Source organism: Leptodactylus fuscus, chromosome 9 (assembly GCF_031893055.1).
Source record: "Leptodactylus fuscus isolate aLepFus1 chromosome 9, aLepFus1.hap2, whole genome shotgun sequence".
In the NCBI taxonomy this organism is placed as follows: Eukaryota; Metazoa; Chordata; class Amphibia; order Anura; family Leptodactylidae; genus Leptodactylus; species Leptodactylus fuscus.
Window position 1 is genome coordinate 51,881,699 of NC_134273.1, and position 131,429 is coordinate 52,013,127.

At 43.0% G+C, this 131,429-nt stretch overlaps 1 protein-coding gene across 1 annotated transcript; it reads left to right on the top strand.

The window, feature by feature from the left end:
- The first annotated feature begins 18,242 nt into the window (after nucleotides 1-18,242).
- On the top strand, nucleotides 18,243-102,795 carry OLFML2B (olfactomedin like 2B). The gene is made up of 8 exons (XM_075286697.1): nucleotides 18,243-18,817; nucleotides 53,056-53,319; nucleotides 54,408-54,515; nucleotides 62,015-62,185; nucleotides 64,900-65,110; nucleotides 71,721-72,236; nucleotides 85,734-85,910; nucleotides 101,367-102,795. The coding sequence occupies exons 1-8, from the start codon at nucleotides 18,632-18,634 to the stop codon at nucleotides 101,966-101,968; spliced, it is 2,235 nt and encodes a 744-aa protein (XP_075142798.1). The 5' UTR covers nucleotides 18,243-18,631; the 3' UTR covers nucleotides 101,969-102,795.
- Nucleotides 102,796-131,429: the final 28,634 nt, after the last annotated feature.

Below are 131,429 nucleotides of genomic sequence, written 5' to 3' on the forward strand. Positions count from 1 at the left end.
GGAGGGGGGGAACATGAAACTGGGGGCAGATGGAGGGGGGGAACATGAAACTGGGGGCAGATGGAGGGGGGGAACATGAAACTGGGGGCAGATGGAGGGGGGGAACATGAAACTGGGGGCAGATGGAGGGGGGGGAACATGAAACTGGGGGCAGATGGAGGGGGGGAACATGAAACTGGGGGCAGATGGAGGGGGGGAACATGAAACTGGGGGCAGATGGAGGGGGGGGAACATGAAACTGGGGGCAGATGGAGGGGGGGAACATGAAACTGGGGGCAGATGGAGGGGGGGAACATGAAACTGGGGGCAGATGGAGGGGGGGAACATGAAACTGGGGGCAGATGGAGGGGGGGAACATGAAACTGGGGGCAGATGGAGGGGGGGGAACATGAAACTGGGGGCAGATGGAGGGGGGGAACATGAAACTGGGGGCAGATGGAGGGGGGGAACATGAAACTGGGGGCAGATGGAGGGGGGGAACATGAAACTGGGGGCAGATGGAGGGGGGGAACATGAAACTGGGGGCAGATGGAGGGGGGGGAACATGAAACTGGGGGCAGATGGAGGGGGGGAACATGAAACTGGGGGCAGATGGAGGGGGGGAACATGAAACTGGGGGCAGATGGAGGGGGGGAACATGAAACTGGGGGCAGATGGAGGGGGGGAACATGAAACTGGGGGCAGATGGAGGGGGGGAACATGAAACTGGGGGCAGATGGAGGGGGGGAACATGAAACTGGGGGCAGATGGAGGGGGGGGAACATGAAACTGGGGGCAGATGGAGGGGGGGAACATGAAACTGGGGGCAGATGGAGGGGGGGAACATGAAACTGGGGGCAGATGGAGGGGGGGAACATGAAACTGGGGGCAGATGGAGGGGGGGAACATGAAACTGGGGGCAGATGGAGGGGGGGAACATGAAACTGGGGGCAGATGGAGGGGGGGAACATGAAACTGGGGGCAGATGGAGGGGGGGAACATGAAACTGGGGGCAGATGGAGGGGGGGGAACATGAAACTGGGGGCAGATGGAGGGGGGGAACATGAAACTGGGGGCAGATGGAGGGGGGGAACATGAAACTGGGGGCAGATGGAGGGGGGGGAACATGAAACTGGGGGCAGATGGAGGGGGGGGAACATGAAACTGGGGGCAGATGGAGGGGGGGGAACATGAAACTGGGGGCAGATGGAGGGGGGGGAACATGAAACTGGGGGCAGATGGAGGGGGGGAACATGAAACTGGGGGCAGATGGAGGGGGGGAACATGAAACTGGGGGCAGATGGAGGGGGGGAACATGAAACTGGGGGCAGATGGAGGGGGGGAACATGAAACTGGGGGCAGATGGAGGGGGGGAACATGAAACTGGGGGCAGATGGAGGGGGGGAACATGAAACTGGGGGCAGATGGAGGGGGGGAACATGAAACTGGGGGCAGATGGAGGGGGGGAACATGAAACTGGGGGCAGATGGAGGGGGGGAACATGAAACTGGGGGCAGATGGAGGGGGGGAACATGAAACTGGGGGCAGATGGAGGGGGGGAACATGAAACTGGGGGCAGATGGAGGGGGGGGAACATGAAACTGGGGGCAGATGGAGGGGGGGGAACATGAAACTGGGGGCAGATGGAGGGGGGGAACATGAAACTGGGGGCAGATGGAGGGGGGGAACATGAAACTGGGGGCAGATGGAGGGGGGGAACATGAAACTGGGGGCAGATGGAGGGGGGGAACATGAAACTGGGGGCAGATGGAGGGGGGGGAACATGAAACTGGGGGCAGATGGAGGGGGGGAACATGAAACTGGGGGCAGATGGAGGGGGGGAACATGAAACTGGGGGCAGATGGAGGGGGGGAACATGAAACTGGGGGCAGATGGAGGGGGGGAACATGAAACTGGGGGCAGATGGAGGGGGGGAACATGAAACTGGGGGCAGATGGAGGGGGGGGAACATGAAACTGGGGGCAGATGGAGGGGGGGAACATGAAACTGGGGGCAGATGGAGGGGGGGGAACATGAAACTGGGGGCAGATGGAGGGGGGGAACATGAAACTGGGGGCAGATGGAGGGGGGGAACATGAAACTGGGGGCAGATGGAGGGGGGGAACATGAAACTGGGGGCAGATGGAGGGGGGGGAACATGAAACTGGGGGCAGATGGAGGGGGGGAACATGAAACTGGGGGCAGATGGAGGGGGGGGAACATGAAACTGGGGGCAGATGGAGGGGGGGAACATGAAACTGGGGGCAGATGGAGGGGGGGGAACATGAAACTGGGGGCAGATGGAGGGGGGGAACATGAAACTGGGGGCAGATGGAGGGGGGGAACATGAAACTGGGGGCAGATGGAGGGGGGGAACATGAAACTGGGGGCAGATGGAGGGGGGGGAACATGAAACTGGGGGCAGATGGAGGGGGGGAACATGAAACTGGGGGCAGATGGAGGGGGGGGAACATGAAACTGGGGGCAGATGGAGGGGGGGGAACATGAAACTGGGGGCAGATGGAGGGGGGGGAACATGAAACTGGGGGCAGATGGAGGGGGGGAACATGAAACTGGGGGCAGATGGAGGGGGGGGAACATGAAACTGGGGGCAGATGGAGGGGGGGAACATGAAACTGGGGGCAGATGGAGGGGGGGAACATGAAACTGGGGGCAGATGGAGGGGGGGGAACATGAAACTGGGGGCAGATGGAGGGGGGGAACATGAAACTGGGGGCAGATGGAGGGGGGGGAACATGAAACTGGGGGCAGATGGAGGGGGGGGAACATGAAACTGGGGGCAGATGGAGGGGGGGAACATGAAACTGGGGGCAGATGGAGGGGGGGAACATGAAACTGGGGGCAGATGGAGGGGGGGAACATGAAACTGGGGGCAGATGGAGGGGGGGAACATGAAACTGGGGGCAGATGGAGGGGGGGAACATGAAACTGGGGGCAGATGGAGGGGGGGAACATGAAACTGGGGGCAGATGGAGGGGGGGGAACATGAAACTGGGGGCAGATGGAGGGGGGGAACATGAAACTGGGGGCAGATGGAGGGGGGGGAACATGAAACTGGGGGCAGATGGAGGGGGGGAACATGAAACTGGGGGCAGATGGAGGGGGGGAACATGAAACTGGGGGCAGATGGAGGGGGGGAACATGAAACTGGGGGCAGATGGAGGGGGGGAACATGAAACTGGGGGCAGATGGAGGGGGGGAACATGAAACTGGGGGCAGATGGAGGGGGGGAACATGAAACTGGGGGCAGATGGAGGGGGGGAACATGAAACTGGGGGCAGATGGAGGGGGGGAACATGAAACTGGGGGCAGATGGAGGGGGGGAACATGAAACTGGGGGCAGATGGAGGGGGGGAACATGAAACTGGGGGCAGATGGAGGGGGGGAACATGAAACTGGGGGCAGATGGAGGGGGGGAACATGAAACTGGGGGCAGATGGAGGGGGGGGAACATGAAACTGGGGGCAGATGGAGGGGGGGGAACATGAAACTGGGGGCAGATGGAGGGGGGGAACATGAAACTGGGGGCAGATGGAGGGGGGGAACATGAAACTGGGGGCAGATGGAGGGGGGGAACATGAAACTGGGGGCAGATGGAGGGGGGGGAACATGAAACTGGGGGCAGATGGAGGGGGGGAACATGAAACTGGGGGCAGATGGAGGGGGGGAACATGAAACTGGGGGCAGATGGAGGGGGGGAACATGAAACTGGGGGCAGATGGAGGGGGGGAACATGAAACTGGGGGCAGATGGAGGGGGGGAACATGAAACTGGGGGCAGATGGAGGGGGGGAACATGAAACTGGGGGCAGATGGAGGGGGGGAACATGAAACTGGGGGCAGATGGAGGGGGGGAACATGAAACTGGGGGCAGATGGAGGGGGGGAACATGAAACTGGGGGCAGATGGAGGGGGGGAACATGAAACTGGGGGCAGATGGAGGGGGGGGAACATGAAACTGGGGGCAGATGGAGGGGGGGAACATGAAACTGGGGGCAGATGGAGGGGGGGAACATGAAACTGGGGGCAGATGGAGGGGGGGAACATGAAACTGGGGGCAGATGGAGGGGGGGGAACATGAAACTGGGGGCAGATGGAGGGGGGGAACATGAAACTGGGGGCAGATGGAGGGGGGGAACATGAAACTGGGGGCAGATGGAGGGGGGGAACATGAAACTGGGGGCAGATGGAGGGGGGGAACATGAAACTGGGGGCAGATGGAGGGGGGGAACATGAAACTGGGGGCAGATGGAGGGGGGGGAACATGAAACTGGGGGCAGATGGAGGGGGGGGAACATGAAACTGGGGGCAGATGGAGGGGGGGGGGACATGAAACTGGGGGCAGATGGAGGGGGGGGGACATGAAACTGGGGGCAGATGGAGAGGGGGGGACATGAAACTGGGGGCAGATGGAGAGGGGGGGGACATGAAACTGGGGGCAGATGGAGAGGGGGGGGACATGAAACTGGGGGCAGATGGAGAGGGGGGGACATGAAACTGGGGGCAGATGGTGAGGGGGGGGACATGAAACTGGGGGCAGATGGTGAGGGGGGGACATGAAACTGGGGGCAGATGGAGGGGGGGGGGACATGAAACTGGGGGCAGATGGAGGGGGGGGGACATGAAACTGGGGGCAGATGGAGGGGGGGGACATGAAACGGGGCAGATGGAGGGGGGGACATGAAACTGGGGGCAGATGGAGGGGGGGACATGAAACTGGGGGCAGATGGAGGGGGGGACATGAAACTGGGGGCAGATGGAGGGGGGGACATGAAACTGGGGGCAGATGAAGGAGGATATGAAACTGTGGGAGAAATGGAGGGGGGCATAGATGAATGGGGGCACTTAAACTGGGGGGAGATTAAACTGTGGACAACTGGAGGGGGGCATTAAACCGTGGAGGTAGTTGGAGGGGGACCTGTCTGCCTCTAGTTGCCCCGAGTTTAATGTTACCCTCCAGCTACCCCTATGGTTTTATGTCCCCCTCTAGTTGCCCCCAGTTTAATGTCCTGCTCTAGCTGCCATTAATTTATTGTTCCCCTCCAACTACCCCCACTGCTAACGTCCCCATCTAGTTGCCCCCAGTTTCATGTCCCGTCTAGTTTCCACCAGTTTAAACTGGGGCACCAGGAGAGTGACTTAATACTGTGGGGCAGTTAGAGGAAAACATTATAATGTGGGGACATATAATGTACGGGTGACTGTAGGTGGATTATACTGTGTGGGTACATGAAAAATGAATGAGAATGGGCGGGGTCAACATAAAAGTGGGTGGAGCTATATTTGCTGCGCCACACATTTTATCCCTCTTTCTGTTCTTCAAAAGTTGGGAGGTATGTATACCATATATACTCACAGATATACATTCATATGTACTCACAAATAGTCAAATATATACTTAATTACATGAATGTATGAATACTATATATACTCACATATATACATACACTCACACATATACATTACTAGCAGGAGGTTTTCACAGTACAAAGTGGTTATCACTCATGTCCTACTTTTTGAAAATTTTCACTGAAAAGGTTGATAAGACCTCAGAATAGGACTAAAAAGATAAAATATAACTTTTATTTTGCTATGCTGTTAAAATTTTTTACAGCACAAACAACACACACCCAATTGTGAGAATTATAAACTTAGTGCTCGGGAGACTGTTAGAAACAATGTGTCTTATCCATATCAAGCTAACTCCCTAACACTTTCTACTGGTATTACATCTAAAAGATGGGTCTAAAAGAACGCATGTTTACGGTAGCTTGCTGGAGTGTGTCTGAACCTGGACCGAGCCAGCAATTTACTTTCCTCCCCTGGTTGGCGTGGCACTTAGCCGGCACTCCAGAAGGCTGGGGAATGCTATGCTGAGCTTAATGGTGGAGTCCTATTCAGTACTTTCACTAAGAGTAATACCGGTAGAAAGTGTTAGGGAGTTAGCTTGATATGGATAAGACACATTGTTTCTGACAGTCTCCCGAGCACTAAGTTTATAATTCTCACAATTGGGTGTGTGTTGTTTGTGCTTTAAAAATTTTTAACAGCATAGCAAAATAAAAGTTATATTTTATCTTTTTAGTCCTATTCTGAGGTCTTATCAACCTTTTCAGTGAAAATTACTAGCAGGAGGACCCCACTTCGCACGGGTATATTTAATTTTTTGTTTGTGTTGTGGCCCCATAAGAATTGTCCAATTTTGCACTGGTGTATTTTGTATACTGTTTGTGTGTGTCCATAAGCGTCATGTGATCATGTGTATCTCATTTTGAATATCAGTGAAAAATCTGCGATCGGTTGTTATGGAGACCTGGAGTAAAGCTTTGTGTATGTGACCTTGTGTAACAGTATCATTCACAGCTCTCTGCCCCTTTAAGGCTGACATAAAGTAGTGAAGAAAAATGGCTGTGTTGCTATGGAAACTTGGAGTAAAACTCTAATATGTGGTACTCTGTTAAGAGCCATGTATCTAATCCTCTGGCGTGCGGTACTGTGTGCTGACGCACGTGTCTGTTCCACTGGCATGTGGTACTGTGTGGAGTGGTGTATAGCTAATCCTCTAGCGTGTGGTACTGTGTGCAGTGGCACGTATCTAATCCTCCATTGTGTGGTATTGTGTGCACTGGTGCATATCTAATCCTCTGGCGAGTGGTATTGTGTGCAGTGGCGCATATCTAATCTTCAGGTGTGTGGATTTGTGTGAAGACGTGTGTATCTAATCGTCTGGCACTTGGTACTGTGTGCATACACACGTATCTAATCCTCCGGCTTGTGGTACTGTGTGCAGACATGTGTATTTAATTCTCCAGCGTGTGGTACTGTGTGCTGACTTGTGTATCTAATCCTCCCGCATATGGTATTGTGAGCAGACGCGCGTGTCTAATCCTCCGGTATTGTGTAAAGATGTGCGTATCTAATCCTCTGGCATGTGGAACTATGCACAGACATGCGTATCTAATGCTGCAGCATGTGTAACTGTGTATAGACACACGTATCTAATCCTCCGTCGTGTGGAACTGTGTGCAGATGTGCGTATCTAATCCTCTGGCATGTGGTACTATGTGCTGACTTGTGTATCTAATCCTCCGGCATGTGGTACTTTGTGCTGACATGCGTATCTAATCTTCTGGCGTGTGGTACTGTGTGCAGACGCGTGTATCTAACCCTCCCCGTGTGATATTGTTGCAGTGGTGTGTATTTAACCCTCTGCCGTGTGGTATTCTGTGCAGTGGCACGTATCTAATACTCCATTGTGTGGTATTGTGTACAGATGTGCGTATCTAATCTTCTAGCGTGTGGAACTGTGTGCAGCCGCGTGTATCTAATCCTGCGGCATGTGGAACTGTGTATAGACACAGGTATCTAATCCTCTGGCATGTGGAACTGTGTGAAGACGCATGTATCTAATCCTCTGCTGTGTGGTATTGTGTGAAGACTCGCGTATGTAATCCTCTGGCATGTGGAATTGTGTGTAGATGCGCATATCTAATCCTGTGGCTTGTGTAATTGTGTGCATTGGCGCGTATCCAATCCTCCAGCGTGTGGTATTGTGTGCAGTGGCGCATAGCATATCTAATCCTGTGGCGTGTGTAACTGTGGGCAGACTTGCGTATCTAATCCTCTGGCATGTGGTATTGTGTTAAGACGTGCGTATCTAATCCTCCGGCGTGTGGTACTGTGTGAAGACGTGTGTATCTAATTCTCCTGCGTGTGATACTGTGTGATGACCTGTGTATCCAATCCTTCGGCATGTGGTATTGTGTGCAGTGGCACATATCTAATCCTGCGGTGTGTGGAACTGTGTGTAGCCGCGCATATCTAATCCTTTGGCATGTGGAACTGTGTGCAGACGTGTGTATCTAATCCTATGGCGTGTGATACTGTGTGCTGACCTGTGTATCTAATCCTCCAGAGTGTGGTACTTTGTGCAAACGCGCATATCTAATCCCGTTGCATGTGGAACTGTGTGTAGATGTGAGTATCCAATTCTGCGGCATGTGTAACTGTGTGCATTGGCATGTATCCAATCCTCCGGTGTGTGGTATTGTGTGCAGTGGCGCGTATCTAATCCTGTGGCATGTGTAACTGTGCAGATGTGCGTATCTAATCCTCTGACGTGTGGTACTGTGTGAAGATGTGCGTATCTAATCCTCTGGTGTGTGATACAGTGTGCTGACCTGTGTATCTAATTCTCCAGCGTATGGTACTTTGTGCTGACATGCGTATCTAATCCTCTGGCATGAGGAACTGTGCAGAGGCACGTATCTAATCCTTTGGCATGTGCAACTGTGTGCAAACGCGTGTATCTAATCCTCTGGCGTGTGTTACTGTGTGCTGACCTGTGTATCTAATCCTCCAGCATGTGGTACTTTGTGCAGACGTGCATATCTAATCCCTTGGCATGTGGAACAGTGTGTTGATGTGCGTATCTAATCCTGCGGCGTGTGTAACTGTGTGCAGACGTGCATATCTGTCCTTTGGGTTGTGGAACTATGTGCAGACATGCATAGCTAATCCTTTGGTATGCGATACTGTGCGCTGACCTGTGTATCTAATCCTTCAGCGTGCGGTACTTTGAGCAGACGTGCGTATCTAATCCTCTGGTGTGTGGAACTGTGTGCAGATGCGCGTATCTAATCCTCTGGCATATGGAACTGTGCGCAGACCCGTGTATCTAATCCTTCCGCTTGTGGAACTGTGTGCAGATGCTCATATTTAATCCTCTGGTGTGTGGAACTGTGTGCAGACGCGCATAGCTAATCTTCTGACATCTGATACTGTGTGTTGATCTATGTACCTAATCCTCTGATGTGTGTATCTCAGTTTGTATATCAGTGTTGGATCGTACATGTGGAGTGACTGTGTGTATTGCAGTTGGAATATGAGTGAAAGACTTGCAGGTTTGTTTTGGCTAATGGAGGGTCAGGGTGTTGGGAAAGCTGTATCTCCGGAACGGTACGCCCGAGTAAGTTGGATTCTCATCTTAAACCTTCCTGGACACCTGAAGTACCTGTGTGCCAAATTTGGGGAAGATCAGTCCAGTCGTTTGGTCGTGCATAGAGAACAGACAGACAAGAATTCATTTTTATAATATAGAGAGATTATAGCATACTGTATATACTCACACATACCTGCAAACAAACATACAGTACTCACACAATATACAACACACAAACTGTCTGGGCTGCACAGAAAGTTCTTCATAAGATGGCAGCGATAGCTGATGTTGCTATGTGCCTGGAAGGGTTACAAGCAGCCATTAGCTGATGCTGCAGCTCCAATGGTGTCCTCCCGATATATAATTTCCCTATATTATAGGGAAGTATGCCACTGGCAGGAGACCCCTGTGCGTGTTGGGACCCTGGGCAATTGGTGGCAGCCGGCTATCGTTAATCATTGCAGCCTGGTCACCTGCAACCTGGCCTGCCTGCAGCCTGGTCACCTGAGGTTACCAATCAGGCTCCTTACCACTATTAGCCCTCATTTTGTAAATGCAAATGCATTGGTCATGGGACTGGCCCCTGACTATCCTGATTGGGCCCCTGACCACTGCATCTGCATTGGCAAAATGAGGACTAATAGTCGATGCTTGGAGCCCACCAGGGAATGCACCCAGTGAATGGGCCAGTCCAACCTTGTGTCAGTCTAGGGAGTGTTCTAGATTCATTGGTCATTTTGGAGTTAACTAGGACGTCTAGGACGAATTCCCTTATATATCCTTTCCAGGCTACTCTCTAATGCTTGCTATTGCCTTTCTGTGTGTGCTGGCTCTATCATGTTTGCTGTTTATATTTATATTTCTGACCCTTGGCTTTTTCTTGTGACTGCTCTCTTGGATTCTGATTCTGTACTTCGCTGCTCAACTGGTTCCGACAACTTAGCTTGCCTGACAACCCATTGTTGTTTGCCTTGTCTGCTTCTGTGTTCTCTTTCGCATCATAGGAAGGGACCGTCACCTAGTTGTCCTCTACCTCTCACACTTCAATACTGTATATATCAGTTGAGCATCAACAAAAGAATAAAACACTCAAGAAGTAAATTAATATTTTTTCAGATGAAAACTCTGCCGTCTCTCTAAGTATTGGTAAGCAGAGCAAAAAGTTATATTAAATAACAAGAGTTTTTTAGTTTTTTTTTTTCCAGATTAGTGTAGGTTAACAGTGTAAGACTGTATATTTTTTTCATTTAACACTCCACCGTCACTCTGTGTATTGGGAAACAGAACAGACAAAAATTCATTAAATAGCTAGGAATTTTTTTTAGATTTCATTTGCATATGAGTGATCAGCACTTTGCTATTAGAATAGCCATTATATGCATTTAATGAGACAAAAAAAATTACTTTTGCCTCCCAAAAATCCTTTACTTAAGAGTTTTCACTAGCAGGAGCTGCAAGACTGACTGTCAGTAAAATTATGTTTAAACATTCTGTATATAGCAACACAGATCTTCTCCCTCATTCCTTTCTATGATCAGTTAGCCCATCTCTAATCCTGAATGATGTCCTTGGGATATTTTTAGCTGAAAATCTATTATATAAAACCTGTGCTTATTGGACTTATTGGTCTCTCATACAGTTCCTCCTAATACTGGTCATATGGTATGATACGAAGATAGCAACTATTAAAAAGAAGATGATTATTGGGATCCATCTGCTTCAAAAAAAATCTTTATTTTATCAGCTTGTAAGTAAATCTCTAAGGGCTCGTGCACACGTGGGCAAAGGGGCAGATTTTGACAGCGGATTTCGCTTCAAAATCCACCCCTTTACAATGGTGGTCTATGCAGACCGCCGGGCTTCTTTTTTCCGCTAGAGGCGGGGGGCCTAGCGGCAGCACCCTCCTATGTCGGCTCATTCATTTGAGCCGACATAGGAGGGGAAAGCTGCGACCGTGATGGTCGCGGCAGGCGGGTTTTGACCAGAGATAGACGCGTCTCGACGTGTCTCTCTCTTTGTCAAAACCCGCGCGGACCCCGCAACGTGTGAACTAACCCTTAATCTAGAAATTCAAATGAACTATTATAATAAATTAATGTAAAATGTAAACCCCACTCATTGGTGCTCTACAAAAGCAGATGTTTCCTCTCTAGACCCTGTAAAAATAAATAAATCAATGTATCTCCCAAAGATGTGATCTAAAAAGGGACTCCCATAAACAAGTTATCATAACTTGGGGCGAATCAAGTCCCCATAGTACAGCCTAGGGCCAGCTCCAGGTTTGTTTGGGCCTTTGGCCGACAGAGCCCCAGTGGGCCCCTTTTGGAGTAAGTCATGCACACTGCAGCAAAAAAAAAAAACAACAATCACGATTGGGTGTTTTTGCTGAGGGAGATGTATGAAATGGACTATATTACAGTCCACTCCAGTAGAACTAGATACAACCTGTTCAGACATCGGAAAGTAAAGAGGAATTTGAGGCGGACATCTGCCTCGGATTCTTCTTTATTTTCTTCCCCCATGCTCATGGTGAAGAACATCAACATTTCTTTGTACTTTTCCACCACAGATAAGACCCAAATGAATGAGTCAGTGGAGAGTCTAAAGCTGCGGCCTCCGAATCAGCTGCACAATCTGCGGCAATATCCAGCAGGACACTTTTTTTTTTCTTTTCGAGCTTCCTGCTCCAATTATTTTCAATAGGAGGCAGAATGAGGGAGGAATCTGCTTCTGATTTTGGTGTGAAATCTGCTGCAAAATCAGTGCCAGATTCCACCGTGTGAATGGGGCCTGATACTGCTAATACTGTCACTCCACATTGGCCCCCACACAGTATTACATGCTCCAAAGTGGCCTCCACACAGCATTATATGATCCACAGTGGCCCCCACACAGAATTATATGCTCACACTGCCCCCAACAGTGTTATAAGCTCCACAGTGGCCCCCACACAGTATTATAAGCTCCGCAGTGGCCCCCCACAGTATTATATTCTGCACAGTGGCCCCTAGACAGTATTATATGCTGCACAGTGGCCCACACACACTATTATATGCTGCACAGTGGCCCCCACACAGTATTATATGCTGCACAGTGGCCCCACACAATATTATATGCTGCACAGTGGCCCCCATACAGTATTACATGCCACACAGTGGCCCCCGTATTATATGCTCAGTATTATATGCTCAGAGTGGTTCCTACACCGTATCATATGATCACAAGAGCCCTCCATACTCCATGCAAACATGGGGAAAACATACAAATTCCCAGTGGCGGATCCAGGGTTTGCGGGGCCCTGGGCAATTGACTTTGGCGGGGCCCTACTTACTGGGGGTCTCGCACTTCTAACCTGTACTTCCCAACTGTTGAAGACTAGAAAGAGGGAACAAAATGTGTGACGCGCGCAGCGCGCCGCAGCAAATTAGGCCCTGCCCACTTTTATGTTGACTCCACCCATTCTCATCCAATTTTCATGTGATTCCACACAGTATAATCCTCCTACAGTCACCCGTAAATTATATCTCCCCCCCCATTTTCATATACACCCTTCATCTACGCCTAGTTTCAAGTCCCCCCCCCTCTATCTCTGTCCCCAGTTTCATGCCATTCTCCCCCTTTATCTGCCCACAGTTTCATTTCCTCCCCCCCCCCGTCTCTGCCCCAGTGTCATGCCATGGAGATGGAAACCTGCAGGCATTTTTCAAACCCATTCAAATGAAGTGTGCGTCCGTGAGCGCCTGTGCGCGTTTTGTGCTCCCTGCGGCAAAACGTTTTTGTTTTTTTTAACCGGACACAGAGTCGGACATGCAGGACTTTGTGTCCGGTTTAAAACAGTTTTGCCACAGAGAACATAAAACGCTCACTGGCGCTCACGGCCAGACTTGGTCCGACAGGTTTCTATCTTCTGCATGCAGAAGACGGAAACCTCAGAACGGAGACCAGATGCTGGTGTGAATCCAGTGTTAGCTGTGTTTTGCTCAGTAGGGCCTAATCCTTGAAGGGTTTGCCCAGGAATTACAGGTTTTTACAAGGAGGCCGGTGAAGGAAAAAAAATAAAACCCACACTCACCTGTCCCTGATTCTCCTACCCCTGTCCGCTCCAGCGGTGCCCCAGAGTTTTTTCAGTCCTCGCCACACGTAACTGATGAAGTCAATCATCTGCCTCAGCAGCCTAAGGAAAGAAACCGCGATATCACTCACATATGTCACCTGTGATGTCACGTGTCCTTTCCTTAGGCCGCTGATTGGCCTCAGCAGTCACGTGTGGCGATGACATCTGCCAGAACAACGCTACGGGAGCCACTGGACCAGACGGACGTGGGAGACACCGGGGACAGGCGAGTATGGGTTTTGCTTTTTTTTCTTATTTGTGACCTTTCCCTTGCAGAGAACTGTAATTCCTGGATAACCCCTTTAACATCTCAATATACTGAACATCACACTATAAAATACAATGCTATGCATAATGGTAGACATGTACAGAAGAAAACACAGAAAGACACTCATATGCTGGATATACTTAGGCCTGGTTCACATCTGCATTCGGTATTCCTTTTTGGGAAGGCCGCTTGGGGTTCCCCCAAACAGAAACCTATACGCATTAAAAAGCGGTGAGCAATGAAACCACACGGACCCCATAGACTATAATGGGGTCCATGTGTTTTCTGTGCAGTGTCCGCATGAATCGTGTGGTGAGAAAAGTGCTGCAAGTACTCCTTTTCTCTCCACGTGATTCATGTAGACACCACACAGAAAACACAAAGACCCCATTATAGTCTATGGGTCCGTGTGGTTTCATTGCTCACCGCTTTTTAATGCGTATAGGTTTCTGTTCGGGGGAACCCCAAGTGGACTTCCCAAAAAGGAATACTGAACGCAGGTGTGAACCAGGCCTAATACATATAACATATATTTACACACATACATTCATATACAATATACATACACATATACACACACACACACACCTATCTACAAACATACAGGACTCACACAGTATATCAGACACTTTACACAAATATACACACATTAAATATACATACATATATATATATATATATATATATATATATATATATACACACACACACCTATCTACAAGCATACAGGGCTCACACAGTATATCAGACACTTTACACAAATATACACACATTAAATATACATACACACATATATATATATATATATATATATATATATATATATATACACACACACACACACACACACCTATCTACAAGCATACAGGGCTCACACAGTATATCAGACACTTTACACAAATATACAAACATTAAATATACATATTTTTACCCAAAAAATGTACTTACATATGGCCTGGTGCACTGGATATGGAGGAGGCTCCTGTGCAGCTTTGTCCTGTCTGGCCTGTGGTGAAAGGTCTGCTTCATTGCAGTAGCCGGCAGACTTCCCCCTGCACTCTCCGATCTGTGTGGGGGAGGGGCAGCACACGTCCTGCTACATGCCGGCAGTGCACAGTGCAGGGAGGAGAAGCCCCGCGCCTGCTAATTCTCACACACTCGCAGGGAATGGTACAGGGGCCCATTTTGGGATGGTCAGGAGCCCGATCGGGCCCCTGAATATCCCGATCAGGCCCCTGAAGTCCCTGAAAGTACATCCTACCGCCGATGAGCTGAATACATAGGCGTTTAAAGCAGGAGCTGTCAGCTCCTGCTTTAACGCTGAGCTCAGCTGGAATCGGGACATGCCGACCGGGACCATTTTGTTAGGTCGCGGCCGCGCCGCGGGGCCCCGGGCAGTTGCCCGTCTCGCCCGACCCTGGATCCGCCCCTGCAAATTCCTTGCAGATGTTGTCCTTGGTCAGATTCAGATCTAGGTCTCCAGCGTTGCACTGCAGCTGTCTGGAGTGTCTCTTCTGTCACTGCTGCCTCTTTACCCATCAGCAGCTGAAGAAGCCTTTATAAACCACTCCTTTATTCATACAAGTGCCAACTACCCTGTTCTATTCCTAACTTGGCTCTCTGTCTTTGAATACCTGTTTGATTACTGACCTCTGGCTTGCTCCCTGGATTCCTCTTTCTCTTACTGATTCTGTTGTGAGTTCCCAGCTGGATTTTTGACCTTTTGGCTAGTTTCCCAGATATCACTTTGGTCCCCTTCCCCTGCTTATTTATATCTCTCCTGGTTTTGACCCTGATATACGACTTCTCTTCTGTCCATGCCACTTTGTAGGTTTTAGCAGTCTTAGCTTGGTTTCTACAGCAGTGCATTTACTGTTTGTTTGGTAACAGATAAGATCCCCAGATCCAGCAAATCCCATCTCACCGTACAGAGAGCTCTGGTGAAGGTGATTGGGGGTCTGTCTTGGCTTGCAGAGGTTTGCTAGTTGTAGATAGCTGTCTCTATTGCTCTCAGTTATCAGCCAATTACTTACTACTGGTTTTATTGTGGTCGTGCGTCTAACCATAACAGCAACATTGCTAACCGCTGGGTCACCATGCTGCTCAAAAAAACACAAAATGACAAAAAAATCCCAAAGAAAACTAGCTAAAAACATAGAGCACATGGATAAATACAAGGAAAAAAGTGTTACATGTTTTAGAGAACGGTATTATAGGGTTGTCATTGGCCCATCTTGCTGTGTGACCCATTATCTTATTCAGTGTGTTTGTAGATTGTAGTACAGTGGATGTATTGTGTCACCAATGCATATCCATATACATAAACATCAGTATAATATTAATAATAGAATTCTCCAATATAGCTTCTAGACACATGTCCCATTAGGGAACTCCAGTTGAGTTTAACTTTGGGTTATAGAACAGAATCCAATTGGTACCAGAAATAGATTCAATTGAGGCATATTGGATTTTTAATACTTTTAAATACTTCCTCCTGCCAGTCTGAAGAAATTGCTGGACCACCCAGTATTAATATTTATATATGGATATTTTATATGTATTAATTTTGTGGTACCCACGATACGTCACACTCGTCTTCAATATCCTATCTGGTCAATGTGAGCAGTGCCACACATAGCCTAATTTTTCCCGCAGTCTACACAATCTAGTGTTGTCCATGACTTTCCATGAGGCGGGAGCATCTATCAGCCCAATTTTATAGACGTAGCAAACAGAGTTGAGCCCATCTTACACAATGTGTAGAAAGAATTAGCAGGGCACTCACCGGGGTGCTTCATTTAAAATCGTAATCCTTTATTTCATCCTTCTTAAAAAACAAATTGCACAAGAAGAGAGGAGAAGCAACAATTCCAAGCTACGTCCATTTCGTGCACTCAGCACTTTGTCAGGCTTGGACTGAAGTTCCATTATTAAGTCATGAAGCCACATTTTCATGCCACACTGCCCCATTGTAATGTGATGAAGCCTCTTCATGATGCTGTAAAGCTCATTGTGATCTCCCAATGCCCCATTTTGATGACATAAAGATCTATTATTGTATCATAAAGCCTCATTGTAATGTCCCAATATCCCTTTGTGATGTCACAAAGCTCACTGATATGTCATAATGTCAGTTCCCATTATGGTATAATAAACAATCATTTCTGATGACCCATTGTGATATCAATATGATCTATTGTAATGTTAACAAAGCCTCATTTTAATTGTCACAAATTACCATTGTGAAGTCACAATTCTCTATTGTGATGTTATAAAGCCCCATTGTTATGTCATAATACCTTATAAAACCCAACTGCAATGTCATGATGCCCCAATGTGTTGACACAATGACTCATTGTGATGTCATAGTGCACTAGTTTGTCATAAAGACCCTTTGTGATGTCATAAAACCCCAATATTATGACACAATGGCCCATTGAGATATATTAATAATATATTGTTATAGAGTCCTCCATTGTGATATCATCTTTTGCGATGCATTTTTTTTTTCCTGTCAACTGAATTTGGTACTTTTTGGGTGTTTATATATGACTTTTTGATAACGTTTATGATAGCATTGGCTCTAGTGATTTTTAACTAAAGATATATTTGCATAGCCTTAAGAAAGGACATACCTTTTGTTTAGTAATCCTCTCAGCCGTTTATGAATTAGCCCGCTTTTATTGATATGCTAATTAACCAGCACAGAGCATCGGAAGTCTCAGGGCTCGTTCACACGGGGTCAATGGGGTGGAATTTGGACGCGAAATCCGCCTCCAAATCCGCCTCCATACAATACTGGTCTATGTAGACCACTAGCATTAGTTCGCAAAAAAACGCTAGCGGAAAAAAGAAGCGACATGACCTTTCTTGAGGTGGATTCCGCCTCAGGAAATCAATACAAGTGAATGGGAGGTGGAAACCGCGTTGCAGTTTTTTTCCAAAAATGCGACGTGGTTTTTGGAAAAAAAACGCCACAAAAAACTGCCAGGCGTTTTATCAAGGTCCATTCACTGTGCTAGAGGAAAAAACTGCCTGGCGTTTTATCAAGGTCCATTCACTGTGCTAGAGGGAAAAACAGCCTGGCGTTTTTTGAGGCGGTTTTTACCAAAAACTGCTTCAAAAAACGCCTCAGTGTCCAAAAACCGCTTCCTAATTCCTGAAGCGTTTTTTTTTTTCAGTACCAAATTCCGCCACCCCCTATTCACATGTGAACTAAGCCTCAGTGAGCGCTGTGTGTAAACAGGGGGGAGGTGAGAGCAGGGAAGGCTGCTGTTGCTGTTTACACACAGCACACAGTGCTCACTGAGACTTCCGGCGCTCTGTGCTGGTTAATTAGCATATCAATAAAAGTGGGCTAATTCAAAAATGGCTGAGAGGATTACGTAACAAAAGGTATGTCTGGATTAGCCTTTCTAAAGGCTATGCAAATATATGCTTAGTTAAAAATCACTAGAAAACCCTTTAAGGCAATACAATATTGCTAAATATTTAATTATTTACCTAATCATATATTTTGATCATTCCCCTATCCTAGTATAATGACACGTGTAGCATTGCTTCAGTCTTTTTATACTTTAACGTCTTATGTAAATAGCGAGCTCCTAGGGCAAGGAAATGCTGTGTCTGCAGTTTGTCATCAGTGGCTGTAATGTTTCTGTTGGCACGCTTTGCTCGCCCTTACTACAGAAAGAAACACACCTGATTTTCAAATAGTTCCTGGCAATGAAAATATTGCTCTGTTATAAATTGCTGTATCAGTTTCTCAACTGGAAAAGTAGTTAGTTCTGATTCCTTAAAACTCAAGTGGACACTGGAAACTCCTCCCCCACCTTTCTTCCCTTGTAGGGAGACAGGACTAGTGAGCTGCAGCAGCCAATTCTCCCAGCTGCTCACTGCTCAAAGCACCCAGATCTTATCCTCAGTTCTTCAGCACCTTTAGCCTTTTTCTTGTGTTGTAACTTGAGAAGACTCTGTGTGGAGCTAAAGAAAGAAGCCCCTGCCTCTCTTGTCTGGCTGCCCCTTTCATCCCTTCTGCAGTTCAGAGCAGGCAGACAAATCAACAGGATGACAGTCCTTCTCTATTCAACATGATGAAGACAACCTGCATGTGAATGTGAAGAGCTGGAGAAAAACTAACATTTCTAAGCAAATCCATGCTTTGCTATGTCTTGCTGAGTGGGCATAGTTCTCACCGATGTGGAAAAGAATAAGAAGGGTCTTCTACTACTTTGTGATGCACAGCTAGTGACAGTCTAGACGCAGACTACGTTTGAGTTGTATGGTGACTTCCATCTCTTGCTATTCTTATGGATCTACACAGCATTATGCTACTTTTTCTATGTTTCATTCATTTTTGCCTGGGCTCTATTGCCCTTACAGAAGGTGCCAAGAATCCTAGTCCTTCGCCAGTTCAACCAACAGAATCTTTTCCAAGTTCAGAAGATCAAACACTGGATGATGAGTCTGAGAACCAAGAGAATATTTTGTCTCAGGTACCACGTCTTGCATGTCTACTCGGTTTAGTGGATTCTGAAACAATGCATGTGGAATACTATTTAAAGTAGTTAACCACGCATCTGAAAGGGAATATACATTGCCCTAAGCCAGTAACTTTGTAGTTTAATTGTATCAATATTGGATATAAAATTGCCATTGTTACCATTCCTATAGACAAAGTGCTAAGCTTATTCAAATTCAAGTAGGGATGATGTAAGAAAACCAGAGCTCCAAACCCAATACAGCTGAGAAATTGCTGTGTATATTGACTCATAGGAGTTTCCAAGACTTTTAATATTGATGACCTATAATTAATATCAGATTGGTGAGGGTGCAGCTCTGGGCACTCACACTGATCAGCTGATTGAAGGGACCATGGCATTCCAAAACAGGCACAGCTGTGTATATAGTGTAGTGGTCATGAATGGTATGGCAGATCTCTCCCGTTCAAGTCAGATCTCCACCAATCTGATATAGATTACCTCTCCTAAGGATAGACTTAGACATTTATTATTATTATTATTATTATTATTATTATTTCTCCTTAAAAGAATAGGAAAATCTGTTGGCATTTTTTTATTTTTTTTATGCAGCCCTATGATTACTTTTTATGCCCATGATGGTACTACCTTATGTGTATATAGTAGAATTCCAGGAGATCAGGTAAAAGCCGATACCTACACTATTGATAAAATATTGGTTCATTGCAGACAGAATTTTTCTTGATGTTTTTCTTGAAGTTTTAGTAGCTATAAACATAATGTAAATCATTCTAGCTAAATCCACATGTTCAATTTACTTGTTGATCTACTGGAAAACAAGCTCTGCAACTTGATCCTCTTCTGATCACTGTGAAATGCATTTTCTTGCTTTTGATTCCTATCAAGCCTTTGTTGTGTGAAAACCTGCAAATAATCTGAGGTGGTGGTAACAAATCGAATCCAGCGAGTATTACCACTGTACTAAGGAATGCAGTGGTTAAGGAGCTGACAGTGCCAAAGCACAACATAAAATCTATGGATAATAATACAGTACTGCAATTCTCACAGACACAAAGTTCCTACATGTCTATGTAAGGCGAGAGGTGAAGTCTACCATCAGGTGGAGACAAAGGGTCTTCAATAATTCCATACACTTGTAAATGGCACATCTTTGTCAGGCCGCAGCCTTGGGGCACAATCTGTCTTTAATGCTTGTGGAGATTACTGAAAGATGAAGTCAATCTTCTTCTGCTACTTATTTTACAGTATGTTTAGAATTTCTGCTAAATTGAAAGATTTTGCAAGGTTTTAAGTGAAACCATGAACTGAGATAGAAGATATTATACTATAACTATAATAAAATACATCATGGAGATACATTCACAGAATATATCCTACAAGGTAAAATATTCTACAAAGACTTAAAATAACAAAGGATTATTTATCTGATCATATATTTGTGTTTATGGAACAATCTTTGAACTCCTATCTCATGAATTTTTTTTGTGGAAGATATTTTTATGCTTACAATGAAAACATTAAAAAGGATGATTTATTAATTCATAATATATCAATTCTGTGAACAGAAGGAGCATATTATAATGCGGTGTTTCTGTTTCTTAAGTCTTTCATGGTGACATGGAAAATATGTTTCCGTTCAGATTTTGGCTTCAAAAAGTACTTTTAGGAATGACTGCCAGAAGGAGACCAAGGATTCAGTCATAAATACTATTTTCTCAAGCTATTTTAAAGGAGTTATCTGGTTTCTAAGATTGGATAGGCCACCAATATTAGATGTATGGGGGTCCAACACCCATTACTGAGGCAGATCTAATATTGATGGTCTATCCTGGAGATCAGAGAGCCCCTTTAATGTGTTTAAACTTTAAATTTTTCATAGCACTTTATTTGTAACATTTTATCCATGTCTCTTTTTCTGATGTATTTGAAATTCTATACAGAAGCCTATGGTTAAAAAGTCCAGAAAAACATTCTGACCATGCTGCATCTTTGGAAAAAATACAGCTGGCCCCAAAAAGAGAACCTACCTGTAGACTGATTTTGCCTTAAAGATGACCTGTCCCTAAGTATAAAATGCTAAATAACATACCTCATTTGATTTCTGCTATGTCCCTGATCACTTTGGTGGGTTTTTTTTTTTTTTTGTCTTCACCCACTCAAGATAGGACACCCATGTTACATGTAAATTAGATTTTGTTCTCCATGCGTGTGGTAATTTTTATTTCCTCTGAGAATGTAGTGACAAAGCAGCCACTTAGCATTCTGTGTTTGGTTAACATGACTTTCTCATTACATAGACCTATGTTATACTTTGAAATTCTGCAGTGTTCTAAAAAACATAGTTAAAAACGAGCCAGGCATAAGGAGGTGTCTGTGTAAATAGGGAGAGGCCTGTCAATCAAGTAGAGTATGGTTGGGGAAGTTTGTGGGAACCAGCCAGTGAACAACTCTAGGAGACTGTGTAGGTTTGAGCTATAACTTATGCAAGTTAAACTCTAAATTCATACCCCAACTGCTAAGCCACATCTGGATATGCCCACTTTTAAGGATAGTGGATACAAACCAGCAAAAAAGATGCAACTTTTGGTGCAAAAATCGCCCATGCAGTAAAACTTGTGACTTTTTAACACTACTTTCTTTCATAAATATTTTAGTAAATTTATCCCATAGTTGTGGTTACGGAAAACATTAAAGGGATTCTACCATTAAACTACTTTTTTTTCTAATGAACACGTCGGAATAGCCTTAAAAAAGGCTATTCGTCTCCTACCTTTAGACGTGGTCGCCGCCGCGCCGTTCCATAGAAATACCAGTTTTAACCGGTATGCAAATGAACTCTCCGAGAGCTCTTTCCTGCGCCGCCTCCTTCTTCTGCAGCAACTCCGCCTCTTCTGGCTTCTCTTGCTCTTGTAGTTCTATAGAGGAGCATAGAGAGGCCACCCCAAAATAGCCGCCGGCCAGCTCCTGTATTGAACTGCAAGAGCGGCTACCCCAAAATGGCCGCCGGCCGGCTCCTGTATTGAACTGCAAGAGCGGCTACCCCAAAATGGCCGCAGGCCAGCTCCTGTATTTAACTGCAAGAGCGGCTAACCAAAAATGGCCGCCGGAGACCACGTCTAAAGGTAGGAGACGAATAGCCTTTCTTAAGGCTATTCCGACATGTTCATCAGAAAAAAAGGTAGTTTAATGGCAGAATCCCTTTAAAGGAGCCACAAGAAATTCTGCTCTCCTGTCGTTCCGCGCTCCTGACATTCTCTGTTCTTGACTTCTCACACAAAACCTGAGAAAAGAGAGGCTGCAGCTCTGGGAAAGGTTTTCCTGTCATTAGCTAAACTACCCTGTGTTTACGAGAACTGGGCTCTAATTGACTTATTTTCTTAACTTCAGTACTAATTCTGCTCTTTATTTGCAATCTAATAATAATTCCACTGTGAGTGTACTACCAGATGCAGTTCTAGTAATGCTGCTAGTGGCTTCCCAGATGAACTGTAAAGTACGGCTGATTTACCAGGTGCTAGCAGCATGTAAGTCCATTGCACAGCAGTTAAATAAGAACATTCTGCCAGAAGTATAACACACCCATTTTGGAAAGTTCTGCTGAGGATGCTGTGGCTTCACTTCAGAAATCATAACCCTAAATAATAAATGATCATGTTGTGATATGGTTTTATACTAAATTATCATTAAACAGTAAAGTACATCTGATGTACAAACATGTAATCTGTGTAAAGTTATATGGTCAAGTATATAGGGACATATGGAATCCAGGGGCCATTTGCTAATGTAGGCCACAAGCCACTTCGGGATGTTGGTGCTCAGTCCACAAGGCAGGCTCACACAATTATGTGACATTGTCATTCCAAGCCTAAGCTGTTGCGTTCATCAGTATTATAACTTTATTATAACAGTGATTATAACTTTTACTGGATGGCTTACGCTGGATTCACACCAGCGTTTGATTTCCGTTTTCAGGTTTCCATCTTCTGCAGACAGAAGACGGAAACCTGTCAGACCATGTCTAGCATTGAACGTCGGAGAGCGTTTTGTTCTTTCCACGGCAAAACAGTTTTTTAACCAGACACAAAGTCCTGCATGTCCGACTTTGAGCCCCGTTAAAAAAAAAATGGTTTCACCACGGAGAGCACAAAACGCTCAACGGCGCTCACGGCAGGACACTTTTCAAACCCATTCAAATGGGTTTGAAAAAATGACTTCATGTTTCCGTCTCCTGCCCAGTCTCCTGCATAACGGAGACCCGGGGCACAGATGTGAACAAGCCCTTACTCACAGAACATTATTGCTATGAAGGGGCAGTGACACTAAAAGGCACTTGTCTAATATTTAGGGGTATTAATGGAGGCAATATTACAGTGTGTCCTTTTAAAGTCTGGCTGGGTTAGTGGATCACTTTTAGTAAGTAAGGGCTGAATTTAGCGACAAGGAGTCACTAAGGATAGACTTTCTCCAAATGGGGGCACTATTGTATGTGGAGGGCACTACTACTAAGTAGGGTACATTAACCATGATGGGGCATACTTTTAGGCACTTTTACTGTTTGGAGAGCAGAAAGATGCAACTTTACTAAGTTAAGAACACTAAAGAAGCACTATTACTAAGTGGGCGCATGGCGAGTGTGTAAGGGCAGTAAGGGGGCATTATTAATGTTTGAGAAGTCTGAGAGCCTTTATCTGTGTATGTACTGTAAAGAAGCATTATTACTGCACTAAGTAGGCACTATTACTGTTTTGTAGACCCTAAGTGGTATTATTACTATATGGAGCACAAAGATGGGCACATTTCTTTGTGGAGACCTTTTACCATTTGGGTCACTATCTTTATTAGCTTATTTTGATGAACATTATTTCTGAAGGACAATATTTGAGGGAACTCTACTAAACAGCAGGTTAGATAATGTTGTCCACTGTTTCAGGAGCAGATATAATATGAAGTTTTTATAGTGTGCGGAATATGGGAAGGGTTCGGGAAAAGTGAGGAATAGAGATGAGCGAGTAGTATTCGATCAAATACGACTATTCGATTGAATACTCGTATCGGTTGAATACCACGCGGGAAAAATCCATTGAATTCAATGCAAAAACCTCCTCGTGCTCCTCATCCTGCTACTTCCGGAACTTGGAGGATCCAAGGTGTCGAACTTTGGTTTCCATGGAAACCGGAACAACATTCCCGTTTTTTCCCATAGACTATAATAGGATTCGATATTCGAACAAATACTACTCGCTCATCTCTTGTGAAGAACCAAAAAAGTTTGAGCCGCTATCCCTATAGAGACTAGCCATTGATGGGAGAAGTCAACATGGAAGTCTAGGTCCAAAAGATAAGTATAGAAAAGTAAAACAAGTAAAAGAAGTTGTGACACATTGGATTTTGCTGCATTGCTTACTTATGTTCTCCAGTGCATCTGTGCAGCCACTGACTGAGTACACAGGTTGATTACATGTTTTATTGGTGCACTGACAGAAGTAAAATACATTCTATGGACCCATTGTGCAGGAACATTTGCAAATTTCTAAAACTGCACCAACACATATACTTTCAGCAGTAGTTTATTGCTTGGCATGGAGGCCACAACATATGTAGAGCATAGCATGTACTTTGCTGTGTGCTAGTCATACCAGTGGCAGGGTTGAACTTGCCTTAGAGGTCCTTGGGGGGAATTTACCTGTCCAAGCCTGGGTGCAACTTACTTCATGCTGCTCTGAACAGCCTGTGCATATGCTGAGCAAGGGATTCATGATAAGCACTGTTGGGAGAGTAGAGTTGACTGGGACTAAGAGTAGAGGAGTAGGGTGTTTACAGCACCACAAAATATCGTAGGAGAGTCAGGTGATAGAAGGAGGCTGTCAGAGGAGGCTAAAGTGTGTTTCATGTCAAACTGTCCAATCAATAAGGAAGCCTTCAGAAGGCCACCATATAAGGAGTCATTGTTAGCAGTGGAGAGGATATGGCGAGTGGTCTGTTATCTTGGAGGATTCCATATATGTGAGCTGAGAGGGAAGCTTTGCTGTGTATTATATAATAATGAGGGGGTAGCCATGCTGAGGGCTGAAGGTATCCATATACATTAAATAACACACAAGCAAAATATATTTTTTTGTGCAATGCCCTAGGGCTAGCAGTGTGAAAATGGTGCAGAAAGGAGACGCTCAAGATGCTTTGGTACCAAATCCTCTTACTTACAGGCATTGAGGCAACACAGTGATGAGGGGTCACACTCAGACTATGATGACGTATTCCCCAGGGCACTGCTGTAGACTATTATGGGGTCTGCCAGGTTTCTGTAAAAGGTGGAAAAATGCTTGCAGGACTTCTCTCCATTTTTTAAGAGGATTCAGGGACGAGACCAGGAGCTGGTGTGAACCTAGCCTAAGAAGAACTAGATGTAGGCAGTGGACACAAACTGTTAGTTTAACCCTAAACTTTTGTTTTTGTACCTTTTATAAAATTAAAAATGCTCCATAAAATTGCCCATTTATAGAGAAAATGCCTTGCCATGTTTTTTCATACTCACTTGGTGGTTGTATTGAAAGAAGTAATGGTATTTAGGTGTTGGTTTTTTTTTTTTTTGGTTTTTTTTATTATTCCAACACTACGGTATGAACGGTATGGAATAGCCCATAATATACCAGTCTGCAGGAGATGTCTGGCAGAATGTGGTGTTGGTAGCTGAGGCAACATTTTTGTTAGTACAGTATGCTATAAATATATACAGTCTGTTATAAATCTATCTGCATACATAACTGACTCTAAACTGCAAGACATTACTGTGAACTTTATGCAAAGTTTCGGCTAAATGTGGTCTACACAACTGGCACGTAACTACTAGAATTTGCTTTGTGGATGATATGCATAATTGTGTGATAAATACGGCCTACATAGCTGACACTTAGTGTCGAGAAATTACTATATTGAACAGAATGCTAAATTTTCTGTTAAATAAGGTCAACACATCTAGCACTTACCTGCAAGTAATTACTGTGTGAACGGTATGCAAATTTTGTGGTAAATATGGCCTACACAACTGGCACTTAACTTCCAGAAACTACTGTGTGGACAGTATTAAAAGCTTTGTGGTGCCTACACAACTGACACCCAGATCTATCTGTCTGTCTCTATCTATCTATCTATCTATCTATCTATCTATCTATCTCTGTCTCCTATCTATCTATCTTCTTCCATTTGCACATCACATCATCCTAATTTGTAACTTTTATTTCTATAAACCATAAAATATAAAATATCAACTGGAATGAGAAGAATTAAAAACCCAGTAATGGTTCTCTACAGTCAATTGACAGTTGTCACTTACATACATAAGGTGAATCAACTTTATTGCATGTAATAGTCTGTGTGGCTGTGCTAGTAATTTCTATAGAAGCATAACTATGTTGTTGTCATGAGAATCTACAGTATACCTCTTTTGATGCATCCCTTAATTTTATCTGCCTTGGCCGACAGCCACCTGGCGCTGCTCACTAAAGGTAAGCTTACGTTTTTTCCAGTGGCAGTCTTACCCAGTAATTTACTATTAAGTACATAACCATACATTTTATTTTTTCAACCAAAGTGCACAATCTTACATCTGTCTACAGTAATCTTAATTTGCATAGTCTCCTCCCAAGCTTCCAGCTTCCCTTGATCCACCTGTAATATTCTACTATCCTCCTCATTTTTTATTAATTACAGAGTTTAATATGATCTGTATTTATGGACACCCTGCTCTGTAAACCCTCTACCAGGTCACTAATAAACATATTAAACCGTAGAGGACCTAATACTGACCCCTGTGGTACCCCACTGGTAACTGTGACCCAGTCTGAGTATTTACCATTAACAAGTACCCTCTGTTTCCTATATCAGAGTCAGTTGTGATCCCAAATGCATATGTTTTCTTACAGTCCCAACATTCTCAATTTGTATACCAAACTTTTATGTGGTACAGTCAAAAGCCTTTGAAGAGTCCAGAGAGACTACATCCACTGCATTACCCATGTCCAGTCTAGCACTGACCTCTTCATATAAACTGATCAGATTAGTCTGACAGGACCAATGCCTCATAAACCCATGCTGATTGGGCATTATAAGATTATTTACATTGAAATACTACAGGATAGCATCTCTTAGAAAATATTCAAATATCTTACCCACTACAGAGGTCACACTATAGTTTTCGGGCTCACCTTTAGTTCCCTTTTTGAATATTGGCAAATTTGCTATGTGCCAATCCTGTAGAACAGATGCAGTCATTACTGAATCCTTAAATATTAGATATAAGGGTTTGACTAACACTGTACTTAATTCTCCTAGAACTCGGGGGTGTATGCATTCTGGACCTGGTGATTTCTCTTTTAGCATTCTGAAGACTGCGTCACACTTTCTCATGGGTCCAACAGGTGACATTTAAGGGAGAATTTACATTACCCCGAATTATACAGTTCTGGAGAAAACAGTTGCACTATCGCTCCACATTCCAAAAGTCCAACATCATGTATATGTATATAACTGGTCACATAAGGATCTTCAGGGTGGTGCTCAACATCCCAAAAAGAGACAAAATAGCATAAACTTTGTAGAGGAAAAAAGTGGGTGGCAATTTTTTCCTCTACAAAAGTTTACCCCTAAATATGCCTAATTATTCATTGGATTTTCTTGTGTAGAGAAGGCATTTAATAGATCTGACTTTTCCTCACCCTCCTCCACCATTACACCCAGATTATCTTTGAGAAGGCCACATTGTCAGTTTTTATAGGCTTATTATTTATGTAATTGATAAATAATTTTAGATTTTTACTTTCTTTAGCACTTATTCTCATAGCCTTGATCTTTGCCTACTCTACACAATTTATTTTTCACCTTATAATTTTTTTTTAATGCTCATCACTACCTTCTTGTTTTAGCACTTTAAATGTTTCCTTTGTATCCCTCATTGAACGCCTTACTATTTTAGTTATCCATATTCCCATAAAGTATATGTTCTTTAGTGGTCTTATTTAGGATGCTTTTGAAAATATCCCATTTTGTTTGAGTTCCCTTCACTTTGAGGACATTGACCTGGTTTACAGTGGCATGCAAAAGTTTGAACACCCATGGTCAAAATGACTATTAATGTGAACAGTTAAGCAAGTTGAAGATGAAATGGCTTTTAAAAGGCATAAAGTTAAAGATTAAACACACTTGTCTATAATTTTAAGCAATATCATGTATTTTTATGTTTGAGTACAATTTTATAGTGAAAAAGAGAAAGTTGTTTGGGAACCCTTGTAGATTTGTGTGCTCAGATACAGTGGGTTCGGAAAGTATTCAGACCCTTTAAAATTTTCACTATTTGTTGAAGTGCAGCCATTTGCTAAAATCAAAAAAGTTCATTTTATTTCTCATTAATGTACACTCAGAACCCCATATTGCCAGAAAAAAAAACAGAAATGTAGATTTTTTGCAAATTTATTAAAAAAGAAAAACTGAAATATCACATGGTTATAAGTATTCAGACCCTTTGCTTTGACACTCATATTTAACTCACATCCTGTCCACGTCCTTCTGATCCTCCTTGAGATGGTTCTACTCCTTCATTGGAGTGCAGCTTTGTTTGATTAAACTGATTGGACTTGATTAGGAAAGGCACACACCTGTCTATATAAGACCTCACAGCTCACAGTGCATGTCAGAGCAAAAGAGAATCATGAGGTCAAAGGATCTGCCCAAAGAGCTCAGAGACATGTGGCAAGGTACAGATCTGGCCAAGGTTACAAAAGAATTTCTGCAGCACTCAATGTTCCTAAGAGCACAGTGGCCTCCATACTCCTTAAATGGAAGAAGTTTGGGATGACCAGAACTGTTCCTAGACCTGGCAGTTCAGCCAAACTGAGCAATCATGAGAGAAGAGCCTTGGTGACAGGGGTAAAGAAGAACCCAAAGGGCACTGTGGCTGAGCTCCAGAGATGTAGTATGGAGATAGTTGACTTTGTGGAACTTTCTCCTATCACTGCAGCCCTCCACCAGCCAGGGCTTTATGGCAGAGTGTCCAGAAGGAAGCCTCTCCTCAGTGCAAGACATATGAAAGCCTGCAAAGAGTTTGCCAAAAAAAACACATGAAGGACTCCCAGACTATGAGAAATAAGATTATCTGCTTTGATGAGGATTGAACTTTTTTTGATTTTTTAATTCTAAGTGGTATGTGTGGAGAAAACCAGGCACTGCTCATCACCTGCCCAATACAATCCCAACAGTGAAACATGGTGGTGGCAGCATCATGCTATGGTTTTTTTTTCAGCTGCAGGGACAGGACGACTGGCTGCAACTGAAGAAAAGATGATTGTGGCCAAGTACAGAGAGATCCTGGAAGAACACCTCTTCCAGAGGAGACAATGATCCTAAGCACACAGCTAAAATAACAAAGGAATGGCTTCAGAACAACTCTGACCATTCTTGACTCTCCCAGCCAGAGCCCTGACCTAAACCCAATTGAGCTTCTCTGGAGAGACCTGAAAATGTCCACCAATGTTCACCATCCAGTCTGACGGAACTGGAGAGGATCTGCAAGGAAGAATGTCAGAGGATCCCCAAATCCAGATGTGAAAAACTTGTATCATTCCCAAGACTCATGACTGTACTAGCGCAAAAGGGCGCTTCTACTCAATACTGAGCAAAGGATCTGAATACTTATGACCATGTGATACTTCAGTTTTTCTTTTTTAATAAATTTGCAAAAATTTCTACATGTTAATTTTTATCTGTCAAGAAACTTTGCTTGAACAATTTTTTTTTCTACCTCCCTAATCTCCTGCTGCCTCTTCTGTGTGGCCTGTGGTAAAGGTAATGTTTCCAAAAATACCAATTGGAGGTCCTTGGCTTCAGCCTAATTCCTAGATCCTTAAATAATTCTTATGGACCTTCCACCTACTTCTTGCATTGTTATTTGTACCAACGTGCGCCATGACCGCTAGGTCCACACCAGCTCCACCCAGTAATCTATCTACCCGATCTGCACCAGAAAGGCTTGATGCTCCCAGTCTTTGTTCAAGTTTGCCTTTTCTGTTCCCCTAATTGAATCCCCCACTACCAGTACCTGTCTGGCCTGCTCTGCACTCCTATCTATCATTTTTCAGCACTCTCCTGGCTGTCAGAGGAAGTGTCTTGCTGCAGTAATGTTACTGCTGTACTGACATCCCCCTTATTTGCTAATTTAGCAAACTTTTGGAGTGTGAAACTACTGTGTGGGTAGTATGAAAAATGTTCTGTTAAGTGTGAGCTACACAGCTGGTACTTCCAGAAATTACTGTGCAGTGTAGACGGTATACAAAATTTTTGGTAAATGCAGCCTGCGAACAACTGGTGTGGAACTGCAGGAATTAATGGTTAACAAAAGTGATTTGGCACTCTCAGGCTTTGTTCACATCTGCGTTGGTATTCCGCTCGGGGGAGTCTGCATGGGACTCCCCCCCCCCCCCCCCCCCCCCCCGAACGGAATACCAAACGCATTGGCAAGCGGTGTGTAGTAAAAGCACACAGACCCCATAGACTATAATAATCTCTGTGTGCTTGCTGCAAGATCTCCGCAGGGAACATGCGGACAGGAAAGTACTTCACAATCTATTTTCCTGTCTGCATGATTCGTGTGGGCAGCGCGCTTCAAGCGCACAGACCCCATTATAGTCTATGGGGTCCATGTTCTTTTACTGCACACTGCATGCAAATGCAATTGGTAGTCCATTCGGGGGGTTCCCATGTGAACTCCCCAAACGGATTATCAAACGCAGATGTGAACCAAGTGTAATCTATCTGTTATATAGTGCGTATAACCTTATCACCATGTGACTTATTCACCCACCTCTCATGACTGGTTAAGAGTCTGTCAGCTGTGTAGACAGTATGCAAAGTTTTCTGTTAATTGTGGTCTACACAACATCAGAAGCCCACCTGGGTCACAGATCATGTGATCCTCTTCCTTTTTTTCCCCCACGTTTCATTTGGCAGAACCAATTTTTTTAACGGTTGTCAAAAACAAACTTCTGAAAAATTTGAGTCAAGTTGTGTTTGTTACGAACAATTCTTGTAAACTACAGTTTATCTGCAGCAACAAAGAAGTAAAAATGTCCATTCCAACTACAAGACAAGAATGTATTTTTATTTTCTCAGTGTTGTGAACAAGCTCAGTGTGAAGGCAAAAGAAAGAAACCTTGTAGAGGAATTTATAAGACTCTATACATTTATTATACATTAGATGAAGAGCCTGTGACTTTCCAGCTATTGTAAAACTACAGATACCACACATTTCATGACGTTGCAGAAGTTCAATATTAGTTAAGAATTACAGATAAAGTATATTACAGACCTCTGATACAACTTCAAGAAGTCAACCAAGAAATATATACAAATAAAATCCCAGGGAACTTGTATGAGGGACTCCCAAGAAGGGACACAGGCTTGCAGATGTAGTTGAAGAAATTAATGTATGATCTAGTGTCAGCCAAAAGCCAAACTCTTAGCCCTTCCACCCATGCCATTGGGCCTCAGAGAGTCTACTGTCTACCACAGTCTGCCTGTAGATAACATGCAGCAACTGCTTAATACTTGTGACTTGTTTCTAGCCTCCAAGCATTCTTGTGACTACTACTCCGGCACCTGTCACAAAACTAGTTAGCATCAGCTGTAAGTGTGCCTTGTAAATTTATACTGTGCAACGTAGTGAAATGTCTCCCAAACCAAATGGTATCAGCAAAATCTGGACTCCTCCTCCTATGGACTTGAAGCTGGGTTTTCTAGATCTTCCAGTAACCAGTGACATTGACAGGGTTTGGTGGCACCACCCTGTATAGCGAACCCTTGACCATTGTGAACACAAGGGACACCACAATGGTACATAATGAGAAATGGCAACTACATGGGGAAGCAAGTGGGGACACACCAATAAAAGCTAAAACAAATATATAGGGAAATACGATGAAGAGGAAGATGAGGGTCTCCCCTCCTCCCTTACAGTCTAGCTGACGTCAAGCCTTGCGGGATAATATACTTTAATAATGATATTAAGGAGTTAGGAAGCTACTGTAAGGCTTCATGCACACGACCAAGTGTGCAGCCTGAGTGTGTTCCAGTGCTACATTCTGTTACGATATTTTATAGAACTTACTCTATAAATATTGGAACAGAACTGGGCATCAGACCACATTGGAGCTGCTGATAACATTTTAGGCTCTTTGTTTGAAGGAATCAACAAAGTAGAGGTTTAGTAGAGATTGTCAGACGAAAAGTGATGATTCAGATTTATCATTAGAAGGCACTCTGAAAGCATCAAAGATGCCAGAAGCTAAGGGCTTAGCTGTTTTTTTTTTTCTAGGTTTATGACTATTATCAAGAGAAGTTAATATTTGTAAATTGTGTCATAACATAAAATCTTTAAATTTAAAATTCAAGCATTGACAAAATCTTAAATGAATAGGATTTACTACTAAGAATAGTTTAAGCTAAAAGAGCCCTATTTGAGACATGCCATAATGTCATATCAGTCAGGATCTAGGGTCCCAGCCTATAGTGGAGGGTTGATCATGGCTCGAGAAATTGGAGTTGCTAAGATCTTGGAGTAAGGATGCAGTGATAAATGTGACAAATTTACAATACATACTGCAAGGTGAAATTTATGGTGAATCCATGCAAACTGCAGCAAAATTCACATGTAACATATCATCAGTGGAACTAACTAAACTTCCCCGTAGGATGGGTCTGATTGACATGTTATAAATGGCTTCAGATTTAGAGACAACCACTTTAAATACAAAAGTAACACTTAGAACTGTTACTAATATAAAGTACAGATCCTGTCAATGTTACTACTACAGCATTATAAAGGAATGCAAATAGCATATGAAGGAATGTTCTTTTCTTATCTCACTTACATCTGTTTTAAGTTGGTTTCCTGAAGGGTCGGTCAGTCTTTGCAGCTATATGTAATTTTATTCCATCTGTTTGTGTGTAAGAATTATGCAATGTAATAGTACAGATTTTTTTTTTTGTTTCTTTTAAAAAGAGGATATCTACAATAATACAAGAGGGTTTTCAGTTTTATGGGTTTTTTCATGGGTTTTTTCATGGCTTTTTGTTAGGATAGGCCATCAATATCTGATCAGTGGAGGATGACACATCGATCTCGCACCAATCAACTGCTTGGAACTGCTGCTGAGCCCAGTAATATGAAGTAGGAGCATTAGCCAGTCAACACTGATTTTACATCAGGGCCCCTGAAGAAATGTACAAAAACAGGGCGTTGGAGACTGTCTCTATGTCCCTAAGCTCTCCTTCATTCACAACAGACCTAAATGGTATTTTGCCTATGAGCAAGCTGATTGGTGGTTGCATCACCCTAGCTGTGCCACAACAGACGGGCCAAGCATACAGTTGCCAGGAACGGGAGTAAGGTGAATATTTATTTTCTTACTTTTTCTATATACTGTGCAGAGACCTCTGAAGGACGTTGTATTGTGTGAGGGGGCATTGTGTGGTGGACCACTGATGGAGATGTATGGGGACCACTGAGGGGCATTATACTGTGTGTGGGACGATCAAGGGGCGTTATACTGTGATTGAGAAACACAGAGGGATGTTATTTTGTGTGGGGGCCAATGAGGGGAATTATACCATGTGGTGGAATACAGAAGGGCAATATACTGTGTTGGGAACCACTGAGGGGCATTATACTGTATGGAGGCACAAGGGAGCATTATAATGTGTGCTGCCACAAATGTAGTGGAAGAAGTTAAATCAGAATAGACGGGGAGTGTGGTTTGTCTTAAGTCAGAAACATGTGCCACTGTATTATGTTAAGTCCCATTCCCCAAATACTCTCCAACTTTTTTTTTTTTTTTTTTTAACTTTTGAGCGCACTGGGAGAGCATTATTACTATGAGGTAGACTACTCACTGGGCACAGATATTTTCAATGGCACTATCTGTGACACTAATTGCTATAGGGGGCACTATCTGTTAGGTACTAGCATTTTCATGGAGGGCTCTTTGTATGGCACTATTACAATATTAGGATTAGTGGAAGGATGACACAGTTAGTGCACCAAGATGGAGGAAATGATGGAAATATGAGGAACCTAAGATGTTTGTGTGGGAAACGTTGCAGAAACAAATTTGTGGCTGGAAGAAGAGTTCATGGCAATCTGAGCCGAATGGAGAACAAGAGGAAAGAGAATATCTACAATCCAAGTAGGTGCCACCCTGTCGGATGTAATAGGTATGTCTTTTTTTGTGTTAACAGTGACTTCATTTTTATTTGTAGTGACATGGAGGGAATGCCCTGGTGTGGGGGTGTTGTCCTGTTTAGGATCCTCTTGGATCTGCTATACAGTGTATACAGCTGGAAGCAGATGGTTGTATACATCATTTAGTGACCATACAGTGTTACTGCAGCTCTTTTCTCATTACAGAGAACCTGTATTTCTATTTGGAACACTAAACTACCAACAGGTCCGTATGGACTGGTGATTTAGTGTCCTAGATAGCTCTATTGCAAACCTCCCAAACTTCCCCAGCTTCACTGAACAACTGTGTAGCCTCCAGGAGTACAAGACTTGCATAAGTGTCAAGTTTTTTTTTTTAATGCGGGGACAGACACAATTACAATAGGGCTATTTGGGACATTACAGCACTGGTCCTAAAGGACCTGTTGGTGGTTTACTTTACCAAATAAATTGACAGGTTCTCTTTAAAGTAAATGTATGGAAACATCTGCTCCCAGTTCCATACTCTGTATTGTATGGTCCTGGCAACAGTCCAGAACAGGTGACTAGTGCAGGGGCTGTGTATGATCTGCCCACTTATCAAATATTAATGGTCTATCCTAAAGATCAAATTAGTAAATGCTGGAAACCACTTTTAGCAACCTGTTGTATATCCAATTTCATTTATGTATGGGTCATGGGACAATAGCAATATATATCACCTAAAGGTAAAGATGACCTTTATGGGGTTTTCCAGATTAAGAAAAGAAATGGCAGCTGTTTGTTGTACAAAATAACAAATACTCACCTGAAATGATCGCTGATGGTCCGCTTTTTCCTAACTGGTCTCTTATGACATGCCATATAAAAAACACGAAAACTTGGTGATCTTCAGTAGTTGATACCTTTTTAATGGCTAACTCATAATGATGACAAGCCATAATGAAGACATGCCATAATAACATATGACCACTGTCCTACCTCCAGACACAAGCACCACCTGCATTACACTCCTCTTTCTCTGCCTGGACATGTCTTGCCTTTAACAAATAGCCACCATCACAGCATTTGTATCTTGTATGAGAAACCTGGACTGCTATGGGCTAGAATTGTATTGTCTTTAGTGACAAATCCAGGTTATGTTTGGGACCCAACAGTCAGGTTTAAGTATAGAGGCCTCTTGGTGACTGCTTCAATTCTGCCTTTTCTGTGGAATGATACACTGTCCCAACTGCTTGTATGATGATCTGGGGAGAAATCCTATTTAGAGTTGTTGCTCAGGGCATCCAACTGGCATTTTTCAGTGGGATAATGCTTTCCCATATGCAGCAAAATTTTTTCGACAATATCTCCATCAGATTGCAGCACTTCTTTGACTTGCCTGGTTACCAGATTTATCGGCCATTTATGAGCTGAGGGTAGTTTTGGCAATCTAGAAGCGTGCAGGAACTAAAAGTCCAGCTGCAATATCTGTGAGCAATCATATACATATATCATTATTACATTCACATGTAGACAATTTTATTTGATTCCAACAACTTAATTTTTGTCAATATGTGTATTTCACAAATACAAAAGTTACAGTTAGAAAGTTCAGCTATTTAAGAGCCATCGGAATCCAGCAGCTTCCCTTTTATCTTAGAGATCAGTCTGTTTTTTCAAAATCTGCTTAGGTTGGTTTTGACCTTTTGGGTGAAAAAGCATTTTTGAATTTAAAGGGGTTGGCCACTTTAAAACAAGTGTGTAATTAGCTTTATTCTTATAGACTGAAAGGGTCATAGCAGGCTCTACCTGCCTTTGGAGTCCAGGAGCCACTTCTTAGGGCCTTTTTCAACTCTGTGGTTGCTTCAGCCACCTTTTTTCGGTGTGGCCTGCTGGGGGAGCAGTATATCAACCAGGGACAGAAATAGACTTGACAGGCTTATTAGAAGGGCCAGCTCTGTCATGGAGAGCCCCCTGGACCCAGTAAAGGTGGTGGGTGACAGAAGGATACTGTCCGTGGTGAGCTCTATGCGGGAGAATAAATCCCACCCCATGTATGAGACCTTGGCAGCACTGTAAGTGACGGACTGCTCCACCCCAAGTGTGAGAAGGAGCGCTATCGCTCAACTGCAATCAGGCTACATAATCTACATCAGACCAAGCAAAGAGAGAGAGCTAAATGATCCTGAAGTCGTCTTTCTTTTTTTTATTTTTTTTTTCCTTAGCGGCTATTGATTCCTAGTATTTTTCTCAGCCTATATGTGTCTCCTTCTGTAATATGTTACTGGTTATTATCCTGTATCTGTATTACCATGCTGTTGTAACACACTGAAATTACCCCACGGTGGGACTATTGATGGAATATTTTATCTTATTTTAGACAGGAATGTAGCTGTGGAAGTAGGGCTGGGTGCCATGGGGCATTAACAAGATAGTTTATCTTGATAAGAATATGTATATTTCAGAACCTGACAACCAAATTGAATCTTTGCTCTGGCTGATAGGAAAGTCTGCTGAATATATTGTTGAAATCAACATTATTCAACCCTCTATTATTATTTAACCTCTTTGATAACTTTCAGAGACTGCTGTAGTCATTAAATGCATTGACTTTGGAGAAACCATTTGTTATATTACTTGTGGTGAGCTCTTTGAATTGTTTTGTGTGTTCTTCTGCCAACAGCTGAGCGTTTGTAATATTTGAATAATTTTGATTACAACTCTATGACCCCGATTATAATCTGCGCCCAGTCGGTTTGCTCAGGTTGCACTCTCTTATAACAGGCCCTGCTCCATCATCCACAATGTCCAATTAGAGCTCCGAAATGCCAGATGCATGCTCCTTAAAGGGGCTCTATCACTGAGAAAAGTCATTTTTAACTAATCACATGCTTGCATAGGCTTTAGAAATGCTATTCCACACCTACCTTTAGTATGTAAATTGCCTCAGTGGTTTCTGAATAAGTCTGAGGCAATTTACATACTAAAGGTAGGTGTGGAATAGACTTTCTAAAGCCTATGCAAGGATGTGATTAGTTAAAAATTACTTTTCCTAGTGATAGAGCCCCTTTAAATGCAGGCAGATCTTATGTATTGCTCTGCAACAGTGTTTCCCATAATTCCTGCCGTTAAAGAAATCCGTCACTAGGGGCTCCCAATTCTCTGTTTGATTGTATAGGAAGATCTTCACTGTCCTGAAGCTGGAAGAAAACAGACTAGTCACACTTTCTGTAAAAAGAAACATCATAGGCTAGTGCAGAGCATCCTGAAGGGGTACAGAAAGTCATGGCAATGCTCACCTTTACAAATGTACTTTTCTAATTGCTTTGCAGCCACTTACTTGAAAAGGAATCTAAAGATCATCTGTTTACCCTGATTGAGGGTTTTGAAAACTAAGTGTCATTTAAGGTGTAACTCACAATTTACTTTATTTTGTTTTTGCTACTGAGTTTGGGTGGTGTGGTGAACATTTTTGTGAACTACTTTATTAACCTATCTAACTTCTTTTTAATAGAAAACAGATGTAAAGTTCCCACAAGTAATGCTGTAACTACTAATGTTATGGAAACTTTACACAAAACCAAGACATAAATGTGAAACCTGAAAGTTTCTTTAGAAGTGAGATTACAACAAAAAGAGGATTATAGATAGAAATAATATATGAAACAAAGAGGCGTCGCTATGAAGACCTCTGATAGAGTAGAGAAATGTCCCAAAACGGGTTCTTAAAGGGGTTATCCGGGATAACTGGAAATCCTTACACTAATCTAAACACCCTCCCCCTTCTACTTTCTAAATAACATAATTAATCAATAAAATGTATAGTTACCCATCACATTTTCTGATTACCTGGAAACAGATCGTCACTACTACTCCCCCCCCCATCCATCCCATTATACTTAAAGGGGCTCTATCAGCAAAATTATGCAGTATGAGCCCCACATATGCATGAGTAGCCCTTTAAAAGGCTATTCAGGCACTGCTAATGTTATTTTAAACCCCCCTTGTTTTAAAGTAAAACCATTAAAACATATGTAAATTATACTTATCGTACATGCTGGGCGGTGATGCATGGTCCGACGTCATCTTCTGGCATGCGTTTCTCTTCTTTTTTCTTCTTTCGGCGATGCCCTCCGGTCCTCTCTCTTCCCCAGTTTCATTGTCCTCTTCTTCCGACGGGATTGCTTCAAATTGGGCACGTGCGCAGTAGCACTGTGCAGGCTCCGGCGCCATTTCTCTTAATGGCAGTTCGCGAGCGTACTGCACATGCGCAGTACGCTCGCATAGTTCTAAGCGGAACTGAGCCTTTTTAAAGGCTATTCACGCATATGTGGGGCTCATACAGCATCATTTTGCTGATAGAGCCCCTTTAAAGTTGCTAATTCTGCAGGCACACCCTCCATGCTTCTTCCTCCAAGACATCTCCTCCTTAGTTACTAATTCTGCAGGCACACCCTCTTCTCCAAGCACACACTGCTGCCGATAAACTATCTTTACTGCACAGCTTTTCATGCATGTGGAACATCGCTGCAGAGAAAAGAGCAGCACTGGAGAAGAGTGCGCGCCTGCTGAATCGGTATAGAGGGAGGAGCCATCTCGCAGCAAGGTAAGCATATAATGGGGTCGGGGATTGGGCTAAGTAGGTCAGGATAGCTAAAGAGACGGGAGGGGATGTATGGGAGGGAGGGAGAAAGGAAAGTGGGAGGAGGGAGGAAGGAGGTGGGAGTAAGGTGAGAGGGGTTGATGTGAAAGTTACGTAGAAGGAAGTTGAACCCTGTAATAAAATGCAGGCGATACTAGGATCTCCCAGAGACACCCAGATATCACTCAAAACACAGATAAAGGTATATGTGTATATTTATTAACTCATTAATAGCACTAAAGGACATTTTGTAAAAAAAACCCATCAGATTGTCCTCTTCCATTCAAAGTTAGTCTATGAGAATTAGCATAATTATACATGTGACATATGGATAACTCTAACGAACATTATGTGACCTAAACATTGGGCCTGTCTTCCTTCAAGGCAGCCCTTATCAAACTATTTTGATTTACTTATCTAAAACAATGTTTCTAGACTTGCTAGGTTCCAAGTAACTAGATCATTTCCCACACTCCATAGACCTACTGATAGGGAATATAGATTGTGAGCCTTATGTGGGACAATGATTGTAAAGTGCTGCAGAATAAATACATCATTGGTGAACATTCTTATTCATATGACAAGACCACATGTGAAAATGTCAGCAACAAAGAAATTAGCAGTACACATATATACCATGGGATTACAGTATACACTGTCTACCAATAAGTATTTGGACACCTGTGGTAGAATAGAAAAACAACATTTATTCATATTCAATAGTTGGTAGAACCCAGCAGATGCTTCCTTACAGATGGGATTGATCGACACAATACTCCTGGATGCCTGCTGAAACTCCTGCTATATGTGAGTCGGTTGGGTGCGGTTTCTCTGGCCAGCACTCGTCGGTCTCTTTCTCCCAGTTTTGGGGGTCTGCTGACTCGGGGCACATTCCGACAATCACCGTTCAACTTCCACTTCGTAATCACATAGGCCACTGTCAACTTTGGGTAATTCAGTTCATTTGCTATGTCCCTTAAGGATCGACCATTTCTGTGGTACCCCACAATTACCCCTTCTCGAAATCGGACAACTCTGCACTTCGTGGCATCTTGCTTGCAACTAGTGCCAATGCTGTTTCCTATTTAACGACGGAAGGCGTGACATACAGCACGACTGCAGATATCTTCATTTGCATGGGTGTCCAAATGCTTATTGGTAGACAGTGTATTAGCAATTGAAAATTAGCAAAGACTAGTGATGAGCGAGTAGTATTTGATCAAATATCTCGCCAGCATAGGTATGCGTGTAATCGGCCAAACACCAAGGGGTTAAATAGATCGAACCCCTTGGTGTTTGGCTGATTACACGCATACCTATGCCGGCGAGGTATTCAATCGAATACTACTCGCTCATTACTAGTAAAGACCATAATGATTATTTTCTTTGTCACTAAGCATTGTCAGGGAGAATCTGTTTGGTATACCTATACTCAATGCAGTATGTAGAACTGTAGCATTTGCCAAAGGGGATGAACACTTCAAAAGTAAATGTTGGCTTTCTTCTCCTTTCCTTCTTGTGTTACAATTGTTCTGCAGTAAACCACTAGACCATTTTATACCACCTAGAAAAATGGTTTTGGCATCACATAGAAGCTGAGATTTTTTCAAATACTGCCAAGATTAGTATGAGCTTTTGGTTAATAAAGCATTTTTGAATTTAAAGGGGTCAACCACTTTCAAATAAGTGTATTTAAATGTCTTTCAATAACAATATTAGATAAAAAACAAAAAACTTGAGTCTTCAGTAGATGATACCTTTTTTAATGGCTAACTCATAATGATGACAGAATATAATGTTTCGAAACTCTTTGGCTTCTTCTTCAGATATAAATAAGAACAATTTCTGAAGGCTGCATATTAATGTACAACAGGACACATAGGGATAGGATTTCAGGAGGGAGGGGGATGAGGAGAAGAGGCTTATTAGTATAAACAAGTAAACAATTCACAGGTCCAAGGTTCTTATCTTTATGGCTGTCTTAGTTCAGTGATTTCTATAGCATGACATGAACCCATGTGAGACGTTCATTCCATTCTCCAGAGTGTTAAATAGGGTCATGCTCTTGTGCTCATGAATCAGTTGCTGTTTCCTTGATTTAAAATTCCCTCTTAAAATGAAAATTTTCATGTCATTGGTGATATTATGATCTTCCTGGCAGAAATGTTTTGGCAGGGGAAGGTCCATTCTCTGTTCTCTAATTGTATGGCGATGTGCGTTCATTCTCATTCTGAGTTTCTGACCAGTCTTTCCAACATACAGATTTTCAGTGGAACATTTGGTGCACATTATTAAATACACATGTGTGTTGCAGGTGAATGTACCTGGGATTTTATATTCCCTGTTAGAGTTTGGTATCTCTATCCTGTCAGTGGTCAGTATCTGAGGGCAGGTTTTGCACCTTTTTCTGTCCGCATGGAAATGTTCCTGTGTTAATTGGAGGTGACAGTGAGCTGCTATCAACCATATTCCTGAGATTTGGTGGCTGTCTATAGCACAGGAGAGGGGGGTCTAGAAATATGGATTTTAGATGGTGTTCTTTTTTCAGTAGTGGATGCAGTTTGCGTGTGATTCCTCTCAGCGTCTCCAAGTTTGGGTTATATGTGACGACCAGGGGCACCCGATTTGTTTTCCTGTGTGGTATTGTATTTTAATAAATCTGATCTTGGTATTCTGGTGGCCCTGGTGATTTGGTTTACAACTGTTCTTGGATGGTAACCCTGCCTCAAGAATGTGTTTTTGAAACCTCCCTATGTGACCTGTACATAAATATGCAGCCTTCAGAAATTGTTCTTAGTTATATCTGAAGAAGAAGCCAAAGAGCTTTGAAACGTTATATTCTGTCATCATTATGAGTTAGCCATTAAAAAAGGTATCCTCTACTGAAGACTCAAGTTTTTTTGTTTTTTTATATTTCATACCCACTCGCTAACATGGTATAAAAACAAACATTTTCTACTTTATAACAATATTATGACACTTACTTGTAGGTGGTTTGGGCACCTCTACAATTTTTGTAAGCTTTCATAAGCTATGTGTCTTGCATCTCAACTGGCCCCATCTTGTCAGCACAGAGCTCCCATCCATATCAATGCACCAGGTGGAGGGGCTTCTGACTATTATGTCACTTGGCCTCCTCCATATTAACTCATTGCACGTCAGAAACCAGAAACTTACACGCTACTCCCCTGGAGCCATGTTATGGACTGGTGATCCATGAGTTCCAGAGCTGGTGGGGGGAAGGGAGTGCATATGAAATCCTAAAAATGCTACAGAAGTGCAAAGCCATTTAATAGTAAATGACATAACTCTGTTATAGAAAGGCGTTTAAATAAGCTTGTGGCCAATCCCTTTAAAGAAATCTTTAAAAGCATAGACAAAATGTTTCTCTGTTCTCCTTTATCTTTACTTGTAAGATACAAACTGACTTGTGAACCAAATTAAGGTTTATGAGAATTTTTGTATTTGCTCCAATTTTGAAGGCCTTTATATTGTTTTTTTTTTGTTTTTTTGTGGAGTAGAGTGGATGTAATTTATCTGTAATAACATTTTAAAATGCATGTATGATATGTGCCTTTAAATAAAAAAAAACGCAAAAAGGTTCTACTTGAGGTGAATTTGTGCAAAACTTATTACGCGCTTGTACCTTTTTAGTAAATCAGGCACATCGAATTACACCTTAAGAAAAAAGTGCATAGAGCTAAAATAAAGGGTAACAAAAATATGCAAATAGTAGATTCCCTCTAGCAATATTTTGTTTGCTCCAATTAAAGTCAATTTACTGTATAAAAATAAATCATTGCATTAGAAATGTAAGATTCCAATAAAGATCAATACAAGTAAGAATTTTTGTGAAATCAAAATTTAAAGCGTTCCTAAACTTTTAAACAACTTTTGATTTTCTGGCAACATTTGTGACAATAATAGTATGTCGTGATATGGATTTGTCTCTTTTCCATGAAATCCTCTTTCTGTCCCTTCTATATGCTTTCCCTTGTTTTTCTATTGCTACCTAAAATCTTCTCACTGCTTCTCCAAGTGAGAGGATTTGGGTGGGATCCAGTATAATGCAGGAAAGCTGAGGTTGGTATAGTACTAATATCGCAGTTCTACCTGTGTTATTTCCAGAGATATCAGCAGTTAAAAAACACATTTGAGATCAGCATATTTATATACAGCTGCACCCAATCCTGACTGTGTTTTCAACTGATGATATCTCTGGACATAATACTGCTATTCCAGATATGTTCTAGATATATACAGATGTAGCAGAGTTAACTTGACTTTCATGATTTTTGTTGTCTAATGTGATAAGATATCACAATGCAGAAGTTTAACCAATTGCAAAAGAAGCACATAAAAAGGCCAGAGTGTGTTAGGGGCCTAAGGTTACACATACAACTTGAAGGTAAGTTCACACAGGATTTTTTTGGTCTGGAACCAGAGGTGGAGGCCGCCTCAGGTTTCGGACCAAAATACGGGTAGCTGCGACTGGATGCCGGTGCAGTGCATCGACATCCAGTCACGCACTCCGCTCCAGCTTAGGCCCAAATGAATGGGCCTAGTCGGGAGGGAATGTCTTCAGGCAGATGTCGCGAGACGAATCCACCTGAAAGAATGAGCATCTCGCTTCTTTTTTCCAGGAAGCGGAAGAACGGCTCCCAGAAAAAAGAACTGACCGACTCCCATTAAATCAATGGGAGCTGTCTTTTTGGTCAGGATTTTGAGGCGGATATGGCCTCATAGTCCTGACTAAAAAACAACCCTGTGTGTACTTACCCTGAAAATATCTTCAACATAACTTCACTCAAGTCAGTATTTAGACTATGTGGGCGTGATTTCTTTTATAGAGATATGATTGCTGTGAAAATGCTGCTATTGCTAGGTTCACACTAGTGTTGGGTTTCTGTCCTTCGGGTCCGCGAAATACGGAAACCCTATCCACTTAAAAAATGTTTACACGCTGAATCCCATGGACCCCATTTACTAATCAACTACTCTCCACCTATTTTAAGCGGAGTGGGGGACGGTTTCTTACAGAAATTGAAATGTTAGTGTGAACCTAATGTAATTTTGCAAGACGTATTCAAACAATTGTTATGTAGTAAGGTAGCTCTGAAATTTATTTGATATTGCTTTAAAAATACCTCACTCACTTTACTTTAAAGAGCTTTGCAAGAATCCATTATGCCTTCTCATGGCCAGTGGTATCAGAGTAATTTTGTGTAGTGCGCTAAAAATTCTAGTTATAACCTCTTCGATTGCATTTACATGTTAAAATTTTTGCAGTTTTATAGTCAAAACCAGTAATGGATTGAAAAAAGAGGAATAGCACTGCAATGGAGGCTCCAAATAGAGTGTGGTGCAGAGGTGACCTTGTCCTAAATCTGTATATTTAAAGAGGACCTTTCACCACTTTTGGGCACAGGCAGTTCTATATAGTGCCAGAAAGCTGACAGTGCGCTGAATTCAGCGCACTGTCGGCTTTCCCGATCTGTGCCCGGTGTGAAGAGCTTACGGTCCGGTACCGTAGCTCTTCTATGGTCAGAAGGGCGTTTCTGACCATTAGCCAGAGACGTCCTTCTGCCTCGCGGCGCCAATCGCGCTGTGCTGTGGAGCCGGGAGGAACGCCCCCTCCCTCTGCTCACACAGCTTGTCCGTAGACTAGCATTATCAGGAGAGGGAGGGGGAGTTCCTCCCGGCTCCACAGCACAGCGCGATTGGCGCCGCGAGGCAGAAGGACGTCTCTGGCTAATGGTCAGAAATGCCCTTCTGACTGTAAAGAGCTACGGTACCAGGACCGATAGCGCTTTACACCGGGCACGGATCGGGAAAGCCGACAGTGCGCTGAATTCAGCGCACTGTCAGCTTTCTGGCAGTATATAACACTGCCTGTGCCCAGATATGGTGAAAGGTCCTCTTTAAAGGGATTCTACCATTACAAAAACTTTTTTTTTCTAGGTAACACATCGGAATAGCCTCTTAGAAAGGCTATTCGTCTCCTACCTTTGGAAGTGATCTCCGCGCCGTTCGTTCAAAATACCAGTTTGTATCGGTATGCTAATTAGTTCTCTCGCAGCGAAGGGGGCGTCCCCCAGAGTAGGAACTGACTCCAGCGCCGAACGTACTGCGCATGCCCGCGGACATAGTGCCGACACCGCAATTTCACGCATGTGCAGGTATCCGACATCAAGCCGAAGAAGGAAGGGGCGGATGCAGAAGAAGACAGAGGCGGCGCTGAAGTCGGCTTTCGAGCAGCAATGGGGACGCCCCCATCGCATCTCCTGAGCTGGGGGACGACCCCATCGCTGCGAGAGAACTAATTAGCATACCGGTACAAACTGGTATTTTGATCGAACGGCGCGGCGGAGATCACTTCCAAAGGTAGGAGACGAATAGCCTTTCTAAAGGCTATTCCGACATGTTACCTAGAAAAAAAAAAGTTTTTTAATGGTAGAATCCCTTTAAGAATAAAATATATTTAAGTGTATGTCATTGCGGTACAGTTTTCATGAGGCTGGCAACTACATCCACCCCCTCCTGGTGAATGCATCAGAACAAAATTTGTGACAGCAAGAAGTCCGTGTACGTTCACATATGTGTATATGAATTATTTAATAAGGGGGAGCATAAAATACTGTACACTTGATAAAGTAACTGAGAAACATTATAAAGTACAAATTAGTGGAATGGGATTGGCTTCTTCCAGGGTTTGCTCACCATCTGCAGCCAATATGAGACCCTATTACAGATGTTATCTAAATGCAGCCGTGGAATCCTATTTTTAAACATTGATGAGATAAATGAGGAATAGGAGGCTGTTTGTTGGAACCGCTTGTGTAATGTGAAAAAGCAGAGAAAGGGGAAACATATGAAGCATTCGAATTAATTTTAACCATATTTATTACTGACAGTTTCTAAAGGAAACTAATGCAGCAGTCACAGGAGGCACAAAAATAACGAAAAGGTTATTTCTTATAGTTTGACAAAAAAATGATCAAACTTTGGAAGAAATTCTCATGTTCCAAAAATGACTACAAATTTAGTGTAGATAAAAATGTTACTGTATTTGGTGAGAGTATATGACATGCTAGATCCTACAGCCCAAATACTTTTGGATTTTGTAATTATCAGCACAAATCTCTGATATTCCTCAATAAAAAAAAGAGAAACAGATGTAATGTGAAGGTTTGCACCCAGCCAGGTAATTGTTTACAAAGGGATCCCAAAGCGCAAATAGAAACAAAGAAATCAGTTCTCAATATCTGAGTAGTTAAAGGGATATCCAGGTTGGCTATGCTGTAGGTCAGTCCCCATTCATTTGAATAGGACTGAGCTGTAGCATGGTCATGGGACCAATGGACGTGATGTCACTGTCTGAGTGAAATGTTTTCTGAAAGATAGTAGATATAGTTATCTATATCCCCTTCATTGCCCCTATCAGTGAGACTGTAGCCCTCACCAAGACCGCTGATTCACTTACTTCTGATTCTTCCGCTTAGACTTTATACCCAATATTATTCCTCATAACAGAAGAGCAATTGACCCTTAAGGAACCATGGTATCCCAAACTGAAAATATTGCTTGTTGCTATGAAGTTAGAGGAATTGTAATAATTGTCGGCGGGTGATCTTTTTTAAAAATGTAAATCTGTGTCCAGTGAAAGTGACTCCATTGAAGTATTATAGATCAGGCCCTTGATGACATTTTTAATGTGTTTGCTATTCACAGCCCACAACTTTGCAGGGCAGTGCATCTCCTCTTAACCCTCCGTCAGGCGCAGGGTGCCTAATTGGCGCCCCTAAACTTCAAAATGCTGTCTCATGGCTAAAAATTATCATAAAATTTCTCCCTTCCCAGTAGTTTCCTAACTTTTTGTGCTCTTTGAAACCTGAAATTTTCTTTTATACCAGTCCTTCAGGAGAGTAGATATGGCCTTGGGCGCCTCTCAGGCACACTGCCCCTGATCGTGTAGCAAATTTAAAGGTTGGTATTTTTAGTATTTTTCATCACAATAGTTTATTTAGCTTGATTTATGAAGGAACAATGCACAGTTTGGGGAATACGTAGGTTTTTCTTTGAAAAAAATAAGGTGGAATAAAGCTAATATGTGCTCTCTCGCTGTATTGCTTCAGATTCACTGCTGAAATGGCCAGACAAAATCTTTGATTCATCTAACCTTCTTCATGTCTGAATCTGAGTGATTAGTTATCAAGTAGCAGCTTAACTGCATTACCATTAAAGTTTTTTTTCCTAATTTTTATATTCAGTAATAGTTATGTAATGTAAAAAAACAGACTTGGGTGTAAACGGACACAAATGGACACAAGATAAAATCCCATTGAAATGAATGAAAATTTTTACAGATTTCTGATAGTTCAGCTAGTGTGCGTTGCTAAAATCTTGTAATGGACAATAGGTACGGACACTGCTGACGGTCACCAACAGTAGTGTGAATGTCCCGTAACTCTGGTCCAGGAACAAGGGATCAACTATCAGTGACATTTCCAGCCAATTAATTGCTAAGAACTGAGGTTTTTGGTGTCTGGGCGACTGCTTTTTCTACAATACTGTCCTACGATCTCCACTGTGAATGGACCATACTATTCCGAAACAATTAACTGAGGTAGAGACTCAGACAGGAAAAAAAAAGGCGAACTGGACTTTGGAAAGAGGGCTATATTCAGGAATATTCTACCGTCTCCTTGTTTTTACTACTGTATATGTGTGTTGCTCCTTTTTGGGCTATGAGGTTTTTAATGTACCTTCCCAGAGAGATGGACTTAGCAGGCTCACAGAGCTCAATTACAGATGGAGGGCCCCCAAATTACATGAAATGAAGAATTTTCACAAGGATATGGAATGCTTTTCTGCAGTTGTATTGACTTGCTGAGGAAATAAGCCCTGCTCTAACACCCAGAAGATCTCGGTCTTGTAAAATTTTCATTGCTTACCATGGACCTTTTTGTTTATACTCACCAGGCCAGCCATATGTTCAGGAGTTGTTGCCCTGTAAGGAGTGGACTTTCTTCCCATAATTTATATATAGGATTTCTTGTCTATCTTTTTTTTTTTTGAGCGCTTATGTCTTGGAGCTCCTTATAATAATTACTCAATTTTCACACCATAAATTGACTGTCTATAAAGCATGTACTTAATATATTTTCTATATGTTTGGCTTTCTGGTACATCATCAAGAGATCTAACCTTCAGCCAGGGCTCTATTAATATATAATAAGGGAATGTTTGCTCTGAGGAAGTTCTGTTTCCTCGTCTTGGCTGGAGAGCAATCAGCTAATCAGGAGCAGTCGAGTAGTGAAGCCACGTCACTTCTACTCTACAGATGTTTCTTGCTAGAAAACAGAAGTGTTCATATACATCATAGGAAGGATCTTGAAAAGATTCTCATACATGCTAACTCTTTTTCTACATATTTCAGTTTGGAAAACTACTGTATATAGGAAGTGTCGACGTTTTTATAAGTCTGAAAGAGTGTTATGGAGAAATGATATGGCATCTCATAGTAGACCGCATTCGATTGACTCAATTAGATGCTCAAATAAAGATGTTCAGTAATGTTGCTGCAATATACAGTATAATACATCTTACTTTCAACAAAACATGAGTTGCCTTTCCTTGTTGAAATGCAAAAATGTTGTTGGAATGAACAAGACTTATGAAGGTTTATGCAGATGCACAAATGATAGGGAAACCTGGAGGTCACGTTACTGAGCTTTTTGGTTAGCCTAGTAAGGTTTATTTGCATGGTTAAATATTGATGGCATTGTAACCCCCTCCCACCATAGCCAAAATATTTAACCATTCATGCAAATTATCACAGTTGATATAAATGAGCCCAAGAGATGTATTACGCTAGGTTCACACCTGCGTTCAGGGTCTCCGTTCTGTGGTTTCCGTCTTCTGCATGCCAGAAGACGGAAACCACAGACCGGGTGCGGCGGTGAGCGTTTTATGCTCTACACCGCGAAACCGTTTTTTTTAATCCGGACACAGAGTACTGCATGTCCAACTCATTTCTCCCTTCTGCTAAATTCACTACTGGCTTTGGCTATTTAAAAAAAAAAACAAAAACAAAAAAACAGCAAAGTCTGCAATTAAAAAAAAAAAAAAGCAGTGTTTCTGCAACATGAGGTCTCAGCCTTAGGCCAGGGCCCACGTGGCATAAACACTGCAGATTGGTGTCACTGCAGTGACGATGAGATTCTAGCGAATCCCATCCACACATTGCAGAAAAATCCAACTGCAGAGGAAACGCTGTGATTTTGAAAACTTTCACGGCTTTGGAAACTGCAGCCATGTCAATTATATATTCAGAAATGTTGGCGGTTTCTCTATAGCTATAGAGATGAGCAAATTTCTCAAAAATTCGATTCGACAGCTTCGCCAAAATTTCCAAAATAATTCAATTCTATCTAAATGAATTTGCGGCAAGTCACTTAAAAAAAAAAAAAAAAAGCTGTGGACGCATAGGCTGACTTCCTCACTTCCTGGCAGGATCAACCAGGTAGTGGGGGCTCCAGGCAGCTGTGTTCCAATCAGGGGTTATGGAGCAGGGTGTTAGCTATCAGTTACAGCTAACAGTCACTCCCAATGCCGTGGGCAGTTGCGAAGGGGTTAAAGGGCTATTGATATCACAGGGCTGGCTGCTGATTGTCTGCACTCATGGCATTGTTGGTGATCCCGCATTCCCAGAGTTCCTTGCCCCATGTCTTAACATGTACAGCAGCCATTTTATGAAAAAAGCGATTAGTTACCACGAAGCATGAGAGTCTGGATTCGATGAGAATATGATATTTACTGAAATTCCACTTTGTCAGCTTCGATTCACTCATCTCTAGGTATAATGGAAGCAGAAAGTCTGCAGAGGAAACTTTCTGTGGGAAAAACCGTCATGCATCGCCACAGTGGTTTTTCCCACTGCACTTTTTTGCTGCGGTCCGTTAGGAAGGTCCTTAGCCTTAGGCTGTATTTACCCAACAGTACCATGGCCAGTAGGCAGGAAAAATGCATTGGTCCTTTCAAGACTACGCAAGGAACTTATTTACATGACGTGACTGCTGTTAAACTCATGATTATCTATGAGTCTGTTCATATGGCTTTATGTCCATTTTGACAGACAATGATAGAGCTTGTCCGTTTATTCGACAGTCCATCCAACAGACGTGTGTATAACCCATTCACTGCCACTGTTATTAAAACCACTGTGTGACAGCCACTGTTGTCTACTGTGATGTCTGTTGGTCAGGACTCAGGATAAGAAAAGATATGATCAGATAATCCTTTGATAGTCCCACCAAAGATATAGGTCTACTTTATTTTTCTGAGCCCTGTATGGACACTTAAGCATGTACTTTTATGTGCATATTGAGAATACTATCATTTCAGTCCTGTCTACCATTTTAAGATGAGAGAAGAAACATAAATAGTTCTGGATTTTCTTTTACTAATTATATGTTCCCAGATTGCTGATTCCAGCATCCCCGTTTGTTGTAGTTCACTGGGACAACACTGCACTTTCATACAATATGTGGTTAACCAGTTTATAGACATTGCCAAATCTGCAAGATACAGTAAAGAAATCCAAATACACTCTAAACCATTGGAGCCAGAGATTCCAGGAAAATAATACTCTCTGAAATATTATACCTCCTGGGAAAGTGACTTTTTTTCTTTATTGAGAAAAATATCATAGCTGCATTGTTAAGGCTTTCATTTGGAGAGAGTTAGAAAGACTTACTGGAAAGTCATCAGAACATTGACATTTCTCCCACAAAGTAAATGAAATATAATTGTTGTTTATCAGAATTTCTCAAGGCTGGGGACACATGGGAAACTTCTTGCAGAAGGTTAGTTGTCATAAACACGGAGATGGCTAAACCACTGCAATGTACATAAACAGCAAAGTGGATGAGAATTATCCAAAAATGCACAAAGATACGCTGCCATGTGTGTGGAAAGAACTGGATTACCACCTAGACATACCACCTAATCACCAATATATAGCGTGTCTTTTCATGTTCATACATTTGTGTTATATACTCTTGATTATGCATACCAAGACTAAAATTTGATCCATTCTTATGTATGTCCACAAATCATTGGGTGGTCTTATTACTTATGACTAAGACGCTGCTCTTAACTCAATTGCAAACTCCTCCAGAGGAACTTTATTGTGTAGATCACGTTTTTTCCCTTTTGGTTTCCTTGCTCTCTTCTTCAATTGCGGTCTCTTACTCATCCCTAGAGTGATTAGCTATTTATGACCCACACAGGCCCGGTCTATTGTCCCAACTGTACTCTACGAGGGTCTCCCTGCATCCTGATGTCAAACTGCCTTTTATATGTCAATGGTAGTGGGAAATCCACAGCACTTTATCTCTTCAATATTGGCATGATTGTTGTGTTACCTTGAGTAAGAGGAACTGGCAGGATTACTAACACAACTCTTAAGATTATGTCCCTCCCAGATTACATGCTATCTACCCAGCAGTTTCCCCCTCTGCTTCATAGTTTCGCCGCGAACAGGTACAAAATGGGCACTGACTTTTGAAACCCATTCACTTGAATGGGTGTGAAAACTGACTGCCGGGTTTCCGTCCCCTGTCCAGTTACTTGGGGCAGAAGACGGAAACCCAACTGGATTGCTTAAAGCACGCGAGGGCGCATATGTGAACCCGCCCTAAGAGAGGCTTTTCAAGGTGTTAATAGTTGCAAATTTGTGCACTTGGACATTGAAGTACAGGCATTTAAATAATTGTTTCCATCGCGGACAATCCAAAGTTCTGGTACAGTTTCATTCAGGTATCAGTGAACATCCAATGTTGAGGTATACCATCCTGCTCATAGACTACATTTGGCAGATCTTCAAGGATTAGTCCAATAGGCCAGACAAATTCCTTTGCTCTCCCTTCAGATGGAAGGGCGGATCTTATGTGGATGATGCAAAGACTGGTAAAATCATAGCAAACAGTTCTAGGGACGGGCTGTATCTTCACTATTTTGAACCCAGATATGGACTGGCCATTGTGTTAGTGTTAGACACTCATGTAAGCGTGCCAATGATACCAATATGGGACTATTCTTATTCGTTTTTTTTAGTCTTCATAGATAGGATCTAGTTAGGTAAAGGGTGACTACAACTAGTATTTGTGTTCACACTGTGCACAAGGTGTAAGGGAGGGGGCTGACAGTTTTGCTGTGAAATCTTTATAAACAGTATTTTAGCTTCTATGACTATTATTGTTATACTTCATCTTCCTTTTGCACTTCGCACCGTTGGTTCTACTTACTTGTTGCTTTTGCATTAAATGCCTCTCCATCTTTAATACCTGCCATTAGTTTATTTTATCATCAGTAAGTGAGTTTACCTCTGTTATCCCTGATGAAAAGTCTCCCATTATTCCTTCTTTTAAAGCAAGAATTGGGTGGAGGAAAAGGAAAAGATCCCCCAAGCTTGTGAAAGTAGAAGATTCCCCCACAGGTCTTCATATATGTCTATCACAGCTGTCACAATATTTAAGCTAAGAAAAACTCTTTTTTTATTACGTTAGACATTGTTGGTGTCACTCATCTATCTTTTCAAGTAGGGTCTGTATGAACCGAGTAAATCAAGCCGGGGCTTGTATCATTACAGTTTACAGAGAACCATTGTTTTAGTAGACTATACATTTGTTATGTATCTTTTTTGTAGACATGACCTAAGTTGTTACTTATTAAGAAATGAATTATATGTTTTCAAAGCACAATGGGGCAGATTCATTACACAATCTTCTGGTGTACAAGGCCCAAAAGGTCACAATTGTTTGTGCAAATTGTGGTTTTACACAAAAAAATTGCAGCTTTTCCATTTCTGTGTCGCCTTCGCCACTTTGTCTGGTTCCCTGTATGCCCTCACCATGCTCTCTTTTAGACAATCTAGTGTAAATGATGCTGGAAATGTATGGCAGATATGAGCTTATATAGAATTCTCCTTTATAAATCCACCCCAGATATTGTTTCTTCTCTGTGATCTACCATAGCTTGTCTCTTTAAAGAATATGAATTCATGGATTTGCTTGTTATCTAGACCTTAGGACTAGAGATGAGCGAACACTGTTCGGATCAGCCGACCCGAACAGCACGCTCCCATAGAAAAGAATGAAAGCACCTGACACGCAGACTTTGCCGGCGGCCGGCCGCTTAACCCCCCCGCGTGCCGGCCGCTTCCATTAATTTCTATGGGGGCATGCTGTGAGCGTGCTGTTCGGAACGGCTGTTCTGAACAGTGTTCGCTTATCTCTACTTAGGACACATACAACTGATTTAATAAAAGCTCCTAAGCTAACGTTGCTTTCTTTCTATTCACAGTTGCTGGGTGATTATGACAAGGTTAAAGCCATATCAGAGGGATCCAACTGCAAGTGCAAGTGTGTTGTAAAGCCATTAAATAGAGACTCATGTGAAAGATCTAGGAAAGGTCATTCCCAGACAGAGGACTTCTACACTGTGGAGACCATAACATCAGGTCCAGACTGCAAGTGTGCATGTGTGGCCCCACCATCTGCATTAAATCCATGCGAGGGAGATTTTCGGCTTAAAAAGCTTAGAGAAACTGAGAAAAATGGCTTCAAGGTATTTTTCCGATTATTGTTACCCATGTATATACTGTATACAGCATGCATGTTCAAGAATGACTGAGTACACCATAGCCCAGGATAGCAGTGACAGGTAACAGTGTTTTTTTATGTTTGTATCCTCCCCTGGGTCTCCAATTAATCAATCCACCCTGATTCCCCCAAACTCTGCTGGTTAGAGGTTCTCACTTCAAGGGCCAAAAACACTGCTGGTGCAAGGCTCTACTCACTCCAAGGGCCAAAAACTAAAACTCTACTGGTGCAAGGCTCTACTGACCCCAAGGGCCAAAAACTCTGCTGGTGCAAGTCTGAACGAAATTAAAGGACCAAAAACTATGCTGATTAGAGGATCAGTTCACCCAAAGGGCCAAAAACTATGCTGGTTAGAGGCTCAACTCACCCCAAGGCAAAAAACTGCAAGGCTGAATAAGTTAAAGGGCCTAAAACTCTGCTGGTAAAAGGCGTGAAGTCACCTCAAGGGCCTCAATCTCTGCTGGTAGCTCAGCTTAAGGGCCTCTAACTTAATTTGGAAGGGCTCACGTGAAGGGACAGAAAAGTAATTTTTTTAAGGTCTCACCACATCACACACACACATACACAATGACAGTTAAGGGTGGGGGCTTTTGGATTTCCCATTGCCTATGCCATCTGTGGTTGTCATGAGCAGCGTGATTTAAAGGGGTGCATGCTAATGTTTCTTTAGCTTTAAATTTGTGCTTCTGTCCATACTATTGTGGAGGAAAGAAGGTTTCCAAGTATTTTTCCACTTTCATAGGGGTTCTACTGAGTTTGGAAAGTGTCTAGTTGATAGGCTGTGATAGTGAGGTAATACAGGGACTTTGTCGTGCTGTCCCAGTTGCATTCCCGAGGTGTTGTCATCATTTCCTGAGGTGTCATAGTGGACTTGGTGACCCTCCTGAGTCGAATATTGGTTTACCCCTAAACGAGTATTTTTTTCCCCATAGACTATAATGGGGTTCGATATTCGTTCGAACAGTCGAGTTTTGAGGGACTACTCGAATCGAATATCGAACTTCAAACATTTCACTGTTCGTTCATCTCTAATTATGTGCTTTTTCACTACAGCTCTCTACTATTATAGAAATGTTGGAAGGAGCCTTCTATGGGTTAGATCTACTGAAGCTACATGCTGTCACCACAAAAATTGTTGGTCGAGTTGAGAAACTTGAAGAGGTAAGTTTACATCTTAATGGAGGCACACACCGCATGATTATCATTCCACAGGTAACACTGCAGACGTTTGGGTTCAAGAGTCACTTCATTAAGTGAGAATAAGAGGAATCCTTAAAAGAACTGGAAGCCTGTAAAGTACACAAAAATCGAATTGTGCACTACAGATGTGTATATTACCTAGCATTTCTTCCATTCTTGTAAATTCCTCTTTTTCATATATTTTGCACAAAATTCTCCGGAAGAAGCAAATAACATAACTATTATGTTTAAGAAAAAGTTACAAATTTCAAATATATTACCAAAAGCAATTCAAACAGGGTATCACATGCTACTCAATGGTACCACCTGCTTCTCAATGTGCATTATACTTAATGCATGGCAAGATATTGTTTTCTTGCTGTCTAGCCCTTAATGGTGCCTATTATTGTAAAATAATCTTGTGATATACAGCACCAAAGATATGTCACTTATAGTCACTATTGATGGGTTTATTGTGTTTATAGAGATTTCTGTTACTGAAATATGCTGTACATCTGTGTGACATATCAAAAGGAAATTTTTCACTTTTAGTGTGTGTAATACATAAATACAACAAAAGTAAATGCAAGAATGAAGGGCTAGTAACCATGGTAGCTGATGGTTAACTCAAATACAGAGTCTTCTTGTCAAGGATCTAGTCAAGCAATGGAAAATAAACCAGGGGAAAAAACACTTAAATGGCACTGCTTTCTTGGCACGAGAACCCTTATATTATGTATGACTGAGCAGAAAACAGGATAAAGTTCATCTACAAAATCCCCATTTTTGCAGCTCATTTGATTCTGTAAATGTGTCACAATTATGGGATAACCATCATCTTTTCTCAGTAATGACATAGTTGCTTTTAGTTTATACTCAATCATTCTACTGACATATTGCAGAAGAAATTGCATCAACATGCACTGACTTCCTTCAGGTGTTTGTGATGATCTAAAATATTATATTATATTGAAAAAATGATTAAGTATGGCTTTGACAAAAAATCAGTTAGGTGGATTCACAACTGGCTTAATGATCGGGCACAACGAGTAATACTAAATGGCTACACATCGAACTGGAAGAAAGTCAAAAGCGGGGTGCCGCAGGGCTCTGTTCTGGGCCCAGTACTTTTTAATATCTTTATAAATGATCTGGACGATGGAATTATTGGGGAACTCATAAAATTTGCAGATGATACGAAGATAGGAGGAATAGCCAACACTAGAGATGAGAGAGAGTGTATTCAAAAGGACTTAGACACACTGGAACAATGGGCTGAGGCGAACAAAATGGTATTTAACAGGGACAAATGCAAAGTTCTACATCTGGGTAACAGAAATGTAAAAAACGTATATAGTATGGGAGGAATAGAACTAAGTGATAGCATAGGGGAAAAGGACTTGGGCATAATAGTAGATCACAAATTCAACATGAGCCAACAGTGCGGTGCTGCTGCAAAAAAGGCTAATAAAATTCTGGGATGTATTAAGACAAGCATTGAATCTAGATCAAGAGAGGTCATTATTCCGCTGTACTCTTCCCTGGTCAGACCACACCTGGAATACTGTGTACAGTTCTGGGCGCCTCAATTCAAGAAAGACATCGATATATTGGAGCAAGTCCAGAGAAGAGCAACCAAAATGGTGGAAGGTCTGCAAACCATGTCCTATGAGGAGCGGCTAAAAGAACTGGGATTGTTTAGTTTGCAGAAGAGAAGGCTGAGGGGAGATTTAATAGCAGTCTACAAATATCTGAAAGGTAGTCACAGTGCAGAGGGATCTACCCTATTCTCATTAGCACAAGGAAGTACAAGAAGCAATGGGATGAAACTAAAGGGAAAGAGATACAGATTAGACATTAGGAAAAACTTTCTGACAGTGAGGGTAGTGAGAGAGTGGAATAGGCTGCCACGGGAGGTGGTGGGCGCTCCATCAATGGAAATCTTCAAGCGGAATCTGGATAAACATATAGCTGGGATGATTTAGGAAAACCTGCACTCGCAGGGGGTTGGACCCGATGGCCCTTGAGGTCCCTTCCAACTCTACCATACAAAAAAAAAAACAAAAAAAAACATAGTAACATAGTAACCAGCCTATAAACAAGCAATGCTGCAGTCTAGAGCATGAGAGAGGAAAGTGGCTAATGCCTCATGCACACAAATGTGTGCACAGTCCGTGTGCTAGCCATGCAATTCCAATCTAGCACATTGACCCATTCATTTCTATGGCCGTGGGGCAATAGAAAGTCACATAGAAGTCACAGGGTTCCTTTAGTTTCTGCATCTTGTAGTAATTCTTCAGGCACTTCTTTAACCCCTAGACATTGCTAATTTGGCTATTTGCAACGCTCTATCTGATGCTGGGTGCTCCAGTCAAGTTAACTAAAGTCAAACACCTGTGATTTATAGCATAGTGATAAGTGCAGACCTCTTCATGTTGAAGTTACTGTTCAAGGGGTACACTGTGATAAAGGAAGGTTTTAGGACTTTTATCATCACTTTTATCAACAAAATGTAACTTTAATAGTGATGATAGTCAAGTGAAAGACTTTCCATTTACTTTGTGCTAGCAGAACTCCCCTGCGCCACCATCACCTATTTCCTGGATGTTTGCTCAGTCCCAGCAGGGAGTTTAGCTAGAGATAACATCAGCAGTTTACAGCTCTTTACTATACTAAACTACTAGGTAATTTCACATGGACTAGAGGTCCAGAAAATAAGCCATGCTGAATATAAAACCATATAAAACCTACCGTATCTCCAGACAGTCAGCAAGCAGGCATTTGGTGGAGACCCCTGAAATAAGCTTCTGGTCAGGAGGGGACCCACGGTGTGAGCTCCGGAGAACTTTGAAGATCTTCAGCATTGTGTAATTCTCTACTTCACCAAGCCACCTGATTTGTGAAACCGAGTGGGCACGTTGTTTATGCGCCTGAGGAAAGGCGAGAAGCCCAAAATGCGTCGTGCTTGTGTACTAATAATAAATTTCTAGAAGACCATCAGTCCGATTGCTGGTTTGTGCGCACTCACCCCCATATCTCAACACCTAATTGGTCCTAGACCCTGAGGGACATTTTTTCATCATCAGTTTGTGTGCCTTGGTTCACTTAAGGGGAGATCAGCTGCTGCCACCATCGTAATCTATTTTGTTTTCTGTTGTTGTGACATATCACAACAGAATAAGGTAAGAGGCCACAAATTTGGTCTTATTTACCAAAACTACCTCTGGATTACTACACCATCATTGGAGCTCGGTGTCTCTCTTTTTTCTTTTTCTATTGTAACTCCTGTCAGGGTCTGGGGTTGCCAGGAGGGGTGGCATAGACACAAAAGTCCAGATTCTTTAGTCCAAAACAAAGGTAGAGTTTATTTTCACTCAAAAAGGTAGTGCCCAGCCAGGCTGTAACTAAACATAGAATAGGTTACCTCACCTAGAATAACAGAAATCAAAAGCCAGTAGAATCATTCAGGACACAGCTCCAAAAATATGATCAGTTGGTTCTCCAGCCAAGCTCTGCCCAAAGTCTGCTGCTGGAGCTGACTTATTAAGCTCCCTTGATGAGCAGATTCTCTGCAGCTGAGTTGATGCCGGAACATCCCCAAAGTGTGGACTGGAGGGGGTGGAATGACAGGTCCCACTACCAACCTACCTGCCATTCCTAAAAATCCAGCCCAATGCTGAGCATTTACCAAAATGCTCAGCAGACGAAAGTTGTCTGCTGAGAACGAACATTCCTTCTGGAGATTTCTCAGCTCACCCCCCTTAGTAGTCTGGGTGAGATGTACACCCCCTCCATTACCTGACCAGCCATTGGCTTACACTCCGTAACATCATATTTCCTATTAATTTAATTGTGGCTCTCTTTTGAATTAGCCATAAGTGTTGGCACCCCTGACATTTTTCCAGAAAATTAGGTATAACTCTGAGAAAATTATTGCAATTACACGTTTTGTTATACACATTTATTTCCTTTATGCATTGGAAATACAAAAAACATAGAAAAAAGACAAATTGGACATAATTTCACACAAAGGTCCAAAAATGGACTGAACAAAAGTATTGGCACCTTTTCAAAATTGTGGGTAAATAACTTTGTTTCAAGCATGTGATGCTCTTTCAAACTCACCTGTGGCAAGTAACAGGTGTGGGCAATATAAAGATCATACCAGAAACATGATAAAGATAGACTGCAGTTTGCCAAAATGTTCATCAGTACAAACCTTGTGGGTTGATGAGACCAAGATAGAGCTTTTGGAGAATGGCTTAAAACATACAGTTGGGGAGTTTTGAAGTGGCCAGTAATGTGGCCAGCTTTTGACTTGGGTATGGTGATAGGTAAGTAAATAGCGCATGTGTACCTGCTGGGATTACTCCAGCAGGTAAGAGCCTATTAGGAAAAAAAAAGGAACAGGGGCCTACTGTGCCTCCTAAGGTCACCAGGCCCATAGCAGCTGCTACAGTGGTACTTATGCCAATGGATTTCTGTTATTTTTGTTATTTTGTTTTCCAAAGGATGTGCAACCAAATATTAACTTGATTACTGCAATTAAAAACCTCACACAAGTCTTCACTAAAAAAAATGTGTTTACACCTAGTATTAAGGCCCTATTCCTATGGAGTAACGCGCCGCTTATTTTGAAACGTAAACATGTCAGAGTGAGGCGCTTCAAAACAAATCCCATTGACTTCAATGGGTGCCAGCTTACACGCGCTACACATTGAAATCAATGGGAGGCTTTGTAACCCATTGATTTCAATTAAATTTCAATGTCCAGCACGAAAGGCAACTTCTGGCCGATCATCAGCCAACTTGTGTTTAATTTATTTGAATAATTAGCCTGCCCCCTGCTTCAGTGGTTTAGTTCTTAATAGAGATGAGTATGAAATGGTAGTTTCAAATAGCACGCTCCCATGGGAATGAATGGACGCAGCGGGCATGCAGCCGGGGCCGGCGTCCTGCTGCCGCTTAACCCCCTGGGCGCCAGCCACTCCCATTCATTCCTATGGGAGCGTGCCACTCGAAACTACCGTTTCGAATAGTACTCGCTCATCTCTAGTTATTAATGCTTATGGTTGCCTATACATACTATAAATCAGATAGCAAACTGATGTGTATGGTTGGCCTTATTCTAATATATAGCCTATTGCACTTGCTAAATAGTATTATATTTTAGGCTGAAGCCCCAAGTTGCAAAAATGCTGAAAGCCTTGACAGAACCTGCAAAGTGAAAAGGATTCTGGCTAACTCCATGCACACACTGCAGAAAAAAAATCCACAGCAGAAAAGCTGCATGTTCAAAAATGCCTTTGTTTTTGCAGCATGTCAATTATAACTGTGGAAATGTTGGCATTTTCCCTATAAGGTTTAATAAGGGCAGAAAGTCTGAAGAAAACTCAGCAAAAACGCAATGATAAACACTGCAGAAAAAAAATGCAATGTGTTTCCGCTGAGTTTTGCTATGTAGGACATTAGTCTTAATGGGTTATCCAAAAATCTCAGAATAAAGTTACACTTAACCAATACCAGATGATATATAGCTGAACGCAGATGAGTTAAATACAATGATGAAGCAGGAGCAGTCCGCAGACATCTCCTGCCTCACCACTCTGTGTAAAGCACATTCCTGTTTGCTCTGCGCCTGCAACTCTAGGAACACTCTGGGAGAAGAGACTTCTACAGAGCAGCAAGGGAGCGAGGAGAGGTGAGTATCAGCGTTATTATTATTATATTAAACTTTGGGGGCAAATTGAGGGGAACATTAAACTGGTGGCAGATGAAGGGAGGACATTAAACTGGGGGCAGATGAAAGAGGAACATTACACTGGGGGCAGATGAAAGGAGGGGATATTAAATTGAGTACAAATGTACAAATGGGGGGGGCATTAAACTGGGGCAGATGAAGATGAAAATTAAACCAGTGGGACAGATGGAGGGTGAGATTACAATGGGGGCAGCTGGAGGGGGACATTAAACCATGGGGGCATGTCTGCCTCTAGTTACCCCCCAGTTTTTGTCCTCCTCCAGCAGCTCACAGTTTAATGTCCCCATCGAACTACCACCATGGATTAATGTCCCCTTCCAGCTGCCCCAGCTTAATGCTCCCTCTAGTTTCACTCAGTTTAAACTGGGTCACCAGGAAAAAGACTTTGTAATGTGGGTCAATAGGGGAGGAATATTATAATGTGGGGGCATATAATGTTAGGGTGACTGTAGGAGCACTGTACTGTGTGGGGGCACATAGAAAAATGCATGAGAATGAGTGGAGTCAATGTAGAAGTGGGTGGAGCTAAATTTTCTGCGACGCTGCACATACTGTCCCTCTTCCTATCCTTTGAACGTCGAGAGGTATACAGCAGTAGCAGCAATAGGTTATCCAGGGACTTTGGTTAAACTTACTTTCTTGCCAAGTTCTATTTCACACCTCAGGTTTCAAGACTCATTCTAACTCGGGGTCAAATGATCGGAAATGGCATCCAGTATGCAAGTTAGTCTTCTTCCTCCCACCTCTCTGTGTTCAGTGTGTATTACCTGTACTATAGAGGCTGCTTTAGTATCTAGCCTGACAACCCCATAGTACAGTTATTACACACTGAACATGGAAGAAGAACGACTCCAATGCCAGATGATTGTTTTGGTTACATGACTCTGAGTCGGAACTAGCCCAGAAACTTGAGGCTAGTCTGAACGCCTTTTAGTATCACAGTTATACAACAGTACAATAAATGTTTTAGGATGTGTAAGACATCTTGTTATTTGAAGGAAGGAAAAAATGTTATTTGAACAAATCCTTACTTTGGCAAAAGCACATGCCTTGAACTTGTTTGCCCAGACGTGCATTGAGAGAGATTTATCAAGCAAAATCTGCCAGGATTCTGGTGTAAAAACTGTCAAACAGGTGTTGTGCCACATTTCGGCCGGGGCCCTATATGGTGTAAATGTCGCGGTTTGTCTGTAGTGGAAACGCCGTAGAAAAAAAATGCATCGTTTTACAGCACTTCAACGTGGATTCTGGAGAATCCCATCCACATATTGTGGAAAAATAAATTCTGTGACATGCAGCGATTTCCATATAGCTATAACAGAGGCAGATACTCCTCAGATGTAAATGTTTTGGATTTTCTTTAGAAAAAAATCTCCCAAACAAAAAGTGGTGTTTCTGCTGCGTTTTTTTACACAGCATTTTTTTTGCTGCAGCCTGCTACATGGGGCCTTAGCCTTAGAAAAGATTTATAATTTGTATGAAAAATTTGTGACTTTGTGGGTTGTGGCTTATCAAGAAGTGGGAGTGGCCTAGTTGCAAATCTAGATTACACTGAACCTTAGACAGGATTATTAAATCCGTCCCATTATATGTTATGTACAAGTTGTGTATGACAATGTCGCCACTTCATTTTATTCACGACTTTCATCATCTTGATCTTTGGTATCTCTGTGTAACAGCTTTAACTCTTGCATTAAAAAAATTATATTGTATAATTCAGGTTATTTCTAAGAATATCACAAAGGAGCAAGACAAAATTAAAGACAGTGTGGAAGAAATCCTAACTGAGATGAATAGAAAAGAGGAGAAGAATGCTACTGTGGATGAGAACCTCAACAACATTGGTAAAATTCTACAGAGAGATGCAGCAGCAGTCTACAGTTATACACATGTATGTCTACTAGTATATTTTTATTGTATGCTTATGAAGTAAACAAACTAGAATATGTTACTCTCAATTGCCCCTCTTATCTCTCAGGATTATATCACTTTTTTAACACCTTGGAATTTTTTAAAGGTTGCAAGCACTTTACCAGTTACCAAAATGGTCACTGCATCCCCGTGTGACATGAACTAATAGGTTTTTTTTTAACACCAAACCAGCCTTCCCTGTATTGAACATCCTTTGTTTGGAAGGTAGCTCGGTAGCAACAATGGTGCAAAAAAATGTCAAACAAAACCCTGCTCGTCCGAGCACTAACTAAACAGTAAAAAACTAACTGTCTGTGTGGTTTACTACCAACCATATGAACAAACCAAATAGCACAGCAGAGTCTTACTAAACTCTCAGTATTTCAGGACAGAACCAGGCACCTCCTCTCGCTCCCAGGATCTGCCCTGAAGTGCAGGCTCTGCAGCCTTTTATGGCTCCAGTAAGAAGCTTAGGACCTACACCTGGGCTGATACCTACACAAGACCCGCACTGGAGCACACATATGTCAGAAACCTGGGGGAGATGTGCCATGATTCCAGTACTCTGCCTGTCACCTTCTCACACTAAAATTTAGTTTGACCATTTTAGACACCCACAATACATTTCGGAAATCCATAAAATCAAGAAATGCATATTAGTTCTCTTTCAAAGAAAAAAAAAAGCTGTACATAGAGTAGTGCTTCTCAACATTTTCAGGCTCGGGGTGTCCTTGGAAAAAAACATTTTCTTTAGAGCACCTGTACCAAATACATTTTACATGTAAAAAAAAAAAAAAAACCTTCTCCAAAAACATGTATTTTTATGGTAAAGTACATAAGCAACATGTGAATACACCCTCAAAACTACACTATCCTATGCTTCCCACCCACCCAGCCACCTCCACTCAAAACTAATAAAAATTCCTCTTTTAACAACATCATGCTTCGTTACTGACCCCCACATAGTATTATGCTCCCCATTGGCCCCCAGACACCTAATCGCACTTCCCATTGGCCACAGGCACCTACTAATGCTCCACAGGGGCCCCGACACAAGTAATAATGCTGTTCAGTGGCTCCAGGCAAGTAATAATGCCCTCCAGTGGCCCCCAGACAAGAAATAATGCTCCCCAGTGGCACTTTACCCATCTTAATTCTCCTACAGCTCTCTGCTGTTCTCTTCCTCTGGTCTTCAGCTTGATGCAGCAGGTCTGCATGGTGCCACAGAAATCAGTAGCAGGTGTCTGAATGGTGCAGCAGGAAGCTATAGTCTTCCTGCTTACCATTGTATTCAGCCATATCTGCGTCCTATAGTTGAATGATGAAACGTAGCCATCTTCTAACCAGGTACTCCAGTTGGAAATGACTGACTTATATGATAGCTGCTTTCCAACAGGTGGCGCTACAGACACAACTTTATTTTGTTTTGGAAAGAGAACTAATTTGCATACTCTTTTCCCAGATGAATGTCGCAATCTCCCAAGGATAAAACTTAACAGCGTCCCCAGATCTCCGATAAAGAGGATACAGTCATGTAATGTTTTGTACACAAACCTAAGAAATAAAAAAAAAAACCTTGTACTGAACAATATGTTTAACTTGGAACTGTTGAAGTTTCCATTCTTGAAACAAGATAGTTCCTCAGATTTCTAATAGAAACCACATTTCCTGTAATGCCAAGCATAGGCTGAATATATTCAGGTAAGTGTTGGACCAACACAAATCCGGTATGGCGCTCACTCAGTGCCGAATAAATGTCAAGAGGTTGACATGGATTCAACAAACAGTTTTATTAAAGCAAGATAACGCGTTTCGGGGAAATAGAGTTATCTTGATTTAATAAAACTGTTTGTTGAATCCACGTCAACCTCTTGATATTTATTTGCCACTGAGTGAGTGTGATACCGGATTTGTGTTGGTCCAGCACTTACCTCCATATGTCATGTACCAGTAGACGCTGCCACCTTTACTCAGTTCTTCAAATGAACAGGAGTGCATATATGATGACAACTGCTTCCTGAATACCTACCTGGAACTTGGAGAAGCGTGGTCACTCTTGCATATATTTTGTTATTGTGCCAAGCATAGGCTGAAGAAATCTAAAGTATAAGGACAATGGATCCTGTGGCAGGAAAAATGTCCTCTGCAGTGATTTATCACACCCTACTAATCTGATGGGCATAGCTTATTCCATGACAATGCTTCCTACTAACATATAATACTAGTTGTAAAACTGGATGGAGTAGGAATAATAACAAGACTTTGGATCCCTCCTCTTAGTTCTTGTTTCAGTTCAAAGAGCAACCCTTTACAAATGGTTACAATGGATTCTCCTACACCCTGTATTGTAACACTGACTGCAATGTAAGCCTTGTAGACCAGCATCATTTCTTGACCTCCTTAGGCTCATTGGTGCTATAAAATCCACTACACATCTGTAAAAGCTTACCACAAAGGTTGTAGATATTACAGACTGACGTGGAACAAACATATGGACGGGATGTCCGGATTTTCACATACTTTTGGCCATACAGTAAATTTCATTTAAGAGTGAAGCATCTATGGAGCTACTTCCTAATTTAATATAAATTCTTTGCACCTATTCGCTTTCGGTGAACAGTCCTTATTGTAATGCACAGTATGGCTTATCATTTGTGAAATTAACTAAAATCTAGTGTTTCTTTCATTAACAAGGACAAGTACGAAGAACGATTTCTAAGAGATGAACAGGAAAAGTTTATTAGTCCAAAACCACATCCTGCCCCCCCACAGCAAGTACAGAGGAGTCCACTCTCACAACGGCAACTTCATGTTAGACCAAAGCCAGCCCCAAATCCTGTCATCCGTGGAGTCACATTTTACAAGGCCAAAGTTACAGAAGATGACAGTGATCTGGATGACCAACGTAAGTAAAGCCAAATTAGATATATAATATAAGCATTTAGTTGGATTTCTAAACACATAAAAATGGCTAATAGTACATTGGGCATATCATACAAATTATGGTACATACTAGGACTAACCATATGATGGATGATATTGTCTTTAGTAGCCACCCCCCTAACCATATGAAATACAATAATTCAGTATTCACGTGGCAACTAATAAGTTCCATATGTGTGTATTATGAGCAAATGATCTTGGATAAAGTAGTAAATACTTAAAGTAGCCTAAATAGCAATGCTATAGTCCCACCTCCAAATTATAGTAGTGCCGAAGCATCTCCATACATAAAGTATGCTAATAACAGTGATATACACTGTATTAATAAAAATATTAACATTTGTGCTAGTAACAAGCCCTGAGTGCAGGCTGAAAAGACGTAATTGTGGCCCTGAGTATATAAAACGTTCCCACAGGTGTCAGGACTTCAGCTACTCCACTCTGTATAGATAACAGTAGTAGTAACCTAATCATATCTTATTAACCAAAATAATCATGTATTAATAACCAAAATAAGACTTAAAGTTATATGTAAGCTTTGATAAATAATAAACATATTTTATTATTTTATTTTATTTTTATTTTATTATTCCGATATTATTATTATTATTATTTATTTATATAGCACCATTAATTCCATGGTGCTTTACATTTGGGGGTTACATACAATACACAGAATATACAGGTAGATATAATGCTAACAATGACCGACTGGCACAGTGGGGTAGAGGGCCCTGCCCGCGAGGGCTTACAATCTATGAGGGAAGGGGGGTAGAGACAGAAGGAGAGGGGGAGACTGTACAGATGGCAGTGCGGTGATAGTGTTATTGGGGGTTGTAGGCCTTCCTGAATAGGTGAGTCTTCAGGGCCTTCTTGAAGCCTGTGATTGTGGGGGTCAGTCTTATGTGTTGTGGTAAGGAGTTCCAGAGTATGGGGGATGCACGGGAGAAATCTTGGAGACGGTTGTGTGAGGAGCGGATGAGAGCAGAGCGGAGTAGGAGGTCATTGGAGGATCTGAGGTTACGTGTGGGCAGGTAGCGGGAGATTAGGTCAGAGATATATGGGGGGGACAGGGTGTGGATGGCTTTGTATGTTAGTGTTAGTAGCTTGAACTCAATTCGCTGGGCTATAGGTAGCCAGTGGAGGGACTGGCAGAGGGGAGCAGCCGATGAAGATCGGGGTGTGAGGTGGATTAAGCGAGCAGCGCAGTTTAAGGTGGACTGGAGGGGGGCGAGGGTGTTTGCTGGGAGTCCATGGAGAAGGGTGTTGCAGTAGTCTAGGCGGGAGATTATGAGGGCCTGGACAAGCATCTTGGTAGTTTCCTGGGTGAGGAAGGGGCGAATTCGGTGGATGTTCTTGAGCTGGAGGCGGCAGGAGGTGTTGAGGGCTTGAATATGTGGCTTGAAGGATAGGTCAGAGTCCGATAGATCTGTACAGTTTATGCCCTGTCACATCAGTGTTTGGATTCCGTCCGGGGGAGTTCGCATGGGGACCACCCAGAACAGAATACCAAATGCAAGTGCAAACCGCTGTGCTGTAAAAGTGCATGGACCCCATGGCATATAATGGGGTCCGTGTGCTTACCGGCAGATCTCCTCAGGGATTGTGCTGACAGGAAAGTAGTTCCCAATCTACTTTCCTTTCCGCATGATTCGTGCGGGCAGCGCGCGGCAAGCACACGGACCCCATTATAGTCTGAGAAAGGATACACAACTGAGAAAGGATAATGGAAATCCAAGAGCGGTAAAAAACTATTACATAATGGTGCTCAAAAATGAAACACTATAGACACTATATATTTAGTGTTATTAAGACTCAGTGATAATGATACAGAATATTTTATTGAATGAGTAATATATGCCTGGAGCAAAATGGCATCAGAAGTGTGCTGTAGCTGAGAAAACTGCACAATGTAAATATGGTAGGATTGTATGCAAGTCTTTCTTTCAAAGAACAGATCTGTCACACTATAATTCATAGGCCAGTTAGGCCAGTGTCCTCATTCACATTGTTTTTTTACAAGATAATTTTTTATTAGATGTATCCTCATTGACCTAACAATGGAATGAATAATACTCCTATATGACTAACTAAACAAGGCTGGTTTCATATCATATACAATCGGACCACTAAACAATTGCTAAGGGATTCTTTTAAAAATTATTATGGAAAGTTTCTTTTCACCCTTGTGCACAGATTTACTCCTGTTGTACTTTTGATTTGAAAGCAGATTTTATATGTAATGAGGCTTTCTACCTCTGTGCCATATATGAATAGGCTGCCATATGGTTCAGCAGCTAATAATAAGAATCTTGGTTGTTGATGGTACTGTAGGAGTCAAACCTTCCTTCTTCGTATACTCAGACAATAGAAAGGTTAATGGCTGCTTCCCTGGTGATCTATAGAAGTTCAATTTCCTGATGGTATAGAGTTGGGAAGGGATTGAGTATATTTATGGGTTAATGGGTGTTCCTCAGGTGGTCTAGGGAAGTTGACGTGTTAATGGTTACATCCATGGTGGTCTAGGACGGTGCTTCTAAAATTATGAGACAAGACTCTCCAGTGAGACACATGGGGAAACAGTTTTTATAGAAGTTATAATATGCTGTACAGGCTTCTACTAGGTCCAGGAAGCAATTCAAAAGTATTGTAAATTATGCAATATTTTTTAGCTCTGACATAACCTTAGAACACAGGTGGTGAAACCTTGGCATCAACATGTTCTGACTGGTGAGGTGTCAGTATAAACATTTTGAAATGTCCTGGCCTAGGGTAAGGAATATGTTAATGTATGCTTACTCGGTGAGCTAGGCTAGTGAAGGGGTCTACCTAATAGTCTAGTACACTGTTTTAATGCATGTTTTCCTCTTGGTAAAGGGTAGCAAAAGGGTTAGTGACTGCTTTTATGGTAACCTAATGTAACAAGAAATTAATGGTCTCCCTGGTGGTCTCTCATACTGAGGGGGTAATGTAACACACAGTAATGTTTTACTCAACTTCCCAAGGTTTAGCAATATGTGCCTATCCTTGTTCTATAATGATCAGGCAGAAATCTTCATGAACATACTACTCAGTCAATAAAGTAACATCCTGCTGTGGTATATCCCTTCCTCGACCCCTTGCCCATTTCAAGAATCAGCTTCCTAGGAGGCACCCATCACCTAGCTTCAAAGCAGCTTTAGATATAAAGAGTTATATATTCTCTGTTAACATCATGATTTGACAGGTTCATACTCCTCCTATTGTTATAAATTAAAGATATAAAAACCTTGCTGCCTACAGTCAACACTAGAGGGAACTTCAGAGCTTACTACATATGGATCTTTAGTGGAAATTATACTTTAATTCTAGTGAGTGTTTACATTAACAATAATGTCTTACATTGTCCTATGTAAGCCGATGGCTGGTCAGGAAATGGAGGGGGTGTACATCTCACCCAGACTACTCAGGTGGGTGAGATGAGAAAACTCCAGGAATGTTTGTTCTCAGCAGACAACTTTCGTCTGCTGAGCATTTTGGTAAATGCTCAGTATTGGTCTGGATTTTTAGGAATGGCAGGTAGGTTGGTAGTGGGACCTGTCATTCCACCCCCCCTCCAGTCCACACTTTGGGAATGTTCCAGCAGCAACTCAGCTGCAGAGAGTCTGCTCATTAAAGGAACTTAAGAAGCCAGCTCCGGCAGCAGACTGGGGGCAGAGCTTAGGCTGGAGAGTGAAAGAGAGATGTCATATTTTTGGAGCTGTGTCCTGAATGACTCAACTGGCTTTTGGTTTCTGTGATTCTAGGTGAGGTCACCTATTCTATGTTTAGTTAGAGCCTAGCCGGGCAGGTATTTATTTTTGCATTGTTTCCTTTTGCTATTGCACTACCTTTTTGAGTTAAAATAAACTCCACCTTTGTTTTTGGACTAAAGAATCTGGACTTTTGTGGCTATGCCACCCCACCTAGCAACCTCAGACCCTGACACCTGTTTTAACTTGTCCTTTCCTGATACTTGAAAAAAATTAAATAAAAACAGATCAAAGATAAATGAATATTTTTGGCCTGCATGGGAATCTGTAGTTGTGTATCAGAAATATGTGGCACACAATACTAGAAAGATATATAATCTATAGTAGACCGAAAAGCAAAATGATATTGAATCTTAGAAGGAGTCTGTCAGCAGTAAATTGATTATAAATCTAATCCGAGAGCCTTGCAGGATTTTTCTCTCCATCGATTTGCAGCTGAATGTGGTGCATTGTCTCGTATGGAGATTCAGACGCTAGTGTGAACTTAGTGTTACTGCTAACAGACTCCCTTGAAGTGATACTTTAACTAGCTGACTGTGTAACTAATTTATGTAGCACAAAACAAATAAATGACGTCAATCTCTAGGTCTTAAAAAAAAAATAGAAAAACTTCAAGGCATGCATTATAAAAGGAAAAGTGACATCCTTCTTGACATCTCTCAAAATAAACTATTTATTTAACACCCACAACATTCAATGGAGTTTAGTAATGCTGGACTCTATCCAGTGCACTGATATCCTGCACAATGCAGGGAAAACAATCTAGATTTCTGCCAGCTGGATCTGTACTGACAACACAGGGAGCAGTGTATAAGGGTCAGGGAATCTGTTTAGCCCCAGCCATCCTTCATTGTAGAAATGTTTATTTTGGTTTACAAAATCATTATCCTAGTTAGGCTCCAGAGTTTACTAGTTTATGTACAGAGACCTGAGCGCTATTTCACCAAAGTGCACCGTGTACTAATAATTCTAAGCCATTACTAATTCTAAGTCATTACTAATAATCCTAAGTCATTAGATGCAGTTATTGACTATTGGCAAAATAAAAGTGTGAAGAATGTCTAATAGTCACCAGCCCATATTGTAAAGTGCTAATAGAAATAAGAGGCACTCTCAAAAACATGAAGTCAGATATTTGTATATAGAAGATCTGGCTACATGTCTGCCAAGTATTTGTAGCATCTGACTGTTATTTGGCACGATTTATTTTCCTTGTAAATATTTACATTTCGGGCTAATACGGAGAAGCCGATTTATGGAGAAGCTATTATGGATTGCAATAAAAATAAAGAAAGAGTGTTGTTCCTTATTGGGAGGGTCCAAGACCGCATGAGGGTTCAAAATATAAAATCCAAATTGCCTGAATAGTATGTTTTTGGTGGTTTTTGGCAAAGGTACACTGAAGAGATTTATCACATACTGTAGAAGTCAAAATGATGGATACAAGCAGCGGGGTCCCTACTGATCTTAAAAACTAGTTAGTTTTAATCCCAGTCCAATGTTATTTAGAAACTGTACGGCAGCATGGCTGCAGAGCTTAAAACTCCCTTACAGATTCCTCTAACTTTCATCTTAGAGATCAGGCACATTCTACATGAACTGCTCTGCCATAATTATGTGCAATTGTAGCTAAGGGGATATTGTCACTCCTTAGGGAGAGACCACCATATAGGTGTGTGGAGACTTATTAAGCCTTTAGCACTCCACTTTGCAAAGGATCATGGGAAGAATATGCAAATCTGTCTTCCCTGATGTCAGCTGCTGCCTCAGTATTGCAAACCTATAGAGGGCGCTCACTGGAATGTACAAGCCTGTCTTCCCTGATGTAGTTAGAGGCAGCAGCTGACTTCCTGATTACATCAGGGAAGACAGATTTACATATTCTTTCCATTATCAATTGTAGTTAGACAGTTCTTTCTATTCCCCCTTCTTGCAGTCATATATATAACCAAACCAAACAGTGAACTGAACATTCGGTGTTGTAGCTGCCTTCTGTTTTAGTTAAGCTAACAATGGAATGGCGAGTACCCCACTGGAAAACTTTTCTGCCCTAGACTACCACGGATATTGATATTTTCCTTTAACTGCAGTCCATCACCAGTTATCATATCTTTAATCCTGCCAGGAAAACTGATTCTAACCTTCCAAGAGTCCCACTAGGACTCTTATTAGTAACCTAATACATCATACTTTATGATCTGATAAAGGCGTCAGTCCAGCACTGAAAATCATTATCTTGCAATAAAGCCATATTCTTTCTTCAAGTTATTTGGCATGGCACAAAGTTCAAATTTTTCCAAGGTTGGATGTATTTTGAAATGATCCAATGAGAAGTTTTTTTCATGCAAATGGGCTATAAAAGTCTTCTTTAGGTCAGGGCCCTCCATAGTGTAAATGCAGCGATTTTACAGTACCTGCAAAGTAGATGGGATTCTGGCTAATTCTATCCACACGTTGCAGAAAAATATCTGCAACAGACCTGTTGTGATTTCAAAAACCGTTGTGTTATTGTAAATCGCAGCATGTCGATTATATGTACGGGAACGCTGGCATTTTCCGTATAGGTATAATTAAAGCAGAAAGTCCTCAGAGGAAAAAATCACAGACTTTTTGTGAAAAGTGATGTGGGAAAAACCGCAATATGTTTCCACTCGCTACATGGGGCCTGCGCCTTAAACAAGTATTCATTCATTGTTTTTTGCATTTTCTTATTGTTTAAGTATAGTATTTCTAAAGCAAAATGTAGTTAAACAGTATTCTCATTTTTTTCCATTTTGGCAGAAGATGATTCATACAGTGGAGATAATACCATTGACATGTTGATTGAAGATCAGCTCATAAAGCATGAATTCCAGCATGCCAGTACCACAGAGAATCTCACTCCAACAAAAGAACCATTGACCTCAAATTATATTACACATACAAACCTTTCCGATTTGTCTAATACGGAGAATTCTACAGAATCTGCTGAGAACTTGGTAGACACTGCCACAGTATCAAGACTCATGGAACAAACCAGTTCTTTGCAACAAATTACTATAGAACACACTGAAGTAGTACAGAGTACGACCGAAGAGGCTGAAACTACTACTGTACTCACAACACGGTCTACAGAATCCCCAGTAGTCATCCAAACTCCTCAACCAATCGTATCCAGTTCTGTTCACACAAGCACAGCAACTCCAGTGAGCTCATACGTTCCATCAACGGTCTCTAAACCTGGGAAGACTACTAAAATGATTAAAGTTAGCACCGATAGCAACAAAGAAGCGGAAGACGATCTCCAGAAAGTTATTGGTAAGGCTGAAATTCTTGATTTACAATTTGTCTTGTTTGAATTTGCTTTAAGGCTTTTCAGATCAAAATTTTTAATGCATTTTCGAAAATATTCAAAGCTGTTCATCCAACACGTCTCTCCAAACTGGAAATGTGAATATGTTACATATGTGTGATAAGCATCAATTGCTGGGATAACCTTTTCTTTTTTTGTAAAATACATAGAAATGATTAGAAGATTTCATATTTTTTATGTTTTTGAAATAGAATTTCAAATTTGCAAACCTCTTTAATGATAACTTACCTGAAACGTTCAGAAAATGCTGTGGTTTTCTCTAATAGTAGTATTTTCCTTTATTATATCCCCTAAAATATGCAGCTACTGTCCTCATTAGTTTTGATGTATCTAATATTGAAACTTGTGTTCCCCTTCTACTTGCCAGAATGGAGAACCACTACAAAGAGGGGTCCTAGCTCTGAGGACTCCACTATGCCCTTGCTCTGGACTTAAAAAAATAGTGTTGTTCTGCATAATTCTGGAAATGCTATATTTTCCAACAATCACCCTACTTTTTAACATTACTTACACCAGAAAAGTGATGCAAGTAAAAGCTGAAATCTGCTAAACTCCTAGTATTAGAGATGAGCGAGTACTATTTGAAACTCCTGTTTTGAATAGCACGCACCCATAGGAATGAATGGACGCACCCAGCACGCAGGGGTTAAGCGGCCGGCCGCCGGAAAAGTCTGCGTGCCGACCGCTTCCATTCATTCTTATGGGTGCGTGCTATTCCAAACGGCCGTTTCGAATAGTACTCGCTCATCTCTACCTAGTATGTTTTATGGCTCTTAATAATTTTGCAGATCCCATGCCTTCTCAGCTGATTTTAAGATTGGTCAGGTCAGGTTTAATAACCTGCTCTAGTATTTCTCAATGGGAATTGGTGCAGCAAGAATTCTGAGTTCATCACAAATAATTAACATTTTCACCCGTAAGAAAACATTGGACTTCTAGCCTAACTTTCGATATACCAGAATGTTCCTTTCTGCATTTGGCAGCAATGGCTCATCATGTACTTTGATTGTTCAAATGACTCATCATTGAGGAAGGTCTTACAGGGACCGAAACTTATGTACAGGCGACTAACCTATGAAGTAACTTGACATTTATGATATTCTGTGCCATATTTCCATGTGGATCATTTTCATTTGTTAATAAATACTAATATGCAAGATAAAAGAACTGTTGTGTGATGCTAGAGCTACCACCACTGCCACCACTGTGACCTGGTCCATCACATTCTACTAGACCACACCATTAGTACCACAGTGTTGGCATAAAAAAAAAAAAAATGTTATATTGAAAAAGTTCCACTCGAGTTTCAATGCCAATATCATTTCGGTTTCACATCTGTTCCCATGAAAGGGAAATGTTTGTTTCGGAAAGCACTTCTTTATCACTTTTCATCCTAGGCAAACAACCACAAATATATCTCCAAAATAACAAGTCATAGTGCTTACAAGTTATCAAAATGGGCCAATTTTTGTATTGCACTATAACCTTGTGTGTATAAAAAACATGGGCAAGCACTTTTCCCCCAAAAAACTGTAGTTTTTTTTGAGTATTTTTAATGTTAAAATGTATAAAAGCAAGTGTCATCAGTGTATGGTTAAACTTGGAGTTTGTATCTACAGCTAACCATCCCTTCTTCCATAGACATATCATTAGAGATGAGCGAACACTATTCGAAACAGCCGTTTTGAATAGCACGCTCCCATAGAAATGAATGGAAGCGGCCGGAACGCAGACTTTGCTGGCAGCCGGCCGCTTAACCCCCAGCGTACCGGCTACGTCCACTCATTTCTATGGGAGCGTGCTATTCGAAACGGCTGTTTCGAATATTGTTCGCTCATCTCTACATATCATACATGTCACTTTTACTGTGAAATATCTTCAGCTGTGTTTGCTTTAGGCCTGGTTCACATCTGCATTCGGTATTCCATTTGGGGAGTCCACTTGGGGAAACCAAATTGTAGACTCTAATGGGGTCCATGTGTTTTCCATGCAGTGTCCACAGGAATCATGCGGAGAGAAAAGTACTTCAATGATGATAGTACTTCATGATTCGTGCGGACACCGTGCAAAAAATACATGGACCCCATTATACTCTATGGGGTCCATGTGGTTTAATTGCTTACCGCTTTTTAATGCGTTCAGTATTCCTTCCGGGATGGGGGGTCTCCAAGCGGACTCCCTGAATGGAATACTGAACGCAGATGTGAACCAGGCCTTAGAGCTAGAAAATAGATAGGTTATAAGGTGCCTTAACAGTGTCATACATTAGGTGTTAAGCCAATTTCAGCTGTGGTTCATACTGAACTTATTCAACCCAAAACTAATCATTGGTCTGAACCATCTAAACCTGAAACAAATCTTGAGAGGATCACAATCTCTAGTAGCAATGTGTTTTTCCCATTGTTCGTTAATATATTACAAAACCATGCTACTATTTTGATATTTCTAATTTTCTTTCATTTGAAATGTGATATTGTTTGGATTCCCGAATAGAAACGATCAAATTGTTTAGAAGTTTAAATTAGTTGCAAATTTCCCATAAGGTTTAGATTCCAGTGAATTATAAACTTTTGAAATTCATTTCAGATAAGTCATTCATAATGATGGCCACCATTTTACAGACCAGAAGGAAGCAGAGAAGGATCACATGGCCTCCGCAGAGGGTTTCTCCATAATTCCTTGCTGGAAACCTGTCTTTAGCACAGCCACTGACATAATAATTGGGGTTGTAGGGGTAACATTTATGATCATTCCATGGCCCCCCCACTCTACTGCTGCATTGAATTGTATAAGTACCTTCTCCTTACATAGCACTGACATGGCAAACATCAGCTTATGTCTTTTATCTCCTTCCAAATACTCTGTCTCCTACTCACTGCAGTACCATAGTGTAGGAAACAAGGGTGTCGAGAAGAGAATAGAACACACATGCTGTGTCAGTGCTGTGTAGGAAAAAGATAATTACACAATTCATTACAGCAGACAGTGTTAGTTTTTATGCTAGATGAAATTGACCACAAGTTAAAATTTTTGTGACATGCATTGCTCAGTTTTGGAATACAAGGCCACCAAAAATTGATGATTTATAGCAGTAGTTCTCAACATGAAGTATGAGTACCCCCAGGGGTATACCCTGCTATCCCCATGTGTATGTGCCATGGTGAAAGCCACAACCCACCCCCTGCCAAGGATGAAAGCATCGTCCTTACTTTACAAGTGCAATGAACGCTTCCATAAGTACTGATTGGAGGGAGCAACTGGTAAGCCGTGTTCAGTACTCTCTACTCTGCTCTCCACTTCCTCTCTTGTTCGGGGCCTGCTGTGACATCAGCACTCAGCACCCAAAGCTGAGAGAAAGTGGGAAGCACTGTGGGGGGTCAGCATATTACATGGAGGGCAGCATGAGGAATTTTTATTACATGCAGGGAACTGTGGGGACCATTATAACACATCGGTTATATTACACATGGAGGCTAGGTTTGAGCAATCGGGATCGGGAAAGATCGGATCATGATCGACGATCGGGATCCAGATCGGCTGGAAAATGATCGAAAATCGGATTTTAAAAACGATCCTGAAATCTCCTGAAATCTCAAGATCGATTCAACCCCAATGGAGGCACTACAGATCCATTTTATTGCATATTGCATTTAACTGTTGGTGGAGGCTCCAAATGAAGCCTCATTTTGTTAACATTTATAAATGATCACTTTGGGGGTACTTGAATGGAACATTTTCGCACTAGGAGGTACTTCGCTTCAAAAAGGTGTGAAGCATTGTTGTGGAGCATACGCAATATATGCAAGTCTGTAATTATGGTAATACTCAATATGTATAGGGTTTTTATTATATTCATAGTTTTGTGCATCCAAAAAACCCTTTTTTTAAATCCCTTGCCAACATTTCCTGTAATATTACAGTAGATGTTGGCTCTTCAAATGCCGCACCTGCTCAAAAGCAGACTGAATGGCATAACCAATAGGACGCCACTGCTTTGCACTTTGGTGGGCATTTGCTTGTTTTAAGCCCCCCCCCAATCCCTATTCTGGCCCCTACCCCTCCTACTGGAACAGTCTACAGCAGGGGTCCTCAAACTTTTCAAACACGGGGCCAGTTCACTCTCAGGTGGCAAAAAGGCTAGGTTCACCCCTGCTCCTCAGTATGCCCCGACCCCACAGTATTATATACTCCTCAGTACCCCCCACTGTATTATATACTCCTCAGTACCCCCACACACTGTATTGAATACTCCTCAGTACCCCCACACACACTGTATTATATACTCCTCAGTACCCCCCACTGTATTATATACTCCTCAGTACCCCCACTATATTATATACTCCTCCGTAATCCCACCACTGTATTATATGCTCATCATTTCCCCCCCACCCACTGTATTATATACTCCTCAGTACCCCCCCACTATATTATATGCTCATCAGTACCCTCCCCCCACTGTATTATATGCTCCTCAGTACACCCCCCTACCCCACAGTATTATATACTCCTCAGTACCCCCACTGTATTATATATTCCTCAGTAACCCCACCACTGTATTATATGCTCATCAGTACCCTCCCCCCACTGTATTATATACTCCTCAGTACCCCCCCACTATATTATATGCTCATCAGTACCCTCCCCCCACTGTATTATATGTTCATCAGTACCCCCCTGTATTATATGCTCATCAGTACCCCCCCACTATATTATATACTCATCAGTACCCTCCCCCCACTGTATTATATTCTCATCAGTACCCTCCCCCCCTGTATTATATGCTCATCACTAACCCCCTATATTATATGCTCATCAGTACCCCCCCTGTATTATATGCTCATCAGTACCCCCCCACTATATTATATACTCATCAGTACCCTCCCCCCACTGTATTATATTCTCATCAGTACCCTCCCCCCCTGCATTATATGCTCATCACTACCCCCCCTATATTATATGCTCATCAGTACCTCCCCACTGTATTATATGCTCATCAGTACCTTCCCCCCACTGTATTATATGCTCATTAGTACCCTCCCCCCACTGTATTATATGCTCATCAGTACCCTCCCCCCACTGTATTATATGCTCATCAGTACCCTCCCCCCTTGTATTATATGCTCATCACTACCCCCCCTATATTATATTCTCATCAGTACCCCCCACTATATTATATGCTCATTAGTACCCTCCCCCCACTGTATTATATGCTCATCAGTACCCTTCCCCCACTGTATTATATGCTCATCAGTAACCCCCCCTGTATTATATGCTCATCAGTACCCTCCCCCCACTGTATTATATGCTCATTAGTACCCTCCCCCCACTGTATTATATGCTGATGAGCATATAATACAGTGGAGGGAGGGTATTAATGAGCATATAATACAGTGGGGGGGGGGGGTACTGATGAGCATATAATACAGTGGGGGGAGTACCCTTCCCCCTCATCAGTACTCTCCCCCCCCTGTATTATATGCTCATTAGTACAATCACACCCACACTGTCATACTTACCCATGAAGAGCCGCCGCGGTGCGTCCTCCTTCTTCCAGACTGCAGGAGCGATGACGTCATCGCTCCTGCGTCAGGGGCAGAGGTCACTCTCTGCCATCAGTGTAGGCCGTGGTCGGGCGGCCCCTGACAGCTTTCAGTTGTATGTGCAAATGCACATACAACTGAAAGCGGCGATCCGCTCACTAACGGGGAATCGGATTCTCCGTTAGTGAGCGATCCAGGCGACAGCGCGGGCCACATGTGGCGGGCCGGATAAATGTCCTCGGCGGGCCGCATGTGGCCCGTGGGCCATAGTTTGAGGACCGCTGGTCTACAGTAATCATTCTTCTCTGTATATTTTCTTAAATAATCTAAGAGATTGTGGGGGCAATCAACTAACCCATCTACACAAGTTATCTGGCATAGATGGGGAGATATGTGACAAATCTTTAATGTACAGCCCTTTTCGAGTCAAACATGTGTTATATTGTTTGTTCTGTGCTCTGCTTGCAATTTTTGTGAATGTGGGTGGAACGGGATAGGAACAAGTGGGTGAACTGGGCATGGCCCACATATTTGCTATAACTCATGCCCGAAAACTGACATAAATTATACTTAAAATCTACCCCAATCCCTCTTAATAATTCCGGTGCATCTTGTATAAGTATACAGTTTGCAATGTCAATTCTAACTGTATGACAGCAGCTGTCTTATCAAAAGTATCTAGTCATCATACTGGAAGTTCCAGCAGAGACAGAGAGGCTTGTTATTCATAGCAGGTCAGAATGAACTCACATAAGCATATTGAAGAAAGTCAATATGTCATGAATTTTCAGATAGAAAGGACCAAATTAGATGAATTGTATATTATATATTTGTATATTGGGAGAATAGGCACGTAATGATAGAGATAAAAAAAAAAAACCCTAAACACTGGAATGTCATTTTAACTATTTCCATAGCTCTCAGAAAGGGCCAAATACTCTCATGCCCCATTAAAATGTACAAGGATTGAGGCTGTTGGAAACCAGCAAACACGGGTTACTGTGGAGGGGGTGTGAGAGTGAGTGGACATTGAGTACTCCATAACTTTGTGAAATGGTGTCAGTGGAACCACCTCAGGATTAATGCTGGGAAGACCAAGGAGATGGTGGTGGACTTTAGTAAACGGAGATACGTACCAAAACCAGTGGACATCCAAGGGACGGGCATTGAGATAGTCAAGACCTATAAGTACCTGGGTGTGCTCCTCACTAATAAGCTGGACTGGGCTGATCACCTGGAGGCGCTGCACAGAAAGGGCCACAGCAGACTCTACCTGCTCAGGAGGCTGAGGGCCTTTGAAATCCAGTGGACACTTCTCAAGCCCTTTTTCAACTCTGTAGTAGCATCAGCCATCTTCTCCGGGGTGGCCTGCTGGGGGAGTAGTATATCAACCAGGGACAGAAATAGACTTTACAGAGTGGTTAGAAAGGGCCAGCTCTGTCCTGGGGAGCCCCCTGGACCCAATACAGGTGGTGGGTGATAGAAGGATACTGTCTGTGGTGAGCTCCATGCTAGAGAACAACTCCCACCCTATGTATGAGACTGTGACAGCTCTGGGCAGTACTGTCAGTGACCGACTACTTCACCCCAAGTGTGAGAAGGAGCGCTATTGCAGGTTCTTCCTCCCAACCACGGTCAGGCTGTATAATCAACATCAGGCTAAGCGTAGAGCACTCCGTACAGAGAACTAAATGATCCTGACGTCTTTCTTTTTTTTTCTTAGTTACTATGACTCCTAGTATCTTTTCTATCTGCTATGAGCTTGTATATGTTCTTTCTTGAATCATACTGTATTATCCATGTTGCTGTAACACACTAAATTTCCCCATGGTGGGACTATTAAAGGAATATCTCTTACCTAAAAACACTGATGACAAATTGAGTGTGTGAATTTCTTGGTGGGTGTTCTCATTTATGTGAATAATTACAGGGCTGAACTACACAGTAAAATCTTTAGGTTTCATGTGGGTTCCTGTATAAATAAAGTTTACTGTTTCTGCTGATTAAAAATATTTGACAGTATAATACCGTCATAATGACATGATTGCCACTTGCATGGTGGGTTGTGGTCACAGCAATATTTCGGCAGTATTTTGCATCAGTAAAAGTAACCTTAACCCCTAAAGGATTCAGAGTAGATTGGTACACAACCACCTAAAAGGCCAGTTTTGGCTTTTAGGCTAAGAGCCCACATAGCGGGCTGCAGCAAAAAAGCTCAACACTTTCTGCTTCTGTTATAGCAATAGGGAAACTGCCAGGATTTCCATAAGTATAATTGACATGCTGCGTTTTCCTTAACCGTGACTGTTTTGGAAATCGCAGCATGTTTTTTTTCCTGCATTTTTACCATGCGGGGCCCCCGACCTTAGGACACTGAGATTTTAATTTATTTTTACTTTTAACATTCTGAGAGCCTTAGCTATTTTTTCATAGATTTAACATTTATTTTTCAATGGCATCAGTTTAGGATACCTATAATTTATTAACTTAACGCTTTTGCACCACTCATAGTACAGCATAATAAACATGCTACCTGTTTTCTTTGTGTTTGTACAATTGTCACAACACCTAACATAATTTTTTTTAAAAAATATTTTGATGATATTATACATTAAAAACACGTTTTTAATGTATTGCCCTGCGGCCGCGGCCTCTTCAGTCTCCTCTGCTTCCCGACATGCAAGCCTGGCCGTGCCACTGAACCCCCCCCCCCCCCCCCCCCGGGCCACACAAACCCATGTTGGGCGTGCCTGTTTTCTCATGTGGGACCCTCAAATACTTCCCTCCCATCCTCCCTGGCTCGGGGCCCCGGCCTGGACCCCCAATCCCCGTTAGCAACGCCGCCTTGCGTGTCTTTCTCCTCCCTTGAGCAGTTAGCAAACTCCTCCCCCATGACCCCCCACTATGCTCTGTGATGCCGTGCACCTCCTCGTCTCCCCAAAACCGCTCTCCCCCGAACTTGGCTCCTGCTTGACCGTATGGCCACCTAAACGCAGCTCCTGTGCCCCTTGGCTGGTCAGCCGGCCCTGTCCCCCGAATGCCCCGGTCTACTCACTCATTCGCTGCTGCCACGCCACTTGAGGGGTGCCGTAGTGCCTGGCCACACGTCCGGCTCGGTCCTGAGCTGCGAAGTAGGAGGCAGTGAGTGAGGGGCACTGACTGTCTCCAGCTGCTACAGTTGTGATGTTCCACAAAGTTGAGCCGGGCCGGCCTGCGCTGTGTCGGAGCTGCGAACAGCCGCCATGTTCTGCGCCTCGCAGACTCTCCGGCGGCCACGCCCACTGAAGCCAGCTAATGTATGGTGGAGGGCAGTTCGGCCATCGGGACGCCCCTACACCAGCACACACCTATCACAGCACAGGGGACAGAGCGTGCATGATGTCATCCCAGGTCCTGCAGCAGACCCGGGGAAAGACTTTGGCCGGTACTGAGTGTGTTTTCGGGGGATGGAACCAGATGAAAAGTACCCTATCTTTCCTTCCTGGGGAACAGCTAGTTATCTGCCAAATCTCAGCCAAATACGGGCCACCGTTTGGCTGTGATTGAGGAACAAACATCCAAACACACAAACCCACATTTTTAACTAAGCACATACTTGCATAGTCTTTAGAAAGGCTATTCCACACCTACCTTTTGTATTTAAATCGCCTCAGTAATTTTTGAATGAGCCCGTTTTATTCATATGGTAATTAGCTTCCATTGTGCACGATGGAAGTCTCATTATGCACCCTCTGTTATTCTCTCCTATGTGTATGTACAACACAGGCTGCTGCTGCTGAACTATCTCCCTGCTCGCACACACACATAGGAGAGAATAGCAGAGAGGGTGAACGATGAAAACTTCCTGTGCTCGCTGGAGCCTAATTATCATATGAATAAAAACGAGCTCATTCAAAAACTACTTATTTGATTAGCATACAAAAGGTACGTGTGGAATGTCCTTTCTAAACACTATGCAAGTATGTGCTTAGTTAAAAATGACTTTTCCCAATGATAAAGCCCCTTTAAGGGAACCATTATTTCTGTCCAGGCCTGTTTCATGAGTTTAGTTGAATTCAGTTGACGCATGGTTGCAAAGTAATGTCTGACTTTCATTTGTTCATTTTCATTGAATTTTCATTTATTATTACTTTTATCAGATTGAAGTTATTTCTGTGACCATTGTGCGTTTTTCTTAGATTAAACGAGGGGTACCAACAATTTTGTCCACGTGTGTATCTATGGCATGATACACAAATGTGCTACTTGCCATGCCGCACATTGATGACATGGTATGGGAAGAGGTTAAAGGGAATTTTACACATTGCTGACAATAATAGGGAGTAAATGTCTGATCACTGGAGGTCCAACTGCTTGGAGTTTTTTTTCTCATTATACATTTTGCAGCACGTTATCCTGTTTTTTTGCGGACAAGCTATTGTTTTTATTGGTACCATTTTGTGGATGTGTTGTTACCAAGTATATATAGTTTATTGTTGGGTTTTTTTATGTTATTTTCTATCAACCTTACTGTAGGCCCCTGTAAAAATCTGATCTTGATAACTTAAGCACATTACAAATGTTTGTCATTGTTATTACTTGAACAGCTTTCTTCCTTTTCTTGGCCAGCTATTGGAGATACTCTTAAGATTCCTTTATCTTTTCCTGCTCTGATTTTGTCTGGTGTCATCTGAGGGTCATGAAGCTTTGTTTATGCTGGGGCCACACGGGGCATAAACACCGTTTTTCGTTTTACACTCCCTGCAAAGTGATTGGGATTGTAGTGAATTCCAGCCACATATTGTGGGAAAATATGTGCAGCAGAAACGCTGTGAATTCCAAACTCATTGCGGTTTTGGAAATCACAGCATGTCAGTTATACCTATGGAAACGTTGACAGTTTCACTATAAGTATAATGGAAGTCTGCAGAGGTTTCACTTTCTGCGAAAATGTTGCAGGAAAAACCGCAAAGTGTTTCTGCCGTGTTTTTTCCCCACATCATGGGGCCTTAACCTTAGACGAATTTGCAATGGGTGGATACACGTGCACGTTATTCATCAATAGCTTTTTCCCTGAAGTAGAGGAGCTTTGCCTGCTGCTGTCTGATCATGGTTGTCAGCGATTTACTGTATAGCCTGATGAGTCAGAGCCACCACGGCTGAGCACCACATGTGAATGTGCTCTCCAGTTGTGGAAAACTAGAGGAGTCAGTCAGTGATTTTGCCTACCAGCTCTATAGCACCAGTTTTCATGTATTGCATAGGATTGTAAAGGGTCAAATCTGCAGTGATGCACAACCATTGTAGGGCCAGCCATATTTATGTGCAACCTGTACAGGCCAGCCAGCAGATTGTTAGCAGGGCATCAGCCAGGCATCCACCAGTGCCTCTCATCCAAGGAATAAAGGGTAGACCAGGTTTTGTTCTAACACGTCGTATTCTGTTAGTTATATAGCTGTGCCCAAGATGCCTGTCAGCAGCTTGTCCGTCTTTTCCTGTTGAAATACACATGAGCCCAGAGCAGATCTGAACATATTTTTGAGGGATCAGGGGAAATAACTGAATGTTGGTGAACATCCTATTACTGCTATGTTAAAGAAAGCCGTCCTGATTTGTCAGCATTTCCTGCTTCAAGTAGACAGACTGTCTCATCCTGATTGTGTTAATAATGATCTGCTACTTTTCCTATATCTTTTCATTTGTCTCAGGACAGGAATACGCTGCTCACATAGCAGTCATACTTCATTTGGAATGGATTCTGGGTAATAGATGTAATTCCAAGGTTGTGCTATACTGGTGCAGATTTACTAATACTGTCTACGCTTTCCACATTCTTGGCCTATGGCCACAAATGGTAAATTGCAATGAGAAAAAAATGCAGCAGAAACGCATCAGTAAAAATGCAGCAAAACCTTACATTTTCACTGTTTTTGCAATATGTTCCTTATTTTTGAGTCACCCTTTATAAGTTTATGGGAAAAAAATGCAATGTTTCTACAGGTAAAATTAACACTTTTTGATTTTAACATGTTTTTATAACATTTTCCGCAGCGTGTTTTTTTTCATACAATGCTTGGATGATATTACATAAAATGTCATTCACTTGGCTGGAACTGTAAAACAATGTCTTTTTTCCAGCCAAAAATGTTGTGCTTCCACAATGTGTCTGCACAAATTAGACCAGAATTCTAGTGCATTTTACATAGTAAGTCATCCTCCACTTTATGTATTTGTATTACATAGAATAAAACTATATTGCTTATGCAAAAATTACTCAACAGTTAATAGAAACTTGATTTATAAGCAATTCACAAGTTATTATTATTAGTAGTAGTATTGAAAATTGTTGCATTCCAAAAATAGAGTATCATTAGGTGCATCAATTTTGAAGTAGTAGCCATTAGACCAGCAACTGGGAAATTTCTTAGGGCCCCTATTAACTATGGGACCCTTCAGAACACAGTGAAGGGAACACTATTTTATTCCACTTTCAATTCCGCTAGGCAGTAGAGTATTTAGCTTCCTGACAATAGAGACCAATGCTGCCGTACAGAGCGGTGAGGAACGCCCCCTTGCTCCTGACAGTACTAGTCCATAGACTAGTACTGAGAGGAGGGCGTTCCTCACCACTCAGCATCATGGCTACACACACATATACACATGGCTGTAGCTCAACACACAGTACTGTCAGGAGGGGCGTTCCCAGCTAGACTGTCAGGGACACCCTTTTGATGGTGAAGAGCTATTGGTAAATGCACCGATATCTCTTCTCCCAGGGCATATAATGGCAAAGCCGAGAGTGCGCTGAATTCAGTGCACTGTCAGTTTTCTAGAAGTTTATAAAACCACATGTGCCCAAGGACATGAAAGGTCCTCTATAAATTGGTGGCAGATGAAGGGTGGGAATTAAATTGGTGGCAGATGGAGGGGGCATTAAACTAGTGACAGGTGAATTGTAGCTTTAAATCGGTAGCAGATGAAGGGGGGGCATTAAGCTGGTGCCAGATGAAGGGGTGCATTAAACTGGTGGCAGGTGAGGGGGCAATTAAACTGGGACAGATGGAGGACATTAAACTGGGGCCAGATAGAGGGTGACATTAAACTTGGAGCAACCAGGGGAGGACATTAAATCGTGGGGGTAGCTGGAGGGGGACATGTCTGCCTCTAGTTGCCCACAGTTTATGGTCTCCCTCCAGCCGCCTCAGTTTAATTTCCCCTTCTATTTTCCCCCGTGTGCATGAGCACACAAAGTAGTATCATACATAGATAAGTCTCCAGAAGGGTCATCCACACCAGTTAGAGGAACATGTATTATCTGTCAGAATCTTGTTATGAATTGCAGTCCACCATTAGCATCTGACACAATACTTTTTGTTAAATAGAATAAAGCCACCTACCATAACAGACAATTAATAAAACTTGTAATAACACATATTACATTTCTTCTATATTGCACAATGCATAAGTGTTTCCCAGTATTTACAAATGGGTCTATAGTAGTATCTTAACAGATTTGGTCAAAATTTACAATTGACTTCATTGTCATGTAATCCCCTTTTATTGTTTGGCCAGCTGTCTCCTGTACACCCACTTTCCTCCACAGTTGATATTACATCTGTAACTCCTTTCATTTTGTCATGATCTCATTGTTTGGCCTTTGCAATGTTTAGCTTAAATCTGTACTTGAGTCTTCTATTCCCTTAAGTCTTTTTTTCAGCAGAGGAAAAAATGAAGAGTATTGCAGTCATTTCAGCATACGAGCTATATATACCAAGCAATGCTAGAACCATTACACAGTAAATACGATCTTCTGAAGAGACAGCAGGAAGGAAGATCTAAAGACTCCATCATAAAAGTTAATGTGGATTGCACATGTTAAATCCAAGTATGAAACGGTCTTGTAACTTTCTCATATTTTTTCAGGACGATGCAAAGATACTCTAGCTACCATTTCTGGTCCTACAACCCAAAACACCTATGGACGTAATGAAGGCGCTTGGATGAAAGATCCGCTAGCAAAGGATGAGAAAATTTATGTAACCAATTACTACTATGGAAACACTTTAGTGGAATTTCGAAATTTGGACAACTTTAAACAAGGTAAAAATAATGCCACATGTCTATCTTGGATCTGCCAGGCTTACTTTGTTACATACTTTTACTATTTAAGGCTCCATACATACATCCATGTCCTTTGTCAATGTGCTAGCCATGTTTTTTACAGCTAGAACACTGACCCGTTCATTTATGATCACAAGCCCATATGTGCACCCATTACCCTGAGGCAAAACTCAGGACAGGTCCCATACTGGTCCATTTTGCAGCCGGGAACAGTAATGGATAGGTCTATGTAGGGACAGGTGGCATATGGATGTCAGGCATGGAGGGCCATTTAATCACGGCTCGCCTACATGCACACAATTATATGCATGTGGCCTAAGGGCTCGTTCACATCAGCGTTCGGGTCTCCGTACTTGAGGTTTCCGTTTCCTGCCTAAAACAGAGGCAGGAGACGGAAACCTGCAGGAGTCTCTCTCACCCATTCATTTGAATGGGTGAGAGAGATGTCCGGCCGTGAGCGGCAGTGAGCGTTTTAGGCTCTCCGCCGCGAAACCAGGTTTTATAATCCGGACACAGAGTCGGATATGCAGTACTCTGTGTCCGGATAAAAAAATCCGGTTTCGCGGCGGAGAGCCTAAAACACTCACCGCCGCTCATGGCCGGACCCGGTCTGAGCTTTCCGACTTCTGGCATGCAGAAGACGGAAAGCTCAGAACGGACAGGAGAACGCTGGTGTGAACCTAGCGTAAGCATGATTTCAATGAAACTCTGGCTCACATTTTAGTAATGAGGACATGCTTGCTAATAAAGAATTCTTGAGAAACCGGTACATAACGGCTTTCATAGTTTGAGCCTTTTAAAGCAGACCTGTCACCTTTCCTGACATGTTTGTCTTAGGTAATACTTGTATTTTTCCAAAATATAGCAATAAAAAAACAAAATAGTTGGTTCTGTGTTTCTACAAATTCTGAGCACCAAGCAGTGCGGAATAGGAATGGGAATGCCAAGTGGTCAATATTCTCATAAATGCCATAATGGGAAAAGCACAATTCAGAGTTACAACAGAAGATGATTTAGAATAATTGGTTCTAGGAAAATACTGGTATTCACTAAAAGACATGTTACAAGCAGCCTTTATTAGGCTATTTCACTCAGATTCTGTCTTCCTAATTACATCAGGGAAGACAGGCTTGCACATTCCAGTGAGCGCCCTCTATTGGTTTGCAACACTGAGGCACCTGACTTCCTAATTACATCATGGAAGACAGATTTGCATATTCTTCCACATGTTACAAGCAGTGATAGGTCACCCTAAAGGGTATATGTCACCAGAAAATTACCTATTTTTTAATCAAGTTTTTATGAAAATCAAATGTATTAAGCTGTTTGATATATTTTTTAAAAAAATTTCATCAATATTTAATTTTTATCAATATTTTTAATAAGAACTATATCCTGCAATTTCACTTCTATAATAATAGATTGACATCTGTCGGGGTTTTCTTGGCAGTAGTCACTTCATTTATAATACAGCCATTATTACAATAGGAAATAACACCTCTATACATAACTCCCGCACTACAAGCAGACTACAAGCAGACATGCGCAGTCGGCTCTGCCCAGGCCCGATGCCTGGCAGAGTGAATTCAGAGCTGGAAGACGCCATGGGGACGCTACACGGAGAAGACTTCTAAAGGTAGGAGAAGAACCAGCGTTGATTGGCCGACTGTATAGCATTCGACCAATCAATGCTGGTTCTGCATCGAACTTTTACATTCGAATAGCGAGTGGTACTCGATCGATTATTATTATTCGATCGAATACCTACTCGATTGAGTACTACTTGCTCATCTCTAGTTGCTACATATTACAGAGCACAGTAGAAAACCAGGCAGGATAGCAGCCCCATAATCATGTACATAAAATAGAATAAAAAGAAAAATCTACAATCAGAAAATAAAAACATAATATAAAAGTGATATATCTCATTATTTGGTTTTAAATAAAAAAAAAAATTGCCAATAGATTCCCTTTCACCACTTCCTGACATCCGCCATAATAGTACAGCAAATATCGGGTCTTTAAATATGGTGGCCACTCTGAAGTAGAATATACAAAGTGATTTCTCCATAGACATCAATACACTTAAGAAAGTGGCACAAATGTAGTTTTTCTCTAATTCCACCTTTCCAGTACATTGTATGGAATATTAAACAGTACAAATGAAAAGTAGAATTTGACGCACAAAAATTAAGTTCTCATAAAAACAAAAAAGTTGGAAGGTGTGGAGTAAAACAACAACATTGAAAATCAAAACATGGATTTGGGTGGGAAGAGATTAAAAATTGCAAAAAATTCCTGATCATTCATATTACAGAGGCAACATATACTGATGCAATAGCATCCATCTGAGGGTAAGTTCACACAGGGTATTTTGGTCAGGATTTTGAGGCCGTATTCGCCTCAAAATCCTGACCAAAATGACGGCTCCCATTGAGATCAGTGGGAGCCGGTCAGGTCTTTTTTCTGGGAGCCGTTTGTTCCGGCTCCCGGAAAAAAAAAGTGGCATGCTCATTCTTCAGGCTGATTCGCCTCGCAATTCAGCCTGAAGACACTCCTTCCCCGCGACTAGGCCCATTCATCGGGCTTAATCTGGAGCGGAGTGCGCAACTGGATGCCGGTGCAGTGCATTCAGTTGCGGTTACCCGTTTTTTGGTCCGGAACCTGAGGCGGCTTCTGCCTCAAGTTCTGGACCGAAAAACCTGTGTGAACCCGGCCTTAAGGTGGACAAAAACTCAGGCTAGATTTATGCCATGGACTAAAGAAAACCAGTTAAAAGCTTCTCTTTTTATGGCTACAGCAAAGCTAGTGGAAAATACCATCCATATTGCCTACTAAAGGATGAGGGAACTAATGTCAAAGAGGGATGGCAAGATCCAGTCAAGGGAATTAAGTTTTGCTAAGTGGTCTCCTCTACTTTAGGTAAGCCCCTCAAGCTGGTCATAGAGAATGGATTGAATGTAATGTGTATGAAAGCTTTCCAATGAGTTTACAATACCGTCTTCAGAGCTGATCAGAAGAGCTAATGGGCCTGCTGACATAGAAAGTCACTGACTGCTAGAAATGCATCGCTGAACATTGGTCAAACAAGGCAGTTTTATTGTGTATGTGTTTTCCTGTATAAACGTAATTCAGAAATAAGCCCCTAAGCACATAAAATATATGAGATGGTGTTGCTCAGGTAGTATGGAACGGGATCGACCCCAAAAGTAGTTAAGAGTAGTTAAAGTAGTAAAAGTAGTTGGTATCGAACACCTCGAATGTCCTGATATTCGATTGAATATCAATTCGATCGAACGCCGTTCGCTCATCTCTATCCTCTCTAGTCCTAATCTAAAGGGTTAAAGTAACACGGAGTAGACCTTCTCTGAAACGTTTTTGCTCCTGTGGAAATCTAACACCACTCCAGATCTATGGAGACTCACGTAAAATATGGGATATATATTTCCTGGCAATCAGCACATTAGGTAACCTGCGCGCAGTTAGGCATTGATGACTCTAAACCATTCTAATCCACACATTGCTCAATAAGTTGGCCACCAGTATTCAGCACAACCCTGAAATGTACTAATAACATCGTAGGTCATTAGAAAGCAGCATTGTGTTTTGTGCAGGAAAATTGGACCTGTTGATGTCATTCTTTTTCCAGTCCATCATTTCCTGCCTCACAGTCTACAGAGCATATGTGATTTCCCAAAAGACACATCAGCGGTATGGCCACGTTCTGTAGTCTCGAGTCTCTTTGTTTTCATGAAATGTTTTAACACATAAACAAACAAACATAAATTCCGCCTATCTATAATATGTACAGTCTCATGCAACCATTTAAATGCAAAAAAAGAAATTTCTTTATAATTGCAGCATGTTGGAAGAAATATACGTGAGAGCATCCACAAATATAAATCCATAATGTACATAAAGCAAGAAGTGCCGCAATCCAGATAATAAGGTTTTGGTCTATTGCAAGATCTTTATGAAGCCAAATCAAAAATTCCAGTGAATCTCATGCCCACTTTGCGGTAAAAACCGCGGTGCACACACGCCATGATTTTGGAAAACACAGCATGTAAATTACATCTATGGAACCGCCGGCGATTTCCCCATAGGTATAATTGAAACAGAAAGTCCACAGAGGATACCTCTGCGAACTTTCTGCCTAACGTGCTGCAGGAAAAAACAGGTTGCGTTGCCACCGCAGTTTTTCCCGCAGCGCATTTTTGCTGCTGGACACTCCGTGGGGCCTTAGCCGGACTAAAATATGCTCCTTTAATGGCACTTTTTTTTTAAAAAAAACTTTTCCTCCCTGCCTTAACTTTTTTTTTTTTTAAACTTTTGCATGAACTCATGCCTTTTTTATGGGACTATATAAAATATTAAGAAACTAAAAAAAAATTGTAAGGAAGAAAGAATGGAAAAAATATATAATTTTGCTATTACAATGCAGCAAAAAAAAAAAAAACCATGGCAGAATGCATTGTGTTTTTTTTCTGTAGTGTTTTCATTGCATTTTTGCACTACAGACTTTCTGACCCTAGTATTCTGAAAAACCCAGCATTTCTGCAGGTATAATTGACATGCTATACTTTAAAAAAAATGCAGGCATTTTTGAAAACACATTTTTCCACTGCAGATTTTCCAAAGCACATAGAATAATCGATGCACTTAACCCCTTGGTGTTCGGCCGCTTACACGCATTCCTATGGCAGCGAGGTATTCGATCAAATATTACTTGCTCATCTCTACCCACTACCAAAAAAAATTGTGATCAGATGTCCCCTAAGGTCTATTATGACTTTATGTGGACCCAATGTAATAAATAAATAAATAAATAAATAAATAGAAAAGTAAAAATAAAAATAAAATTAATTTAAAAAAATACACAAAATAATATGTCAATAAAAAGCCCTTATTACAGGTTCTAGCCCCCACCCCTGACAATACTGTAAGAAATAAAAAATACTGTAGTGGAGAGGAAAAACTATTTTAATGAGTTTTTTTGTGTGTGCTATTAAATAATAATAAAAAAAAAAAAAAAAAAAGAAAAGTGAAAACCAGACATGATTTCCCTCCTCTTTTGTTTATATTTTTCTGGATATAAAAACAATTAAAAAACATGCAAAAATAAAAACAATATAAAAATAAAGCCCTATGTGTCACTGAAAAAACACACAGAAATTAGTTGAATAACACATACAGTCCTATGAAAAAGTTTGGGCACCCCTATTAATCTTAATCATTTTTAGTTCTAAATATTTTGGTGTTTGCAGCAGCCATTTCAGTTTGATATATCTAATAACTGATGGACACAGTAATATTTCAGGATTGAAATGAGGTTTATTGTACTAACAGAAAATGTGCAATATGCATTAAACCAAAATTTGACCGGTGCAAAAGTATGGACACCTCAACAGAAAAGTGACATTAATATTTAGTAGATCCTCCTTTTGCAAAGATAACAGCCTCTAGCCGCTTCCTGTAGCTTTTAATCAGTTCCTGGATCCTGGATAAAGGTATTTTGGACAAACAATTCAAGTTCAGTTAAGTTAGATGGTCGCCGAGCATGGACAGCCCGCTTCAAATCATCCCACAGATGTTCAATGATATTCAGGTCTGGGGACTGGGATGGCCATTCCAGAACATTGTAATTGTTCCTCTGCATGAATGCCTGAGTTGATTTGGAGCGGTGTTTTGGATCATTGTCTTGCTGAAATATCCATCCCCGGCGTAACTTCAACTTCGTCACTGATTCTTGAACATTATTCTCAAGAATCTGCTGATACTGAGTGGAATCCATGCGACCCTCAACTTTAACAAGATTCCCGGTGCCGGCATTGGCCACACAGCCCCAAAGCATGATGGAACCTCCACCAAATTTTACAGTGGGTAGCAAGTGTTTTTCTTGGAATGCTGTTTCTTTTTGGACGCCATGCATAACGCCTTTTTTTTTATAACCAAACAACTCAATCTTTGTTTCCAAAATGAAGTTGGCTTCTCCAAATGTGCTTTTGCATACCTCAGGCAACTCTATTTGTGGCGTACGTGCAGAAACGGCTTCTTTCTCATCACTCTCCCATACAGCTTCTCCTTGTGCAAAGTGCGCTGTATTGCTGACTGATGCACAGTGACTCCATCTGCAGCAAGATGATGCTGCAGCTCTTTGGAGGTGGTCTGTGGATTGTCCTTGACTGTTCTCACCATTCTTCTTCTCTGCCTTTCTGATATTTTTCTTGGCCTGCCACTTCTGGGCTTAACAAGAACTGTCCCTGTGGTCTTCCATTTCCTTACTATGTTCCTCACAGTGGAAACTGACAGGTTAAATCTCTGAGACAACGTTTTGTATCCTTCCCCTGAACAACTATGTTGAACAATCTTTGTTTTCCCTAGACTTCCACAACGGCAGTAAGCTGGAGGTATCCCCGCCCTCAGGGACAGGAAATGACACCATTTAAAAAGATCCCTCCTAGAACCACCTTCAGTCATTTCCTGTCCCTTGCGGGATGAAGACACCATCAGTTACTTACCGCACGTGTCCATGGAAGTCCCTGGGTAGCGGTGTGCTGCCGGGGAGACCGTGCGAGGCATCCGGCTCCCCGGGCTGTTGCTGTTGAACGGCCTTGCCGGTGCTAGATAGATGTAAATCCGCCGGTGGCGGTATTCTCCCGGGCTTTTCCTGGTCGCAGGCGGCTGCTGTAAGCCGGCCAGACGTCCCAGACCTCGCTGCTGCCTGCTGGAGCCTCAGGCAGTAGCAGGAGACACTGTTCCTTTCCACCGGCCGGCATATGGAGCTCAGCTGCAGCTCAAAGGTAGGTGATTAGGGGGCGAGGCCTAACCGGGTGGCGCCAGATTCAGAATCCCAGGTTGCAGTCTGATACTTGGTTTGCTGCTACCTTGTTGCTGTGTATGTGCAGTGGTCTACAGTGGCTCCTTAAGGATCAGTGTGAGGTCTGATGGATTCTACCAAAGCTCCTAGCCCGGTGGGTCCCTCCTTCTCTTTCTGCTAGTTTGTTTGTGGTTTAAGTCACTTCAAGGAACTTATGTTAGTAGTTCTTTTATCTGTTTGTGGTTTCAGGCTAAGGAAGCAGCCAGCACAAAGTCGGCTTCCAAAAAAGGTGCTATTTGCAAAAAGTCTTTACCGAGTCTTCACAATAAACCACTTTGTTTCAAATGTACTGAGAAATTAGTGGCAGAGGAATCGCCATCTCTTTTGGATAGTATTAAGGCAGAGGTTACCACAGGTCACAGGGCCTCCCACAGCCTTTCCATCCACTTCTTATGCTCCCCAGGCCTCACCTGTACTGCTAGTGTCGGATAGTGAAGGGGAAGGGGTGGAGTCTGATTCCTCTCTGGACGACTCTGGGAAGTCGTGTTGTTCTATCGAAGACTCGCAGCCCTTAGTAAAAGCGGTCCGGGCCACAATGGGCCTAGAGGAAGCTAAAGAACCCCTCAGCATTTAGGAAAGATCTGGGCCAGTCTTTTGTCTTTCCTGTTACTGACATTTTCTCAGCTGTGTTGCAGCTTGTTCATTACCAGCAGTAAGTTGAGCTGAGTCCTCTCCAACTTTCCTATGGCCAGTGCAGAAATTAAAGCACTATTTCTATTGCTATGTGCATTCTGTCGTTTGTTAGCGCCCGTGCGCACTCACCCGTGCTGCTCAGCTGTGGAAGTCATCTCACCGCCATTATGGTAAGGTCCAACCAAACTTTTTTCTTGCAGTTTAAGGGGCATTTAGTCCCTAAGTGGAGACCATATGCTGTGGACCTAGGTATAGCGGTTCACATATACCTGTGTTCATTGCTTGATGAGTGCATATTTGTTGGTTGCTCACTTAATAGTGTATGCTCTAAGTTATATTTATTGGTGCCTATCTTCCAGCCTGCTGTTGCACACTCTGTGCTCTCACTTGGCTGACGGGCTAGGTTTCTCTGCTGCCTTAAATTGCAGCTAATGTGAACAGCCTATTAAGGCAGTGAGTTTAGGGCTCACTGGATTCTCAGCGGCTTGCATATATCCAGGTGAGGTAAGCTGAATGTGCGCCAAGTCTATTCTTGATATTAAGCAAATTTCATTAAAAAGGCAAGTTTTTGTGGTTCAGTCGGTGGAAGCAGATTTTTATTTCTATATGCTCCGCATATGGTGTCTACCTGACTTTGGCTACTGGCCACCTGGGTGGCTACCTGCCTGTTACTTGATTGTCACTTACTGCCTGCTGCCACCTATGGTAGCAGTATATTATCTTGCCTTTTACCAGAGATATCTGGCCCCTCAGAGCAGGCCGCCTTTGAGGGAGAGATTTTTTCTTCTCCTCCAGAAACAAGTTATTGTTCAGGTTCCGGTAGAAGAGCAGGGGAAAGGTTTTTACTCTATCTTCCTAATCAAAAAGCCCAATGGTTCTTATAGGGCTATTATTAATTTAAAGTCTTTAAATAAATTTATTGCATACAAGAAATTTAAGATGGAGACTCAGGTCCACTGTATATCTGCTGTTCCAGGGCTGTTGGATGGCGTCTATTGATCTCACTGATGCCTATTACCATATTCCTATCCATCCAGCTTACCAAAAGTATTTGAGAATTGCTATTTGTATTGGGTCTGCCATCCGTCATTTTCAGTTTCAGGCTATGCCATTTGGATTATCCTCTGCCCCTAGGGTATTTACTAAGGTCATGTTTGAGGTAGCTAGTTACTTCCATTCCAGTGGGATTTAGCTGATCCCTTATCTGGATGACCTCCTGCTGGTAGGGCCCTCTGAAGCCCAGTTACTGGCCAATATTGATTTAGTCGGTGACATTTTGCAGAGACTGTGTTGGATTATTAATCTCCAGAAATCAGATCTCTCTCCTGCTCAGTCTCAGATGTTCTCAGGTTTTCAGTTGGACTCCAACCTAATGATGTCCTTTCCCCCACAGGAGAAACAGTTGTCCTTAATTTCCCAGATCAGGACCTTCCAACAGTCAGTTCGTGTTTCTATAAGAGATATGAGGGGGCTGTTAGGTTTCCTAACCTCTACCAGTCCTGCAGTAAGATGGGCTCAGGCCCACTCAAGGCCACTTCAAAATTTACCAATACAAAAAGAAAAAAGAAAAATGTATCAGCTCACCGTATAAAAACTTTATCATATGGAGTCCTCCGGGGAGCACGGCTTGCAGGTGGACACAACACTGCTGGTAATGGTTTTCAAAATATCCAAGGTAAAACTTGCCAGCTACTGCCGAAAGGACTTTAATAGAAGACGGATATCCGTAGCTTAAAATTTAACTTTTATTTTCGTCCATAGATTAAAAAAGTTACATGGTAACTTGGAGTCTGGCCTGCTTTAGCCGAGACGAAGGAACGTATAATTCCGAAACGCGTCGCCTTGTATACAGCAGGCCAGACTCCAAGTTACCATGTAACTTTTTTAATCTATGGACGAAAATAAAAGTTAAATTTTAAGCTACGGATATCCGTCTTCTATTAAAGTCCTTTCGGCAGTAGCTGGCAAGTTTTACCTTGGATATTTTGAAAACCACTTCAAAATTTACTGCTTTCCGTCTGTGACAGACAGCAGTCCTCTCTGTGCAAGAAGGTAAAGGTTCCAGTTCAGATAAAGAACTCCCTAAATTGGTGGAAAATATCCACAAATCTACAGCAAGGAGTCCCATGGCGGCGTCCTCACCAGGTTATAGTTACCACTGACGCAAGTTTGCAGGGATGGGGAAGCCATACATCCTCCTCCACAGTCCAAGGGATTTGGGGCTCCAAGCTAAAGAACAGTTCTTCCAATGTAAGAGAGCTTACAGCCATGTGGAAGTCGGTTCAGGCCCTTCATGGAGAGTTAAAGGAAAGGCATGTCAAGATCCTATCGGACAATACTACAGTAGTAGCTTACTTAAACAAACAAGGGGGGACAAGGTCCCCAAACTTGTCCAATGTCTCGGCAAGGATCTTCAGATGGGCAGAAAGCAATCTGTTATCTATCATGGCAACTCGCCTTCGGGGCACAGCGAACCTAGTAGCGGACTTCCTCAGCAGGGAGTTACTGAAGGAATCGGAGTGGAGCCTAGACTTGGAAGTCTTTCACCTTCTGGTGGACAAATGGGGTCTACCTATGTTGGACCTTTTTGCTACCAGAAGGAACACCAAGGTTCAAAAGTTTTTTCCCCTAAACCATTGGGACAGTCCATATGCAGTAGATGCCTTCTCCCAGACCTGGAACTTCGGCCTCCTGTATGCCTTTCCTCCCTTTTCACTCCTGCCGAGGGTCCTAACAAAGATCAGGGAGGAAAAGGCCAATGTGATCTTGATAGCTCCCAGGTGGCCCAGAAGGTCTTGGTTTCCCCTCCTATTACAGTTATCCAAGGGGGAATGTCAGCCACTTCCTCTCAAGGAGGATCTGCTAATGCAGGGTCCAGTAAAACATCCCTCTCCACATCGACTCCAGCTAACAGCTGGAGATTGAGAGGAGTTTATTAAGATCCAGGGGATTTTCAGATCCAGTTATTACCACACTGTTGGCCTCCAGGAAGCCGGTCACCAATAGGATCTATCTGAGATCCTGGAACGCCTTTCAGAGATTTTGTCAGGCTTCTGGGGCTCCAGAGGGTCCGGTGTCCATAGCCTTGATTCTGGAGTTCCTTCAGAGGGGGTTGGATAAGGGATTGAGTCCAAGCACAATTAAGGTTCAGATTGCTGCTTTGAGTACCTTTTTAGACTGTAGGCTAGCTGAGATCCCTATCTTAGAAAGGTTTGTGAAAGGGTCCCTTAGACTTAAACCTCAGGTGCATTCCACTGTACCCCCTTGGGATTTAAATGTGGTCCTCTCAGCCCTCTCCGATAGTCCCTTTGAGCCTCTTAATGAAATTCCATTTAAGATGTTAACCTTTAAGTTAGCGTTTTTTGGTCGCTATTACCACGGCTAGGAGAGTGGGGGAGTTGCAGGCTTTTTCTTGTCAGCCTCCGTACCTCACTATATTAGAGGATAGGGTTTTGTTAAAGCACCAACCCTCCTTCCTTCCCAAAGTATTTTCCAGGTTCCACTGTTCGCAGGAGATTGTTTTGCCATCTTTTTGTCAGAATCCTAAATCTGAAAAGGAAGCCAAGTTTCACAACTTAGATGTCAGGCGCTGTCTCCTCTCCTATTTAGATAGATCAGCAGAGTTCAGAAAGTCAGACCGCCTGTTTGTCCAGTTCCAGGGGAAGAATAAGGGCTTAGCAGCCAGCAAGGTTTCTATTGCAGGGTGGATTGTTCAGGCCATTTCTTTGGCTTATGAAGCCCAGGCCTTGGCCACCCCGGAGGGCCTTAGGGCCATTCTATTCGTGCTATGGCCACCTCTTGGGCCGAGTCGGCTCATGCTTCAGTTGAACAGATCTGCAAGGGAGCTACCTGGTCTAATCCTGATACCTTTTTTAGACATTACAAACTGGATGTAGTTTCTAATACAGATTTGGCCTTTGGACGCAAGGTCCTCTCTGCTGTTGTCCCCCCCTGAGATTACTCTGGTATATCTCCAGCTTACTGCCGTTGTGGAAGTCTAGGGAATAAAGACAATTACTCTTACCGGTAATCTGTTTTCCCTTGACTTCCACAACGGCAGGGGTTTAATTACCCAACCCATATATTCACTGAGGTGATAGTAGTTGTATATACTGTCCCAGACAGTTTTCTTCTCTTTTCTGTTGTTAAAAAAAAAAAAAAATACATTTTTTTTTTGTGATAATGCTAATGATTGTCCTTGAGCGAAGGTACTCTGGTAACGACTGAAGGTGGTTCTAGGAGGGATCTTTTTAAATGGTGTCATTTCCTGTCCCTGAGGGCGGGGATACCTCCAGCTTACTGCCGTTGTGGAAGTCAAGGGAAAACAGATTACCGGTAAGTGTAATTGTCTTTATTCAGATCATTTGAGAGCGGGCTGTCCATGTTCGGCGACCATCTAACTTAACTGAACTTGAATTGTTTTGTAGAAAGAAATGGTCCAAAATACCTTTATCCAGGATCCAGGAACTGATTAAAAGCTACAGGAAGCGACTAGAGGCTGTTATCTTTGCAAAAGGAGGATGTACTAAATATTAATGTCACTTTTCTGTTGAGGTGCCCATACTTTTGCACCGGTCAAATTTTGGTTTAATGCATATTGCACATTTTCTGTTAGTACAATAAACCTCATTTCAATCCTGAAATATTACTGTGTCCATCAGTTATTAGGTATATCAAACTGAAATGGCTGCTGCAAACACCAAAATATTTAGAACTAAAAATGATTAAGATTAATAGGGGTGCCCAAACTTTTTCATAGGACTGTATATGATAAAAATGTTTATAGGCCTTAAAACCTCACATACAAAAAACTGAAAATGTGTCTGGTCCTGGACCAGAAATTGGCCTGATACAGAAGTAGTTAACAACTTTATTTCACTTTTTTTTGTTTTTGTCCTTTTCATTTTACTTTTATCTCTACTTTCCCTTAGGAGACTAGAGCATGTAATTATTTGAATACATTTACACTGGGGCATAGCTACAAAGGGTACAGTGGCAGTAGTCACTACCAGGCCCTGGACCCTGTGGGGGCCCAAATGGTCCCTCTGCCAGATAAAATATACCACTATTCTTAATGGCACAAGGTAGGTAGGAGCCACATTATCTCTTTTGGACTGGGACCCATGAGCTTCAAGGTATGTCTCTGCTTGTACAATACACTGTAATGCTTTAGAACTCCAGTATACTGCACTTGCAGTTGCCTTCCCTGTAATTGTTGCTGGAGGCAAGCCATAACAAGGATACTACCTTGGCATTCTGGTTGCCTTTGCAAGGCCACTAACTTCCTTGACGACCAAAAGGAGACACTCAATTATGCATTTGATGTGTAACTTCAGAATCCGAGGGGTTAATCATCTGGGATCTGAGTTGTCTGAACCCTATACTGCCCCTTTTGTCTATCACTCTACATGTATGGTGATTGTCAGGAAGGGGCTCTAGAAAGAAAACCCCTGTTTTGCATTCATTCTAAGAGTGTGCCTTGGTTTCTTGACTACATATACAATAGGTCATTATTAGAGATGAGCGAACAGTGAAATGTTTGAAGTTCGAAATTTGATTCAAGTAGCTGCTCAATACTCGACTGTTCAATCGAATATCAAACCCCATTATAGTCTATGGGGAAAAAATACTCGTTAAGGGGGAAACCATTATTCGACTCAGGAGGGTCACCAAGTCCACAATGACACCCCAGGAAATGATGCCAACACCCTGGAATGCAACTGGGACAGCAAGGGAAGCATGTCTGGGGGTATCTAACATGCCCAAGTCACTGTATTACGTCAGGATCCCTGTCAGCTTGCGATATGCGGGAGCTGACTTTTCCCATAAGAATGCATTGACCAGCGTTGATTGGCCGAATGCCATACAGAGTACAGCATTCGGCCAATCAACGCTGGTTCTGCCGGAGGCTCGTTTGTGAGGAGGCAGAGTCTAATATCGGACCAGAATGGAGACTGCTGGGACCGATCTTAGACTCCACCTCCTCCTGCAGAACCAGCGTGGATTGGCCAAATGCTGTACTCTGTATGGCATTCGGCCAATCAACGCTGGTCAATTCATTCCTATGCTGAGATGTAGCAGTGTTGGCCGTACGCTCAGCTTGGCTACACTGGAGATGCAGCCGAGCTGAGCGCACGGCCAGCACTGCTACAACGGAGATGTGAACCCTGCTGCACACTCAGCTCTGCTGCATCAGAGATGTAGCAGAGCTGAGTGTGCGCTGAACCCTGCTGCACACTCAGCTCTGCTGCATCAGAGATGCGCTGAACCCTGCTGTACACTCAGTTCTACTGCATCAGAGATGTAGCAGAGGAGTTCCGGCTCCTGGAAAAAAGAATCGACATGCTCGTTCTTTCAGGCGGATTCGCCTCGCGACATCCACCTGAAGACATTCTCTTGCGACTAGGCCCATTCATTTGGGCCTAATCTAGATTGGAGTGTGCGACTGGATGCCGGTGCACTGCAATGGCATCCAGTTGCGGCTATCCTTGTGAACCCGGCCTTATTCTCCATGTTTTGTATGAATCTAATAGAAATAAATAATTTAGGAATGCTTCATGGGCTCCATATGCCCAGGAGTAAACTCTATTAGAAGCATTGCTTCTGGGGAAAGTATGCTATACGGGCTCCATAGACGTGTACATCATTAAAGGTGTGGGTTATATTATCTTCAATGATATTTCAGCTGGGTTCTGCACCTTCTCATTACTTTACCACCAGGTGTAAAAACAGACTCAGCGCTGTAAAACTGTTGAAAAGCGCCATTACTTGCCTTCCTCCAACACTAAATCTACTTTGCAGGGTTTCTTCATAATGTGAGGTGAGGTAATTAGTTATGTTGCTGAAGTGAAACACTTTTTTTCTTCAGACCATGTTTTTGAGCTACCAAACTGTTTTTCAAGTATTTCATAAGACAGCCCAAAAAATAAGGATATATTCTCATACAGCAGATTTCTTCTTGCCTAGTATAACAGACAAGATTAACAGGATGGCTGTCTCCTAGGGGTAGACAGTTGGCACATAGCTGGCGTCTCAAAGAAAAAGCCCCAGAAACCAGACTTCTTGTGTACACACTCAGTGATGAAATGTACCAAACGTGTTGACTGATCTCAGACCGTCTTACTTCCCACGCAAATTAAACAAGGGTTTAGGCTTTACAAAGATGAAAAGGAGATACTAAAATACCAACATTCCTTAACTTACCCACCCCCTGCGACTGGGGATACTGATCATACCATCTTCTCAATCTATAGTGTAACCCTGCAGAGAAAATGCTAATCAGTTTTAACTTAGCAGATGTTCTTAAAGTGTAACTCCCATTTCATTGACTCTTCTCTTTTTTTCACTATTGTCGGGGAAGGTTGGCATTTTGTAATATACTTTATTAAATTATCAAACTTCGGACATGCAGTACTCTGTGTCCGGTTTTTAAAAAAACCGGTTTCGCAGCGGAGAGCATAAAACGCTCACCTGCACTCACGGCCGGACCCGGTCTGACAGCTTTCCGTCTTCTGCATGCAGAAGATGGAAACCTAAAAACAGAGTCCGGGCGCTAATGTGAACCCAGCGTCAGCGTGAGGAAATCCAGATTCAATGCAATTTGAATATTTCCTGAAATTCGGATAGAATACCACTTCATCAGCTTTGATTCGCTCATCTCTAGAAGTATGTACACATTCTATGATTCCATTATTATGTTTTGCATGGGCCTGATATGTACACATTCTATGGCTCAAAACTCAGAAAACTGAAAAGAAACAGATGCATATTACTTTAAGGAAACTTATTGTATGTGCAGTCGAATAACATTCTGGGTTTCTGAAATATAATATCCATTATATACTATTGAATATTTAGATTTGTCTTTTTTTTATGAAACAGGTTTTTATATGTTTAATAATAATAATAATTTCCTTTTTCAGGTCGTTGGAGCAATTCTTACAAGCTTCCTTACAGCTGGATTGGTACAGGACATGTTATATATAATGGTTCTTTCTACTATAATAGGGCATTTACTCGCAATATCATAAAATATGATTTAAAACACCGATATGTGGCGGCTTGGTCCATGCTCCATGATGTGGTTTTTGAAGAGGCCACCCCATGGAGGTGGAAAGGTCACTCAGACATAGACTTTGCTGTGGATGAGAATGGATTGTGGATCATTTATCCAGCTATTGATGATGAAGGATTTCTACAGGAGGTGATAGTTCTCAGCAAGTTAAATGCTCAGGACCTTACAACTCAGAAAGAGACAACATTCCGGACTGGATTAAGAAAGGATTTCTTTGGTAATTGTTTTGTTATCTGTGGCGTCCTGTATGCTGTGGATAACTATAACAAGAAAACTGCCAACATATCTTATGCTTTCGACACTCATACAAATACTCAGATTGTTCCAAGACTGCTTTTTGAAAATGAATATTCTTATACAACACAGATCGATTACAATCCAAAGGACCGCCTTTTATATGCCTGGGACAATGGACATCAAGTCACCTATCAAGTTATATTTGCATACTAAGGCTTCCCCCCATCATGTTCTAGTGTAATAGCAGACATTGTACATACAATCTGGAGTTGGAATTTTACACCCTCATATCTGAATATATGTGTAAGCATAAATTTATATACTCTATACTTCTTCACTCTTCAATAACAATATGGGATCAATAGAAATACAGATTTGTAAATCATTTAAAATATAGGAGCACAGAGTTTATGTGGAAAATACTTTAAAATAACAATTTTACATAAATAGTTTGCACCATGATTTAAATACATTGTATAACTCAGTTTCATGTACCAAAACCTAGTGAACATTAAACCCCCTTAAAGGGTTTCACTTATGTCCTCCACTTTCACACATTCTGCTCGGAGAGATTGCTGAGGTTATATAAGAACTGTGCTGTTATTTTTAGCCGTCCCAAAGAGTTAAGTGACGGCAGACGGCAGACATAGAGCCTCTGTTTTCATGGCTGGTCGAGATTCTAAAGGTGGAACCCCCAGGATTAGAAACATATCCGTATCCTTTCAACAGGTTATAAGTGTTGCTCATGAGACAACCCCTTCAATAAACAATATACACAGACTCCATAAAGAAGTCCATTATGGTCGCTAAATGTCCATTATCCAATGCTGCAACAATAGATCCAATCTGGAAATGTTATATTGTGAGGGATTCAAAATATAAAAAGGAATATAATAAGGGATTAAAAAAGGGACGACCTGCCACTGGCAAGATTACTTTGTTATAATAGAAGATGCATCTTGATAGCATACAACAAATTATTGGTAAATTTAATACAGAATCTGAGTAGAGCTACATTAACCTTGGACAATGTCAGGTACATGCAAATAATTAAAACGTAAAATGTAGCCTTAAAGGGGCTCTATCAGCAAAATTATACCGTATGAGCCCCACATATGCCTGAACAGCCTTTAAAAAGACTATTCAGGCACCGCTAATCTTATTTTAAAAGCTCCCCCCGTTTTTAAATATTATCCTAAAAACGATTATTAAAATCCTACTTACCTGTGCACGGTGGGCGGTTCGTGCACTGGTGGACGTCATCTTACTGGTACGTCTTCCTCTGTGTCTTCTTCCATCGACATCCTCCTGGGCTCCCTCTTCCCTGCCTCCGTCTTTGCTTCTTCCTGAATGAAGAAGTTCGCAGCGTACTGCACATGCTCCGGCGCCATTTTTGTCGTAGTTCTAAGTTCCCCTTAGAACTGCGCAAGCGTACTGTGCATGTGCAGTACGCTCATGAACTTCTTCATTTCGGAAGAAACGAAGATGGAGACGGGGAAAAACAAGCCCAGGAGGATGTCACTGGAAGAAGACACAGAGGAAGGCGTACCAGCAAGATGACGTCCACCACTGCACGAACTGCCCACCATGCACGGGTAAGTATGATTTTAATAATCATTTTTAGGGTAATATTTAAATACGGGGGGGCTTTTAAAATAAGATTAGTTGTGCCTGAATAGCCTTTTTAAAGGCTATTCAGGCATATGTGGGGCTCATACGGCATAATTTTGCTGATAGAGCCCCTTTAATTTTGAGAGATGGAATCATTAATAACACTTTTTAAACAGCAAAGTTAAATGGTTCTATATCTATATAGTTTTTATCAAGTTTTATTTTTATGAAACAAAAGGAGGAAGGTTGGTAATATATTTTAGATATACTATAGCATATACTTCTATCGTGCAGTTGTTTTTAAAGTGGTTGCATCATAACGGATGGAAGTCAAAGCTTTGCGTACATATCTACTATAACTATACATCTTTTATTGAGGTTGGAAAAAAAAAAAAAAAGCTAATAAAGCATGATAAATGTATTTGTATGCCTGTTATGGGATGTAGAGGAAACTACTTGTACAAACACATAAGCAACAAGACATCCATTGTATTCACAGAACTTGAAAATAATGCACAATAGAAATATACAGAATATTACAAAGTTACTTTATTCCTTTTGGACATTTACAGCTTTTTTTTTTATAAATATCTAAAACAAATTATAGGGCCCTTTTAATTTTCAGGACTGTACATACATATTGCTTGCTAAGTGCAAGTTTAAGTGTAACTAAACTTTCAGACAATTGTTTATTTTCTGGCAGTGTTTGTATCATTAATACATTTTGTGATATATTAACAAATGTTGTCTTCTTTCTGTGAAATCCTGATTTTTTTTCATTCTTCCCCTCGCTTCTGTATCACAAAATGCAGGATTTCACAGAAAGGAGCCACAATGTGTTAATCAAGTATAGTACAAAAGTACTATGACACAAATACTACCTGAAAATCAAAAGTTGTTAAAAAATGTTGCTATGCTTTAAAGATATTAAATATAATGAAGAAAATTCCCTATTGACTATATTAAATACATTTCATAACAACTAGGAGATATTATTCATCAGAAAACATGAAGGCTTGCATAAATGCATAAACCTGCCACATTATACATTAAAGGGATTCTTCTATCATTAGATTCCCGTTTTAAGCTAAACCTACATCGGACTAGCTGTAAGAAAGGCTATTCTTCCCCTACCTTTAGATGTCTTCTCCGTGCCGCCTTTCCTTAGCTATCACGGTTTTTGTCCATATTCTAATTAGTTTTGTTACAGCACTGGGGGCGTTCCCAGTGCTGCGAGAAAACTATCCAGCACCGCCTTCTTCTTATTCTCCGACTCTTCTTTGTCCCGTCACGTTTTCTTCAAAAAGCGGCAACTGTGCTTGTCCATTGCCATTTTCCTTTGGCCGAACAGGAGAGGCCACAGAAAAATGGCTGACGGACATGTGCAGGGTTTAGCTAAAAACTGAATTCTAATCATAGAATCCCTTTAATTTCACATAAGTGATAAATTCCTTCAAGTACTGCTGTTTAAAAGATGTCTGGGATTTTGTAAAAAAAAAAAAAAAGTATCAGATTAAATTTTAAAAAAAATAGTCACCTATTAAATGCTGCTGCAGCTTTTTCACTGTAGCTCTTGAGCTCCGTGATAGTCCTGTAGCGGTCAGGGCTCGTTCACATCTGTGCCCGGTCTCCGTTCTGCAGGTTTCCTTTTCCTGCACAAAACAGAGGCAGGAGACGGAAACCTGCAGGACTCTTTCTCACCCATTCCTTTGAATGGGTTTGAAAGATGTCCGGCCGAGAGCGGCGGTGAGCGTTTTATGCTCTCCACCACAAAAAACGTTTTTTTAAAATCGGACACAGAGTCGGACATGCAGTACTCTGTGTCCGGTTTTAAAAAAACGGTTTAGCGGCAGAGAGCATAAAACGTTTACCGCTGCTCACGGAAGACGGAAAGCTGAGAACGGAGACCCGAACGCTAGTGTGAACCCAGCGTTATGTATGTCATTCATTTACATGACTGCTAAGGCCAGTGATTGGCTGAGCATTGGCACTTACAAGTAGATTACAGCACCTGACTGCTGAGGTATGTAATGCATGTAGTTTTATCCCTGCAAGAGAGGCAGATCTCAGTGCGGACCATGGGAGTGCCAGGGGCATTTACCAGGTAACTACGGAACATGATGGTATTGCTATAAAATCCCAGATAACCCCATTAAGCTTTGTCATTCAGATAGATGTTTGCAACTGGTGCTAGCAATAACAATTCTAAAATCTTTTTGCCTTAGACTTGAACTTTTTTAAAGGATGTTTCTTTTTTAATCTGGTCATTTAAAAAGATTACAACCGAAAATGTGTGGATACAAAATGCTATACCTTAACATTATATGTACAGAAAATATGTTATGTCAAAGAACGGCATCAAACGATTGTTGAAAAGGCCAAACTGAAGTGCAAGTAACATATTGTATATGTATGTAGCAAATTGGCATTAAACTAATTACAGGGAAAAACTTAAGAAAAATACCTGATTATATTGAATTGCTACTTTTTCTGATGGTTTTGTATAAATTGCAGAATTTGTTTATATTCCTCTGCAGACTGTGGATCAGTTTGCTAAATTGCTTCAAATCTTATTATGATTTATCCTGCTTACAATTTATTAAACATGTGAATTTTAGTTGCATCATTTTGGTATTGTATTCATTTGGATGCCAGTGATCCCAGTTCCAAGAAGGTTCCAGCTTCATGGCATATTAGCCACAGGCCATGGTCCACGATTTAGCCTGATACTGTGCAGTCCAGTCAAATCAAAGTGAAGGGCATTAGATGATAACATGATCATAAAGTCCTGAATTTCCTAGCCCATCTCAATAGTGTTGCATGTAACTGGATTGATTTGTCTATTGAAGTAAATTGAAATCAATGTCATGTGTATTGACTTGTTGGCAAATCAGTATCTATCACGCCAATGGTGAACAATGCGGGCCCATTCCACCAAATAAAACACAAAGTGCTCTGCTGAGTCTACACAAAGCTGTCACTATTTGATTTAATATGAGCTAAATCTTTAGAGTAGTCACTTTTATATTAAAAATACAATATAAACCAAGTAATATGTATACTATAGGCTCCAATGTAACTCAAACCAATGCAGTTATTAAACTCTTTTACCATGGTTAGGACTTTTCCTATGCCAGGGATGTGTTGTCAGTAGGCAAGAGTCAATTGTCTCAAACAGGACAGCTGTATATGCAAATGTATTACTTGCATGCCCCCATTGAGACTTGATCTACCTACACAATTCTTTTCTAGAAATCAAGATCCTCAGGAAAGGACAACGACTAAATCCTATGTAATATAAAGATATGTTTAAAAATGAGTTGCGCTCTAGGTCCAATGATGCTCCTACAACAAATCCTATATATCTGGATACCCATAAACCAATTAAAATCTTCAGTTAAATAATTTGTCAAACAATAGTGGTAATATGGGCCTCAGTGTCTCCTCTAAGCTACACTGCATAGAAGGGAATTATTAGAACTCAACTGCGTCAGGTGGGAAATATATAAGCTGTGCGAGCGGATATCAGGGGACACCCCAGGTTTACAGCTTATGAGCGAAAAGACACCAGAAGTGACCCTCAGAGTGACTCCCCCAATCATAGGAGCTACTGGGACATAGTAGAGAATGTGATGTTCCCAATGTCCTCCGCACTGCTTATATATTCCCTCTTCACCATCCGCTGTGCAGTCACGTCTGGCATACTAATACTCACTACACCCCCTGATAAATTCTTTGAGGGGTGCAGTTTTCAAACTGGGGTCACTCCTTTGGGGAATCCAATTTTCCAGTACCTTACAGGCTCTACAAACATGACATGGCATCCAGATACCAAACATCTGAATCTGTACTCCAAAATCCGCATAGCGCTCCTTCCCTTCTGCGCCCTGCTGTGTGCCCAAACTGTAGTTTATGCCACATGTATGACACTGGTGTACCCAGGATAACGGACGTAATGTCATATGTGGTTATAAACTGATATTAGGGCACATGTATGACACTGGTGTACCCGGGATAATGTATGTAATGTTATATGTGAGTATAAACTGAAATTGGGGCACAGCCGGATACAGAAGGAAAGAAGACTTATTTGGTTTTTGGAGCACAGACTTAGACGGTTTGGTTTTTGGATGCCATGACCCTTTTGCAGAGACCCTAAAATTGCCCTTACAAAATGGGGTCACTTCTTGGTGAATTTCAGTTTACAGGCACCTCCAGGGCTCTGCAAAAACAACATGGCACCCAGAAAGTCCCTCTAAATCTGTACCCCAAAAGCTAAAAAGCGCAGTGCTCCTTCCTTTCGGAGCCCTGCTGTGTGCCCAAGCAGCAGTTTATACCCACATATATAATTTTTTGCCCCTCGGGATGGCCCCTAAACAGTTTTAGGAGTGCAGGTCTCTGACAACACAAAGTGGGTGCAATGTATTGGGCACTGAAATGGCATATTTCTTTAAAAATTTCAATTTTCAGTTTTTGGGAAGCATTTTTAGTCTCAAAATCATAATACCCCTTGATACATTCCTTGACGGGTGTAGTTTCTAAAATGGGGTCACTTTTGAGGGGTTTCCATTGTGTTGATACTTTAGGGGCTCAGCAGATGCGACATGGCACCTGAAAACTATTCCAGCAACATCTGCCCTCCAAAAGCCAAATAGCGCTCTTTCCATTCTGAGCCCCACCATGTTCCCATACAGTGGATTATGATCACATATGGGGTATTGCCATATTCAGGAGAAATTGTGTAATTGTGTAATTCTTGCAAAAATTTTAAATATGGCGCTAAATGGACCATTTAATGAAAAAAGTAATTTTTCATTATTACGTCCCAATGTTAATAAAATCTGTGAAACAGCAGTGAGGCCAAAATGCTCACTATACCCCTAGATAAATTCTATAAGGGGTGTAGTTTCCAAAATGGGGTCACTTTTAGGCGGTTTCCACGGTATTGGTACTCTAGGGGCAAATTCAAAATGGCACCTGAGTAATATTCCAGCAAAATCCACCCTCCAAAAGCCAAATGGTGCTCTTTCCAATCTAAGCCCCACCATGTTCCCATACAGCAGATTATGGCCACATATGGGGTATTTCCATGTTCAGGAGAAATTGTTTAACAAACTGTGGGGGGGCTTTTTCTCCTTTAACCTCTTGTGAAAATGAAAACTTTGGGGATAAAGTGTCATTTTAGTCGTTTTTCATTTACACATTCCAATGTTGGCAAAATCTGTGAAACGGCTGTAGGGTCAAAATGCTCACTATACACCTTGATGAATTCTGTGAGGTGTGTATTTTATAAAATGGGGTCACTTTTGGGGGGTTTCCATTGTTTTGGTACTCTAGGGTCTCTGCAAATGAGACATGGCAAATTAAAACTATTCCAGTAAAATCTGCTGTTCAAACACCCAGTGTCGTTCCTTCCCTTCCATGCACTGCCGTCTGCCCAAAAATCAGTTTACACCCACATGTGGGGTATTTCTGTGCACGGGAGAAGTTGCACAATAAATTGCCAGATGCATTTTCTCCTTTAACCCTTTTTGAATGTGTTAATTTTAGGTCTAATCGAATGTATTAGTGAAAAAAAGTTGAATGTCTAAATTTCGCCTCCATATTATTTGTATTCTTATGAAATGCTTAAAGGGTTAACAAACATCCCAAATGCTGTTTTGCATTATTTGAGGGGTTCAGTTTTGAAAATGGGGTGATTTATGGGGGTTTCTATTATATAGGCCTATAATTCCTTTCAGAACTGAAGTGGTCCCTAAAAAATTAGTTTGGGGAATTTTCTTGGAAATCTGGAAAAATAACTGTTACACTTGTAAGCCTTGTAACGTCCAAAATAAATTAAAAGACAATCAAAAGATGCCAAAATAAAACAGAGATATGGGAGATAATATTTATTCATGTATTTGGGTGGTATGACTATCAGCCTGAAAAGCAGAGAATTTCACATTTTGAAAATTGCAGTTTTTTTCCAAATTTCCATCAAATTTCCTATATTTTTTTTTATAAATACAAAAATATTGATTAGTGTTTACATGACGTATAATGTGTTACGAGAAAACAATCTCAAAATCACTTGTGTAGGTTAAAGTGTCTCAAAGTTATTGCCATTTAAAGTGACATGTCAGTTTTGAAAAAAAGAGGCCTGGTCCTTAACGCACTTTTGGGCTGTGTCTCTAAGGGGTTAAAATATATAATCAATAAGAAAGTGAAGGCAGGGATGTGCCTGTTAACGTTGATCCACCGCGAGCTTTGGCTAGTTCTTCCACCTACTTGTCGAATGCCAGTGCCACGTACACACCAACTTCATGTGTGCCAGGCAGCAGTGCTGGACAACAGTCAAGCAATTGGCATAAAAGAATTACAGGAACCACTGGCCAAAGAGCCATGTCTGAATTTTGCATGCCAATTGCTCCAACATGTTCCTCTCATTCTGGCTCTAATATTCAGCCCACCCTCCAGCAAGTAATGGAAAGGAAAAAACCTATCCAGCCACACATGAGCGTGCTAAGCTGCTTACCTCCTGCATTTCAAAACTACTGGCCTTGGAAATGGTCCCTTTCCTCTTTGTGGAATCAAAGGCTTTTCGCTCCCTGATGGCCCATGCTGTGCCCCAATATATTGTACCCAGCCATCATTACTTTTCACGAAAGGCGGTCCCTGACTTGCAGGAGCATGTCAAGCAACAGATCAAGCGTGCCCTAAAGCAATCTGTTAGTGCATGTGTGCATTTGACAATGGACACGTGGATTAGCCAGCATGGGCAGGGCCACTACCCATCTCTGACTGCACATTGGGTCAACATGTTTGACCCTTGTCAAAATGTTGATGGCAGTTTATCGCCTGTTCTTCCAACATGAATGAGGGTCATTCATAAGTCATTGGGGGTTCCAACTTCCCCTTCAACAAATTCGGAAACTTCATTTCCTGAGAGTTCCAGGGACGGAATGGGTTCCACACCAGAACCTACACCAAATCATGGGGCTGGAAATGCACCTAATTAGTATCGGCGTGCTAGCGGGTGAAGGCAGCAAGCAGTACTGAAATTAATTAGTTTGGGGAAACTGAGTCACACTGCTGAAAACATCAAAGATGCAATAATTGCTGAAACTGTGTTATGGTTTGGTCTGCTAGACCTCAAAATAGGCAACGTGGTCTGCGACAATGGTAGAAATTTGGTGGCCACCCTGAATTTGTTCCCATTGACGCATATACCTTTCCTTGCTCATGTATTCAATTTGGTGATGCAAGCGTTCTTGAAACACTATCCTGATCTTGAACCCGATTGACAAAGTACGAACATTGTGTGCCCATAAACGACGGTCCAAGGTAGCTTCATCTCTCATGGCTCAGTTTCAGCGCAAACACCACTTTCCCATTCACAGGCTCATATGTGAACCTGCGGACCCACCAGGTAGAATTCGACATTGCATATGTTGCAGAGGTTTGTCGAACAGAAGCTAGCAGTAATTGATCTTTTGATAACGAGAGGGGCCCGACGTACAAATGTTGCCCCGGTAAACCTCCATCTTATGGCTGTGGAGTGGGCACAGCTGCATGACGTCTGGTTCTTCAGTGTCTGGAATACTGCACAAAAGTGGTCAGCGCAAACAACACCAGCGTCAGCATGACTGTGCCACTTTTGTGCACATTGAAGGGCAGTCTCATAACTTTGAGGGTTCAGGTATGTCCAACAGAGGAGGAAGAGGAGATTTTCTTGAAAGACAACCAGGACTTGGAAGACCAACATGGCCACCATGACTCCAGGGCTGGACGGATCAGGCAATGGTTGGAGACTGGGTCACAGACTCGAATAGCCTCTGTGGGTACTTATTCAGAGGAGGAGGAGGAGGATGATGAGGACAATTTGGAGCAGGAGATTGATGTCACTGTGGAGGAGTCATTCCAGCAGTCCCAGTCATCAGGCATTGTGCGTGGATGGGGGGATGCAGAAGAGACTATAGTCACTTAGATGAGTTAGACAGTCATGATTCGCCACCAGGTACATTGGCACATGTGTCATTTCATGCTTAATTGTCTTCTGGAAGATAAACGTGTGAAAAACATGCTTGCAGATCCTGAATACTGGGTCCAACCCTACTTGATCCTCGCTTCAGGGATAAAGTTCCGGGCTTCATTTCCATCACACCACAGGCTTATAGGGATATCGATATGTACCATCAAAAACTGTTGGACAACTTAATGGACACATTTCCTACCAAAAGCAGTGAGTCAAGATCATCTCCAACTCCTGCACAACTTTCACAACGCCGTGGTGGTCCCAGAGACAGAAGCACAGCCCGTTGCAAGGGAAGTGTGGGCATAATGGCTAGTGCTTGGCTGTCTTTGTTGAGGCCTACTACACCAACATTAAATGTAGAGGTATCAGACCGGAGACAGCATTTTTTGTTGCAGGTGCAAGACTATATGAAAACGCACATAGACATCTTACCACAAGAGTCTTTCCTGCTGGACTACTGGGTGTCGAAGATGGAAATATGGCCTGAACTTGCCCAGTATGCCCTGGGGTTACATTCCTGTCTTCTCAGTGTCTTCTCAGACTGTTCAGCACTGCTGGTGGAGTTGTGACAAAGCTTCGGACAAGACTCTCTGCTGACAATGTCGATCGCCTGAGTTTCATAAAAATGAACGAGGCCTGGATTGAGAAGGGCTATAACACACCATTGTCATTATAAAGAAATCGATGTTGTTGCAAAATGTCTCATCGATTTTCTGTAGCTCCTCCTGCACATCATTTTTTTTTTTTAGGTTACAATTTTACAGAGGCTCATGTGCTTCAATTTTTGGACTCCACGCTACAGAAAAAAAACTTTATTTTAAGGCCTATACTTCCTTGGGGGGAGGTCACTCATGACTGAGGCTCATGAGCTTCAATTTTTGGACTCAACGCCATGAAAATATAATATTTTACCGGCTATGCTTACTTTTAAAGAGGTCGTTCATGTGATTGCGGCTCATATGCTTCAATTTTTGGACTTCACGCTACTGAAAAAACTTTATTTTACCAGCTATGCTTCCTTGGGGAGAGCATTATACTTTGGGGGGAGGGGCTCTAAATTCCTGATGACGGATCTGTGTGCTATGTATGTATCACTAAAATCTTGTGCATGCATGGGTTACTCCATGGCTGTGTGCATGAATCGGCCATGGAGCTGTTGAGGCTTGTACAGTACTATAGGGGATGATAAGATGATACACGAAAAATACTCTACACATATACAAGATTTCAGTGAAGGAGCTGTGGTGTAGGCTATTAGCAGGAAGCTATTGGGTTGGCCCCCAAAACAAGTTCCTCTGGTGGGGTCTACACTCTTCAATCTGACACAGTGTATGATGTAATATGGGAGGAAACAGGCTCTTATAGTGTCGCTGATTGGAGAACATTAAATAAGTGATTTGTAACTAATTAGTATAATTGATGCACATAAAATTACAAAAAAACTTACATACATTTGCCAAGCTTAACATGTTAGCTAACTACCTAAAACTGATGAGGTTGGCAATTGCATAATAATGTACAATACCATATGGTGCCTTCAAGCAGCGCCGCACCTCTAATGAGGCGAGGTGAGGCGCCCGCCTCGGGCGTCGGACCGGAGGGGGGCAGCAGAACGGGTGATTTTTAGTTATTTTTTTAATGTTTTTGATACTTTTCCGTTATCGGGCCAGCATCGCTGGCACTAGAGCTGTCTAAAGGAGCAGCGGATCACAGGACACCAGAGAGGGGCGCCCAGACCCTGCCCTCACTCGCGGTGTGAAGAGGATGGTGGAGCCCAGTCTGGCGTGAGCAGTGTGCCCCCGTGACAGACAGAGTGTGCATGTCACTGCAGCCGCAGCATCAGGGCGTAACGTCCGGCCTCACTGTGTCCTCCCAGCACTGGGTCGTGCAGCCCGCCCGCTGACAAGCTTGTACTCATCGACAATCACCGCAATCCCCAAGTCAACCCATGCCCCGACCCCATCACCATCATCTCCGTACCGCGAGTGAGGGCAGGGTCTCGGCACCCCTCTCTAGCGTCCTGTGATCCGCTGCTCCTTAACACAGCTTCAGTGCCAGCCAGCATTGGGCCAGCAGTCAGCAGTTCAGTATGTCCAGATGCTGGTGCTGAACTGCGATGCTGGCCTGATACTGTTGCACTGGTTCAGACATCTACGTATCAGCGTAGGCAGTGACAGTGTACTGTCAGGAGAAGAGGATGCGGCGGAAGCAGGAGCAGCAGCGAGGTCGGTATGTATAATAACTTTTTTTGTTGTTTTATAATAGGCCTCTACCTGCTGGAGTATCCCCAGCAGGTAGCGGCCTATTTACCAACCTCCCCGGACCTGTTCACTGCCGCCCCGCTTTCTTTGTACTATAGGCGGAGGGCGGCAGTGAATAGGCCCGGGCCCTGGCCAAGATCCCACTACCGCTATTATACTTGGAGGTCTTTTCAGACCCCCGAGTATAATAATCGGAGCCCCGGGGGAGTTGGGGGAACATAATAAATACTGTTACTCGCCTCTCCGGAATCCGATGTTACTCCTAGGAGGCTTCGGGCCTATATGGTAATGTCCCAGACGTCACGTGGTCTGGGATATTACCGTATAGGCCCAAAGCCTGTGTTAGTAGTAATAGCCTGTTACTGCTACAATATAATACAATACACAAAATATACAGGTAGATATAATACTATTATTATGGACGTGATTCATTATGATTATGATGACCCCACAATCACATCCATTTTGGAACTGGGGCAATAATATATATTACTAACAATGACCGACTGGCACAGGGGGGTAGAGGGCCCTGCCCGCGAGGGCTTACAATCTATGAGGGAAGGGGGTAGAGACAGAAGGAGAGGGGGAGACTGTACAGGTGGCAGTGCGGTGATAGTGTTATTGGAGGTTGTAGGCCTTCCTGAATAGGTGAGTCTTCAGGGCCTTCTTGAAGCTTGTGATTGTGGGGGGTCATCATAATTATTAGCTTTCTGTGCGGAGTGATCTTCGCTTGGTCTGATGTAGATTATACAGCCTGGTCGCGGTTGGAAGGAAGGACCTGCGATAGCGCTCCTTCTCACACTTGGGGTGAAGCAGACGGTCACTTACAGTGCTGCCAAGTCCCATCAAGGTCCCATACACGTGGTGGGATTTGTTCACCCGCATGGAGGTCACCACGGACAGTATCCTTCTGTCACCCACCACCTGTACTGGGTCCAGGGGGCTCCCCAGGACAGAGCTGGCCCTTCTGATCAGCCTGTCAAGTCTATTTCTGTCCCTGGTTGATATACTGCTCCCCCAGCAGGCCACACCGAAAAAAGATGGCAGAAGCAACCACAGAGTTGAAAAAGGCCCTAAGAAGTGTCCCCTGGACTCCGAAGGCCCTCAGCCTCCTGAGCAGGTAGAGTCTGCTGTGGCCCTTTCTGTGCAGCGCCTCCAGGTTATCAGCCCAGTCCAGTTTATTATTGAGGAGCACACCCAGATACTTATAGGTCCTGACTATCTCAATACATGTTCCTTGGATCTCCACCGGGATCGGAGCACTCCTCCGTTTACTAAAGTCCACCACCATCTCCTTGGTCTTCCCAGCATTAATCCTGAGCTGGTTCTGCTGGCACCATTCAACAAAATCCTGGTTTAAGTCTCTGTATTCTCTATCGTCGCCATCAGTGATGAGGTCTACTATTGCAGAGCCATCGGAGTACTTCTTTAAGTAACAGCTAGATGAGTTGTGCCTAAAGTCAGCAGTGTACAGTATGAAGAGGAATGGGGCAAGAACTGTACCTTGTGGTGCCCCTGTACTACAGATCACAGTGTCAGACACACCGTCCTGGGCTCTCACATACTGAGGGCAGTTTCTCATGTAGCATCACGTCATTAAAGATGGCCGAAACAACCGAAGACTGCAGCGGAGCCGGAGATAAGTAAGTAATAGTGTTTTTTTTTTATGTTTGTGTCCCCCCGGGTCTCCGATTATACTCTGGGGCCCCCGCCATTACTAGTTACGCCACTGCATATGATATAAAATTGTGGTGGAAATATATTCACATTATATCAACATTGTGAACATTTATTTCAGCAATCCTTTGGGATATTAATGATATGGTGTCCTTATTTTTTAAGCACTTTTTAAGCATGTGGGCAGAAGATTTCAGATATCTTATTCTTGAATTGTGAGAAGATTTGATAAAATAACTTCCCACAAGACTTAAAGACGTGTGAACAGTTGTAAAAGCTGGCTCAGGAAAGCGACAACCATGCCAGATTCCATTTCTGCTGTCACTAAGGAACAAGATCAACAACTCTATGAAGTGTTTGTCCAACAGAAGGTCAGAAACCAGCAAGTCATATGGAATGATATGTTTAATGAGTCATCGGAGGACATCTAACAAATCATATATGTTTTCCAGTACAAGAAATGTAGTAAGTGAATTAAAAAAGTAAGTTTTTGAATGAAGTGAAGAGGCTTCACAAACAAGACAAACAATGACAATGGCCAAGAGACCATATTTAGAAATACCAAATCTGGGGCAAGCGCTGACAGCACAGGTATCTATGAACTTCCAACATTACAATATTTGCTAGTGTTTTCTTTGCAGGTTACAGACATCCTGTAAATCACAAGGCCATTTACGATGGCAGAAAGACCAAATTTACTGATGAACTGAACAGTATGGCTGAAATTTTGTTTTAGCGCGCGTTGCTTGTTTGTCTACAATTTGGTTCTAAATATAAAATATGACTATTTTTTTCTGATCTTTAAAAGAAAAAAAAATGGAGGTGATTACACTCATTCACTATCACTGTTTTTAAAATAGTCTGTTTTACTGTTGTGTGAATATGCCCTTAGCTTGCACACACAACATCATGGAAAAGCCACAATGGCAGAGCGACACAGAGAAGGGATTGTCTACACATCTATGGGTAGTGGTCAGTGTTGTGTGATGAACACTATACACAATACCACATATGGGCAACTCAAAAGTTGTGTCTTTACAGTAGATTTCCACTTATTAGGGTGCATTAGAATGATCAACAACTGAATGTGTTTCATGTCATTTCAGAGAATAAATATCTTTAGATGAGTTCTCTAACTTGAAGTTGGAGGCATAGGAGATAATAGAAGACTGTTCAGAGCATGCTACCACCCCTAGGTGATCACCCGACAGGGGCCAGCAGTGGACTAGGTAGGTCGCATGATTAATGGACTCAATCTGTTACAATAAAGTGATTATAACAACTGACAAAAATAAGGAGAGTGACAGGTTATGTGGACAGTCATCTACAATCCAGATCTGTCTTATGCCATGACCTACTGTAACTCATAGTGACTATGAACAAATGCTAAGGCAGTGAAATATAACTGATGCAGCAATACAGTGCAGAAGGTGTTGATATCCAATATGAATTCACTTTTAAGCTAAGGCTCCATGTGTCATCCCGCAGCAAAAAAGTGCCATGGGAAAAACCATGGCAGCAATGTATTGCAGCTCTTCCTGCAGTGCTTTAGACAGAAAGTTTGCAGAGATTTCCTATGCAGGCTTTCTGTTTCAATTATTATTACTTCCCCTATTACTTCCCCTATGGGGAAACTGCTGGTGTTTCCATAGACATAACTGACATACTGCACCGGTCTTGGAAATTGCTGCATACTCACATTGTGGTTTTTACGGCATAGTGGGCATGGGATTCACTGGAAGTCCATCCACTTTGCTTTGACCGTAAAATGTCGCAATTTTTTTCTGCAGCGTTTCTGCCACATAGGGCCCCGGCCTTAGTGAGATGTTCTTCCAATTTCAATCAAGTCTCATTTGCTAAAATAATCAATATCTGCAAACAGAAAACAAAAGCTCTTCTGTATTCAACCCCAAGAAATAAGAGGTTCAGCTTGGGTGTTTTTACCAGGTTATCACAAGTTACATCTTACAGTAGTTCTGTGTCATTCCAAACTAACATGTACAGTGTGTGGCCAGGTCTACACCTGCGCTGGCTCTCCACTGGGGATTCTGCTCTCCAGAGTCCTGCAAGTAGTGCTTTTCTCTCCGCATTTTTCTTCTGTTTTCGGGCACAAACCATGTGGTCTATGGGGTCCTTGGGTTTCCGCAGGTAACCGCTTTTTTAAAGGGATTAGGTTTCCATTCAGATGGGAAGGGAGGGTACCCAAGCGGACAGCCTGAATGGAAACTAACGCAGCTGTGAACCTAGTGTGTGATTTAATATATTTCCGCAAGGCTTCTCTTTCTGCTCTTGTGCCGTCTGATGGCACTTGTGCAGTCTGCAGCTTTGTGCTTGCCTTGTAGCTGCAGCTCCTGTAACTTTCAGGAAATCGCATGCTTGCCAGACCTGGAAAATATTGTGAAAAAAACATTCCCTGCCAAATTCTGCAGCTGTAGTGTCCTCATATTACAGAATTCGGATTCCTAAATATAGTCATTAGAGATGAGCGAACAGTGTTCTATCGAACTCATGTTCGATCGGATATTAGGCTGTTCGGCATGTTCGAATCGAATCGAACACCGCGTGGTAAAGTGCGCCATTACTCGATTCCCCTCCCACCTTCCCTGGCGCCTTTTTTGCTCCAATAACAGCGCAGGGTAGGTGGGACAGGAACTACGACACCGGTGACGTTGAGAAAAGTAGGCAAAACCCATTGGCTGCCGAAAACATGTGACCTCTAATTTAAAAGAACAACGCCGCCCAGGTTCGCGTCATTCTGAGCTTGCAATTCACCGAGGACGGAGGTTTCCGTCCAGCTAGCTAGGGCTTAGATTCTGGGTAGGCAGGGACAGGCTAGGATAGGAAGGAGAAGACAACCAACAGCTCTTGTAAGAGCTAAATTCCAGGGAGAAGCTTGTCAGTGTAACGTGGCACTGACGGGCTCAATCGCCGCAACCCAGCTTTCCCAGGATCCTGAATGGAATACACTGTCAGTGTATTCCCGTATACCCGATATATACCCCCGATACCCGTTCCAACGGTGTGCCCCCCCACCTTCACCCCAGAAATACCCTGCAAGTCCCCTAGCAATAGGATTGGGGCTATATACACCCACTATTTTTGCTACTGCCATATAGTGCCATTGTCTCACTGGGAATTCAAAGAATATATTGGGCTTACATATAACTTTAATTCCAGGGAGAAGCTTGTCAGTGTAACGTGGCACTGACGGGCTCAATCGCCGCAACCCAGCTTTCCCAGGATCCTGAATGGAACACACTGACAGTGTATTCCCGTATACCCCATATATACACCCCAAATCACCGTTCCAACGGTGTGCCCCCCCACCTTCACCTCAGAAATACCCTGCAAGTCCCCTAGCAATAGAATTGGGGCTATATACACCCACAATTTTTGCTACTGGTATATAGTGCCATTGTCTGACTGGGAATTCAAAGAATATATTGGGAATACAAATACCCTCATTTCTTGCTACTGCCATATAGTGCCAGTGTCTGACTGGGAATTCAAAGAATATATTGGGGTTACGTGCACCCACAATTTTTACTACTGGTATACAGTGCCATTGTCTGACTGGGAATTCAAAGAATATATTGGGGTTACGTGCACCCACAATTTTTACTACTGGTATATAGTGCCATTGTCTGACTGGGAATTCAAAGAATATATTGGGGTTACGTGCACCCACAATTTTTACTACTGGTATACAGTGCCAGTTTCTGACTGGGAATTCAAAGAATATATTGGGGTTACAAATACCCTCATTTCTTGCTACTGCCATATAGTGCCAGTTTCTGACTGGTAATTCAAAGAATATATTGGGGTTACGTGCACCCACAATTTTTACTACTGGTATACAGTGCCATTGTCTGACTGGGAATTCAAAGAATATATTGGGGTTATAAATACCCTCATTTCTTGCTACTGCCATATAGTGCCAGTTTCTGACTGGGAATTCAAAGAATATATTGGGGTTACGTGCACCCACAATTTTTACTACTGGTATACAGTGCCATTGTCTGACTGGGAATTCAAAGAATATATTGGGGTTATAAATACCCTCATTTCTTGCTACTGCCATATAGTGCCAGTTTCTGACTGGGAATTCAAAGAATATATTGGGGTTACGTGCACCCACAATTTTTACTACTGGTATACAGTGCCATTGTCTGACTGGGAATTCAAAGAATATATTGGGGTTATAAATACCCTCATTTCTTGCTACTGGTATATAGTGCCATTGTCTGACTGGGAATTCAAAGAATATATTGGGGTTACGTGCACCCACAATTTTTACTACTGGTATATAGTGCCATTGTCTGACTGGGAATTCAAAGAATATATTGGGGTTACGTGCACCCACAATTTTTACTACTGGTATACAGTGCCAGTTTCTGACTGGGAATTCAAAGAATATATTGGGGTTACAAATACCCTCATTTCTTGCTACTGCCATATAGTGCCAGTTTCTGACTGGTAATTCAAAGAATATATTGGGGTTACGTGCACCCACAATTTTTACTACTGGTATACAGTGCCATTGTCTGACTGGGAATTCAAAGAATATATTGGGGTTATAAATACCCTCATTTCTTGCTACTGGTATATAGTGCCATTGTCTGACTGGGAATTCAAAGAATATATTGGGGTTACGTGCACCCACAATTTTTACTACTGGTATACAGTGCCATTGTCTGACTGGGAATTCAAAGAATATATTGGGGTTACGTGCACCCACAATTTTTGCTACTGGTATACAGTGCCAATTTCTAACTGGGAATTCAAAATGCGCAAGGCTCCCGGAAAGGGACGTGGACGAGGCCGTGGGCGAGGTCGGGGGAATGGTTCTGGGGAGCAAGGTAGCAGTGAAGCCACAGGGCGTCCCGTGCCTACTCCTGTGGGGCAGCAAGCATTGCGCCACTCCACAGTGCCAGGGTTGCTTGCCACATTAACTAAACTGCAGGGTACAAACCTTAGTAGGCCCGAGAACCAGGAACAGGTCTTGCAATGGCTGTCAGAGAACGCTTACAGCACATTGTCCAGCAGCCAGTCAGACTCTGCCTCCTCTCCTCCTATTACCCAACAGTCTTGTCCTCCTTCCTCCCAAAATTCCCAAGCTTCACAGAACAATAACCCCAACTGTCCCTGCTCCCCAGAGCTGTTCTCTGCTCCTTTCATTGTCCCTCAACCTGCCTCTCCACGTCACGATTCCACGAACCTAACAGAGGAGCATCTGTGTCCAGATGCTCAAACACTAGAGTCTCCTCCATCTCCGTTCGATTTGGTGGTGGATGACCAGCAACCCACCCTCATCGACGATGATGTGACGCAGTTGCCGTCAGGGCATCCAGTTGACTGGCGCATTGTGCGGGAGGAGGAGATGAGACAGGAGTTGGAAGAGGAAGTGGTGGATGATGAGGACACTGACCCGACCTGGACAGGGGGGATGTCAAGCGGGGAAAGTAGTGTGGATGTTGAGGCAAGTGCAGCACCAAAAAGGGTAGCTAGAGGCAGAGGCAGAGGTCAGCAGCTTAGGCGAAGCCAGGCCACACCCGGAATCTCCCAAGATGTTCCAGTTCGTACCCAGCCCCGAAAAACTCCCACCTCGAGGGCACGTTTCTCGAAGGTGTGGAGTTTTTTCAAGGAATGCGCCGAGGACAGATATAGTGTTGTCTGCACAATTTGCCTCTCGAAATTGATTAGGGGCTCTGAGAAGAGCAACCTGTCCACCACTTCAATGCGCCGTCATTTGGAATCCAAGCACTGGAATCAGTGGCAGGTAGCAACGGCAAGACAAAGGCCGCCTGCCGTTCACGCCACTGCCACTGCCTCTGCCACTGCCACTGCTGACTGTGCTGGCGATGCACTCCAGAGGACGAGCCAGGACACCACTTCATCTGCCTCCGCCACTTTGTTGACTTCTCCCTCATCCTCCCCTGTTCCTGTCTTATCTCCTTCTCCTGCACCATCAAAGGCACCATCAGGCGCTTCTTTACAACAACCCACCATCTCTCAGACATTGGAGCGGCGGCAGAAATACACTGCTAACCACCCACACGCGCAAGCCTTGAACGCCAACATCGCTAAACTGCTGGCCCAGGAGATGTTGGCGTTCCGGCTTGTTGAAACTCCCGCCTTCCTGGACCTGATGGCAACTGCGGCACCTCGCTATGCCGTCCCTAGCCGTCACTACTTCTCCCGGTGTGCCGTCCCCGCCTTGCACCAGCACGTGTCACTCAACATCAGGCGGGCCCTTAGTTCCGCGCTTTGCACAAAGGTCCACTTGACCACCGACGCGTGGACAAGTGCATGCGGACAGGGATGCTACATTTCACTGACGGCACACTGGGTGAATGTAGTTGAGGCTGGGACTGCTTCCCAAACTGGCCCGGTGTACCTCGTCTCCCCGCCTAACATTCCTGGCAGGGACACGAGAAGAACACCCCCCTCCTCCTCCTCCTCTACCGCCTCCTCCTCCGCCACCGCCTCCTCCTCCGCCACCGCCTCCTCCTCCGCTGTTAGATTGACCCCAGCTACGAGTTGGAAACGTTGCAGCACTGGCGTTGGTAGACGTCAGCAGGCTGTGCTGAAGCTGATCAGCTTGGGGGACAGACAGCACACTGCCTCCGAGGTGAGGGATGCCCTCCTCGATGAGACGGCAATATGGTTTGAGCCGCTGCACCTGGGCCCAGGCATGGTCGTTTGTGATAACGGCCGGAACCTGGTAGCAGCTCTGGAGCTTGCCGGACTCCAACATGTTCCATGCCTGGCCCACGTCTTCAACCTAGTGGTGCAACGTTTCCTAAAGAGCTACCCCAATGTTCCAGAGCTACTGGTGAAAGTGCGGCGCATGTGCGCCCACTTTCGCAAGTCGACAGTAGCCGCTGCTAGCTTAAAATCTCTCCAGCAACGCCTGCATGTGCCACAACACCGGCTTTTGTGCGACGTCCCCACACGCTGGAACTCAACGTTTCAGATGTTGAATAGAGTGGTTGAGCAGCAGAGACCTTTGATGGAATACCAGCTACAAAACCCTAGGGTGCCACAAAGTCAGCTGCCTCAGTTTCTCATCCATGAGTGGCCATGGATGAGAGACCTTTGTGACATCCTACGGGTGTTTGAGGAGTCCACAAGGAGGGTGAGCTCTGAGGATGCGATGGTGAGCCTTACAATCCCGCTCTTGTGTGTTCTGAGAGAATCCCTGATTGACATCAGGGATAACTCAGATCACACAGAGGAGTTAGGGATAGCATCCGATCCGTCACAGCTGGAGAGTAGGTCCACACATCTGTCCGCTTCACTGCGTTTAATGGAGGAGGAGGAGGAGGAAGAAGAGTTGTCCGATGATGTGATGGTGATACAGGAGGCTTCCGGGCAACTTCGAATCGTCCCATTGTTGCAGCGCGGATGGGTAGACATGGAGGATGAGGAGGAAATGGAGATTGAACTTTCCGGTGGGGCCAGAGGAGTCATGCCAACTAACACTGTGGCAGACATGGCTGAGTTCATGTTGGGGTGCTTTACAACCGACAAGCGTATTGTCAAAATCATGGAGGACAACCAGTACTGGATCTTTGCTATCCTTGACCCCCGGTATAAAAACAACATCTCGTCTTTTATTCCGGTAGAGGGGAGGGCCAGTCGCATCAATGCTTGCCACAGGCAATTGGTGCAGAATATGATGGAGATGTTTCCAGCATGTGACGTTGGCGGCAGGGAGGGCAGTTCCTCCAGTAGGCGACCAAGTTCTCACCGGTCCACACAAACGAGGGGCACACTGTCTAAGGTCTGGGACACCTTGATGGCACCCCCTCGCCAAAGTGCCGCCACGGAGGGTCCTAGTGTCACCAGGCGTGAGAAGTATAGGCGCATGTTGCGGGAATACCTTTCCGACCACAGCCCTGTCCTCTCCGACCCCTCTGCGCCCTACACGTATTGGGTGTCGAAGTTGGACCTGTGGCTTGAACTTGCCCTATATGCCTTGGAGGTGCTGTCCTGTCCTGCCGCCAGCGTCCTATCTGAGAGGGTGTTCAGTGCAGCCGGTGGCATCATCACTGACAAGCGCACCCGCCTGTCAGCTGAGAGTGCCGACCGGCTCACTTTGATAAAAATGAACCACCACTGGATAGAGCCTTCATTTTTGGGCCCACCTGTGTAAAGCACCCCAACATGAAACTCCATGTCTGTACTCAACCTCTCCAATTCCTCCGCATCCTCATACTCATCCACCATAAGCGTTGCACAATTCTGCTAATACTAGGCTCCCTCCACCCTGATTTCCCCCAACTCTGCTGGTTAGAGGCTCCCTCCACCCTGCTTTCCCACAACTCTGCTGGTTAGAGGCTCCCTCTACCCTGATTTCCACCAACTCTGCTGGTTAGAGGCTCCCTCCACCATGAATTGGTCCAAACTGGGCTGTTTAGCGGCTCCCTCCACCATGAATTGGTCCAAACTGGGGTTTTTAGAGGCTCCCTCCACCATGAATTGGTCCAAACTGGGCTGTTTAGAGGCTCCCTCCACCATGAATTGGTCCAAACTGGGGTTTTTAGAGGCTCCCTCCACCATGAATTGGTCCAAACTGGGCTGGTTAGAGGCTCCCTCCACCATGAATTTGCCCAAACTGGCCTGTTTAGAGGCTCCCTCCACCATGAATTTGCCCAAACTGGCCTGTTTAGAGGCTCCCTCCACCATGAATTGGTCCAAACTGGGGTTTTTAGAGGCTCTCTCCACCATGAATTGGTCCAAACTGGGCTGTTTAGAGGCTCCCTCCATCATGAATTGGTCCAAACTGGGGTTTTTAGAGGCTCCCTCCACCATGAATTGGTCCAAACTGGGGTTTTTAGAGGCTCCCTCCACCATGAATTGGTCCAAACTGGGGTTTTTAGAGGCTCCCTCCACCATGAATTTGCCCAAACTGGGCTGTTTAGAGGCTCCCTCCACCATGAATTTGCCCAAACTGGGCTGTTTAGAGGCTCCCTCCACCATGAATTGGTCCAAACTGGGGTTTTTAGAGGCTCCCTCCACCATGAATTGGTCCAAACTGGGGGTTTTTAGAGGCTCCCTCCACCATGAATTTGCCCAAACTGGGCTGTTTAGAGGCTCCCTCCACCATGAATTGGTCCAAACTGGGGTTTTTAGAGGCTCCCTCCACCATGAATTGGTCCAAACTGGGGTTTTTAGAGGCTCCCTCCACCATGAATTTGCCCAAACTGGGCTGTTTAGAGGCTCCCTCCACCATGAATTTGCCCAAACTGGGCTGTTTAGAGGCTCCCTCCACCATGAATTGGTCCAAACTGGGGTTTTTAGAGGCTCCCTCCACCATGAATTGGTCCAAACTGGGGGTTTTTAGAGGCTCCCTCCACCATGAATTTGCCCAAACTGGGCTGTTTAGAGGCTCCCTCCACCATGAATTGGTCCAAACTGGGGTTTTTAGAGGCTCCCTCCACCATGAATTGGTCCAAACTGGGGTTTTTAGAGGCTCCCTCCACCATGAATTGGTCCAAACTGGGGGTTTTTAGTGGCTCCCTCCACCATGAATTTGCCCAAACTGGGCTGTTTAGAGGCTCCCTCCACCATGAATTGGTCCAAACTGGGGTTTTTAGAGGCTCCCTCCACCATGAATTGGTCCAAACTGGGCTGGTTAGAGGCTCCCTCCACCATGAATTTGCCCAAACTGGCCTGTTTAGAGGCTCCCTCCACCATGAATTTGCCCAAACTGGCCTGTTTAGAGGCTCCCTCCACCATGAATTGGTCCAAACTGGGGTTTTTAGAGGCTCTCTCCACCATGAATTGGTCCAAACTGGGCTGTTTAGAGGCTCCCTCCATCATGAATTGGTCCAAACTGGGGTTTTTAGAGGCTCCCTCCACCATGAATTGGTCCAAACTGGGGTTTTTAGAGGCTCCCTCCACCATGAATTGGTCCAAACTGGGGTTTTTAGAGGCTCCCTCCACCATGAATTTGCCCAAACTGGGCTGTTTAGAGGCTCCCTCCACCATGAATTTGCCCAAACTGGGCTGTTTAGAGGCTCCCTCCACCATGAATTGGTCCAAACTGGGGTTTTTAGAGGCTCCCTCCACCATGAATTGGTCCAAACTGGGGTTTTTTAGAGGCTCCCTCCACCATGAATTTGCCCAAACTGGGCTGTTTAGAGGCTCCCTCCACCATGAATTGGTCCAAACTGGGGTTTTTAGAGGCTCCCTCCACCATGAATTTGCCCAAACTGGGGTTTTTAGAGGCTCCCTCCACCATGAATTGGTCCAAACTGGTTTTTTTAGAGGCTCCCTCCACCATGAATTGGTCCAAACTGGGGTTTTTAGAGGCTCCCTCCACCATGAATTGGTCCAAACTGGGCTGGTTAGAGGCTCCCTCCACCATGAATTTGCCCAAACTGGCCTGTTTAGAGGCTCCCTCCACCATGAATTTGCCCAAACTGGGCTGTTTAGAGGCTCCCTCCACCATGAATTGGTCCAAACTGCGGTTTTTAGAGGCTCCCTCCACCATGAATTGGTCCAAACTGGGGTTTTTAGAGGCTCCCTCCACCATGAATTTGCCCAAACTGGCCTGTTTAGAGGCTCCCTCCACCATGAATTGGTCCAAACTGGGGTTTTTAGAGGCTCCCTCCACCATGAATTGGTCCAAACTGGGGGTTTTTAGAGGCTCCCTCCACCATGAATTTGCCCAAACTGGGCTGTTTAGAGGCTCCCTCCACCATGAATTTGCCCAAACTGGGCTGTTTAGAGGCTCCCTCCACCATGAATTGGTCCAAACTGGGGTTTTTAGAGGCTCCCTCCACCATGAATTGGTCCAAACTGGGGTTTTTAGAGGCTCCCTCCACCATGAATTGGTCCAAACTGGGGTTTTTAGAGGCTCCCTCCACCATGAATTTGCCCAAACTGGGCTGTTTAGAGGCTCCCTCCACCATGAATTTGCCCAAACTGGGCTGTTTAGAGGCTCCCTCCACCATGAATTGGTCCAAACTGGGGTTTTTAGAGGCTCCCTCCACCATGAATTGGTCCAAACTGGGGGTTTTTAGAGGCTCCCTCCACCATGAATTGGTCCAAACTGGGCTGTTTAGAGGCTCCCTCCACCATGAATTGGTCCAAACTGGGGTTTTTAGAGGCTCCCTCCACCATGAATTGGTCCAAACTGGGGTTTTTAGAGGCTCCCTCCACCATGAATTTGCCCAAACTGGGCTGTTTAGAGGCTCCCTCCACCATGAATTTGCCCAAACTGGGCTGTTTAGAGGCTCCCTCCACCATGAATTGGTCCAAACTGGGGTTTTTAGAGGCTCCCTCCACCATGAATTGGTCCAAACTGGGGGTTTTTAGAGGCTCCCTCCACCATGAATTTGCCCAAATTGGGCTGTTTAGAGGCTCCCTCCACCATGAATTTGCCCAAACTGGGCTGTTTAGAGGCTCCCTCCACCATGAATTGGTCCAAACTGGGGTTTTTAGAGGCTCCCTCCACCATGAATTGGTCCAAACTGGGGGTTTTTAGAGGCTCCCTCCACCATGAATTTGCCCAAACTGGGCTGTTTAGAGGCTCCCTCCACCATGAATTGGTCCAAACTGGGGTTTTTAGAGGCTCCCTCCACCATGAATTGGTCCAAACTGGGGGGTTTTTAGAGGCTCCCTCCACCATGAATTTGCCCAAACTGGGCTGTTTAGAGGCTCCCTCCACCATGAATTGGTCCAAACTGGGGTTTTTAGAGGCTCCCTCCACCATGAATTGGTCCAAACTGGGGTTTTTAGAGGCTCCCTCCACCATGAATTGGTCCAAACTGGGGTTTTTAGAGGCTCCCTCCACCATGAATTTGCCCAAACTGAGCTGTTTAGAGGCTCCCTCCACCATGAATTGGTCCAAACTGGGGTTTTTAGAGGCTCCCTCCACCATGAATTGGTCCAAACTGGGGGTTTTTAGAGGCTCCCTCCACCATGAATTTGCCCAAACTGGGCTGTTTAGAGGCTCCCTCCACCATGAATTGGTCCAAACTGGGGTTTTTAGAGGCTCCCTCCACCATGAATTGGTCCAAACTGGGGGTTTTTAGAGGCTCCCTCCACCATGAATTTGCCCAAACTGGGCTGTTTAGAGGCTCCCTCCATCAAGAATTGGTCCAAACTGGGGTTTTTAGAGGCTCCCTCCACCATGAATTGGTCCAAACTGGGGTTTTTAGAGGCTCCCTCCACCATGAATTGGTCCAAACTGGGCTGTTTAGAGGCTCCCTCCACCATGAATTGGTCCAAACTGGGGTTTTTAGAGGCTCCCTCCACCATGAATTGGTCCAAACTGGGCTGTTTAGAGGCTCCCTCCACCATGAATTGGTCCAAACTGGGTTTTTTAGAGGCTCCCTCCACCATGAATTGGTCCAAACTGGGGTTTTTAGAGGCTCCCTCCACCATGAATTTGCCCAAACTGGGCTGTTTAGAGGCTCCCTCCACCATGAATTTGCCCAAACTGGGCTGTTTAGAGGCTCCCTCCACCATGAATTGGTCCAAACTGGGGTTTTTAGAGGCTCCCTCCACCATGAATTGGTCCAAACTGGGGTTTTTAGAGGCTCCCTCCACCATGAATTGGTCCAAACTGGGGTTTTTAGAGGCTCCCTCCACCATGAATTTGCCCAAACTGGGCTGTTTAGAGGCTCCCTCCACCATGAATTTGCCCAAACTGGGCTGTTTAGAGGCTCCCTCCACCATGAATTGGTCCAAACTGGGGTTTTTAGAGGCTCCCTCCACCATGAATTGGTCCAAACTGGGGGTTTTTAGAGGCTCCCTCCACCATGAATTGGTCCAAACTGGGCTGTTTAGAGGCTCCCTCCACCATGAATTGGTCCAAACTGGGGTTTTTAGAGGCTCCCTCCACCATGAATTGGTCCAAACTGGGGTTTTTAGAGGCTCCCTCCACCATGAATTTGCCCAAACTGGGCTGTTTAGAGGCTCCCTCCACCATGAATTTGCCCAAACTGGGCTGTTTAGAGGCTCCCTCCACCATGAATTGGTCCAAACTGGGGTTTTTAGAGGCTCCCTCCACCATGAATTGGTCCAAACTGGGGGTTTTTAGAGGCTCCCTCCACCATGAATTTGCCCAAATTGGGCTGTTTAGAGGCTCCCTCCACCATGAATTTGCCCAAACTGGGCTGTTTAGAGGCTCCCTCCACCATGAATTGGTCCAAACTGGGGTTTTTAGAGGCTCCCTCCACCATGAATTGGTCCAAACTGGGGGTTTTTAGAGGCTCCCTCCACCATGAATTTGCCCAAACTGGGCTGTTTAGAGGCTCCCTCCACCATGAATTGGTCCAAACTGGGGTTTTTAGAGGCTCCCTCCACCATGAATTGGTCCAAACTGGGGGGTTTTTAGAGGCTCCCTCCACCATGAATTTGCCCAAACTGGGCTGTTTAGAGGCTCCCTCCACCATGAATTGGTCCAAACTGGGGTTTTTAGAGGCTCCCTCCACCATGAATTGGTCCAAACTGGGGTTTTTAGAGGCTCCCTCCACCATGAATTGGTCCAAACTGGGGTTTTTAGAGGCTCCCTCCACCATGAATTTGCCCAAACTGAGCTGTTTAGAGGCTCCCTCCACCATGAATTGGTCCAAACTGGGGTTTTTAGAGGCTCCCTCCACCATGAATTGGTCCAAACTGGGGGTTTTTAGAGGCTCCCTCCACCATGAATTTGCCCAAACTGGGCTGTTTAGAGGCTCCCTCCACCATGAATTGGTCCAAACTGGGGTTTTTAGAGGCTCCCTCCACCATGAATTGGTCCAAACTGGGGGTTTTTAGAGGCTCCCTCCACCATGAATTTGCCCAAACTGGGCTGTTTAGAGGCTCCCTCCATCAAGAATTGGTCCAAACTGGGGTTTTTAGAGGCTCCCTCCACCATGAATTGGTCCAAACTGGGGTTTTTAGAGGCTCCCTCCACCATGAATTGGTCCAAACTGGGCTGTTTAGAGGCTCCCTCCACCATGAATTGGTCCAAACTGGGGTTTTTAGAGGCTCCCTCCACCATGAATTGGTCCAAACTGGGCTGTTTAGAGGCTCCCTCCACCATGAATTGGTCCAAACTGGGTTTTTTAGAGGCTCCCTCCACCATGAATTGGTCCAAACTGGGGTTTTTAGAGGCTCCCTCCACCATGAATTTGACTCAAAAAATCCTTTAACATATAATCATATTGCCCTTTAGTAAACCTAAAACAAAATTAAAGTAGTATACGCCCAAATACTAACTAAAGTAAAAAAAAAAAAAAAAAAAAAAATATCCTGCTCCTGGAAAAAACAAACAAAAAAAACCACACTACTGAAAAAAAAATTGCAGCGCTAAATGTCTTTCTTGCTGTGGGTTCAATGTGGTTTTCTAATGTTGAAAAGCAGAGCCAATGGGGTAAAATCATCAGTGAAAACCAACCAATTTTCTCCACAATATAAGGGGATAAGTTACAGATTGGTTGTGGTAGGGGGGAGTAACCAGATCCCACCAATCACAAGAATAGGGAGGTTTGCTCCCTGTTCTGGATGCAGCAGATGTCAGACAAGCATACCCTGCTGCACTCGTTTCCGAGGGGCCTCTAGAGATTGCAAGCATGAGTGTACCCGTCCAACCAATGCACCAATCAGATTGGTGAGAAAAACACCTCCATTCTTGTAATGAGTGGGAAGTCCAGCAATCTGACCCCAGTAACCTGCAGCTTATTTCCTAGTTAAAAATTAAAAAAATAAAAATAAAAAAGAAAAACACTTTTTTTTTTAAATATGAGACAAGACTTTAGTACAACACAAGTAAGTGGTGTCAAAGCATTGTGATAGTATTCACTGTTTGTTGTTTGCGTTTTTTGGTGGCATTTTAAAAGCACATGGACGTACATTGTTTATACACATTTTGGTTAAAGGTAACTCGAATGTGTATCATGTGAGGTGAAATCTTAGCACCACGCAGTGCCGTTACACAGAACAAGTGGTGTACAACCCTTGAGTATAAAACAAAAAAAATAAAAAAAATACACGTATTATAGCAATGATACCTTTACTGGCTAACCAGACAAAATTATATATATATATATATATATACAGTATATACATAGGCTTATCTTAATGTTAGTCAATATAGGTAGAATTTCTATAGATATCAATAAGAGAAATAGAAATTAAGTCCTACAGATGATCAGTCCGAGAGCCCGACATGCCTGCTTTATCATGATCTGCTTGAACATGACCCTGTTATTCTGACAATGAATATAAGAATAAATTGACAACTGTGTGTTACCAGCTGGGGGCGTCTCTCTGACAAGGGAAATTGCCAAGGCCAGCTGTCAATTTATTCATAAACCTCAAGGAGGAATTAGAGGAATGAAACGTCAGGTTTATGAGAAAACGGCTTTCAGAATTGTTATTTCCTGGGCAACATTGGCAAATATAAGCAAGTTTATCACAAAAACAGACATGTCAGGAAAGATCCCAGGACCTTGTTATTTCTGCCACCGAAAACATCCAGAAATCCATCTAACCTAAACCCTCTGAGCTGAGCAAAAACGTGTTAATATGTAGAAGGAGATGAGCCTTTTCCAGCACCTCATCTGCTATGGACAAGGGATTTAGCATGTCTTCTAACAAGCTGTGCTAATAGCAATCTAACGCCATGTATGAGGACTACAAGTACATCTGGAAGGGATAGGCACTACATTTATAATTCATTTTATCTTCTTTTAAAGCCTGCAATCCTTCATTTTATCCCTTCCCTATGTAATTCCATTACAAGTGACAGGTAGGTGCTCGTTTCATCCAACAAACTATCATTTCTAAGTCAGCATTAAATATATGATCGTCAGTCATTTAAGATTTCTCCAAAGAAAGTTTGTGAACGACTGCTCATCGGAATGACTGTGGGCTGTTATCGCAATGTGTAAATTCTCACAAAAGGCTTGTCACAGCCGTCTATCACTATGACGGGCTGCCGAATTATAACTCCATGGCAAGATTTATATACAAATTTTAAGTATTTTATATAGTCATGGTAGAAAAGAAGCAAAGCTTCTTAAAAACTGATTTTTTCCTTCACCCCATCTTAAACTTAATACATTATACTATTATAGTTAGCATACTCTTACTATCCCGTATAAAC

What these genes read in the sequence shown, in the direction of transcription:
- OLFML2B (XM_075286697.1), top strand. Translation starts at nt 18,632, where the DNA reads ATGGATCTACACAGCATTATGCTACTTTTTCTATGTTTCATTCATTTT. An exon ending in GAGTTGAGAAACTTGAAGAG is followed by an intron (nt 54,516 to 62,014) that starts GTAAGTTTACAT and finishes TGTATAATTCAG; the next exon opens with GTTATTTCTAAGAATATCAC. An exon ending in CAGTGATCTGGATGACCAAC is followed by an intron (nt 65,111 to 71,720) that starts GTAAGTAAAGCC and finishes CCATTTTGGCAG; the next exon opens with AAGATGATTCATACAGTGGA.